Below are 132,624 nucleotides of genomic sequence, written 5' to 3' on the forward strand. Positions count from 1 at the left end.
ATTGTCAGCTGTCCGGCTACCAGTGGTCCTCCATGGAAGGGAGCCTCCAAGGTTGCAGGGTGAGCCCACATCCAGTGATTCTTTCATGTGGAGTTCAAAGGCCTGGCCCACTTGCCTCAAGTGGAGCGACTCTGAAGGGTCATCCTAGCACCAGAGTTCCCTGGTGGGGTCAACTAAGGCCTTTGTTTTAACTACATCACAGCCCAGTCCCTCCTTCTGCTCAGTTCTAACACCTTCACTCTCCATAGATTTATCTCCAAAAGCACTTTCTAATAAACTTCTGGACATAGAAACCTCTGCCAGAGTCTGGGTCTGAGGAATTGGATTAGAGTCAGTTCATTAGTTGGTGCTGTTCAGTTCAGAGATTTGCAGTAACAACAGCTGTTATGTTGCATGCCCAGTCATTCAGTCATGTCCAACTTTTAGGGACCCCATGGACTGTAGCCCACCAGGATCCTCTGTCCATGGGATTTCCATGGGAGTGGGTTGACATGCCCTACTACAGGGGGTCTTCCCGACCCAGGGATGAAACCCACTTGTCCTGCATCTGTCTTGCATCGGTGGCTTGATTCTTTACCACTGAGTCACACAGCACCATTAGCATACTCCTTAAACCCAGTCTCATATAGTAGGGCATAATGGAACCCATGGTTCTACAAGCCTGAGACAGTCCTCTTAACTTCCAGAAGCATGCTGGAGAAAGCAATTATGGTATACAACTTGACCCTTGTAAGATCATCTTTTTTTTTTATTGGCTTGGTGCAAAACATCACCAGTTTGACAGTCAAGACATCCAGTTAGAACTTGCCCCTGAAATATCCTTCCAAAGTAAAGCCTAGTCTGTCCTGGGCCTTAAGTTGCATTGCATTTGAGAGAATCAAAGATGCATAAACCTAGTTCCTGCTCTCAAGTATCCCTCGGTTTAGAAGGTAAGTTTCTAATGTGGGTACATCAGAACCACTTAAGAACTTGTGAAAAATGCCCAAGATTGACCTTGGATTGGGGACCAAAATTATTCCTACTTAATTTATATATTCTGATGTAAATGGTTCATGAGCCCCTTGTGGAGAAACTTGTCCTGAAAATGATGACATAAAACATGCATTGGACATGCATTGATCTGTCTATTCTTACTGAGTGACAGGTGCTGCAGTGCCTCTATAAGGCATGTGTGTGTGTGTGTGTGTATACATACATATGTGTATTCTATACTTATGAAATACAGTCCATAATACATACATTTCCTGAGAAACCATTATGTGTCAGATGCTATGATAAGCTCCACAGAAGCTTGAAGACAAAAAATGCTTGAGTCCTTTTCTCAAAAGGCTTAATTAGAACTAGATAAGAGTCATTTATTTATGCCTTCATTTATTACCTATTTATTTCATCAATGAGTTCATCCCTTCACATCTCAAAACATAGTTACTGAATACCTACGAAATGAAATGTGCTGTCAAAATGACAAATAAGGAAATATACAAAAAGTACATTACATGGAAGACCCAATAGCCTACTATGGGAGGGTTGACGGATCCCATTTATTTCGTCATATTTAAAGCTTTGTTAATGAAAATATTTCCCATGGAAATGAACAAGCAATCCTGTGGACGTAGTAATCGCTGTTAAAATACTGTGTTTGGACCCTCCTGATTCCCTTCAGTGCACAAACCTGGGGATTAGAAGATAGCAGTAGTAAGAGTTCCTCCTGGTTTGCCTGACTCACGTGAACCATTTTTGAATTTGGAGAATTTCACAATCATCAGTCAGACCGACTCTTGCTAGCAGTTTTCTGGATTTCTAGGAAAATCTCTGGTATGTGTCATGGTAAGGAAATGTTCAAACAAGGAAAAGGGTAAATGAAGAATCATAATCATTTAGAAAGAATTCACCAATAGAGGTCTTGTGGTGTAAGTGAGGAGTTGCACACTGTGGTTAGAGGAAATGCCAGATACATGACAGGTGGGATTGAGTTCTCCTCTCACCCCCACTACCCCCTGCCCCAAGGAGAGAGCTTGAATCTAGCCCAGCTCCCTTTCCTGTAGAGGCAGATGGAAACACAGGATCCTTCTAAAACACTGACCCCAGACCTCCATTACCAGCTCATTATAATCAGTGTGAGAGAGGTTATCTCATATCCATTCCTAGAGCAGTGATTTGGATTTGAGTGATTTGTGCAGATTTGGGATTTAGGTCCAGATCTTCGGGTAGGCTCTCTAGACCTCAGTCAACTGGGCTTTCCAGTGGATTACTTCTCTTCTGCATGCCTCTTGTGTTTATGAAAGCCAACAGTGAGAAAATTTAGGATTTGGCACTCACAAAAGGAAGTCTGAACTATTCCTAAATACAAGACCCTCCTCATCATGCTTGCCTCAGCCGTGTGCTCTCTCTCTCCTCCAGCTGCCCCTGCCCACTGGCCATCTACTTTTTTTTACTATTTTGATCTTCCATCACTTTTCTGAGTCCTTTCACTCTATTCCTTATGTGCTGTGATACTGTTCCTTCTGCCTGGGCAAGCTTATCCCTACCTTCCTCACCTCATTCTCTCTCCTTTGCCCAAACCCAGGCCACTCATCCCTTAAATACATGATGCATTGCAACTTATTCTTTGGCTTTACTGGTCCTTCCTCTGGGGGTTTTTCTCTGATGACACCAGTCTGGCTTCGACTATGTTCTTCCATGAGTCCCATTAGTACCCTTATCTTGGCACTAGCCTTTGATTTATTTGAGTATAAAGACTATATGCTTGATCTCCATTTTTTGTACAGCGATTTGCGTGATGCCAACACACAGCAGGTGCTTAATAAACACTTGGAATGAGTGAATATACCAGCAAGCATTTTTGCTAATAATGAGCAAGATGGTCATACCTCCATTATTTTAAAATGAAAACACTTATCATTTGTTTTCCGCATTATCCCACATTTTATATAACACACACTTATTTAATAAAATTACATATTTTATTTAATAAAGTAGAAAATAATATAAAAGAAAAAAATGAGAGTTTTGGTCATATGTTTATCCCATTAACATTTACTGAGTATAATCTTTTTAAAAAGCTTTTCAAGTTCCTATTATTTTATTACAGTTTCTTTAAAATTTATTTTTGGTTGCACTGGGTCTTTGATGCTTTTGCACAGACTTTCTCTAGTTGAAGTGAGTGGGGGCTGCTCTTCACTGTGGTGTGTGGGCTTCTCATTGTCACGGCTGTTTTTTTTTGGTTGTGGAGCACAGACTCCAGGCACTCGGGCTTGAATAGTTGCAGCATGCAGGCTCCGTCATTGTGATACACAGGCTTAGTTGCTTCACAGCATGTAGAATCTTCCTGGACCAGGAATCGAACCAGTGTCTGCTGCATTGGCAGGTGGACTTTTATCCACTGCACCACCAGGGGAGTCTAGCATTTACTAAGTATTTTCTAAGTACCAGAAAGTGGAGAAATTAAGTAGAAAATGGCACCATCTCTTCCATGAGGAAATTCAGCCTAGCAATGGAGACAGACATGAAATGAGTGTTGATCAGATGTTCATATTAACTGAATATTTATTATACACCAGACCCTGTTCTCGGCAGTGAGATCCTGCCTTCAGGGAGCTTCTATTACAGAGTGCTATGTGACAGGTATCTGAAGAGAAATACCACATGTAGGAAGAGGCAGGGACTTCTATAAGGAGGTGACGTTTTGGGTAACTTGAGTGGAAAAAAAATGCAGTACTAACGTATAAGGATGAAAGCATACTTATTTAATTATGGGACATCTAATGCAGACATGGTTGTAGGAACAGGGTTCCTGGAATCCAGTGGTTGCTTGATAAATGTGCCTTTCTGGATTACTAAGCCAAGACCAAAAATGAGTAAAATGTGGCTATTTCCATCAAGAATCAAGCATTCTAGTGGAAAAGAGGGCAAGGTAGGAGGTAGTAAAAGAGAGGAGAAGCTGAGAGAAGAGTTGGACACATTCTCCCCCCTACCCCCACCCTCCTTGGTCCTTCTGTTCCTTCCTCTGAAAACCAACATTCTTCTTGGGAGTTCTAAATTCTCTAGTGTATCTGTTTCTTTTGCTGGGTGCTCCACCTTGGCGTCCTCCCAAATGCCTCCTGCAAATGTTTATTTTTATAAATGTTGCATACACAAGGGCAGGAGATAGGGAAAGGGGTGAGCCAGAGTCATTTACGAAAGCACTTTGGCACTCTGCTCCGGAAATCATTTCCGCAGGAGGCTGCCCTGGACGGAGTGCACTTATTCTCAGACCTTCTATCCCCATTTCCAAGCAGAATTGCAATTCTTATTTACAGTCAGAAGCTCCATAGGCTTCCGAGCCAAAAGCCTCCTTTCCTGAAAAGCCAATGATGGACTCCAGCATTCCATCCTCACCTTTAACAAGAAAGCTTTCCTGTTTGATCCAAAGAAATAGCCAGGCTCTTGGGCCAGAAGGAGGCCTGTAGACCTAACTCATCTCCATCAGTGAGCATTTAATGGGCACCTACTTGTGCAGCTCTTGTTCCAGACACTGAGGGAACGAGACATAGGATCCTACAAGACCAGGAAGGGACTATTTTTAGGAAGACATGCCACACCTTACCACGCTTTACATACCAGACATCATAAAATGTTCATGAAATAGATATTATTATCCCTTTATAGATACAGATCCCTTTGTAGACTTTATAGATCAAGGAAAGAAAGAAGGAAGGCAGGGAAGGAGAAAGAAACGGAGGGAGAGGGAAGAAGCAAAGAGGGGAGTAAGGGAAGAAGACAGGGAGGGATGAAGAATTTGAAGCTCTGTAATTTGTACAACTCCTGACCGCTGGTGAGTAGGCTCACCACCCATTTTCCCCCATCACCTCTAATCAAGCTGTCATCTCTACCTCTCCATCAAAATTGCTCTTCTCAAGGTTATCATGGACATCCACAGGGCTATACCAAAGAGTCAGTTATCAGCCCTCATTTTGAGCTTCATCACCTATTAGCAACATATATTTTATCATCCCCTCCTCCTACAAACTGGAGAAGGAAATGGCAGTGCACTCCAGTGTTCTTGCCTGGAGAATCCCAGGGACGGCGGAGGCTGGTAGGCTGCCATCTGTGGGGTCACACAGAGTCAGACATGACTAAAGCGACTTAGCAGCAGCAGCAACAACCTCCTAGAAACGCTTCCTTCACTTGACTTACAAGCCATCACACACACTGTCCTGGTTTTCCTGGCTCCTCACTGACAGATCTCTTACTGTCAGCTGACATCTTCTCATTAGATTGATGTCTTGATGTTAGAGTTTCTCAAAACTCACTCCTCGGACTACCACCTTACTCTGTCTCCATTCACTCCTTGGGTGATCTCATTATCTCTCATTGCTTCCAATATAATCTGCATACTGACAGCTCTTTTTTCCTTTCATTCTGGATTGTTTCTTCATATTTGTACTACAATGAGTATTTGATTTATCTCCTTGCATGTCTCATACTTATTTTGAAAATTAAACTCCTTTCCTTTCCCCAACAAACCCAGTCCTGGGATGGACTCCCCAGTCTCAGCTCTGGCAACTCCATCTTTCCCATTGCTCAGAACAAAACACCCTTCTATTTCACTCATATCATGAGCCCAATCTTACAGGATACCTAGTTACCTTCAAAATACATCCTGGATCCAGCTACTCCTCACCATCTCCATGGTCACCAGTCTGATACAAGCCTCCATTAACTCTTGCTGAGGTTATGTGGTCTCCTTCCCCATTCCCTTTACCCTGAAAGGTTGGTCTCCATTTGGTGTCCAAGTTGATCCCGAAAAATGTATCAGTTGTCCCTCTGTGACTCTCCAAAGTCTTCTAATCTCACTCAGAGGAAAATCCAAAGTTCTTGAAATAATTGACAGGCTCCGCCTCCATCTGGTCTCATGTTCCCGCCCTGAACTCAGCACCTACTCACCCCCCCACCCCCACTTACTCTCCTGTGATCTCATTGGCTTCCCTGGAATTCTGTCCCCCAGACATCTGTGTGGCTGATTTCCCCACCTTCTTCAGATCTTCACCTCAAGGTAGCTTTTTCAAAAGGGACGTAGTTGACCACTCTGAAAATTATAACCCTGCCCCAGCAGCATTTTCTGTCCCCTCCCTTGTTGGTGCTTACCATAATCTTTTATTCCATATATTTCGCTTTGTTGTTTTCTTCTCTTTCTCTCTCTCCACACTAGAAACTAAGTCCCTTGATGGCAGGGCTTTCTGCTTGTTTTCCACTGTTATATAAGAAGCACTTTAGAGAAGTGTGTATAATATACTGGACCTTCAATTAATATTTATTAAGTAAATAAATTCAAGTGAGTAAGGAAAAGGAAGGCATCAGTGAGATTTAGCATGGGCAAGGAAGGTTTCATGGAGAAGGAAAAAAGCTTCTCTGAGTTCTTACTATGTGCCAAGTACTAAGTTGATATCTTATATCCATTATCATTAAATTATCCTACAACCCTGAGAATTGTTATATTATTGTTTCCATTTTACAGAATAGAACACTGTAGTGTCAAAAGGCTAATTCACTTTCTCAAGGTCACTATAACAATTTTTATAGACACCCTGAAGTCAGTTGTTCTTCTCTCTGGTTCCTGACCATGAGATACAATTTTAGAAATCTGTCTTAGGGATGAGGCTATCCTATTTAAAGGAAGGGGAAAAGAAATGAAAGAAAATTTAAAAAAAGAAAAAAGTTCTTATATTAATGTGTTTGTTTATTTTTCAATAGCTACCATGATTTAATTCTTATAACAACTCTATTATACTACGCTGTGTCTTTAGGGGAGAAGGATGAACAGAGTATTTTCTGCCCTCGGTGAGATTACAATCTAGGAGAGCTGACACTAACACAAAAATAAAAGTGCTTTGTGCTTTAGAAGCACAGGGGAGGGAGCTATTGATTTGATGAGGATGGAATCAAACAAGGGAGACCTCAGAGAAAGAGGACATCTAAACTTAATCCTACAGAATACGGAGGACTTTGTATTCCAGGCAGGGCTGCATCAGGTGCAAAGTAATGTCAGTGTGGGAAAGAGCTTGTTGTTGTTGTCATTTTCTTGAGTCCCTAAGTTGTGTCCAACTCTCTCATGACCACATGGACTGTACCCCACCAGGCTCCTCTGTCCATGGGATTTCCCAGGCAGGAATACTGAAGTGGGTTGACATTTCCTCCTCCAGGGGATCTTCCTGACCTGAGGATCTAGCCCATGTCTCCTGCACTGGCAGGCCAGTTATTTACCACTGAGCCACCTGGCAAACCATTTGGGAAAGAGCTTAGCAGGTACAACAAAGAGAAGGTGGATCTGGGACTCTTCCCTAGGGCAATAGGAAACTATGGGCAGATTTAATCTGGAAAGTGGTCTTGTCAGATCTGTTCTTTGTTGAGATCCCTCTGACACTCCTCATGAAGAATGTCTGGAACGAGAAAAAAAAAAAAAAAATGGGGACAGGATGCTAGTCTAAGGGGCCTAGCAAAATATGGGAAGCCACAATGAAATCAACGCTGGAGCAGAAGTGGGAATGATGCTGCGGCTGCTGCTAAGTCGCTTCAGTCATGTCCGACTCTGTGCAACCCCATAGACAGCAGCCCACCAGGCTCCTCCATCCCTGGGGTTCTCCAAGAATACTGGAGTGGGTTGTCATTTCCTTCTCCAATGCATGCATGCATGCTAAGTCGCTTCAGTCATGTCTGACTCTGTGCGACCCTATGGACAGCAGCCCTCCAGGCTCCTCTGTCCACAGGATTCTCTAGGTAAGAATACTGGAGTGGGTTGTCATTTCTTTCTCCAGTGGGAATGATAGATGATGATGATTTGGGTATACATACTTAGAGTGTTAAAATCAACAGTTCACTATATCACCTGGGGCGATTAAACACCCAGACACAGCTCAAATCAATTGAATCAGCATTTCGGGGATTTACAATAGGTTATAAAGCTCCCTGGATGATTTCAGTGTGCACCCAAGTTGGAGAACCATTGGTTTACAAATTACAGGAATGTATGACTAATTGGATACGCTCAGGAAATAAGAAGGAAAACTGAAAGATAAGGTTTTCCAGCCCACATGACTTAAAGAAAGGCTGTTGTTTCAATGTCTTGTCTAAGAATCAGACTGGCTACAACTGATGTTTGATGAGTGGCCTTGAGCAAATGATGCACTCCTCAGCTATAGAGAATGGTGAACTTACTTTATGAAACTATTGTGGAGATTAAATGAGATGATGCTTTTAAAATGCATAGTATGGGGTCTTCCCTGGCTGTCCAATAGTTAAGATTTTGCTTTTCAATGGAGGGGGTTCAGGTTTGATCCCTGGCTGGGGAACTAAGATCCCACATGCCTCGGATCCAAGAAACCAAAACATAAAACAGGAGCAATATTATAACATGTTCTGTAAAGACTTTAAAAACAGTCCTCATCAAAAAAAGCCTTAAAAAAAAACAAAAAAAGATAAAACACACAGCATGGGGCCAGGGATGTGGTGGATGCTCAAATTTTTTATTTTGTTTATTTATTTATTTAATTCTTATAGGCAAACATGAGTCTCTGGGAAAAGGAATGGTTTCCCGATGAGGAGTACTAAGTTTGTATCTCAACTAATTGAACTTAGAGGGTTTGTAGAGTTATCGAACAGTCATTTGGAAGTAATATTTTGGTTTTCAAAAGAGAGTTCAGAGCTATAGGAACAAATTTGTTAATGTTGACAGTTGATATTAATTATTGTTGACATATAAGTGTATATTATTTTTGCCCAGTCACTAATTCATGTCCAACTCTTTGGGACCCCATGGACTGCAGAAGGTCATGAATATGGTCATATAAGTACATCATATGTGGAGGAATGGGAGGGTGACTAGTGTATCAGGTAAAGGCAAACCACTCTAAACTTGTTTCCTTCTCTATAAAGTGAAGATAAGAGTAAATCATGCTTCAGAACATTTCTTGGAGATTTAAATATGATGATACGGACAAAACACATTGAAAATGTGGGATATGGGAGGCATCAAAGTACAATAAGCCAGAAGAGAAGAAAGGGAACAGATTTTCAAAAGAGTAGTTTTTCAAGAAACAAAAGAGTCCCACATTTGAGGAAAAGATCAATTGTGTCAAGTACATAAAATAAATCATTTGGGGCCACAGTGTTCTCCTTGGTATAATGAGCCCTTGAATGAAAGGATATTTACATAAATGGTAATTTATTGCCCTACTTTAAATATGAGCTTCCTACCACTGAAAACAGAAGTGCAATCTGTCATAAGACTCAATACCGCTTCTCAAGAGAAAACAGTTATTTGCTGGTTTTAAGGCTGAAATCAGTTCCTTTCTGGGTTGTCGCTGAAGAAATCATGTATAATATAATGGGAGGTGTCATCTTCAATATCTCTAAAGTACCTTTAAAAATTAGTTTTATGGGCCTCCTCCTTGTAAAATCTGTTTACACTACTCCATAAACGCATATTTACTTGGGATCAGATGGTGATAATAGTGTCTAATGTTACCATAATAATGAAATCAGCCGTCACTGAGCAAGCATTTCTTATGTGTCAATCAGTGTGCGAAGTGTTTTTATTTTTACTATTTTTATCTATCCCCAGAAGAAGGCAGAAGGCAAGTATTATCACCCACGTTTTCCATATTGTGAATCTGAGGTTCCAAGAGGCTGGGTGGCCACCCAAGGTCAAACCAGCAATAAATGGTATGGCCAGGAAGTCTACTAACCTCCAAGATTTGTGCTTGTAGTGCTACTCAGCTCCAGAGTTCAACCTTCTCTTTCGGAAACATGGTTTGTGATGTGAGTGGTTAAGGTAAGAATCAAGAGGGAAAAGAGGCTCTGAAAAGTGAAATGCTGTCCCTTAGGGCCCCACGAGTCTCTTGATATGAGGTGCCATACATTCAGAAGGTGCCCCTTCTGGCTAAAACTCTATCCTGTCGTGCTCTATCAGATATAACACTGGTCGACATGAGCTGAGAACAAAGATTCTTATGTTCCTGCCTTCAGCTGGGCAGAGAATATTTTCAGAAAAGTATTGAAAAAGTCAGGCAGATTGGTTTAGTTGCAACTCCTGACTCTTAAGCAATCAAAAAAGGTATTGCTTTCTATTTATTTCTTCTGCACAAAGCACGAATCTTACTCTTCACATGAGTCAGTGGCCAGCGGGAGAAGCTGAGTGGAGGAGTCTTCACCTGGACCGTCTGGTTCAGCAAAGCCCAGTAAGGGCACACTCTCTCCAGCGGAGTGTTGTCAGCCATGCTCCTTGCTCTCACAATTTATGTTCTCTAGGCTTCTCAGGTGACCCTAGTGGTAAAGGACCCACCTGCCAATGCAGGAGACACACGGGAAGCAGGTTTGATCCCTGTGTCAGGAAGATACGATGGAGAAGGGCATGGCAACTGACTCCAGTATTCTTGCCTGGAGAATCCCATGGACAGAGGAGCCTGGCGGGCTACAGTCCACACAGCCCTCCACAGTCAGACATGACTGAAGCAACTTAGCACACATGCATACATCCTCTCCTCAGCTACAAAGATAAACCCCTCAGTACCTCAAGCAACAGAGCCCTGCTAATACCCTGCCCTCATCAGTCTCCATTCAGATGCCAGCCAAACAGCCTCATGGATCCAGGCAGTAAGTTAATAAGTCAGCATCCTTTAGGATGCTTCTTCTTTTAATTGACACAGGGAATTGAAATGACTGCCTTTGAGAAATAGGCAGTGATGTAATATAGCGTATCGTCTACACCTTTGGGACATGCTGACAGTCCTGTTTTCAAACCTGGCCCGCTTGTTTACTTGCTGTGTGACCCAGAGTAAGTCTCTTACTCCCTGACTCTCAGATTTCTCATTTGTAAAAAGGGAAAATTAATCACACCTATTTCCTCAGGCTTCCCTGGTGGCTCAGATGGTAAAGAATCTGCCTGTCAATGCAGAAGATATGGGTTCAATCCCTGGGTTGAGAAGATCCCTGGAGGAGGTCATGGAAATCCACTCTAGTATTCTTGTCTGGAGAATCCTGTGGACAGAGGAACCTGACAGGTTACAGTCCAAAGGGTCACAAAGAGTCAGATGCAACTTAGTGACCAAAACAACAGTAGCAATTACCTCTGATAGATGGGAATGTTGTTAGGAGGAAGGGTGTGTGTTTCCATATGGAAGAAGGTCCACAAGCAAACACTTGTGGGTTCTCACCACCGCTCACTTGTCTAACTGGGATGAAGAACTAGGAAGTCATAGCTCAGCAATGTCCTTTTCCTCTTTGGAATCTTCCTGTCTTCTGAGAACCAATGATCTGATTTGCCTTCTGTCATGCAATAAACCAGGCTATTATGGCCCTGCTCATGCCCAAGAGGCCTGAGGATGTCCAGGGCCTCTCTGACCAGGTAGACACCTCTGTCTAATTCTGAAAGAATGCCACTGCCCCTTCTTAAACAGCTCTTTCAGTAATAAAGGCTACATTTTCCTCTCTATCTGCCTAATCCTTTGTGTAACTTGGTTACACAACTTAAGAACTTGGGAGACGCTCTAAACTCCCAAAGGAGTTTAAACAAAATAATGTGGATCAAGTGATGAATATGACGCTCTTGGTTCTGTTTGAGAGGTGTAGTCTCAAGGACACGTTCATCTAAGGTGTACTTTGTGTGATCCAAGAGCTAGCATTCTAATTGATGCAACTATTTTCTGTTATTAACAATCCATAACTGATTATTGAGAATTTGCCAAATTGTGTTTAGCACTGTGTATAGTCCAGTTGTGAGCAAGGGTGAATCTCACCTCCCGCAGAGTCATCAGGCTGTGTGTGTGCTAAGTTGCTTCAGTTGTGTGCGGCTCTGTGACCCTGTGGACCGTAGCTGGCCAGGCTCCTCTGTCCATGGGATTCTCCAGGCAGGAATACTGGAGTGGGTTGCTGTGCCCTTCTCACCAGGCTACTGGTGTGAAAAATGTGTGCATATATATACACCCAGGCAGGAAAGAAACACACTACGGTGGAAAGTTCAGGTGAATTGCTCTGAGAAGCTGCTGTATAGCAGGTACTGTTAACTGTATTTATTCAACAAGAAGGCACTTCATTTCCTTTTTATTATCATGAAATTGATGTAAGGGTTTGAGTGAGCTCCTTTTGTTGGCGCTGGGTCCCACCTCTAAAAATAGAAGAGGCTCATTGAATGACATGTCCCTTAGAGCAGCAGTTCCCCACCTCTTTGGCACCAGGGACCATTTTCACAGAAGAAAAGTTTTTCCATGGCCCTAGGTGGTAGGGGATGATTTCAGGATGATTCAAACGCATTACATTTAATGTGCACTTTATTTCTATTATTATTACATCAGCTCCACCTCAGATCATCAGGCATTAGATTCCTGAGGTTGGGGACCCCTGCCTTAGAGTCTTCTCAGGCTTAAAATGCTCCAGTCCATTCTTTTCCTCTATCACAAGGCACTGCAAGGGCAGAAAGTCAGGGATGATCCTTAAATAAGCCTCACGGTGCCGTGGGGGCTAGGCTACAAGGCACGGGGCGGAAGAGCCCCGCTTCCATGTGCCCGCCTTGCCTCAGCACGGTTCCATTTCATCCAAGGTCATTCCCTGGCACGGGGCGGAAGAGCCCCGCTTCCATGCACCTGCCTTGCCTCAGCACGGTTCCATTTCATCCAAGGTCACTCCCTAGAAGAGTGATACATGTTTCACCTTGGTGATGGTGACACCACCCCCATCCTGGGTACTGTCTTCACTCTGTCTAAAGGCAAAGCTAAAACCAGCTTCGAAGAGAAACTGATGTGTCTGTCATCTTGCCCAGGCAAACCATAAGGAGGCAACACCAGATTTTGTCCCCATCTGTACGCAAGCAAAGAGTCACCGGAAACCCCAAGGAGAGCCCTACCTGTGTGCAGAACTTGGCACCTCCAGGCTTCTCACTGGAAGAGGCAGGAGCAGTGGGCTAGGAGGATCACACAGTGTATTCAAAATAGCCCATCCACTTAGGTCAGCAATGGACTCCCTTGCTTCTGAGGCCAAGGTAGGTTGAGAGAAGGAAGAGATAGGGTGATGATCATAGTGATGATTTACTGAGTGCCCACTATGCACCAGTTACTGGTTTAAATGCTTTGTTCTTTTGAATTCTTGAAGCACTATGAAACATCAATTGCTACATTATTATCTTAATTTTACACCTGAGGGAACTGGGGGCACACAGAGTTGCAGTAACTCATTCGAGGTCACACATCTAGCAAATGGCTGAGCTGAGATTGAATTCTTATCTGTCTCCAAACCCTCTGCTCTGTTCTGAGGTTTCACATGACATCCTTCTTATGAGGTCTATGTGTGACAAGACAACTTTCCTCCACTGGCCTCAGTTTTCCTTATCAAAACAATGCTCTTTCCCTCAGTAGAAATGTTATAAACATCTGCTTTCTTCTCTCTATCTTGACAACAGTGCCCGTGTCCAAGGCACTTTCCTCTCTCATCTGAAGTTCATCTTCCACAATGAAGCATGTGGGATATTTCTTAAAAGCGAAAACGGTACTCATCTAACCCGTACTTGAACTCCTCAGTGGCGTAGCCCCTTGAAATGTAAAACAAATGTTTTACATTTCAGTCCTGTTTTCCCCTCCAGCCTCACCCCCTTGCCACTTTTTAAATATACTTTATTTACTTCTCAGAATAAGTTTCTTCTGCTTCTATTAAATGGCAAAATTTCCCCTGGACCTTGTAACTAAGCATGTGCTGATCCTTCATTCTGATCGTGCTCCATCCCTGACGCAGTCCACCTTGATAATTCCAATAATTCTGCTAATTCCATTACAGCGAGTACTGTGCTTCCCATAATATCCTCTGTTCCTACTTCCATTATATTTGTTGAGTGAATGAAGTAATAAAGAAAGAAACAGACTAGAGAGATTCAGGGTTATCGTAGAAATCAGAATCAAGTCCCGTGGTTACCCTTGTGCTCCAAAGGTTCTTGAAAATTTGAAATACAAAAATGGCTAACAAAGAGGGAATTGCAGCTCATATTAAAGTCACCATTCCTCCCGCCCCACTCATTGGACTCTCACCTCCTGAAAACCGAAGTCATATGCCTGGATGCAATTGGCTCAGCAGGTGTGCCCTGAGCATGTCACAAGGCTAGGTGGATTATTAATGCATTAATTAATAATTCATTAATAATCCACTTTAAAATACCATAAGTATTTTAGATAACAGAAAATAAGCCCTTTTACCCTTGAATGCACTTTGATGTGTACTGAGAGAAGGAGAGTCTCTCAAAAGCAAGTGAGGGGAAAAAAAAAAAAAAAAAAACTTCAAAGTTTCTTATACCAGGAAAGATTAGAATTTTCAGACTTCATTTCATTAAAAATACTGTGCAGTTTCCAGTCCTCTAAAGACCCTCACTAAATATTAATTGAATATGAATTGAATTAAGTAGAAATCCTATTTATGACTCTTGTCCTTTTTTCCGTCAGAGGAATTTGGTGAGCAGTAATAGTTGCCTATTGCCTTTTGATAATGAAAATTTCTAGATGTCAGATATAGAGAAGGAGGGAAAGACTTGAGATGAGAGATTAGAATTGATTAGACTTGGGTTCAAATCCCAGTTGTGCCTTGAAATGTCTACGTGTCCTCAAAGGACTTATTCAAATGAGTCTTGACTTGCTTGTCTATAAACTGGAGATATTGATACTTATTTTTAGATATTATGATGTATTCTGAGAATAAAACAAATGAATATGTTAAGCTCTAAGTTAGAATCTATATTAAAGAAATCGTTCATCTATCCGTGCGAGTCATGTCAACATACTGCCGTGTCAACACATCAACATATTCAGACATCCTCATCTCTCTCTCTTTCTGCATTTAAGTACCTTATTCAAAGTCAGTGACTGTTCTAAGATTCTCTTTCTGGACTAACGTCAGGGAACCAGTGGTTCTATACCAATTCAAAGACTGTTTTTACCTTCTAAATTCTCCAGGTTTCTGAGATCATCAGTCAGTTACATGAGGGATATCATTCTACCTCTGGACTGCAGGATTCCTGAGATTTGGGACTTTTAGTGATAAAATCAGGAAAGTCCCAGATAAACCAGGATAAGTTGGTCATGCTACTTCTTAGCTTTGGCTCAACTGAAAAATAGATTCAAGGGTCCCATAGGAACAAAACTCACTTTAGAGCTCATCACATGGCAGCAAGAGCTGAGAAAAGCAAGCATATCCTAAGATTAAGTGAATCCAAAAGAAAGGGAACTTCCAGACAAGATGGAAACAGCAACATTTAGTTGCTAATGTTGAACTCTAGTTGTCCAATAGAATAACAGGGCTCACCAAAGCCAGACTCTCATGGTCTTTTTAATCAGGGGAAAAGGGATTAAAAGTTAAAGAAAACGGGGAAAATGAGTTAAAGTTAAAGGGGAAAACGAGTTAAAGAATGAAAGAGGGCCTGGCATTATTCTCTTTTTGAGATATCCCTTCACCCATCTGTAAGGAGCTAGAAAGTAGAATTCTTGGTTAGGTCATTTATGATTCTTCCAAGTTCCTGCATAAGATGAGTTGTGGTGTAAGCATGAATTGGAGACATTAGGAGACTGAGCTTGAATTCTGGCTTCCCATGATCCCCAGCTGTGTGATTTTGGACAAGTCATTTACTTTTTCAAAGTCTTAGATGTTGTAAGGAATTTAATATATAATCTATTTAAAGGAGGTTTGCAAAGTACTGCATAAACATGTTGGTTCATACTATTTAAAGCAGTAGTTCTCACCTGGGGGTAATTTCACTTTCTTCCCACTGGACTTTCAGCAACATCTGGAGGCATTTTGGGTTGTCACGCCTGCAGGAAGGCATGTCAGTGCGCTGTTGGCATCCAGGAGCCAGAGGGTAGGGATGCTACTCAGCTTCCTGCAATACACAAGGCCGCCTTTTCTCACCTCCCAGATAACTGTCCAGACTCAAGTTGCAGAGTGGAGATGCCCTCATTTAAATGTCAATCTGTACCAATTATCTTCTGCTTCAAAGTTTAAAGTGAAAGTGAAGTCACTCAGTCGTGTCCGACTCTTTGCGACCCCATGGACTGTAGCCTACCAGGCTCCTCCGTCCATGGGACTTTCCAGGCAGGAATACTGCAGTGGGTTGCCATTCCTTCTCCAGGGGATCTTCCCGACCCAGGGATCAAACCTGGGTCTCGCGCATTGTAGGCAGACACTTGACCGTCTGAGCTACTGAGCTCTAAGGCCCAAAGTTTAAAGGTGGTATCAAATAAAAACATTTAAGGATATTTTTCTTCCTACATGACCACCCAGTAACAGCCATCAGCAATTAGATCCATCTCTTATTCTCTTTAATGTCATCCATATCGGGGTGAATATATTTGATTCTTTGATCTAATGGCTTTTCAAAAGAAAACATTTGTTCATGTGCATATGTATGTGAGCTTCCTTGGTGACTCAGTGGTAAAGGATCCACCTGCTAGGGTAGGACACTTGGGTTTGATCTTTGGGTCAGGAAGATCCCCTGGAGAAGGAAATGACACCAACTCCAGTATTCTTGCCTGGAAAATCATGGACAGAGGAGCCTGCTGGTGCTAGCGTTGGTTGCTTGCTGCTGCTGCTGCTAAGTCGCTTCAGTCGTGTCCGACTCTGTGTGACCCCATAGACCGCAGCCCACCAGGCTCCGCCGTCCCTGGGATTCTCTAGGCAAGAACACTGGAGTGGGTTGCCATTTCCTTCTCCAGTTCATGAAAGTGAAAAGTGAAAGTGAAGTCTCAATCCTGTCCAACTCTTAGCGACCCCATAGAACGCAGCCTACCGGGCTCCTCCATCCATGGGATTTTCCAGGCAAGAGTACTGGAGTGGGTTGCCATTGCCTTCTCCAGTTGATTGCTTAGTCATGTCCAACTCTTTGCAACCCCATGGACTGTGGCTCACCAGGCTCCCCTGTCCACGGGATTTTCCAGTAAGAATGCCAGAAGGAGTTGTCATTTCCTTCTCCAGGGAATCTTCTTGACTCAGGGATCGATCCCAGGTCTTCCTCATTGCAAGCAGATCCTTTACCGTCTGAGCCACAGGAAAGCCCCCACTTGCCTGGGAAATCCCGTGGACAGAGAAGCCTGGTGGGCTGCAGTCCACAAGGTCACGACAGAGTCGGACACGACTTCGTGACTAAACAACAGCAATATGTGTATATGCCTATGCGTGTGTGTTCATTCTCTTTGAGTATTTTCTGGGTTTCACTATAAAATAACAACTTGTAAAACATCATAACAGGCCTACGGCTATAGAATAATGCTTTATGCTGGGGAAATGACACTGTCCATAACCTCTTACATCTCTTGCACATTTTTCAGAACTCATAGAATTTTCACTTATCTTTGATAATTTTAACTTATCCTTGACTTCCCCAGTGGCTCAGATGGTAAAGCGTCTGCCTACATGTGGGAGACCTGATATTAGATGATAATAAAATAGTATCCCCATTTAACGAGTAAACAAACTGGTATCCAGGGATTCCATGACTTTCTTAGAATCACAAAGTTATTAGTTGGTGAAGATTTCTGTGTCTCAACACTAGAAAATTTGCAGGTATTTATATGAAGCCAATATAGATATGCATTTGTGCTAAGACTGATTATTTGTTTTGGCTCAGCATTTCAGTTAAAACCAGCAAATGTTTGTTAAGTACCAACACTAAGTTTGGAGAGACCCAGATGACACAATTCCTGCCATCAAATTTTCAGAGACGAGTAAAAAATTTTATTTAAATGTTGTCTGGATATGATAATGTTAAATGAAACTGTGTTGATTTCTAACTTACTAGAAGGAACAGATGTTCAAATGAGTTTGCCTGGAAAACTGTGTCATCACATGAAAAATAATTAAAAGTTAACATAAATAATTAACTCTTTCCAACATAGCATATGTTATACACTGAAATATGCATATATACAGACATATTTTGTATTCTCAGTTGGATTTCAAGGCCCATGAAAGTAGTGACCCTTCTCATATCATATGTTGCCTAACTTATGTTTGGGCTATAATTTAAAGAAAATGCTTGCAGGGAGAGGGGTGGGCAATGGCTGAACATATTGAAAAGATAACTTAGAAAGCCAAGGAAGAACTACATGAATAAAGTAATAATTATATTTAAAGTGTGTGATGGATTATGATTTTAAGGATTTTCTAAGATTAAATGTCACTCTTCCAAATAAGTAGGATGCTCTTTACTGCATTGAATGTATGTATTCTCATTTACAAATTAAATTATCTGTCAACATAGAATGGAGAAGAGCCAGACAAGACAGGCTTGGATTCCAACCCTGTACTTGGAACTTCCCTCACATTTCTCCTGGGACACCAGAGTAGACTCTTCTCTTTGCCTCACTTATAGGACAGAGTTGTTGTGAAAATCTAATAAGAACTCCTCTGTTCACGCTTAGCCATTGAGCTGACCATGTAGTATCCTAAATTGACCTACGTCTCATCCAATTGCCAGTACATTGAGTTCTCCAAGAACTGATGAACTCATCCATCAAGAGCATAACCAACTGAGCTGAAAAGCAATTTTAAACAAGCATCTCTTTAAGAAGGAGATGTAGAAGGAGAAGGCTGGTGGGAAGAGGGGTAAGGGGAGATAAAAACAGACCAGGAAAGGGAGAGGAAACCCCTCCAGTTCTTTGACCCCTCTCCTTTCTCCCTATCAGTCATGCCTAGGCTTTACTTCCTCCCCATAGCTTTGATTCTTGATGCCTACTTTAAAGGATTCCTTTGTCCATAAACTATTTTCATTTCCTTCACCGTGGAACATTCACTGGCCTCTCTGGAAAAACTCTCCTGCACACATCCAAAGATCTTCCTTATTAGCGTTGCCTCTGAATACGACTGCTAAACCCCGGAAGAAGGAATGATTGCCCAGTGCTGAGGGTTGAACCTACAATAAATTTATAGTCCCAAACTCCCCTTGAGCCCTCGACACTGAAAGCATTCTTTCATGTTTCCAATTCGCACTGCTCCTCTCAGGCTCTCTCCTTTGCAACTGTCTCACCACCTCCTTTTGGGTCTGGGAGTTCCATCAATTCTTTCTTTGCTCTCCACAGATAAACCCCCCTTTATAATAGGAGCCAGCACTGGGGAATTCCTTCAACATTCTCACACAAGTCTTCAAGATAAGCTGCCTATTCATCCTCTGTTCCTCCTATCACACAAAACATTCATTTATGTCTCTCCCTTACTATCTAAAGATAATTCCTTCATCAGAGTTCTGGTGAACTCCAGAACTTTGAGCAATCACCTCCCTATTATGTGTCAGCAACCTCAGCCCTCTTGCTCCCATGAACTGCTCCCATCAGCAGTAGAGTTCAGTTCACTCATGTTAAGATATTTAAATTTCTCTCAGATTAACAAGTTACAAAGAAGACTAAATCTAGGTCTCTTTTCAAATACTAACATATTTTTTTCTTTTCTTTGCAACCAAACTTCTATAAAAGTTGTCTATACTTCTAATCTCTCCCTTTCTCTTCCTCCATTTTCAGTTCTACACATTATACCATCTACCTTCCTTCCCGTCATTCATTTCTCATCTGAATGACATGCCAATGTGTAATTTGCAATTCATGAATACTGGCTGATGAATCAAACTTGCTTTGCCCCACCTCTCCACTATCTAATTATCCAGTTCATCAACAACTTCACTGCTGATGAATCCCGTAAACGTTTCTCATTCCTCATATGGTCATTCACAGCTTATGATATTGCTGTCACCGTGTCTCCTGACATCCTCTTCTCTTTCTGTAATAGCTCTATTCTGATACAATTCCTGCATCATAAAATTTACCTTTTAAAAGTACAATTCAGTGTTTTTTAAATATATTTGCAGAGTTATGTAACAGTAGCCACTATCTCGGAGAAGGCAATGGCACCCCACTCCAATACTCTTGCCTGGAAAATCCCATAGACGAGGAGTCTGGTGGGCTGCAGTCCATGGGGTCGCAAAGAGTCAAACACAACTGAGCGACTTCTCTTTCACTTTTCACTTTCATGCATTGGAGAAGGAAATGGCAACCCACTCCAGTGTTCTTGCCTGGAGAATCCCAGGGATGGAGGAGCCTGGTGGGCTGACGTTTATGGGGTCACACAGAGTCGGACACGACTGAAGCGACTTAGCAGCAGCAGCAGCAGCAGCCACTATCTAATTACTGAACATTTACATCACTTCAAAGAAATTTCATATCCTGTAGCAGTCATTTCTAATTCCCTTCCCCTACCCAGTCCCAGTCAACCACTAAGCTACTTTATTTTACTTTTTTTTTTGGTCTATTCTGGATATTTTAAGTAAGTGTAACTATTCAATGTGATATTTGGTTACTGGCTCCTTCTACATAAAATAATACTTTCAAGGCTAATTCATGCTGTAGCATTTCAGTATATCATTCTTTTGTGGCTAAATAATGTTCTGTTATATGGATATACCACATTTTGCTTATTCATTTATCTGTTGATGGATATTTGTTTTGGCTACTTTTTTGGCTGCTATGTATAATTATGCTGTGAATATTTGTGTACAAGTTTTTATGTGGGAATATATTTTCATTTTTCTTGGGTATATTCCTAAGAGATAAATGTGCATTCAGATATTTTGCCTGTAAGTTATGTTATCTGTCTTTTTACTATTGAGTTGTAATAAATTTTTATTTATTTTGGATGTAAGTCCTTTATCATAAAAATAATTTTAAAATATTTTCTCCTATTATGTGGATTGTCTTTTCACTTTCTTGATGATGCCCTTGAAGCAAAAAGGTTTTAAACTAGATAAAGTCCAGTTTATCTACTTATTCTCTTTTCATTTATACTTTTGGTGTCATATCTAAGAAAGGTTTGTTTAATTCTAAGGTATAAATATTTAATACTATGTTTACTTTTAAGAATTCTCTAGTTTACTTTCTGATATTCAAGTCTATGATCCAGTTGAGTTAATTTTTTCATATTGTGAGGGGTCCAACTTCTTTCTTCTCCTTGTGACAACAAATAGTTGTCACAGCACTATTTGTTGAAAAGACTATTCTTTTCTTGTGGTTTGTCTGAGCAATCTTATCAACAATTAATTAACTGCAAATATAAGGATTTATTTCTAGGCATTCAATTACTATAATAAATGAAATTATTTTCTTAATTTTCTTTTTGAAATGTTGATTGTTAGTGTATAGAATACAATTGATTTTTTTGCATATTGATCCTGTATCCTGTAGCTTTGCTGAACTTACTTATTAGTTTTAATACTTGTTTGTGGATTCCTTGTGTGTGTGTGTGTTAGTCACTCAGTCGGGTCTGACTCTTTGCAACCCCATGGACTGTAGCCCACCAGGCTCCTCTGTCCACGTGATTCTCCAGGCAAGAACACTGGCGTGGGTCGCCATTTCCTTCTCCAGGATTCCTTAGAATTTTCTATATAAATAATCATGTCATCCACAAATAGAGATAGTTTCATTTTATTCTTTCTAGTTTGGATGACTTTTTTTTCCTTTTTTGACCAACTGACCTAATTAGGACCTAGAGCAACAGATAGAAATAGTGAGAAGGAGCGTCCTTGTTTCTGATCCTAAGATTTCAGTATTTCACTATTAAGCATGGTATTAGCCATGGATTTTTCTGAAATGCATTTTAATGTTGAAAAGTTTCTTTCTATCTATAGTTTTTGAGTTGTTTTATGATGAAAGAGTATCGAATTTTGTCCAGTCATTTTAAAGTTTGTACTGAAATGATAACATGGTTTTTGTCCTTTATTAGTATGGTATGTTATCTTGATTGGTTTTTTAGAAATTAAAACAACCTATATTTCTGGAGCCTTTTGTTGTTCAGTCACTAAGTCATGTCTCTTGTGACCCCGTGGACTGCAGCACCCCAGGCTTCCCTCTCCTTCACTGTCCCCCAGAGTTTGCTCAGATTCATGTCCATTGAGTTGCTCATCCTCTGCCACCCTCTTCTCCTTTTTGCTTTCAGCCTTTCCCAGCATCAGGGTCTTTTCCAATGAGTCGGCTGTCTTTAGGTCAGGTCACATAAAGACAAGCCCTGTGAATGGGTATTCCAGGGAGCTTCCAAACAAATCAAATAGTATTAATTCTCTGAGAATGGGGCTTTTGGGAGATTCCTAAACTCTGACTTTTCTAGATTGTGCATTTCACAGCCACCTTGATTATGAGTCTGTTGGTTTTCATGGCTATGGTTTGGGAAGGAAAAAGATAGCTATATGGCACGTTAAAATGCCACAAAGCTGCTTACTATTGTTACTGAGGTTCAGCTGCTTTCCTTCAACAAAAACTCTTCAGATTATTGCAAGCTTTTGGTTAATATCTAGCATTCTGCAAAGGTTGGTTTTGACAATTGTTTCAGCGTTCTCCTTGCTTGGATGTAGGAGTGGATTTTCAGAGGTCTCTGCCTTGCCATTCTGGAAGTACTCCTTTTTATAATTTCCTCGTATCTCTCTGGCTTCTCTAAGGAACTTTGAAGGCATTCTTCTTAATATACCTGACCCATTACTATTTGTTTCTTTTTTAGAGTTCTGTATTGGATTCTCCTTCCTGCTCTCACATCTTCCATCACTTCCTCAGATGTCCTGAGCCATTGCTATGGTTTCACTAGCATCACCATGCTGGCAGCTTCACATTCTTAACCCCAACTCCAATACTTGTACTGAGTATTATAGCACCCCCATGCCTCTAGCTTTCTATCAATATGTTTTGGAAGGCCTATAGACATCTCAAACCCAATCTATCCCAACTAAATATATCGTTAACCATTTTCTCCCACCTCATCTCTGTTACGACTACAGACACAGCCAAGAAAACCAACAGTCACCCTTGACACGTTCCTTTATTTAACCCCTCCAGCAAATCAAATGACCTTTTTATCTGGCCATCCCATTTACATGCTTCTTGGTCATGTTACCTCCTTTCTGGCTCCTTGTTGCCTTTAGAATTGAATCCGAGTGCCTTCCTGGGGTCTACAGAGAACTTCAGGATTTGGAATTCTGTCATCCTCTCTAGTATAATTTCTCCCTATTCTCCCAGGCAGCTTACATTTTTCTCCCATTGTATTTTACACAGGCTATTGCAAGAGAAATCCTGTGTGTTTTCACTAATTCTCACTTTTTTTTTTTTTTTCTTATGCTACCTTGAGTTGAATTCTGTTACTTGCAATCAGAGTATCTTAAATAATGTGCTAAGCTTCTCATTGTAGCTACAGCATGTCACCTAGCTTTACTTGTTCTTCGAACTTCACTCATCAATGTATCTACCCTCTTACTCAGCTGATCAGATTGCTCTGATACCCAGTGTTGGCCATGCTTTTCCGGTCCATCTTCCTGACAGATTTTACCAGCAAAACTCTTTAATCTCTGCTTATAGAATGCTGAGAGATTAGTACCACCCATTATTTCAACCCCTGAAGAGACAGTTTCTCTCTGTTTCTCTTTTTTTCTTCTCTCCTCTCAAATAGAATTCCCCTTCTCATTGCTTATCTCAGGAGAGGGGGAAAATATGAATATTTACTAGCTAAAATGTATATCTAGTATATGAAATATATTGTCCTTGAGGCAAAACCCTTTTGGGTACTTTGATCTCTTCTGCATCTAATAGATTATATAACCGCTTTGAAAATTTTAGAATCAAGTAGAATGGTTATTCTTTATTCTACCTCTGGGGGAGTTTAGATCCTGGGTTCCTTCTTTGTTTAAATCCATGTGAAGCGGTCATGGGGGCATCTCAAGATGTAACACACGGTGAGTCTGGGTCTGACCAGCATGGGCTGTAACCTTCTTTTCCTTTTACTTGCTGATTTCTGACCTTGATACAGTTCTCCAACCACTTAATCTCAGTTTCTTCTTCTTCTTTATTTTTTTTTTTAATATATATAAAATGGGGGCAATTCAGTCCAAATTCCAAATGATTGGTAGAGCTAATTGTGTGAATGGATGTGAAAAGTCCAGCCCTGGATCTTGTCAATGGTAGCCACTCAATAGATGGCTGTTCAGCTTACTAGCATTAACATGACTACCCAGCCTGCACCCTCTGTTCTGTTAACAGATTTCAGCCCTCTAATCTTTTGTTTCTTCATCCTAATCCTTCATTTCCTCTGACTGTTCCTTTTTGGTTCCGAGCAAACAGGCCACTCGTATCTGGATCTGGCAGACTCTGAAATCTCTGCTTGGCTTTGTCAGGCAAGTTCAGGCATGTACAGACATGTCCACAAGTTTCTCAGAAGGTTGACTTTGCCAAAGCCAGAGCATCACTCCCCCTCCCTTCCCACTGGGTTCGGTGCTCCAAGCCATTGGACATCATGTTGTGCTTTCGAAACTCCAATATTTACACAGAGTCTGTGTCTCTGATTTACCCAGTGTCCAGCTGCTGATACTTATCTTGAAATTTCTAAGTGCAAGACTGCAATCAAAGTGTCAGGGCACAGAAATGAACAAATAAAGATGTTTGGGGACTGCCTCCTTTTCTCATGCGATTTGCAAATTTTTCTTGGCTTGCATAACCAGAGGTGTCTGGGACCCTGGGCCCCTTCATTCCTTGGCCCAGTGGTACAGCACATGGCAATGTTACAAATACAGGAGCTGGATATGCAGGAGGGGGCCTCAGCCCTGCTAGGAAAGCGTCCACCTCTGTGCCTCCCAGACAGCGTTGACGCATTCAGACAAGCTGGGCAAAGAACGTACAGTCTACATTCCCTGGCCTTTGAAGGGAAGATGTTGCAATGTACAGGCACTTGGAGTGTTTGCCTAATTCATCAAAACATTCACATTTGCTAGTAATACAATGCATCTATGATGAGAAGGACCCAGGGGGAGCTCTGTGGATTCAGGGTAGAATGGCTCATGTCTCTTAATTTCTACCATTCGGCGCAGCTTTGAAGCAGCCTTCCCTTCATTCAAGAAAGTGTTGCAGTGTTGTTTAAAAGGCATGGGGCTTTGGAACCAGATGGATCTGTGGCTCAGACGTGCTAGTTGTGGGATCTTGGGCAAGATACGCTTCCTAAATTCTCTTCTCTCATCTGGAAAGTAAAGGCAGTGAAGCTAAACTCAGAGCTTTTATGATGATGCTTTGAGATAATGTGTAGCGCTTTACCGGGGAGCAGACACAGCGAGTGCTATTAATGCGTTTATCATTCACTTGCTTTTTTAAGTACCTACCATGTACCAAGCACTCTGCTGGGCCCAAAGCTTTCTTCTTCCACCTTAGAGATGACTGAAAATCTGAATGACAGTTGGGAAACAAGGGGAAACATATTTCAAAAGAGAAAAAGAAGACTTGAGTTTCATGCCAGTATCACCTCTGACTAATCTCCATGGTCTTAGACGAAAGACCTCTCTGTAAACCTCAGTTTCCTCTGCTGTAAAGCAAATTGATTATTACTATTCAGAAAGCCAATGGAACAATGTAATAACAACAACAACAACATTATTATTATAACTAGTGTTAATACAGAGCTTATTAGTTTCCTTCCTAAGCAATTTTAATTCACTGCTTTATTTGAACATTACAGTATCTCTGGGAAGACTTATTATACAGCTTTTACAAATGGAAGGACCAAGGGACACAGGATTTAAATGGCTTGTCCACAGCTAGCAATCAGAAAGCAGCCGGTCTGGCTCCACAGTCTTTTCTTTCAGTCATCATATTTTGTATTAGGTAGACTCTAAAACCTTTATAAATTTGGAGATTTATTATTACCACTCTGGAAAAGTCTACCTAGTGAACTACATTTTGCTTCTGTCATTGCAGGATCCAACATGCTTCTTCTCAAAGAAACTGAGACAATTGCTCTACAGTGTATTTTCACCAACATGTTTACACATAGAAACACTGAAATAGTTTACAGTCAACATATACACACAGAGCTACCATCTAGATTCTGCAACAAGCGTTTTACTATACTTGCCTTATCACGTACGTATCTAGCCGTCTGTAGACCTCCCCCTCTGTCAGTCCATCTGGCTCCTGATACATTTTCAAACGATTTGTAGTCATCACCGCAACCTTACTCAACTTCTCCAGTATGCATAGCATTATTCAAAACTTAATACGCTTTATGACTTTTCTTTTCCAAAATGTGTTTTAGGTTCCATATCTGGGATGGCTATTCAGGAACCTGAGAAAATCATTAAACTAACATCAAACCGTGGGATAGTTTCCTTTTCACAATATGATTGCATTGCTGTTGTTGTTGTGACAGCTCTCGTTGATTTGCACACCTGCATTTGTAACACTAAGGGCCAGTCTGCTCTGGGGCTGCTTTCTTCCCTGCTCAGACCTTCCACTTCATCCCAGACATAATGACTCCTGCTCAGTTTTTCCCACTCCCACCCTCACCCTCTTGTGCCCAAATCCAACCACAGTTTGCTCTCTGCCAGACCTCCATATATCCAGTGGCATTCCAGTGCTGCCACAGCATTCCGCATGGAATCCAAGTATCTGTCTGACCCAGCCAATTATTACAATAACACCTTATATTTAGTTAGTGCTGGTTCATTATTTCATTCAGTAAGTATTTATCAAAAGCCGATTTAACCAGGTGACCAGGAGAGGGAGAAGCAGAGAGTGGACCGTGGGCACAGAGGAACAGAGGAATTAAATCAATCAGCATACAGTTATTGCATGACTTCTGTGTACCCAGAATCACCATCAAGGAGTTTATCATCAAGTTGAAGGAAGAAAAAACAAAAGCTCAAGAAATAATTGGAGACCAGCCATAGATGGAGAAGCAAGCAAAAGGTGTAAGCAGTCATGTATGTCTTTGAGTGTGAATATCTGCCAAAGAGATGTAGAATAAGGATTTGGGATTTCTGGAGAGAAATGAGGCTGTAAATACATACTGGGTACACCCTGGGCCATGCACTATTGGAGGGACAAAAGAAGGCTTTTTTGAATAGGGATAAGAATTGTGTTGGGCAATTGTTAACATATCTTAGAATGTGTAGAGGAGTTGAATGATAATGTCAAATACTTAGAGCTGGAAGGACTTGCCACAAGGATAGATTCTATGGAATTAAAAGATGGCCATGTGGCAGCACCGAGACTGCTTCAAGAACTGTCAGGGCTGAAATTGTTAGGCAACATTCTAGAAGTGCTAAAGACAAAGCTGAGGGCTGTCGTTGAACCTGGCCCTTGATTGGCACTGCCTTTAGCACGCATGATTGCTTTGAGTAATAATTTTTAAAAGAAAGAATAAAGCATTCTTTAGGGCAAATTAATTTTTTGAATTTATGTGTGCTTTCTTTCAGCAAGTTAAAAACCTACCTCATTTCACCAATCCCAGACACACAACTTGGAGAGCAGAGTGCAGACTGGATTTTGTGTGTGTATTAAAGTTGCTCAGTCATGTCCAACTCTTTACTACCCCATGGACTATAGAGTCCATGAATTCTCCTGGCAAGAATACTGGAGTGGGTTGCCCTTCCCTTCTCCAGGGGATCTTCCTAACCTGGCGATCAAAGCCGGGTCTCCCACATTGCAGACGGATTCTTTCCCACTGAGCCACCAGGGAAACCCACTTAGATTTTGGCTCCCACTAACACTCACCTTCTCAGCCATGATAGCCCTGTCCATATTTCCAAACAACATGACTAGGAGAGAAGAGAGAGAAATTTATCTTGATACACCAGAAAAGTGGGCTTCCCTGGTGGCTCAGTGGTAAAGAATCCACCTGCCAAGTGGGAGATGAGGGTTCAATTCCTGGGTCAGGAAGATCCCCTGGAGAAAGAAATGGCAACCCACTCCAGAATTCTTGCCCAGGAAATCCCATGGGCAGAGGAGCCTGGTGGGCTACAGTCCATGGGGTTGTGAAGAGTCGGACATGACTGAGCAACTACACAGAAACAAAACAATATCACCACTGAAAAGAGTCAGTGGGTCCCATCAGGGGTATTCAGGGAGTGCAAATGTCTCTCTGGGTGGTTGTGGAGTGAGATGAAGATATTGCAAAACCTCCAGTGCCCTCTCCATCTCCAGCATTTGGGGGCTGAGACTGTACTCTATGGTGACCTCAGTTCTCCCCACATTACACTATCCTTTGTAAATAAACAGGGTCACATTAATCCCTCCATTCAGTTCAGTCACTCAGTCATGTCAGATTCTTTGCGACCCTATGGGCTGCAGCACACCAGGCTTCCCTGTCAATCACCAACTCCCAGAGCTTGCTGAAATTCATGTCCATCGAGTCAGAGATGCCATCCAAATATCTCATCCTCTGTCATCCCCTTTTCCTTCTGCCTTCCATCTTTCCCAGCATCAGGGTCTTTTCCAATGAGCTGGCTCTTTGCCTCAAGTGGCCAAAGTATTGGCGCTTCAGCTTCAGCATCAGTCCTTCCAGTGAATATTCAGGACTGATTTCCTTTAGGATGCACTGCTTGGATCTCCTTGCAGTCCAAGAGACTCTCAAGAGACTTCTCCAACACCACAGTTCAAAAGCATCAATTCTTTGGCATTCAGCATTCTTTTGGCCCAACTCTCACATCTATACATGACTACTAGCTTTGACTAGACAGACCTTTGTCAGTAAAGTGTCACCATGCCTTCCTGTAATTTCCCAGCACCCCCTCTTTTATGTTGGAAATTGATAAGTCCACTTGGAAAGGGACTCAGCACTTCCAAGTGTTCTGTTGTACGAGCGTGGTCCTGGGGCTGGAACGTCCAGATGCTCTGCATTTTCAGGCATCTTTAAAATGCCCAGATTTAACTATGATCTCCCCCAGAGTGATGAAGAGCATATTTGCACCCATTCTGTGCCATGTTTCATCTCCTGGGCACTGCGGATGCCCTCTTTGTACTTTTGTGCCTCCCAAAATCCTTGAATAAATAGCTCCTTCAATTTTAGTCCCTGGACCATGCCAGACACATCATAGGCACCGAGTTGTTCTCACCATTCCTCTTTCCCTGCAGCCTTCCCCATTCCACCCCCTCTAACGAGTGCAAACTACACATATAAATAAACATGCACCCAGCCAGCTCTCCAGACATGTATGAATCCCAGTGTCAGTCTCAGCTTGGGCTCATATTGCTACATAGTAAATCTATCATGAGTATTTGTGAAATCCTCAGAGGATGTCCAACTGAACTGAGTTCTTGGGATACATTTTAGATGGCAAATCATTGGACCCTGCTGTGTGGAAATGCAGTCAAATAAGGACAAGTTTACTTTTGAAACATAACTTTGAGGGGTTTTTTTTGGTTGTTGTTGTACAAAATAAAGCAGTCTCATTTTAAACATTTAAAAATACAAACAAACATGAAAGAAAAATAATGACTGAAAAGTCCCACTATCCAAGACAAGATATCTGCTAATTATTGATTTGTATCATTCCAGGACTTCCCATAATTTTTTTTTAACTAGGTCAGAAGTTTGAGACGTACAAGTTATTTCTAACATTTTGCCATTGCCAATCATGAACGCTCTTATAATGGTATCTTTGTGGAGATCCCTGATTATTACCTTAGAATAAATTTCCAGAAGTGAAATTAGTGCCACAGACCTCTGCGGTAGGTCATCTGGCAAGTTATGCCAGCTTTGACATCAAATGTATCCCAAATCCCAGAACTGTTCATCAATTCCACCTCTACTATTTCACTCCATGCCCCCGTACAGCTTGTCCCCTTTCCCCTAATCCATGACCCTAGAACAGACCCCTTAGTGAACCACTGTGGTTCACCTGCCCCTAATCCACCAGCCTAGTCTGTCTGCCCCTGGTCCATCTCCCTAGAACAGCTCCCCCTAGTGCATCGCTCTAGCTGACCTTCCCCCAGATCCATCACCCTAGTCTGTCCCTCCTTGGTCCATTACCCTAGAACATCTCCCCTAGTCCATCCCCCTCAATTTTATTCCCCTCCGTTCCATCAACCTGGTCTATCTCCTCCTTAGTCCATCATTCCAGAGGATCTCCCCCTAATTCATCCCCCCAGTCCCCCTGCCCCCTAATCCATCATCCTTGTCCATCTTCCCCGAGTCCATGCCCCCCACAATCCAGCACCCTCATCTGTCTCTCCCTAGTCCGTCTCCCCAGAACATCCCTTCTTGTCCATCACCCTAGTCTCTTTTTTCCTCTTTACTGCTATAGTTTGATACTTGGTTTCCCAGTTTCTACTTTGAGCAATTTAGATTTTCCCCCACAGAATAAGACATCTTATAAATGTAAAGGCAGATCATGTTAATCTCCTACACCTAGAGCACTTGGGATCAAGTCCCTATCATGGCTTTCAAAGCTTCAAAGTTCTCAAGGTCTCTGTCTTACCTGTTTCTACAGGGTCCTACCTGTGTCTCCAGCTGCTCCTTGCTACCCTGTCCCCACAGACACAGTCCTCTCCAGCTTAACTGGCCCTCCCACCATTCCCTGAATGCAACATTCCTGCCTCAAGACTCTTTTCTCTTTCAGAAACTCTTCATCCAGATCTTTCTAGGAGCCTCTCCATTAATTCACTCCAAAATAGTTTACCACCCATCACTCTCTTTCCTCCCGCACTTCCAGACTCACCCTGTCAACGCCCTGCTTTATTTTCACCACAGCATAAGTCCTCTTATCATAGTATAAATGTACTTTCCTATCATCCTACACTAGAATTTTTAGTTTCATAAATCCTTCATCACCGTGCTCCAAAAAACTAGAAATACCTGCCTTCCTAGATGTTCAATAATAAACATGAATTGACTGTATAGATGAAAGAATGAATGTATTCTTCTATTCAAGTGTATGCAGCAAGTTAAAGCTTTGGATGCCTGTTGCCAGAATGGCCTTCAAAAAAACAGTATATCTTACCTCTGCTCTCACTAGCTGAAAATTAAAGGGGATAGTTTTAGCTTGATGTACCCAGATTACTTTCATATTTATTTTCTTAACATCTCCATGAAATAATGTTCTTAAAAGTGTTATTGGTTACGAAAGAAGTATGTCAGATATTACATCTCACTATAACTTTCCCTAGAAAATGACTCAAAATAAGTGTAATATAAAACTCTCTGAAGAATAAGCAGATTTTCCCCCATAATTAAACTTCCTTCTTTATGCTTGTAAAGTATTTGTGCATAAAGGGGGCAAATGAAAAGTGAAAAGGGTCGAAGTGGGTAAAGCTTAAGAGAGTCTGTTATATAAGAAAACTCTTGCTCTCTAGAATCAGACCTCAGTTCAGTTCAGTCGCTCAGCAATGTCTGACTCTTTGCAACCCCATGAATCGCAGCACGCCAGGCCTCCCTATCCATCACCAACTCCTGGAGTTCACTGAGACTCACGTCCATGGAGTCAGTGATGCCATCCAGCCATCTCATCCTCTGTTGTCCCCTTCTCCTCCTGCCCCCAATCCCTCCCAGCATCAGAGTCTTTTCCAATGAGTCAACTCTTCACATGAGGTGGCCAAAGTACTGGAGTTTCAGCTTTAGCATCATTCCTTCCAAAGAAATCCCAGGGCTGATCTCCTTCAGAATGGACTGGTTGGATATCATTGCACCCCAAGGGACTCTCAAGAGTCTTCTCCAATACCACAGTTCAAAAGCATCAATTCTTCAGCATTCAGCTTTCTTCACAGTCCAACTCTCACATCCATACATGACCACAGGAAAAACCATAGCCTTGACTAGACGGACCTTTGTTGGCAAAGGAATGTCTCTGCTTTTGAATATGCTATCTAGGTTGATCATAACTTTCCTTCCAAGGAGTAAGCATCTTTTATTTTCATGGCTGCAGTCACCATCTGCAGTGATTTTGAAGCCCCCAAAAATAAAGTCTGACACTGTTTCCACTGTTTCCCCATCTATTTCCCGTGAAGTGATGGGACCGGATGCCATGATCTTCGTTTTCTGAATGTTGAGCTTTAAGCCAACTTTTTCACTCTCCACTTTCACCTTCATCAAGAGGCTTTTTAGTTCCTCTTCACTTTCTGCCATAAGGGTGGTGTCATCTGCATATCTGAGGTTATTGCTATTTCTCCTGGCAATCTTGATTCCAGCTTGTGCTTCTTCCAGCCCAGCGTTTCTCATGATGTACTCTGCATATAAGTTAAATAAGCAGGGTGATGATATACAGCCTTGACGTACTCCTTTTCCTATTTGGAACCAGTCTATTGTTCCACGTCCAGTTCTAATTGTTGCTTCCTGGCCTGCATACAGATTTCTCAAAAGGCAGGTCAGGTGGTCTGGTATTCCCATCTCTTGAAGAATTTTCCACAGTTTATTGTGATCCACGCAGTCAAAGGCTTTGGCATAGTCAATAAAGCAGAAACAGATGTTTTTCTGGAACTCTCTTGCTTTTTCGATGATCCAGCGGATGTTGGCAATTTGATCTCTGGTTCCTCTGCCTTTTCTAAAACCAGTTTGAACATCAGGAAGTTCATGGTTCACATATTGCTGAAGCCTGGCTTGGAGAATTTTGAGTATTACTTTACTAGCATGTGAGATGAGTGCAATTGTGTGGTAGTTTGAGCATTCTTTGGCATTGCCTTTCTTTGGAATTGGAATGAAAACTGACCTTTTCCAGTCCTGTGGCCACTGCTGAGTTTTCCAGATTTGCTGGCGTATTGAGGGCAACACTTTCACAGCATCATCTTTCAGGATTTGAAATAGCCCAACTGGAATTCCATCACCTCCACTAGCTATGTTCGTCGTGATGCTTTCTAAGGCCCACTTGACTTCACATTCCAGGATGTCTGGCTCTAGGTGAGTGATCACACCATCATGATAATCTTGGTTGTGAAGATCTTTTTTGTACAGTTCTTCTGTGTAGTCTTGCCACCTCTTCTTAATATCTTCTGCTTCTATTAGGTCCATACAATTTCTGTCCTTTATCGAGCCCATCTTTGCATGAAATGTTCCCTTGGCATCTCTAATTTTCTTGAAGAGATCTCTAGTCTTTCCCATTCTGTTGTTTTCCTCTATTTCTTTGCATTGGTCGCTGAGGAAGACTTTCTTATCTCTTCTTGCTATTCTTTGGAACTCTGCATTCAGATGTTTATATCTTTCCTCTTCTCCTTTGCTTTTGACTTCTCTTCTTTTCACAGCTATTTGTAAGGCCTTCCCAGACAGCCATTTTGCTTTTTGCATTTCTTTTCCAAGGGGGTGGTCTTGATCCCTATCTCCTGTACAATGTCACGAACCTCATTCCATAGTTTATCAGGCACTCTATCTATCAGATCTAGGCCCTTAAATCTATTTCTCACTTCCACTGTATAATCATAAGGGATTTGATTTAGGTCATACCTGAATGGTCTAGTGGTTTTCCCTACTTTCTTCAATTTAAGTCTGAATTTGACAATAAGGAGTTCATGATCTGAGCCACAGTCAGCCCCTGGTCTTGTTTTTGCTCCCTGTATAGAGCTTCTCCATCTTTGACCGCAAAGAATATAATCAATCTGATTTCGGTGTTGACCATCTGGTGATGTCCATGTATAGAGTCTTCTCTTGTGTTGTTGGAAGAGGGTGTTTGTTATGACCAGTGCATTTTCTTGGCAAAACTCTATTAGTCTTTGCCCTGCTTCATTCCGTATTCCAAGGCCAAATTTGCCTGTTACTCCAGGTGTTTCTTGACTTCCTACTTTTGCATTCCAGTCCCCTATAATGAAAAGGACATCTTTTTGGGTGTTAGTTCTAAAAGGCCTTGTAGGTCTTCATAGAACCACTCAACTTCAGCTTCTTCAGCATTACTGATTGGGGCATAGACTTGGATTACTGTGATATTGAATTGTTTGCCTTGGAAACCAACAGAGATCATTCTGTCGTTTTTGAGATTGCATCTAAGTACTGCATTTCTGACTCTTTTGTTGACCATGATGGCTACTCCATTTCTTCTGAGGGATTCCTGCCCTCAGTAGTAGATATAATGGTCATCTGAGTTAAATTCACCCATTCCAGTCCATTTCAGTTCGCTGATTCCTAGAACGTCGATATTCACTCTTGCCATCTCTTGTTTGACCACTTCCAATTTGCCTTGATTCATGGACCTGACATTCCAGGTTCCTATGCAATATTGCTCTTTACAGCATCAGACCTTGCTTCTATCACCAGTCACATCCACAGCTGGGTATTGTTTTTGCTTTGGCTCCATCCCTTCATTTTTTCTGGAGTTATTTCTCCACTGATCTCCAGTAGCATATTGGGCCCCTACTGACCTGGGGAGTTTCTCTTTCAGTATCCTATCATTTTGCCTTTTCATACTGTTCATAAAAACTAGTCAATCTAATCACACTAGGACCACAGCCTTGTCTAACTCAATGAAACTAAGCCATTCCCGTGGGGCAATCTAAGATGGGCGGGTCATGGTGGAGAGATCTGACAGAATGTGGTCCACTGGAGAAGGGAATGGCAGACCACTTCAGTATTCTTGCCTTGAAAACCCCATGAGCAGTATGAACAGAATCAGACCTATCTGAATTCAAATTCTAGTACCATCATTTACTCACTGAACAACCAGAAAAATTTCTTAATATCTCGTTGAAACACAACGTACTCATCCTATAGTATGGAGATAATCATAACTTCCCTTTCTGAGTTGCAATTAGAATTGAATAGAACACCAGGCAGAGTTATTTTATTGAGCACATCTGGAACAGGGTCTCCTGCACTCCATAAATGAAAGTTATTTTTAATCTACATCCTTGTAATATTGGTGACTTCAGCTGTTCATTATGAAACCTTGAGGGAAAAGGACACCATGAAGTACAAGAACTGTCCTCCAGTATGAGAAGAGTCATTTTTGTGAAGGAAGGATATGCCTTTAGGAAAGAACTAAAGTTGCAGTTTAACAGACCCTGGGCACCACAGGAACTAGATCTGTCCAGCAGATAATGAGACGTGTCATGAAGCAGCGCACCCCTGCAGTCCTCAAGAAAAGGCTCGGATGACACTCATGGGGAAACTTTGACACTGGATAATGTCACCTCTGATCTGTCCTCAATGCTTGAAGTTCCTCTGTCAATGCATCTCTCTGTTTTGCTTGTCAATGCCATAGGCATTTAAAGGAAGAATTTTCCTAAGGCTTCTAAGACCATGCCTCTCTGTTTCCTTCAACACTGATACAGAAACTTGGTGTTGGGCACTCACGGGCAATTATGAGAGAAAATGTACCCCAACATTCTTTGTATCTTCGTTGACAAGGAGTGTGAACTTGCCAGTTTTCTATAGAAAACTCTTGTTTACTAATTTGCAGCTGCAAAGTCTATGGCTGTCAGCAAATTACAATAAGAATTAAATAACTTCTTTTATTATGATACTTACTAAGGAGATCCAACCCATTGTCCACTCTTTCTTCTTCTTTAACACCTTCCCTTGTGTAGTACTAAAGTCAGAGAGCTAGACAGTTCATGGTTGAACACTTAACAGAAATAGAGGAGTTACTGGTATCTTCCCATTGAATTGTAGTTTTGGGTTTTCTCCAGAATGGCTTACGTATACCTACACATTAGCGCTATATTAAAACATCACCAGAGTTTACCTAGCCTTCTCAACCAAAACATGTGCTATATAGCTCCAGCCCCTATAAAACTCTTGCTTACTGAGTAAGTTGACTCTCTCGATCTCCAAGAATCATGATTAAGAGTTTAGGCTTTTTTTGGATGCTTTTTAAAAATACTGGATTGGGTAGAGCTCATTTACAATGATATGTCAGTCTCAGGTGTAGAGCAAATGATTCATTTATACATATACATAGGTTTATTCTTTTTTAGATTATTTTCTCATGTAGGTTATCACAGAATATTAAGTAGAGTTTGCCGTGCTATACAGTAGATCCTTGTTGGTTATCTATCGTATATATAGCAGCATGTGTGTGTTCCTCCGAGCTCCTAATTTATCCCAACTCCCTCTCACATGGTTTCCTTTTGATAACCATAAGTCTGTTTTCAATACCTGTGAGTCTATTTCTGTTTTGTAAATAAGTTCACTTGTATCTTTAAACATTTTTTAAATTAGATTCTACATACGAGTGACATCACATGATATTTGTCTTTCTCTAAGAGTGCAGTGGGATGTTCATGGATTGGAAAAATCAATATAGTAAAAATGAGTATACTACCCAAAGCAATTTATAGATTCCATGCAATCCCTATCAAGCTACCAACAGTATTCTTCACAGAGCTAGAACAAATAATTTCACAATTGGTATGGAAATACAAAAAACCTCGAATAGCCAAAGCGATCTTGAGAAAGAAGAATGGAACTGGAGGAATCAACCTACCTGACTTCAGGCTCTGTTACAAAGCCACAGTTATCAAGACAGTATGGTACTGGCAGAAAGACAGAAATATAGATCAATGGAACAAAATAGAAAGCCCAGAGATAAATCCATGCACATATGGACACCTTATCTTTGACAAAGGAGGCAAGAATATACAATGGATTAAAGACAATCTCTTTAACAAGTGGTGCTGGGAAAACTCGTCAACCACTTGTAAAAGAATGAAACTAGACCACTTTCTACCACCATACACAAAAATAAACTCAAAATGGATTAAAGATCTCAACGTAAGACCAGAAACTATAAAACTCCTAGAGGAGAACATAGGCAAAACACTCTCCAACATACATCACAGCAGGATCCTCTATGACCCACCTCCCAGAATATTGGAAATAAAAGCAAAAATAAACAAATGGGACCTAATTAAACTTAAAAGCTTCTGCACAACAAAGGAAACCATTAGCAAGGTGAAAAGGCAGCCTTCAGAATGGGAGAAAATAATAGCAAATGAAGCAACTGACAAAAACTAATCTCAAAAATATACAAGCAACTCCTACAGCTCAACTCCAGAAAAATAAATGACCCAATCAAAAAATGGGCCAAAGAACTAAATAGACATTTCTCCAAAGAAGACATACAGATGGCTAACAAACACATGAAAAGATGCTCAACATCACTCATTATCAGAGAAATGCAAATCAAAACCACTGTGAGGTACCATTTCATGCCAGTCAGATGGCTGTGATCCAAAAGTCTACAAGCAATAAATGCCGGAGAGGGTGTGGAGAAAAGGGAACCCTTTTACACTGTTGGTGGGAATGCAAACTAGTACAGCCACTATGGAGAACAGTGTGGAGATTCCTTAAAAAACTGGAAATAGAACTGCCTTATGATCCAGCAATCCTGCTGCTGGGCATACACACTGAGGAAACCAGAAGGGAAAGAGACACATGTACCCCAATGTTCATCACAGCACTGTTTATAATAGCCAGGACATGGAAGCAACCTAGATGTCCATCAGCAGATGAACAGATAAGAAAGCTGTGGTACATATACACAATGGAGTATTACTCAGCCATTAAAAAGAATACATTTGAATCAGTTCTAATGAGATAGATGAAACTGGAACCTATTATACAGAGTGAAGTAAGCCAGAAAGAAAAACACCAATACAGTATACTAACGCATACATGTGGAATTTAGAAAGATGGTAACAATAACCCTGTGTACGAGACAGCAAAAGAGACACTCATGTATAGATCAGTCTTATGGACTCTGTGGGAGAGGGAGAGGGTGGGGAGATTTGGGAGAATGGCATTGAAACATGTATAATATCATGTATGAAATGAGTCACCAGTCCAGGTTCGATGCATGATACTGGATGCTTGGAGCTGGTGCACTGGGATGACCCAGAGGGAGGGTATGGGGAGGGAGGAGGGAGGAGGGTTCAGGATGGGGAACACAGGTATACCTGTGGCGGATTCATTTCGATATTTGGCAAAACTAATACAATATTGTAAAGTTTAAAAATAAAATAAAATTAAAAAACTAAATAAATTAAAAAAAAAGAGTGCAGTGGAGAAGGCAATGGCACCCCACTCCAGTACTCTTGCCTGGAAAATCCCACGGATGGAGAAGCCTGGTAGGCTGCAGTCCATGGGGTCACTAAGAGTTGGACACGACTGAGTGACTTCCCTTTCACTTTTCACTTTCACACATTGGAGAAGGAAATGGCAACCCACTCCAGTGTTCTTGCCTAGAGAATCCCAGGGACGGGGGAGCCTGGTGGGCTGCCGTCTATGGGGTCGCACAGAGTCGGACACGACTGAAGTGACTTAGCAAGAGTGCAGACTTTGAATTCCACTGACCTGGGTCCAAATCCTGTCTCTACCATGCACTAGTATTGTGACCTCGAATGATTTTCTTAAGCTTTTAGAGTCTGAATTTCTTTCATCCCTAAAATGACTTTTTTGCAGTAAGTGTTTATTCTTCATAAAGGCATCATGACCATTAATTGCGATGCCATTATATATATAATGCTTAACTAAGTGTTGATGACCACATTACAAGAGCTCAGTAAATGTTCCATTATTATAATAATTAGATAAATATGTCCTAGACCAAGAGAGCTCTTCTGTAAATAAGCTGCTGCTGCTGCTAAGTTGCTTCAGTCATCTCCGACTCTGTGCGACCCCATAGATGGCAGCCCACCAGGCTCCCCTGTCCCTGGGATTCTCCAGGCAAGAACACTGGATTTGCGTGAAAGTGAAGTTGGTCAGTAAGTGTCCAACTCTTAGCGACCCCATGGACTGCAGCCCACCAGGCTCCTCCATCCTCAATTCTACATCATTAGTTGAATCCTTGCTGCAACATTGCTGTTTTCCCCGTCACCCAAGCCAGAGATGTTTATTCGTGGACAAGGGGTTGTCAGAGTCCTCTCAGGAGTCGGGCCCTGTGCAGATTGTTTTGGGTGTGTCTCTTCCTCCCATGGTTCTTACAATGTGCAGAATCATCTTGGAGTTCTCCCTCTCTGAAACCCCTCTCCCAGCCAACAAGCGGCTAAATTCAATTGATCCTGCTTAAGTCCCTCTTAGTTCCACCTGTTCCTCTCTCTATCTCACTCCAAGTCTTCAGTTCCAGTTTCAGCATCTCTTGCCTGTATTACCACAGCAGCAGCTTCACTATTTGCTCCATTCCAGCCTCTCCCTCCTGCCAGCTCCTCCCCACAGTCAGGCTCAGATATGTCACTCACAAACAAATCTCAGCCTGCTCAGAACAAAGTCAGACTCCTTGACATCTCATATGAGGTCTTTCACCATTTGACTCTGTGTTGACCTCTAGCCTGACTTTTTGGCCACTTTCCTACACGGGCAGGCTCTGACCCAAGAAGCAACTTAAAATGACCCTAATATGTATTTGCTATTTCACATTTTGGTGCTTCCAAACCTTTGTGTATGCAGTTTGCTCTTTTCAGAAGGCCCTTCCCCTTGCCTACTGGGAAAACTCACTCTTCAATATTTATTTCAAATGTCACCTCTACTGTGACCTAATCTCAGAGAGCTAATTGCTTCCTCTTCAAAACTATCTTTGCACCCCAAGACTACTGCTCTTTTTTCTCTTAGTTACTCATCAGTTTTCCTATCAGATGTCACCTTCACAGAGAAGGCTTTCTTGACCACTCTCTACCTGCAAAGAATCCCAAGGCCATGAATTTCTGCACTAAATTATTTCTCCTATGACTACCTTGGAGAAGGAAATGGCAACCCATTCCAGTATTCTTGCCTAGAGAATCCCATGGACAGAGGAGCCTGGTGGGCTGCTGGCCATAGGGTCACACAGAATTGGACACAACTGAAGCAACTTAGCAGCAGCGTGACTTCCTGGCTGTTTACAAATATAGTTCATTGCATCTTATGGCCAGATTTTGTGAAACAAACACATAATTATAAAACTAAAAACAATAGCTTTTGTCTTGCTACAAATTAAGAAAAATTATCATGTATTTCTTTTTTCATAGAAAAACAAAACAACATTTTCACCATCTCAAGGAAATGTTGGACTAAAAGCATGCTAACTATTCAAACCTTTAGATGTTCCACATTTCACTCCTATGTTAAGACAGATCCCTGGACTGTATTCTTTGGACCCCTTAAAGAATTGCCATTTGGAATTATGATTTAGCACGATTCTGCCAGCATTCATACATGCTGTTGCTATTATAAAAAAACAGATGTTTGCAGAACATCTTTTGGACTCTTGATCAAAGTGCTACTGAGAACATCTTCCAATGTATTGCTCAGTGTCTTTGGTGACAAACTCATCTCAGAAGTAGAATCCAGGCCACCATATGTATCTATGTTTTCTTCTGTTAGATGCCAAGAGATTGATACTCATCCTATTTCTTTCTTTGCTTAGGCTTCCAGGAAACTCAGTGCTCATTGTGACACTCAACTGCTGCGACTTAACCAAGATTTTTTAGAATATACTTTTATTTTTTATTTTCATTACTACCCCCTCTGCCTCTTGTCCAGCTTTTTAAAATGCGACTTTTACCACCTACTAGAAGAATTTATGGCAAAGAGAGCTGTATGGTAGTAAAAGATGCATGCATTTTAAAGTCATATGGTACTGAGTTTCAAGGTTGGTTCTGTTGGTTATTAGATGTATACCTTTAATTTCCTCTATTCTTAGTCATCTAAACTTGAAAACCAAAATCATGCTATCTAAGTATGGTTATAAATATTACACACACACACACACACACACACACACACACACACACACATATGCATACTTACTGCAGTCCTTGAGATTCAAGAGTCTTTTTCAGTTATGTTTGTTTCTCCCAAAACCCTATTGGAAAATGAAGAATAAATGCATGATGGATGATGAAATGGGGAATAACAAGATTGCCCATGATCACATTTATAACAGATGAGAAGAACTTGATCTTGGATGACTTCATAGAGGAAATAAAATGCTGGAGTTTAAATGATGCAGAGGATTTACACACATGAAGTCTACAAAGAGGATTCTCTAGGTGGGTGAAACTTTAGTGGAAAAGAGTGACTTGGAAAAAAAAAAAAAAAACCAAAGGAGGCTGACCTCACAGTAAATTTATTAACAAAAGCACCAGAGTAAAATTTCTGAAATTCAAAAAGTTCCTGTTTATATAACTGAGAGTCATTAAACATAGAATGAAGAGTTAATTTCTTAGAATATTAGAGGGAAAAACAAGGGTAATACTTGAAGCATTCCTCCCCCTCCTCAAAATTTAAACAATTGATGATGTATAAACCATAAGCAGAAGTATCTGTAGGAACCTCACAATCATCCATTCATTCTTCAGAAGCCAAGACACAGATTCAGAGAGCAGAGGAGCTGGATTGGGTTCTCAGCGTGAACTCGGGCAGTACATCTGAAGAAGAGAAGAGAGAGGCTCAAAATCTCAGATGAAGACAGAAGTAGAATAGGGACAAAGATTAGCGTTCTCTGACTCTCAGTCCACCCTGGGACTCCTGCTTTGTCTGTCCACCGGGTCCTCTCCATCTTCAGGTCACTGCAGTCTATCTTATCCCATCTGAGTGTGTGAAAGGGAAGCTTGTTTAAGAAAAGCATACTTTGATCTTCCACCTCTTGAATCTTGATCCATAGGAGTGGCAAATTTTGTGATGATCAATGAGGCTGAAGAGGTCTGCATCATGTTTAGAGTAGGCTTCTTGCTCTTGCATAGGACTAGCTCTGAAATACCACAGAAAGAGTGTCTATAGAATCTGTTGTGAGGTTGCCAACTGAGTGTTTGAATTCAGATGAATCGCACGCAACACTTCAAATGTCCTTCAGCTCAGTATCCAAACATTTGGTTTCTTATCTATGCTAATTCCAAATTCTCTACAGTTGCTGAAAGTTTATTGTGGATAAATGCATACATGGCTGGAAAAGTCACAGATGAAGTAGGTTTCACTTGTTGAGTCGGGCTGGGACTTGCCTTCCAAAATGTGTAAGAAAAAAATTAAGTAGAATGAAGAGAAACAATGACTGGAAATAAACACACACACACACACACACACACACACACATAGTTTTTTTAAATGTCTGAGAAGGATATAGATGCTCTATTCTGGAGATGAATAATAAATAGGCAGAGTAGACAGCTGCTCTCTAGTGGAATGTGTTGAGGAATGAGTGAAGCTTCTGATGCTAAATTCTTACATATCGTGAGAGAAGGTCGCATGGATTGGTCATGTCTGCCGGAGCATGGAAGATGCTGGTAGCAGCACACGTCACACATACACCATTGACAGTCTGATCTAATGTAATCACACTCTGGTGTCAGAAAGTAGTGGTGACTAGGCAGGTGTCATCCAGGTGCCAAGCCTAGATTTCTTGGCTTCTCTTTCATAACTTTTTATCATGCTAGGATGACTTCAGACCTGCTATCTTCTAGTCTGATAGAGAAGAAGCTCTGTCCATCAATTTATCCCTGGGTTTGTTTTATTATTTTTTTAATTCGAAGCTAAAACAGAACTATTAGTGAAATAAGGTTTCTTCCTATTTAAAAAAAAAAAAAATTCTCAGATGGGGTTCCTAGACCTCCATGTGGGCTTGTCACGGCATCTCAACACTAGCCACTCCACTGGGAGAACTTTTTTCCTCATTGATGTTCTCAAGTTAGAAGGAAAAGCCCAGCCTTGTCTGCAAAGAGAGTAAACAAGATCCAGATTTTTGTTCATCTGTGGGGATGTGGGTAGCTGATTTTTTCCTTGAGCCTGCCAGGTTCTATATTACATAAAGGAGGACTTTAGAAGAACCCGCCTTAGTGCAGGGAAGAATGAGACATGCTTGCAGCATGTGGGAAAAGGCTGGAGTAGATGTGAGCAGTGTTGGACAGATGTGTTGAGGAGGGGTGGTTCAGAAACAGCACTGTCTCCTCCATTTTCTAGTGCTTCCAGCTGATCCCACCCAAACAAACCCTCCTTAGTATGTCAGAGCCATAGACGGACAGACAGCTCCCCATTCAGTCTCTCACTCCCTGTTTTTTCCTTAGCAGACTCTAGACCAAGTGGCTTTGAGCTTTCTCCCACTAATTCATAGCATATTTTAGGTTTCTGGGGAAACACACATCTCCCCAAACATGTGTGGACAGAAATAAACATCTAATACAAAAAGCACAGATACTGAATAGCTGGGATTTCGACTCCAACTTCTAGGATCCATTGTGTTTTCTAAGGAGGGAAGCCTTGTGTCACTGGACCTGAATAGAAGCCTATCCTAAAAGTTTAGAACACAAAATTCAAACAGCCAGGAGTGAGCAGCCCAGGGATGCGCCAGACAGGTTGGACTTGACTTTAGAAGATCTGAACACTAACACTATCCAGCTGTCTGCTGTCCCTGTATCTGTCTGTTTCTGTATGTCTCTGTCTTTCTCCCTTATACACACAGACACATGTTGCACGTCCTTAGGAAAATTGTCTTCTCTGGGTCTGAGTTCCTCCTCTGTAAATGTTTTCTGATCTCCAGACTCCTTGTCCCAAAATAGCAGTTTCTCCTACAGAACTTTGCACTCGGTTCAATTGCCTCATTATTTCTGCTGCATGAGACTATGATTTTATGTTTGGTCTGCTAATGTGGGGTTAGAGAATCTGAGTTTTAAAGCCAGATTTGGATTAAAGTCCGGATTCCACCCCTTCAAGTGTATGACCTTGAGCAAGTCATCTGCCATGCAAAACATGGTGATGACATCTACTCACTAAGTTTCTTTGAAGGCTAAAAATTAGAGCACATGCAATGTCTTGTAATAACCTATAATTGAAAACAACTTGAAAAAATTTATGTGTGTATATATATATGTATATATATATAAAACAGAATCACTTTGTTCTACAGCTGAAAATAATACAATAGTGTAATAAATTAACTATACTTCAATGTTTAAAAGTTAGAGCAATATAAAAATGCCTAGTTATGTATGGTCTTAAGATATAGTAAATTTTAGTTTCCCTTAAGTTTCCTTAATATCTAGCATAAGCCTAACTTTTGGTAAGTATTCCAAAAATTCCTGTTGGAAAGAAAAAAATGAAAGAGTGAAAGAAGCAAGAGGGAGGAAAAAATAAAAGGAAGGAAGGGAGGGCGGGAAAGAAGGATGGAGAGAGAAAGAGAAGAGGAGAAGAGGGAAAAGAGAAAAATAGGAAGGAAGGAAGGAAGCTGGATAGGGAGGAAGAAGTGGGAGGGGAAAAGGAAGTGGTGTCAATATGCACTCTTCAACCTTTCATCCCTAAGGGGCATCTGTGGCATACTCCTATCTCTTCCCTTAATCCCTAGTATTGACATTAGCATAACATAACCACTCAAGTACTGTTTACTGGCCAGATTTTATTAATCTTTAAAATGAGCATAATGTCATACTTTGTTTAACGCTTCTGTGAGCATCAGTTGAAATGTTAATTATGAGAGTATACTACTTTTAAATACAGTAAGAAAAATAAATAAATACAGTAAGGGTGCTGATGACTCACCTTGGGTCTGCTCTAGGATGCCAAATTTCACTGCTTGTCTCAAGTCCCTATATGTATAATCTAATAAATTGGAAAAGGAGGAAACTACTTAGGAAAAGTGGATACAGACATATCTGATAATACTGTGTGAGGAAGGATGAGCAGAGGAGAGACCCAAAAACTGGATTATATAATCCAGTTGGGCAGTGAGTTTGCTGAGAAAGAATGCACCATAAAAGGTAGAGGCTGGAATAACAAGAGGACTCTGGGAGCAAAAGTTGGGCAGAATGGAAACTAAGCATCCCTGCTGTGGGACTTCCTCAAGCAAGGGAAGAAATAATCCACTCCCTTTGCAGGAGGGTGCTGCCACTTACCACATAGGATTGAGAACGCGGTATACCAGATAACTAAGTGGAGCCATGTGCCAAAGAAGATGCCAGTGTAGACAACTTTGTGCACACTCCACAGTGCAGAGGCTAGAGGCAGTGGTTTGTCACGTTTCTTTATGGTGGATACTAGAGGTTCAAGGTAGGTAGCCAATGCTGATTAATAGACATATAAGATCAAACCAGTCAATCCTAAAGAAAATCATTCCTGAATATTCATTGGAAGGACTGATGCTGAAGCTAAAGCTCCAATATTTTGGCTACCTGATGCAAAGAACTGACTCATTGGAAAGACCCTGATGCTGGGAAGGATTGACGGCAGGAGGAGAAGAGGATGACAGAGGATGATATGGTTGGATGGAGTCACCAACTTGATGTGAATTTGAGCAAGCTCTGGGAATTGGTGATGGACAGGGAAGTCTGGCATGCTGCAGCCCATGGGGTTGCAAAGAGTTAGACATGACTGAGCAACTGAACTGAAGACAACCCTTGAAGAAGCCAAAAATTATTGTGGAAGGGAAGAGAGTACAGGGGGAAATGGCAGAAGAGACTGATACTGTTTTCTGATAAGCTTTGCCATATTGGCAGCCAGATTTAGCATAATTGTTTTTCCACTCTGAAGATTCTAAAGAATAGAGACAAAGAAGCATATACATAAACAGGATTGCTGAAGTAGACGGTTTAAGTTCACTGACCCAGAGTATGTATACTTCTCCAGGTATAGAAGCCTAACATAAAATTTCATATCTTGGCCAGACCAGCTGTTTGCCTATTAGCGTGAGGAAAGAATTGTGGATCAGTTCAGTTCAGTCGCTCAGTCATGTCCACTTCTTTGCGACCCCATGAACTGCAGCACGCCAGACTTCCCAGTCCATCACCGACTCCAGAGCTTGCTCAAACTCATGTTACTCAGTCACTCATGTTACATCACAGTGGGGCTAAAGGATGATTCCCTTCCTAGGAAAGTAGTATATTCTTTTTGGAAATATGGATCCCAGAACAGTTTTCCATTCATAGGTGGTATTTGTCCATATCAAGAAATATATATATATATATGTGTGTGTGTGTGTGTGTGTGTGTGTGTATGTATGTATTAATGGTATATGTATACCTTTAATTTACAATTGTATAGGTTTTCCCCATGGCAGAGTACAGTGTATATTTCTCCAGCAGGGAATGAAAAAGAAGTTTCCTCTTCCTCATCTGCTCTTCCAGAACCAGGATGACCTCAGGAATTGTTTCTCATAAGAGATAATGCCTTTCTAGGTGGTTCTTAAATCCAGCCAAAGGTTTGGGGTTTGAGGGTCTGGGAGCTAATCTCCTAACGGTGAAGAACCCAGTCCTGAACATACACACCTAGACTCAGGTCAACCGTGTGTCAAGCATCAGATACTGTCTAAAATAAAAGTGGCCATACCTATCTCAGCAAGGAAGCATTAAGGCTATGTGAAATAAAACACACAAAATAATTAGACCAGGACCTAGCGAGAGTAAGTGATTGAGAAGTTGTTAACATCAATACATATTATTATTAGTATGGCTACTGCCAACAGACTTACTTAGGATAGAAATTTGACAGGAGGACCTCAGGGATAATCCCACCCTACTGGAGGATGCCTCCATTCAATTCACGAACATTTATGAGCTCTCAGTACTGACAAGGCATTCAGTTCAATTCAATCACTCAGTTGAGTCCAGCTGTTTGTGACCCCAAAACACAAAGTTTTGGAGGACTGCAAAACACGAGGCTTCCTTGTCCATCACCAACTCCTGGAGCTTGCTCAAACTCATGTCCATCGAGCTGGTGATGGCATCCAACCATCTCATCCTCTGTCATCCCCTTCTCCTCCTGCCTTCAATCTTTCCCAGCATCAGGGACTTTTCCAATGATTTAGTTCTTTGCATCAGGTGGCCAAAGTATTGGAGCTTTATAAGGATTATAAAGCGTTATTATTGAGACTTTCTTGTTTTTTCAGTTTCAGAAGCTCAACGTTCATAAGATAAGAAGACAATGAACAAAACTGCCAGTGAGACAGGGCTAAGAGTAATAACACATGTTTATGTTGAAAACTCTTTCGGCCCTTCAAACGAGGGGATTATTTTACCTAAGGAGGGAATTGGAACAGCCTGCAGGAGAGGGAGTTTTTCAGCAACCCTGAAAGAAAACATGGGGTTTGAACACACAGATGTGAGTGAAAGAGGATGGATCTTTTAATGTGAAGATGAAGGAAGAACAGGGATGCATAGACTCTCTGTGACAGGAGGACTGAGAAGTGAGGCTGAAAATGTAGGCTGGGGCACGTGGTTAAAGGTCTTCAGAAGCGCTTAGCCTTATAGGGGAAGCATCACATGCCTTTCCTTTAAAAAAAAAAAAAAATTGTGTATCTGGCCACGATGGGTCTTAGTTGTGGCACAGGGGACCTTTTATGTTGTCGCGTGCAGAATCTTGAGTTGTGGCATGCAGACTCTTCACTGCAGCATGTGTGAGTTCCCCAAGCAGGGATCAAGCCCAGGCCTCCGAACTAGACCCCCAGGAGATTCCCCTACATGCCTTTCTTGCTGCTGCTGCTGCTAAGTCACTTCAGTCGTGCCCGACTCTGTGTGACCCCATAGATGGCAGCCCACCAGGCTCCCCCGTCCCTGGGATTCTCCAGGCAAGAACACTGGAGTGGGTTGCCATTTCCTTCTCCAATGCATGAAAGTGAAAAGTGAAAGCGAAGTCGCTCAGTCATATCCGACTCTTAGCGACCCCATGGACTGCAGCCTACCAGGCTCCTCCATCCATGGGATTTTCCAGGCAAGAGTACTGGAGTGGGGTGCCATTGCCTTCTCCGTGCCTTTCTTGAGAGGACTGTAAATTCTCTGTGGATAAAATATTTAGCTTTGTGTTTGAATTTCTCATGATCTTAATATGACTGACAAATAACACTGGGTTATTGTTTTAGTAAATAGTGAGTGATTGGATGAACAGATGAATTAAGTAACAACTTTGGAACATGAATACCCATCTGCCTTATACTCATCTGCTTGTTCATTCATTCATTCATTCAGTATTTAGTAGGTATTAAATAAATTGATATTTCAGAAATTTTGCTGCTTACTGTTTGTGCCTTAAACTTGACAGCAACCATCCTTTTCCATGAGCCCAGGGAAGAACACCTTGCCTACCCTGTGGAAAGAGTATAACTTTCTATGTAGGACACTCTACCTAAGGGAAGTCAGGTTTTTTAGGTTTTTTTCTTAGTCATTTCTGTTGAATCATTGAGTTGATTTTAATAAGGAGGACAATTCTTTAAAACTTTGGATCCCCCCAAAGCCAATTTTTATGTTTCCCCAAGCACTGAAATTGAGGCTGCTCTGCCTGGCTATTAATACTCTAATGGAACAGTGTGCCCTCTTACAGAGGGGAAGTCAGTCATTGTGCTGAGCTGATTAGAAGTGATGGCATGGAGCTTCTTCCTGAGAACGGAAGTCCTGTAACCTCAAATACCGAGAGCTATAAATCTCAGCAATATATAATGGTAATTGGTTTGAAAGGCCTAATCGACACAGAGAACAGAAGCCAAGAGCAGAATGCTCAAAACTGGAAGCTCCAGGCCTCCGCCCCCTTCCAGAAGGAGAAGTGTCATTTTCTCCCTCAGTGCTGGGAACAGCAATAAAGGGTTTAAAAAGCTGAGCCTCACTAGAGGCCAGACTGGAGGCCCTGCCAGAGAGCCAGTAAGGTCTAAAATGGAAGTCTATCTGTAGCACATTAAGCCGGAAAGCTGGTAAAAATCTGGATTCCTAGCTGTGATTTTAACCATATTAAATCAGAATCTCTGAATTTGAGCCTAAAGACTAGTGTTTTTGACAAGTTCCTGAGAGAACCTCTCAGCCCCACTGCCTTTTAGCTACAGAGGCGCAGACAAGTCACTTAGCCTCTCTCAACCTCTCACCTGTTATCTGTAAAATGGGCACAAACCATCTGCCTCTCATAATTACTGTATTAGAGATATTTTTGTGATGCATTTGGAACTTATGAATACTAACATGTGAGATCAATAATCATACCCATAGCTGGCTTGAGGTAGAACTGTTAAAGCCTCTCATGACCTTCCTTAGTCATACCCCCATAATTCCCCAGTATTCTCTATCATGTATAATGTGTTATGCAAGCCTCAGTTTCCTAAGTTACCCCTTTCTAAACAGATAGTTACATAAATGCCCCCACCCTAGAGAAACTATGGAGTCCTCACTCCATAAATATTTATCCACTTATCATATCTGTAACTTGGAGGAGGTTGCTTAACCTACCTAAGCATCACTTTCCTCCTCTACGTAGTTGTCATCCTAACTGCACCTTATTAATCAGAATGTGCGCTCTGTCGCTCAGGCATGTCTGACTTTTTTTGCTACTCCATTGGACTGTAGACTGCCAGGCTCCTCTCTCCATGGAATTCTCTGGGAAAGAATATAGGAGTGGGCTGCTATTTCCTTCTGCAGGGGATCTTCCTGATCCAGGGATTGAACCCAAGGCTCCTGTATCTCTTGCATTGCAGGCAGATTCTTTACCTGCTGAGCCACTGGAAAAGTCAATGATTAGTTAGAATGAAAGTGAAAGTGAAAGTTGCTCAGTCGTGTCTGACACTTTGAGACCCCATGGACTACAGTCCATGGAATTCTCCAGGCCAGAATAGTAGGGAGAAGGGAAAGTGGGTAGCCTTTCCCTTCTCCAGGGGATCTTCCCAACCCAGGGAATGAACTCAGGCCTCCCACATTGCAGGCAGATTCTTTACCAGCTGAGCCACAAAGGAAGTCCAAGTATACTGGAGTGGGTGGCCTATCCCTTCTCCAGCAGATCTTCCCCACCCAGGAATCGAACCGGGGTCTCCTGCATTGCAGGCAAATTCTTTACCAACTGAGTTATTGGGAAAGTCGATGATTAGTTAGAATCAGTGATGCTAAATGTTCTAATAGATAAACCTTGAAATTCCAGTTCATCCTTATTAAAGTGAAAGATTATTTCATCTAAATCCAATAAGAATTAGCCAGATTTGGAAGATTTTTATCCATCCAGATTTTCAGGAATCCAGTCTCCTTCCACTTTGTGGTTCCCATCTTTAACACATTGTTACCAAAGTCACTGCAGAAAAAGAAGGGATCCCATGGAGACAGAATGCCAGATGCTCAAGAGCCTCAAAGCAGAAGTGACACATCTCTTCTGCTCATGCTTCATTGACCAGAACTACTCACTCAGACCCACGCAGATGCAAGGGTGGCTTAAATAAAGTCCCTGGCAGGCAGCTACTTCCCATCGTCAACTTTACATTATGAAAGTGAAAGTCACTCAGTCATGTCCCACTCTTTGTCACTCCATGGACTTTAGCCCACCTGGCTCCACTGTCCATGGGATTTCCAGGCAAGAATACTGGAGTGGGTTGCCATTCCCTTCTGTAGGGGACCTTCCCAACCCAGGGATCGACCCCAGGTTTCCTGTATTGCAGGCAAAGTCTTTCCTCTCTGAGCCACCGGAGAATCCCAAAGTGTGTGTGTTAGCTATTCAGTTGTGTCCGACTCTTTGCAACCCCATGGACTGTAGTCTGCCAGCCTCATCTGTCCATGGAATTCTCCAGACAAGAATACTGGAGTAGATAGCCATTCCCTTCTCCAGGGTATCTTCCTGACCCAGGAGTCGAACCCAGGTCTCCCTCATTGCAGGCAGATTCTTTACCTTCTGAGTGATCAGGGAAGCCCATTACATTATGAAAGAAGAGTACAAATCTCTGTCTCAGCCACCATTAGTAAGTCATGCAGTTGCTGTGAGGATTGAATGAGAAAGTACACATCAAATTCTTAGTGCAGAGCCTGGTACAAAGTACCTAATCAATAAATGTTAACTGAAGCCATCATTCTTAATATCACAAGGTTAATTTCCTTGTTTGTAAATACTAGTGGGATCCTTTGGATACTAATGACTTATTTAAACACCAGATTGGCTACCTTGATGATCTGTCCTGATTTTAGTCTGATTTTCATTAATTCTTTCAACTCATATTTGTTGAATGACTACTGAGTGTTGAATGACTATTGAATGACTATTGGCTACCTTGATGATCTGTCCTGATTTTAGTCTGAGTTTCATTAATTCTTTCATCTCGTATTTGTTGAATGACTATTGAGTGCCAGCAGTGAACTACACTTTCCCTTTACCCACGTATTACAAGGAAGGGTGGAGAAAAAGGACTGGAACACAATGCAAACACTTACATAAATGGTTGTTTACATTTTAATTGTAATACATTACATGACAGAGAAGTACAGAGTCCTAAAAAAGTACATACCTAAAGGTCTGGCCTAGGCTGTAGGTCAAACAGCCTATGGAATGAATGGAAATTGGCCAAATGAGTAAACAGGGGGAAGATGTTAGACACAGGGAAAGGACATGAGCCTCTTCTTTCGGATCTCCCCAACCCAGTCCTGGGGATCAGTCAGCTTGGACAGCGGACCTCATGGAATGTTCCAAAGCAGCACCAGCTTAAAAAACACAAATAAATAAAAACATCCTGGTAAATATATCCACAGGGAACATTAGCAATTTACAAAGAACACACAACGTCTAAACACTTTAGCAGCTCCGAGGAACTTAAAAATGTTTTTATTCACTTACAAACTTCCTTTTCTCGTCTTTGAAATCTTGAAAAAGTCTTCTGTCTGTGCATGACTTTTCTCAGATTGATTCCGGTCACTGAAAATGTTCGAAGCCTAAGTGAGAAGGAAAAACAAAAGAGGGGGAAAAAGATATATATATATATATATATATATATATATACACACACACATACTATGCAGCAAAGTGAATCAGCTATATGACAATCAAATATACTCCCATAAAAATTAATTTAAAAAAGAAAAATACTTTTGTGATCTGTACTGCTGTTGGCTGAATAACCAATCTTCACCAGTTCTCCCAACACCCCTAAAAATGCAAAATATGATCTCATATTAGATGTTCTTATCATAAACTAATAATAATTATAAATAAATAAGAAGTGAGGAGGAAACTTTTGAAGGCGATATAGATTTATGGCTTAGATGGTTGTAGTGGTTTCATGGGCGTGTACTTAGCTCCAAGCTTGGCAAGTTGTATACATCAATTACGTACAGATTTTTGTATGTGAAAAATAATAACTTCAAAAAGTGAAATAAAAATGGGCATGTGGACTCCTGAGCACACGAGAACTTGTGGACTCCTAAGCACACACACATACACGCATGCACACACAGAGAAGGGAAGTATTACAGAGGTGAAAGAGAGGTCTATACTAAGTAGACCTAAGGGTTTGGGGCCCTGCTCTGCCATTTGCTGGTGTATGATCCCAGCCCCCATAGCACAGCATTCAAAGCTCCTTGTGGTACCAGAATCTGAGCATCTCCCAGCATTCTTCCCTGCATGTACCCTCAGTTACAACCAGAGCAAGCATCTCCAGGCCCTGATGGGTGTTGTGCACCCACTATTTTATGCAGAATATGAGCACATGCCCCCTGAGATGCTCTCCATAAGCACGGCCTCTGTCTCCAGCCTCTCCCACACACACTCCTGCTAAGTCTTAATATGGATCTCAATCTCTGTCATTTTTCTTTATCTTGTATTAGTTTTATTCTCTGTGTTCCCATTGTTGTACTTAAGCTACTGGTAGCAGCTGTGGTATTTTCTAATTATTTATGTGCCTTCCTCTCTCACTTTTCTTGTTTGTTGTTGTTCAGTCACTCAGTCGTGTCCACCTCTTTGCAACCCTACGGACTGCAGCACGCCAGCCTTCCCTGTCCTTCACTATCTCCCAGAGTTTGCTCAAGCTCATGTCCACTGAGTCGATGATGCCATTCAACCCTCTCACTAGTCTGTGTAAATTCCCTGGCATGGGGAGATTGTGTGTGTGTGTGTGTTTTCCCAGCATCTAATGCAACATCTGATACATAATGGATATTTAATGCACAACTTTTAATCAAATGTCTTTTCTAATAATTTGTCCACGCTGAGCCTCAGATTTTTCACCTGTAGAAGTGAAAAATAATACCAACTTAGTTCATCCAGCCTCCTATTAAATGAGAACACATACCTACGGTGCTTAGCAAAGATTCTGGCATAAAGTAAGTGGGAGTGATTAATAAACATTTGATGTGCCTCCCATATCCTAGATCAGATGTACAAAAATTCTTTGCCAACTATTAAGCACTCTGTAAAACAAGGTATATATTTAATAATCATAATGAGATTATTATAACATTAAGACAAATATGTGCATGCATTGCTGCTTGTTTAATTATAATAATGATAATAATATGGATAACCCTGTTCCTGCTATTGAAGATTAATGAGAAGAGCCAAGAATATGAAGTTTGCAAACACTGGGGTTCTGAACAAGATGATAATAGTTGATGCATAACCAGTTATGAATTCCAGGGTCAGTGAATTTAATACATTTTATATCATTGCAAATGTTTGCTCTACTCCCAGGGAAGATTAAAAAAAAAAGTATTCCTGTGTTTGGCTCAGAAACTTGCTTCTCTCCTGGCAGTGCGCATCAGACTAAATGTCACTAGAATATTTCAGCATATGTGGGTAAATATTTACACTCATTTTAAACAGATATTCCAAATTCCTTGTTGTTTTTCAGCAGAGGCCTAAACCTGGTGGTAAAAGTCATGAATAGAACTTTTTCATTCTCACTAAGTGAGAAGGGACTTTTCAAGGATCCTTTCCTCCAGGGTGCTCTATTTTTCTTCTCCATTCTCTTAGGGTTGAGTTGTTGGAAGGGAGGACTGGCCCTCTGCCATGGAACTCTCTACCAAGCCACTTCGAATTATTGCTCCATGGTCCCTGAGAGCCAGTAGAGATTCAGCTGTGATCTCAGGGGGAGAAAGAAATATAAAGGAAAGAAATATGAAAGCTGTAATACAAAGAAGTAAATCTTGGAAAAATGCAAAATGCATAGTGTTATGGCCTTGGGTTGCAAATGAGTGGACAAAGACCAAATTTTTGATTTTAAGAGGAATGAGAAATTATGGCTGGCACAAGTCAAAGATTACTTTCGTTCTTTGGAGATGCCAAGAGCCAAAAGTGTACATCAATGGGAGGCTATTGCTGGGCTGACAGGTTGATATCACACAGAGATTGAGTTGTAGACATTTTTGTTCATGTTTGAGTACACCGAAATGGTGTCTCTGTGTGTAAATATATGTGCATTCTCTCAGCAATTTCTCTTGTTTTCTGAAATTCCTCAATAGTAGATGATCTCCTCGTAGAAAAGGCGACAGGACCTCTGATAATAGAATAAAGGAAGAAGCTAGGCAAAACGTCAGCCTTGTCTAATGGGCAACTCGGAAGCATCATTGGTGCCAGAGTTGTCCCATCTGGGGGCAGGGGATCCAGCCTTATGATCGCGTATCAGTTAATTCTTGTGTCCACAGGGATCCAAAGGGGTTGAAGATAAGGACTACCTCCTAGGGTGTCTGAGTAGGGTAACTTACCCTTGGCCAAGGGAAGTTGTCTAGCTGTGAGTACAATGATCTGTTTGTGACTCATAACTGCTGAGGGATAGAAAGGAGCTGTGTGGTCATAGACAGCGACAGTTACATTGGGGTTGAAATCCAGAGAGGGACAAGTTAGAATCATAGGATGTTGTGAATTCAGACAGAGGAACCCATGCCTTCATTCTACAGTGAGTAAGCATCCATCCATTCTGCTAGTAATACAGCTGGTTACCAGGACTTGCATCCTAGTACAATCGGGGTAGGAATTATGCCTTAGGATTTAATAAAAGGGGAAGGAAGGACACGTAAAGTCCTGATGACAAGATGGCACTTAAGCATATCTGTGGACCTGTGACAAGTGAGCAGTCCTGTGCTTAGTATTATGGAGGCAACAAGGATGTGTAAATGTGGATTTCACCTCAGGGAAGGTAATGAATGAAGAGGGCTTAATAAAATACCAGGCATGATGTACTCAGTGTTTCCTAAGAAGCAGGGAGTTTAAGTACAGAAGAACCCAGAGGAAAGAGAGATCATCAGCTGGAAATCTAAGAACTGACTTTGGAGCTGGCTCCAAAGGGGAGGCCAGCTATAAGCATATGTCAGTGGGTATTCCAAATAGAGGGAATCGTTTAAGTACAGTAGGGAGAAAAAAGTAGTTTCACGTAAACTGTGCTCATGACTGGCAAATGGTGAAGTTTTGCTAGAGTAGCAGATTAAAAATAGGGAAACAAAAAAATAGGAAAACTATAGGAGATGAACATGGGGAAGTAGGCAGACCTTCAAATCTAGGCAGATAAGGATTTGAGATTGGTCTTCAGAACAAAGGGCAGCCATGAATGGATTCTGAAGAGCAAAAAATTCATAATGAGAGCAGTGGAAGAGTGAGTCTGCTGATGCAGAAGGCATAGACTGAAGCAGGAAAAGCTAGAAGAGACTCAAGTAAACTACATCATAATTCTGCTTGACAGGCTGTTACCTGTCATGGGGTTGTTAGAACAGAACATTTTAACACACATAGTGAACCCTAATGTAAACTAGGGGCCTTAATTAACAATAATTTACAAATATTGGTGTACCCACAGCAACAAACATACCACAGGAATTCACGACGTTGATAACAGGGGAAAGGCAGGAGTCGGGGGTGGAGAAGGAGAGGAGGTATGTGGAAGTGTTCTGTACTTTCTGTTCAAGTTTTATGTAAACCTAAAACTGCTCTTTATAGAAATTATCAATTTTAAGAAAAAGAATTTAAAAACCCTTTTAAAGAATTTATTCAGCCCTTTGGCATGACCGATTATTGCTTCCCAGAATATCTGTTTAAGCATCAAGTATTTTTCTCTGTTCCTCTCATAGTTGAGCTCCTTTCTATATGATTTCATATCACACTGAACTTATTCTTAATTCTATTATTATTGTTGTAAAGTTGATGACTGGGAATATTCTCATTACACTGTGATGTGAGTAAAAATGGTTTATTGTATTAATCTACTGAGGTTAGTATTTATCATAGTAACTAAAGTTACTTACTCTAATATATGTGTTCAAAATATACTGAGCATCTTTTGAATTAGGATTGTGTGTGTTTTATTTACCATTAATTTTCTACTGCCTGATAGAGTGCCTGGCTCATAGAAGATATTCAGTAGATATTTACTGATTACATGTCTCATTACAAATGATTTTTGTAATAGATATGGGATATTGGTTAAGACTGTTGTATTGGAAGTAAGACGGTCTTTTGTTTAAGTGTTAATGTGTTTTTTTCTTTTTTGCTTTGTGATATTGGCCAATTCGTTTTACATCTTTAGGTACTTCTCTATAAACTGGGAATAAAAACATATCCTATGCCATACAGTTGCTGTGAGAAGTAAATACGCTATTGTATGGTCTTAGCCCAGGTTCTCCAGAAAACAGAGCTTGATGCAAGGACTAAGTGCAAATGCTTAATTTCAGCAGATAATGTCCCAGGGTAGGGAGGATGTGAGAAAAGTAAACTGAGGCATGGTGGGATGGACATAAATGCAAGGTGATACACTACCATGCTGTCTGCTGTTTCATGATACATCCTGAAGAGACACGACTGTATTATAAGAGGTGGGTCCACTTTGTCACAGGGGCCATCCCTAGGCAGTTAGTAGAGAGAATCCTTTCCCTGGAGGAAGAAGACGGGCTTTACCCTCCCCTTTGGCACGTTGTCTCTCACAGTTAATACCCAGTGTTTCTGCACTACTGCATCTGGCTCTTTTGACAACTGCTCATAAAATCTGATCTCCCACCCTGCGCTGTGAATTTCATCCAAGTCCGGAAGTAGCAAAGGAAACTTGAAATTCAGGACATGTAGCTAGCTGTTCTTCCCCGGTGGCGCTAGTGGTAAAGAACCTGCCTGCTAATACGGGAGACGTAAGAGATGTGGGGTCAATCCCTGGGTCAGGAATATCCCCTGGAGTATGAAATGGCAAGCCACTGCAGTATTCTTGCTGGGAAAATCTCATAGACAGAGAAGCCCGGTGGGCTACAGTCCGTGGAGTCACAAAGAGTCAGACATGACTGAGTGTCTGAGTACATCTAGTTGATCAGCCTTGCTTTGCAGAGGCAAACAAGGGGTGGGAGGCTGACCTTCCTGGGGAAGCTGCTGGCTAGATCCAAGAGGTAGGATCCACCCAGACTTGAGCAGAGGTAGTTGGCCACAGAGGCAAGCTTCTGAACTGCCCTTTGAAAAGGAGATATAAAAACTGAGATGATACCCGCAGTTTAGAGGCAGGAGAAGGCAACACTAAGAAAGCCCAAGGTGGTGCAGAAGAGTCTGATACAGTAAGCAAAGAATTGATTTCAGGGTCTGGCACATAGCAAACACTTCATAAATGTTAGCTTTTCTTTTCTCCTCCATTATGAAGGTAAAAAGTTTATTTAAAATTAGCATCTCTATGCCAAAGAAGATCGATTAAATAGGAGAGACTCAGACTCTCAGCAAACTTCAAAACAGAAGAAAAATATTTGAGGATTATAAATTATATTGTTATGAGGGCCATGGGCTTCCCAGGTGGCGGCTAGTGGTAAGGCACCCACCTGCCAATGCAGGAGACATAAGGACATGGGTTGGATCCCTGCATCAGAAGATCCCCTGGAGTAGGAAATGGCAACCCACTCCAGTGTTCTTGCTGGGAAAATCCCATGCACAGAGAAGCCTGGTGGGCTACAGGGCATGGGGCCACAGAGAATCAGACGTGATGAGCAACCAAGCGTATATGAAGACTACATGAGGTCGTTGCGTCCATGAGCTACATGCGCACATGCTGTTCAGGGCAGACAGCAAGGGCTGAATAAAGACTGAATTTTATTTGAAATATTTGTTGAATGAATGGATAAGTGAACAATGAAATCAATTTTTTAGGTCTAGAATTCTGAGACACTAGACCGAGGAAGGATCATAGAGATTGGCCCATTCCAAATTCTTCTTTTATAGAATACAATATTGAGATTCATGAGGGCAAATTACTTTTCTAAGGTCTAATGGCTACTGGGCAGGCATTCAATTTGTAATTCCTTCATGCCTTACTCCAATAACTCTTTACTGATCACACTCCTGCAGTGCAAAGGAATCTGGTAATTATAATAAGGAGAGCCATCTTAGTTTTTCTAGAACTCAGAATATGTCAAGCTCTTATTGTCTCCCTGAGATGCTTTTTATCCCTATTAAATACATAAGAGAACCATGGTTTCAAACAATAAAATGCCCTGTCCAGTTATTAAACCGTAAAAGTCAGAAACCAAACACAAATCCTGCTGTTCCCAGTGTTCTTACCTTCTATCACTGCATTGCACAAACTGTGGGGCTTGAGGAATTTTTCCTCTTATGAGTCTTACAAGATTCGTGGGCAGAGAGGAGGTGGAAGTTCCATAATACATAACAAGAAACCAGGGCACAGAGGGAAAGAAAGGGGAGCCTTGGACCAGCAGAAAATTTAAAACTGAGACACCCGCCCCTCGCCTCCACTATCTGTGGTATTTGACATTTTTTTTAATAGGAAAAATCCCTTCTGGGAAAGACTCACTCAACTCCAGATCCTTTTCCAAGACATTCTTGGAGCGGAGACTAGCATTTCCAATTTGGCGGCAAGAAGTGTGATTTTAATTAGGCCATTTCCCCCTGGGGGCTGGGGGCTCTGTTGGCTGAACTTCATAAAGAAGCCTGTGGGTGGGCAGCATGTAAGGAGCTCAGAGGTGAGGAACCTTCAGAACAAGCCTCCCAGAGGGGCCTGGCTGTCCTGTTGTGGAATTTCCCCTATTCCTTCTTCCTGATGGAGTAATTGGAAATTGCTACACCCTGGGGGAAGGTGGCCTCCTTCAGACAGGACACAGTTTGGGAGCTCTTGGATCAGAGCCAGCTAATATCCAGTCCATTTGCTTTTCAGCCACAGGAGCCCTGTGTGGATCAGTCACTCAACCCAGACAGGTGTCCACCTGCCTTGGTCCATGGCATCCCTTTGGGTCCCAGCGGGATGCTTGTGCCCTTCCCCAGGGGAAAAGTTCATGTTCCTCCTGGTCATGAAATAATGTGGTCCCAACCTTCCCTCCTGGGGTGTGACCAGTGATTTACAGCTTTCTGACTTCTCACTGGAGGACGGTACAGAGATAAATTGTTGGCTGCAGACAATGTCTCTTCCAGGCTGGAGAAAGCCAGGGCAGTGCAGCTGGGTTTGTGGGTGGACTTGGTCACTCAGGAGAGGCTGGCCAAAAGTCACCCAGAGGATGGAAACCAAAGAGCTCTCAGAAAAACCGAGACTCGAAGGAGGACCCAGAAGGTACCTCCTGCAAGTCTTCCATGGTTCTTTCATCCTCCTTTCAGAACTGGATGTTCACCTCTGGTTTTCAGAGAACCTGAGGGTGTTTTTCTAAAATGCAAATCAAATAACATCAAGTTTCTGCTTTAAAACACCCCAGTGGGTCCCTGCTTGTTAAAGTCTTGGAACTGCGTCAAACTTTCTCTATGTCGGGGTGGCCATATAGTGGAAGCAGGGACAAATCTTATTTTCCTGGGCTCCAAAATCACTGTGGACAGTGATTGCAGCCATGAAATTAAAAGACGCTTGCCCTGTGGAAGGAAAGCTGTGACAAACCTGCTGCTGCTGCTGCTGCTAAGTCGCCTCAGTCATGTCCGACTCTGTGCGACCCCGTGGACTGCAGCCCACCAGGCTCCCCATCCCTGGGATCTGCCAGGCAAGAACACTGGAGTGGGTTGCCATTTCCTTCTCCAATGCCTGAAAGTGAAAGGTGAAAGTGAAGTCGCTCAGTCGGTCCGACTCCTAGTGACCCCATGGACTGCAGCCTACCAGGCTCCTCCATCCATGGGATTTTCCAGGCAAGAGTACTGGAGTGGGGTGCCATCGCCTTCTCCGTGACAAACCTAGACTGTGTATTAAAAAGCAGAGACATTGCTTTGCCAATAAAGATTTGCATAGTCAAAGCTATGGCTTTTCCAATAGTCTTTTATGGATCTGAGAGCTGGACTGAGAAGAAGTCTGAGCATCTAAGAATTGAGACTTTTGAATTGCGGTACTGGAGAAGACTCTTGCGAGTCCCTTGAACAGCAAAGGAGATCAAACCAGTCAATCCTAAAGGAAATCAACCCTGAATATTCATTGGAAAGACTGATGCTGGAACTCCCGTACTTTGGCCACCTGATGCAGAGTGTTGGAAAAAGACCCTGATGCTGGGAAAGATCAAAGGCAAAAGGAAAATGACATGGCAGAGGATGAGAAGGTTAGATAGCATTGCTGACAATGGACATGAATTTGAGCAAACTCCGGGATATAGTGAAGGACAGGGAGCCTGGCATGCTGCAGTCCGTGCTGTCTCCAAGAGTTGGACAGGACTGAGCGACTAAACAACAGCAGCAATCCCACAGAGTTCTCCGGCTTCCTCTACTCTTCTTCCATATGCCCGCACCCTGTAGTTCCCAAACTCAATCATGTTCTTCACATACTCATCCACACCCTCCCCCTTAAGTGCAGTAGCATTTGCGGCTTCTCCCCGGTCAGTGGGCAACCTTCCTTTCCATCCCAAATCCCTCTTGTCCTTACTGGGCTAGGTTTTGCTCGTTATTCAAATTTCCAATTAGAAAATTCAAGGAAGACTTCTCGGAAAAGCCTTCCCCAAATATTCCTTCCAGACTCATTGGCAAAATGGGAACACCTGTCTTGACATCTATTTTAAAACTTAACATGTTGTATTATAACTGCCTGCTCAATCTACCTTCCTTGTTCACTGTAAACTATGAAACTAAAAAACAGGTTAGTGTTTTGTTTATCATTATAATCCTAGTTCAGTGTCAGGCATATTTTTTTGCACTCAACAAATAGTGGTTAAATTAATAAATTAGGCCCCAGAAGGCATCCTGTTAAACCAGTAATGATCCTCATCATTTTTTTGAGGATTAAATACCTGTTAAATGCTTCTCTTGAAAAATATATAGAACTGGAGGGATTGGTCCAGCTTTTCACCAATAATTTATAAGAGGCTAGGAAGGACTGCTGGTAGAAAACAGAGTTTTAAATTTTCCCTAAACACTGAGTTTGAGTAATATTTTAAAATGTTGACGTGAAGTATGGCAAGAGCAAGTGAAGGCCTGCTGTGTGTCCTGTCTATACAGTTTCTCAAAGAGATACATGTGAACAACTAATCAACATGATTGGAGTCTTTCGCATGCATGATACACAGCTAAGGGCTTGGACCTAGGAATGTTGGTAGAGAAGAATGTAGGCATATTTGGGAGGTCATGAGACTGCGAAGAGGGAGACAGCTGCCCTTCTGTGTTTTTCCAGGAGGGAGAGTGCTTACTTGAACCTTGAAAATGATTCAGCAAGCGTAAGAACCAAGGAACGGTCAAAAGGAGAGAAAATCTGGCTAGAGGAAAGCTTATTTGTAGTTGACACAAGGCAATAAGAAGGATAACTGGAAGAAAGGAATGTCTCAGACATAAATTTCACAAATGCCTTTCCACTCTGGGCAGTATGCTATGCTTTATGGGGCCCAGACAGACTCTGAAGGTCATAGAGAACCTCAAAGTTGGTTCCTGGCCAGATCATCAGTTTTAGCCAAAGGGATGGCAGAACACTCCATGCCATGTTCACATGGAGATGGTTATAGAGCTGAAGACTCCTGCAGGAATTTATAGCCATTTGACAGAGTGATGACAATGGACTTCCAAGCTCAAATGAGCGCCATGACCTAGGCTCTCTCTCTCTCGCTTGCTTCTTTGCTGTTTCATGAGTTTTACATCAGGAAGAAAAGTACAACTGGCAGAAATCCCCCAGCACTTCTATTCTTAGGCTCCCCTCATGGCCCCTTAACATAGCAAAACTGAACAATAGTTCCTCATAAAAATAATGGGCATAACCCTTTCTATTTTCTAATATAGAAATTCCCAAAGTGACTTCCACGGAACATCTGTTCTGAGAAATGTTCATAGAGGCTGAGGGAAAAGTGGTTCCAGGCCAAAAAGTTTGGAAAATTATACATGTTCTAGCCCTTGCATAGGTAATCACATTGTGTACATCAGGATATTTAGGACTTTGAGTCCTTTTGAAGAAAACAATGAGATATTCCATGGTTATTAAACAATAGAACTTCTGTTATTAAGAAATATTAAGTTAAAAATCTACTAGGGGGAAAAAAAACTTGAGGGAAAGTCTACTACCTCACCTAAGGATTGTGACTATATGTACTCAAATGTCTTTACGCACTATTTTGTTTATAAAATAGATACAAAATTTGACTATTGATTTATCAAAGTTACATGCTAAACAGCCATCTATTATTATAAATGTCTGTGATATTTTGTATTGTCTTCACTGTTTCGGATAAAATATAGTTTCTGTTTTATATTGGGAACTAAAAATTTGCACAAAAATTTATATAATGCTTTATAAGTGCAAGATGTTAGGTTATACAGGCTACAGTAATAATGGTAATCCTGCATATAGTAATCGCTTTATCACAGTGAGCCCTTAAGTATGGATCAAAAACTATATTGGGTACTTTTACATCTATTTTCTCACTTAATACTCCAAATAGTCCTGTACAGACTATAATATTATTATCTCCATTTTATAGGTGGAGAAACTGAAAACCAGAAAGTTTAATTACCCAAAGTTATACACTTAGTAAGTGTATAGTCTCTCTGATTGCATAATTGGTGCTCTTAACCTTCAAGAAACTAGTCTTCTAGATCACAGAAATAAAGAGTTTATGCACAGTTGGTCTAATTTTTGTTGCTTCTGCAGAGCTAGTACTTTTTATTCCATCTAAGATCAGAGTGAATTCCCTGCTCAAGCTAAACAGAACATTAGAGGGTCTCCCAGTATTCATTTAGGAAATAATTTGTAAAAGTGGGATGTAACCCAGACTGTCACTGGCTCCATAGATAAACATTCTCAGATAGCACTCAAGAGAATTCATTGAATGTCTGAGAATATGCAAGCTCTAAACCAAGTGGGTTCAGATTTCTAAAATTTGAGATTGGGCGTGGGGTGTAGTAATGAGCCATGGGTGTGCACAGTTGCAGCAAACATCCTAACATGCATCTGAGAAGATGTTTGTCATTCAAGTTCAGTTCAGTTCAGACACTCAGTTGTGTCCAGCTCTTTGAGACCTGATGGACTACTTTACGTCAGGCCTCCCTGTCCATCACCAACTCCTGGAGTTTACTCAAACTCATGTCCACTGAGTTGGTGATGTCATGCAACCATCTCATCCTCTGTTGTCCCCTTCTCCTCCCACCTTCAATCTTTCCCAGCATCAGGGTCTTTTCAAATGAGTCAGTTCTTCGCATCAGGTGGCCAAAGTATTGGAGTTTCAGCTTCAGCATCAGTCCTTCCAATGAATATTCAGGACTGATCTTTAGGATGGACTGGTTGAATCTCCTTGCAGTCCAAGGGACTCTCAAGAGTCTTCTCCAACACCACAGTTCAAAAACATCAATCCTTTGGCATTCAGCTTTCTTTACAGTGCAACTTTCACATCCATACATGACTACTAGAAAAACCATAGGTTTGACTAGATGGACCTTTGTTGGCAAAGTAATGTCTCTGCTTTTTAATAAGCTCTCTAGGTTGGTCATAGCTTTTCTTCCAAGGAGCAAGTGTCTTTTAATTTCATGGCTGCAGTCACCATCTGCAGTGATTTTGGAGCCCCCCAAAATAAAGTTTGTCACTGTTTCCCCATCTATTTGCTATAAAGTGATGGGACCAGATGCCATAATCTTAGTTTTCTGAATGTTGAGTTTTAAGCCAACTTTTCACTCTCCTCTTTCACTTTCATCAAGAGGCTCTTTGGTTATTCTTCTCTTCTTGCCATAAAGGTGGTGTCATCTGCATATCCGAGGTTATTGATATTTCTCCCAGCAATCCTGATGCCAGCTTGTGCTTCATCCAGTCCATCATTTCTCATGATGTACTCTGCATATAAGTTAAATAAGCAGGGTGACAATATACAGCCTTGACATACTCCTTTTCCCATTTGGAACCAGTCTGTTGCTCCACGTCCAGTTCTAACTGTTGCTTCCTGGCCTGCATACAGATTTCTAAAGAAGCAGATCAGGTGGTCTGGTATTCCCATCTCTTTCAGAATTTTCCACAGTTTATTGTGATCCACACAGTCAAAGGCTTTGGCATAGCCAATAAAGCAAAAGTAGATGATTTTCTGGAACTCTCTTGATCTTTTGATGATCCAACAGATGTTGGCAATTTGATCTCTAGTTCCTCTGCCTTTTCTAAAACCAGCTTGAACATCTGGAAGTTCACTGTTCACGTATTGCTGAAGCCTGACTTGGAGAATTTTGAGCACTACTTTGCTAGCATGTGAGATGAGTGAAATTGTGCGGTAGTTTGAGCATTCTTTGCCATTGCCTTTCTTTGGGACTGGAATGAAAACTGACCTTTTCTGGCCACCAGTCCTGTGGCCACTGCTGACACTTCCAAATTTTCTGGCATATTGAGTACAGCACTTTCAAAGCATCATCTTTCAGGGTTTGAAATAGCTCAACTGCAATTCCGTCACTTCACTAGCTTTGTTCGTAGTGATGCTTTCTAAGGCCCACTTGACTTCCAGGAAGTCTGGCTCTAGGTGAGTGGTCACACAATCATGATTATCTGGGTCATGATGATCTTTTTTGTACAGCTCTTTTGTGTATTCTTGTCACTGCTTCTTAATATCTTCTGCTTCTGTTAGGTCCATACCATTTCTGTCTTTTATTGTGCCCATCTTTGCATGAAATGTACCCTTGATATCTCTTATTTTCTTGAAAAGATCTCTAGTCTTTCCCATTCTATTGTTTCCCTCTATTTCTTTGCATTGATCGCTAAGGAAGGCTTTCTTATCTCTCCTTGCTATTCTTTGGAATTCTGCATTCAAATGGGTATATCTTTCCTTTTCTCCTTTGCCTTTAGCTTCTCTTCTTTTCATAGCTGTTTGTAAGGCCTCCTCAGACAACCATTTAGCCTTTTTCTTGGGGGTGGTCTTAATCACTGCCTCCTGTGCAATGTCTCAAACCTCCATCCATAGTTGTTCAGGCACTCTGTCTATCAGATCTAATTCCTTGAATCTATTTCTCACTTCCACTGTATAGTCGTAAGGTATTGATTTAGGTCATACCTAAATGGTCTAGTAGTTTTCCTACTTTCTTCAATTTAAGTCTAAATTTGGCAATAAGGAGTTCATGATCTGAGCCACAGTCAGCTCCCAGTCTTGTTTTTGTTGACTGTATAGAGCTTCTCCATCTTTGCTTGCAAAGAATATAATCAATCTGATTTCAGTGTTGACCATCTGGTGATGTCCATGTGTAGAGTCTTCTCTTGTGTTGTTGGAAGAAGGTGTTTGCTATGACCAGTGTGTTCTCTTGGCAAAACTCTGTTAGCCTTTTCCCTGCTTCATTCTGTACTCCAAGGCCAAATTTTCCCATTACTCCAGGTATTTCTTGACTTCCTGCTTTCGCATTCCAGTCCCCTATAATGAAAAGGACACCTTTTTTGGGTGTTAGTTCTAGAAGGTCTTGTAGGTCTTCATAGAACCGTTCAACTTCAGCTTCTTCAGCATTACTGGTCGGGGCATAGACTTGGATTACTGTGATATTGCATGGTTTTCCTTGGAAATGAACAGAGATCATTCTGTCATTTTTGAGATTGCATCCAAGTACTGCGTTTCAGACTCTTGTTGACTATGATGGCTACTTATCATACTGTCATTCAAAGTCAAAGCAAAATAAGCAAATGAACCCTTGGCCAGTTTGTAATTCTGAAAATGAAAGAGATTTTCTTGGGTGCAACACTCTACAGGGCATATAAGGAAATTTCCCTCCTTTTTTTGTTTTGTTGTTTTTTTTACTAATGGAAGTCCTTTGTGAAGACATTTCAGGAGAAGTGAGCTGTTTTTAGATCAGAAATCCTATCTTGAATAGCTACTGCGTGTTTCATTCTAAGGTGGACAGAATCAGTGAGATGTTATCTAAACTCCCTTCTCCCTCTGTACCCCAGCAGACAGACTTTCTGTTGTGGAAAACTAAGATGATCTTGCCATACTCTTTGCAGAACATTCAATGGCTTACCATCATACCCAGTGTAGTAAATCCCTATTTAAATCTGAGGGCTTACATCATTGGAGCTTTACTTCACCTCTCCAGAACTATCTACAGAGGTGTGACAGCAAGAAACGTGTCAGCAAAGTCAGACTTTGGATCCTTCTGGAAGGTGTGGGAAGCATTTTGAAGTGAGGAGAAGGAGTGACATGTTTAGATATTTGACTTTATTTTTTTCTTTCATTTGTCCTGATGGCATTCTCAGTGACACCAATTATATGCATGTTTTATCTCTTTTGTATGTCTTCAGGAAATATTTTTTCCAATTATTTTTTCAATTGCTTTTACTTCTGTTTTTAAGATCATTTTTCTCAAGTCTACAGGCTTCTATAGCTCTAGCGTTACTTCTCCCATAGAGATGGTGCTTTTAATGCAGGTTTAAGTGATAGTCATATTTTTTTTCCACTTTATTTCATTCCTGACCTTTTTGCCTAGTTCATTTATTTTATCACTGTTGTTGCTATTCCTTGAGTTCCTAATATTTTTTGAGCTTTTATTTCATGAACACGTGTGTTTATATCTTATAAATACAGCAAAATATTTAGTAGCAAATATTTATCTGTGGTAAGATTTTTGAGGTATTTGTCGGTCATTATTCCTTTGTAAATTTCCTTTTCCCCTTTCTTCTTGCTGGTATTATTTTAGATCCTATGCTGACTTTTTTTGTATTAACATAATCATTGAATAAGGTTTGCTTTCCCTTTATTGTGTTTTTGTGGAAAATTAGTAGTGATGGAAGAGAAGAGCCATTGGTAAGACTCAGCAACTCACAGTGTAACTCCTTGCAATATATACTGTGTGTGTGTGTGTAGGGATGGAAAAATGAGAAAGAAGTATAAACTTTATTTCTTTTTGTTTGTTTTATTTTTATTGAATTTTGTTGGTTTTAGAGAAAAGAATAAGATTAGAGGTACATATGCCTGCATGCTCAGTCATGTCCAACTCTGTGACCCCATGGACTGTATAGCCCTCCAGACTCTTCTGTCCATGTGATTTTCCAGGCAAGAATACTGGAGTGGATTGCCATTTCCTCCTCCAGGGGATCTTTCCATCCCAGGGATTGAACCCAAGTATCCTGCATCTCCTGCACTGCAGGCAGATTATTTACTGCTGAGCCACCAGGGAAGCCCTAGAGGTGGATTTAATTTTCCTTAAAAAGCAAAGTGAAGCTATGTGTTCTCAAAGATCAGTCTAGCTGCACTGAACAGATTGAAGGGAGGCTCAGAATGAGGTGAAGGAGCTATAAGGAGACGATTATAAAATGTATCTCGTAAAGTATGCGATGGTTGGTGGTGGTGATGATAGACTGAACAGAATGAAGGTGAAATGGTAATAAGACTTCATGACTGTTCCAGGCTCTGCCCTCAATCGCCTGTGATCATTTCAAAGGCTGGAGATATGCTTATTCATCTATACACTCCCAAGGACCCAAACCAGACACCAGGTAAATAACAACAAGTACTTAGTACAGCCTGCCAAGAATGCATATTTTAATTCCAGTTAATTAAAATATTGTCCTGAATTAAACATTTTACATTTCTCCTTAGAGACCGCAGAGATCACAGCGAAGGAAATGTGTGTTAGACATTCTTCTGGGGGGTGTCTCTGAGATTATATAGCTTTTGTTTGAGCCTTTAATGCTTTGCAAGTAACTGATCAAATAATTTATCTCTAAATATCTGTTTCCACATTTTTAAATGGGAATAATAATAATAATGCTACTATAATCTTGATGGGTTCTTCTTGGGATGAGTGAGTAAATGTTCAACGTGCCTCTCACAGGCCTGATTTGTTCTAGGTAAGTTCCTACAGGAGCCCCCACTTACGCTTTCTCTCTCCTTTCTGAAAAGGGGTCTCAGGCTTGATTTACTTCTCTTCTTAATCTTGCCAGTACTGCCTCTCTTTATTGCAGTCCTTTCCACAGAGTTTTGCAGGTATCTGTTTGTGTGCTCGTACCCCTACGAGACCAGGGATGGTGACGTTTTCTCCTCATATCTACTGGCACCTGAATATATAGGATCGTCAGTGCATTCTTAATAAAATAGTCGGTTCCTAAGGGCAGGTCATTCCTATCATGACTGAGGATGCAAATAGTCCTCCCTACTTCCTTTCTTAGAAACACAAGGATTAAAGCGAGGCCACCCACAGCCTTTGATCCTTGGGTTTAACAGAGAGGATCAGCTGTAACAGAAACAACCCAAATGTGCCATTTTAGGAAGACTATGTTTCTCAGACATATGGGCTTCAATGAGCAAGAGTCACAAGCTATCACGTTTTGATGAGTCATAAATGGCTTTAGTGTCAACCAGTTCCAGAAGAAAAAGAGAAAATGGCTTTAGTTCATGAAAGACTGCATTCCATCAGAGAAGTTACATATTTCTGAAGCAGAATACAGCATCTTAGGAAAACACAGTCTCTCTCTGTAAACGTATAAAATAAAGCAAACTTATATTACCATCTAAAAGCTAGATTTTTTTCTCCTTTGAAAGTGTAATTTGTTACTTAGTGAGGCCTTTATTTTTATTTGGGAAATTGAATAGTTGTAACTAACCCAATGGAATTGTGCTTTGTAAAAGTTGGCCTCATACAAATCAATTTCACTTCCTTCTCTCTAGCGGTGCCATAGCTCATCCGAGCCAGACAGTCAGTTGGCAATTGTTTTCTGAACTCCTGCAGGGTTCTCAGCAGCGCACTAAATGATGGATGGCTGGAGAGCTGATGGCTGAGGATGGGGAGGGGAGCGTCTACTGCTAGTTTAGTCACTATTTTATTGAAGCTGGCAGAAGAACTATTGCCCTTCCTAACGTCTAGCAATGCTTTTATGAAAACAAGCATTTTTGTAAACTAATTTGTTTTTATAGCCAAACTAAATACTATGAACCAAACTAAAATTCCAACTTGGAATTTTACTCCTTGTTTGTTATGATGAGGGAATAGCTGTGTATTTGTGAAGGCTAACTATGTACTAGGTACTTCTCAGGTTCTACAATTTAACTTTTATTTAAAAAAGGTTGAGGGGAGAGGAAAATTTAGCCTGGTCCACAAGAAGTCAGCATTATTTTATTGATTTATTCTATTCTTCTTTAATTAATTTAGAAATTACTGAAAGTATATATTACATATTTTACAAAGACCAAAACATTTTAAAAGGAGATACATAGGCAATGATTCCCTTTTATGCCCTAGAGTATCATTGTTGAAAGGGCAGACACATTTAAACATTTTTTTTTTTAATTTGGATTATTTTATGGTTACAAACATTTAAATTTAAACTTTTTTTTTAAATTTGGATTATTTTATGGTTACAAACATTTTTTAAAATCTTATCTTTCTTATCAAAGATAAGAATTTATATTTTCTATAATTCATATTCAAACACATTCACACACATACTCTAATCATGACCTTCCAAGTATGATTATATCACAATAATACCTAAAATACTCTACTGGTGTACTTACATTTTAAAGATCTTGCCACTGCATCAAACTTCACTGTATAGGTTAAAATTGCATTCATAGCTATATAGCTGTATCAGTCAGTCAGTCAGTTCATTCGCTCAGTCATGTCCGACTCTTTGTGACCCCATGAACTGCAGCACACCAGGCCTCCACGTCACCAACTCCCGGAGTTTACCCAAACCCATGTCCATTGAGTCTGTGATGCCACCCAACCATCTCATCCTCTGTCGTCCCCTTTTCTTCCTGCCCTCAATCTTTCCCAGCATCAGGGTCTTTTCAAATGAGTCAGCTCTTCGCATCAGGTGGCCAAAGGATTGGAGCTTCAGCTTCAGCATCAGTCCCTCCAATGAATATTTGGAACTGATTTCCTTTAGGATGGACTGGTTGGACCTCCCTGAAGTCCAAGGGACTCTCTAGAGTCACAGTTACCGAATTATTGTCCCAGCTGAGCCACCAGTTTTTACATTGTGATTACATTTCTGCTTTTGGATAGTTTTTTGTTTTCATTGGAGTTGATTATTTCCTCCTTTTTTAGCTTGCTTAAGTTCTAATATGTGTGAGTTTCTAAAGTCCCTGCCGTTATGTTAGTCTATATTTTCAACAGAACTGCAAAGCCCCTTTCAATGTGAACAACAATACTTAGTGCGATCAGTTCTAGTTTCTGTTTTGGGGGTTTTGTTTTTGAGTATGACACTTCTCGTGTTCTCTGCCCCTCAGCTCCTATGTGGAATGGTTGTTTCCCAGGCCTTTTATCTGTCCTCCTGAGACTTTTCATCTCCATTATTCTATTGCTTCCCTTTCCCTCTCTCCTCCTATTTTCTGTCCAAGTCTTCTTGAATTTTTGCCTTCCTCTTCCTTGCTTTACTCCCTCAGGTTTTTTGAGAGCATATCCTCTAATTCTTGAAAAAAAAAATGAATAGGAGAAGACCATGTACGTCTAAAATTTTTTTCACAACAAATAGCATGTATGGATAATTTTCATACAGAAATTTAGGTTGCAAGAAAAAGCATAATAGACCACAAGGCCACAATGATGAGGAAAGACCAGCTCATTTAGGACCTTCTGAGTCTTAGTAGAAAGTTTGAAACTTATTCTGAATGAGATGGAAAGCCACTGGACAGTATCAAGGAGCAAAATGTCAAGATGTAATTTTAATTTTGAAAGTGTTCTTTTGCCATCATATAAAGAAAGACTATAAGGGGGTCAGAAGTAAAGCATAAAGGTCTGTTGAAACTGAAATTATCTAGGTGGAAGAAATGTGTGTCTTAAACTTGGTTGGCAATAAAAGAAGAGGCTAATGAGATGGCATGAGTGTGTTGTGAAGAGTGATGCCATTTGATCATATAAAAAAGACTGGATGAAAAAATAGGTTGTGGGGGGGGATAAATGGATAAAATATAAAGAGATTTCTTTGGGTACACATTAGTTTTGAGAGGAGGTGTCAAGTGACAATTTAGATATCTGAATCTGAAACTTAGTTTAGACATGATATTGAAAGCTAGGGGACCAGAAGAGATTATCTAGAATAGGGGTTAGCAAACTATAACCTGTGGGACAAACCTAGCCACTGCATATTTTTTATAAAAAGATTATTTGGAGACACAACCTTTCTCACTTTTTCATGTAATATCTGTGGCTATTTTCATGCTACAATGGCAGAGTTAAGCAGTAAGCAGAGGACACACGGCCCCCACACCTAAAATATTTACAGTATGTCCCTTTATAGAAAAACCTTGTTGACCCCTCACCTAGGGAGTAAATATAGGTAAAAAGAAAAAGAAGGTCAAGGATGAGCTCTGGCATTTCCCAACATTTAAAAGTTGGGAGGATAAGGGTAATCCAGCAAAAGACACTGAAAATAACATGAAGAGAGGAAAACCAGGTAAACCTTAGGTCCTAGAAACCAAGCAAAGACATTGTCGTAAGAAGGGAGTGTTTAACTATGACATGTTGCTGCGGGGTGAACTAAGATGAGGACTGAAACCTGACCACTGGATTTGGCAAGATGAACTGGAGTGTGCTTGACAAGAATCCTTTGTGTGGAGTATTAACAACCAAGTCTAATGGGAATGTGTCCAAGGGAGAAGGGAAGGTGAAGAAGTGACGTCAGTGAATGTGGGTAGTAAGAACGCTTAAGATGAGACCTACCCTCTTTGCAGAATGCTGAGTGTATAATAAAGTGGTGTTCACTTATAGGCTCGAGGTTGATGTAAAATGGTGCAGATGCAGCAGAAAACTATATGGGAGCCCTCCAAGAATTAAAGATTAAAATATTATATATTGTAATATAATGGAAATAGCAACCCTATTCCCAGGTTTTTATACAAAATGCCTGCAACCAGGATCTCAAAGGTATTTACACTCCCTCTCCATTGCAGCGCTGTTCACAATTGAGAAGATATGGAAACAATCTGAATGGCTGTTGATACATGGGTGAATAAAGAATATGAGTGGTATTTTGAGTTTTGCTGTGAAGATTAGCCAAAAAAATGAGGTGATACTGAAAGCAGGCAAAGGGTCAAAGAAAGTGGAGTATGTTGGTTTGTGAGGAAGTAAACTTGGAGATAGATTGGCATGCAGAAGGTTTACTAGGTCATACTTTCAGAATCAACGTCTTTGAGAAGGAATGCAAAATTGAACAGAAGGTGAAGTTGGCTGAGATGAAGTCCACCAAAAGTGTCAATCAAATCCGGGGAGAGCTTTGAAGCTGAGACGGGCCTTCAGAGATGCCAAAAGTAGAGGCTCAGGCTTATTTATACCTTCATTGGTTAGTCATTGGATGAAGACTGCCCTAGGAAGGAGGGACACTCTTGGTCAAGGTGGCCTTGCTCTACTGAGACAGTTCCTAGAGGGGAATGAAAACTGACCGCTCTTGGTCAGAATAATTCCCAATGGCTGAGAGAACAAGTCTCTCATTCCCCAAGAGGGATCTGAATGGCACATTCTAGAATTCACTTCGAAAGGGCTTTTAAAGTATGGAACCCCCCGCTATCTTTCTTTAATCTCTTCATTGCCTCTCCCAAATTGTCCTTTACAGTTTTGAAAATCACAAACATTACCTCATGACTGAACACCAGTTGGTCCGTACCTTATGCCTTGTCTAAAGTCCCTTCCATTAAAAGACATTGACATGACATTGGCATTTACTTGAAGATTTGAGGATTATTGTTTTGATCCAGAGGAGCTTCTCAAAGACTTCTTGTTCCCTCCCTTTAAAAGTCTAACATAAAAGAGATTAAGGGTAACATGAAATCAATAGCTGATACCTTTGACCTTCGGAAATAGAGTTAGGTTTAAAACTAAATGAGAGAGGAAGGAATTTTCATATTGGATGTCTTTTCTTAAATAGTTTCTATTACATTCCTCACGCCTAATAAATGTCTCTTATTTATTGGCCTCTTTGTCAAATTGAAATCATAGGTGGAAAGAAACTCAATGAACCTCTGATCTAACCATCTGCCCCATACAAAAACACCTTCTATAAATGATGTGGCTTGTGCTGTTCATCTCTGCTTGCAGGCATCAAGGAGTGGAACTTGATGCTGGACCTTTCATATGCTTGAGCTTTCAGCTTACGTTTTCTAGTATTAAGCAAAAAATGGTTCTCCCTACAATTTCCATCCTCCAGTTGTAGCTCTATATTCACAGGAGGGTTGGTATAATTTCTTCACTGAAGGAGAGCCTTTCAGAGATTTATAGGTAGCTTTTAGCCTTCTTTCTTGACCTACCTACCCTTAATACTTCTCTTCTGATGGCTAAAAGTGTCCTTCATACTCATTCAGCTTAGTCAACAAAGCCATATTGAGTCACCTGCCCTAGGCTAAGGACAGGGCTAAATTATATGGATAAATATGCACCCTAAACACCAGGGAATAATTTCTACTATTTTTGTCATTCCAGTTGCTCTCTTGTGTCATTTCTAACCTAAACCAGGGTAATTCCTCTTGGTTAAGGATGTATTCCTTGCTCTTCTTTCTCATGCTAGATCCTCTCCATAGAAAAGCTTAGCTAACAGATACCACTTACTGAACACTAACTCCATAACTTGTGCTCTTAACTACTAGGCTAATCTTATCTCTGGTATCATGTCCCCAAAAGCATCCAATGCTTCTTCCCCAAATGGACTTCTTCCCTCTTTGGGTTGAACTGCATCCCCAAGAAAGATATGTTGAAGCCTTAGCTCAAGCTTCACATTCTCAGAATGTGAATTCATTTGGAAATAGGATTTTGCAGATGTAATTAGTTAAGATGAGGTCATACTGGAACGGAGCGGACCCTTAATCAAATATGACTGGTGTTATTAAGAGAAGAGGAAATTTTGGACATAACTAGAAGATGCCTATGAAAAGAAAGAAGCTGAGACTGGAGTGATGTTGGCACATACCATGGAATGCCTGGGGCCACCAGAAGCTGGAAATGGCAAGATGGATTCCCTCCTAGAGCCTTCTGATGGAACTCAACCATGCCAACTCCTTGCTTTCAGGATCCCAGCCCCTAAAACTGGGGGAGACAGGAAATTTCGGTTGTTTTAAGCTACCCAGGTTTTTGTACTTTGTTATGGCAGTGCTAGGATACTAAATACAACACCTCTAGGCTATGCCTTAGACGCATTTCATCTGCTCCTCGACATCCTTCTCTGATGCTCTCTGAGGCAGGTAGCATTGGGAATATTGATCATAAATGCAGCATCTTGCCTGCTGTCTTCACTGTGCTCACCTTACAGTGCTCTCTCTGCTCGATTCTCAGTGCCTACCTTCACACGGTCACTCCCTAAAAGGTCCTCATTGGCTTTTCATCCCCTTTAAGATACCTATTGGGTACCTACTTAATACCAGACTCTGGGAGAGGTGGCAAGGGCAATAAGGAGAACAGTCCAGGTCGCTGCAGCTGAGCTGGTGCCTATGCAAAGCTCTTCTCAAGGCTTTGCACACATAACCCAATAGATTCCGCATGGCCATCCCAGGAAGTAGGACCAGTAGTCCACACATTTTAACAGGTGAGGGAGCTGAGGCACAGAGAAGTTGAGTAACTTGCACAGAATCACACAGCTTGCCACTAGAGGGCTAGGACTTGAACCCAAGCAGTCTGGCTCCAGAGTCTGTGTACTTAATGACTTGGCTTTCCTGTCTCTTGGGAGGAAACAGCTCCTGCTTTCAGGGATGATAGAGAATTTTAGAGGAGCTAAAATATTAAAGAGATAATTGTGTGAATGAATATAGCATTATGAGCTGTGATAAGTGTTATGGAGGAAAATTAAACAGCATTAGGAGAGAGGCTGGAGGATCACATTTCCCTGGAGAAGAGACACTTAGACTGTAATCTGACGGGGGAGTAGCATTTTGCCAGGTAAAGAGCAGAGAAGAGAATTTCGTGGCACAAGAGACAGAGTACATAAGGCCTTGTGATGGAATCAGCCCAGACCCTGGGGTCCCCCACCTTCACGTCCCAGGTTCAGTTGGTCACTGAGTGCTGTTGAATCCATTTCCTAAGCATTTCTCACCTCTCTGCTTTTCCACAATCACTTCTGCCCAACGGCAATGGCCTCCTGGCTTCTCTCGGTGTGTCGGCACCTGAGTGCCCTGTCAGAAGGACACAGGGCAGCCATTATGATCATCTGAATGCATATTTGATTGAATATCTTTCCTGCTGAAAACTTTTCAGTGGAGTTCTCTTGCTTTCACATAAATTCCCAGATATTTGCTATGGTGCTCTGGACATCTGAGATTTTAGTATGTCCCTGAGATTTCTCTCTGTGCAGTGTCCTTCCTCAGCTCCAATAATAGCAGTCTGCACTCCCTACCTTTGCCTTTGAAAAACACCTCCACACCAAACACTTCAAGAGGTTATGGTGGCTCTATCAAAATTCAGGACCTTGCCCTCCAGGCCACCGGGGTGAGCATATGACTAAGAAGCCATCAGTCATTGTATCCCATCTCCTTAGCCACAATGACTTGTCTGAGGCAGTGGTTTTCAAAACTGAGCGTGGATCAGAATTACCTGCAAGGCTTATAAAAACAAATTGCTGGGATCATCTGAGTTTCCAATTCAGTTGGCTTGGGGTGAGGCCTGAGAATTTGGGTTCATAATAGATTCTAAGGTGATACTGTTGCCAACACGGAGGTGGAAGGTCAAGTACCAGCCAGAGAAAAGCCACAGAAGCTTATGTGCCCTCCGTAAAGCTCTCCCTTTTCTTTGGAATCTACTGCTGCAGAGATGTCTGGTACCTCTCTCCGAATGGCCAAACCTCTCAATCCCTAACACCTGGGAAGAGTCTGTCTGCAGGGTGAGATAATGTGGATAAAATAGATTAAATAGAGAGGAAAACAGACCTGGGAGTTGAAGGAGAGTTTGTGCCTCATGACTTTGGACTCTGCATCTAATTATCACCAAAGCTAGTGTTACTTCTATTTTTCTTTTTTAATAGGAACAAAAAACATCCCTTGATAGCCCCAAGCCCCACCCCTCACTCCTGTCCCAAGCACATTTTCTTATTCAAATGAGAATTATGGCATTTTTTTCAAACGCTTGCAACAGATTGGCCCTGATTATAAATGCATGGCCTTCAACACCCTGTCTGATCTGTTCCCAGCCTATTCTACTTTACCTCATCCAACTTTGGCAGCCTTTCCAATTTCTTTTGCCTCCCTGAGGACTTTCGCACATCTGTGTGTTTATTCCAGAAGGCTCTCCCCCAACAACAACTCCTGTTTATCCTTGCCTACCTAACTCCTGTTTATTCAGGTCTTCAGGAAGTCTTTTCTCACCAAATAGGTTGGTTTGATAAGCTTGGCCTATGTACTCATAGAACTACCTTTAATGACCACACAGTACCTATGGACTCATGTAATTAATTTTTGAATTTATGTCTCCTCCACTAGAATACAAATTTTATAAAAGCATAGACCTATGTTTTATTTAAAACTCAATCTGAAAAAAGATATATTGTACCTCATCAGATTTTTTTTTTAAGTGTGCTTCAAAAGACATTATGACAGAGTGAAAGACTATCCACAGAGTCGGAGAAAATATTTGCAAATCATATATCTTACAAGTGGAGTTCTCACAACTGAACCAAAAAACAAACAACTTAATTTAAAAACAGGCAAAGGTCTTGAGTAGACATTTGTCCAAGTATGGTATACAAAGGGCCAGTGAGCACATGAAAAGAAGCTCAATTTCTAATCATCAAGGAAATGAAAATCAAAACCACAATGAGATACTACAGCATACCCATTCCAATAGCTCTTCTATGTTGGAATTCTGGCACATGCTGGCACAGCTACTGTAGAAAACTGTGCGGTCGTTCTTCAAAAAATTAGACATAGAATTATGACCCAGCGACTCCACTTCCGGTTATGCCCCAAAGAACTGAAAGCAGACTCAAATAGATATTTGTACATTTGTGTACATTGCAGCATTATTCACCATAGCCAAAAGGGGGAAGCAACCCACATGTCCATCAGCAAATGAATGGATAAACAAAAGGTAGTATATACATACAGTGAACTATCGTTCATCCTTAAAAAGGAAAGAAATTCTGATGCATGCTACAACATGAATGAACCCTGAAACCTTATGCTAAGTAAAATAAGCCAGACTCAAAAGGACAAATATTATATGATTTCACTCACGAGAGTAGTCAAATTCATAGAGACAGAAAACAGAACAATGGTTGCCAGAGGCCAGGGAAAGGGAGAGGGACGAGTTCAACAGATACAGAGTTTCGGTTGAGGAACATGAAAAAGTTCTGGAGATGAATGGTAATGATGGTTACACAACAATGCCTGTGTGCATCACGCCACTGAACTGTACACGTACAAATGATTACAGTAGAAATTTGATGTTATATATGTTTCACTACAATAAAAAGCAACATGGAGAAGGCAATGGCAACTCACTGCAGTATTCCTGCCTGGGAAATCCCATGGATACAGGAGCCTGGCAGGCTACGTCCATGGGGTCGCAAAAGACTCAGACATGACGCAGTGACTAAACAAGACCATGTTAAAAATATTTTCAAGGGTAAAGGATATATTCTTACCTCACCTCCATTGTTGCTTTAAAAATAACATTAAAAATATAAAATTAATATGCCCAAACATTGTTAATAAAAGACAAAGTAAGTAAAAGTTACTATATATCCAGTGCTTCTCTGGGAGACAGACAATATATATTGCCTTCAAATTTAAAATTGTTCATTTTATCAAACATGATTTGACTTTGGTTGGTCTTTTATAGTTTACATAAAACAAAGTTGATTTTCCTCAGTTTTGTGATATAAATATTTCCCACATTGAGCAAATAATAAAGTTTGAATTTATATACACAAAAAAAAGCAACAGCATCAATCAGTAGCCTACTAGAGTGTGTGGCACATAATAGGTTCTCAATAAACATTATTGAAAAATAAATAAAGAGTAAATGGGTAAAAGACAATAAACCAATGATTCTATTAAATAGATGAGAAAGTAAATTTATAAACTTTGACATAGAAGGAAGAACACAACCTCTTTGAAAGCCAAAAATAGTTTATAATTCATTACATACAGTAGTGTAATCTTATTTTCCTAAGGGGGGGGGAAATACACTCAAACATACACATAGGAAAAAAAGTCTGTAAGTCCCATCCATTAATTGTGGTTGTTTCTGGAATAGAGTTATGGGTGATGGACTTTTAGCTTCTACTTTATGTATTTAGTACTCCTTGAAGGTTTTAAAATAAGCACAAATTACTTCTTATATTACGAAGTAATCAATACATATACTTTCATTTTGAAAAATAAATGCAGTGTTTGAAATGAAATGCCACACTTTCGATGTGGTCTGACCAGAGCAGGTTGAAGAGGAACATCACTGGCTGGCGTTTCGGAGGCTGGACTTCTAATTTAAGAGAGATGTATCATATGCCAGGCCCCCAACGAGGCGTTTTCTGGCCCTAGGTTAATTCTGGAAAGGTTAATTACTCCCACAACTTAGCAACCCCGCTCTCTGGAGGTTTTTTTCCGGACAGAGCATGGTTTTCAATACAAAAGAATGAGGAGATGCCTTACGTCAGAAGACCAAGCTCAGCAGTCACCTTTTGGGGCATGGTTATTTTAACTGCCTCCCCCATCCCACACATTGCACACAGTTGGTCTAACCAGGAAACCCTACCCAGGAAAAGTCCAGGCCTCAGGTGGAAAGTAAGAGGTGGCATTCAGCGTGGCAGGAAGGATGTTATTGTTGGTGAGTCATGTCCGGTGGCAGCTTTGGGGAGCTGCTGAGGCACCTCCCTGTTCTTGTCACCAGCGGCACTTGAAGTTCACACTGAAGTCATGGATGAGCACCCAGGAGCTGTTTTGGGGAAAATGAGTATGCAGAGAGAGAAGTGGATTCTTCGGTTATGCCCTGACTTTTAGTAAATGCAGAGAGATGACGGATTGTTTTGGAGGGAACACGGAGACGGTTTGGGATGGAAAGAATCCTCATCTATCAATCAGACACCCCAGATTCAGGTTCCAGGTCTGTCACTAGCTAGCTCTGGGATTTAGAACAAATCATGGAATCGCTTAGAATGTCTCTTTCCTCTGTGCAGCCAAGAGTTTGAACCAGGTGATTATCAAGGTAGGACTTAGTGTAGTGGCCACATCTTGATGGGGTTTCGTCTCCCAGCTGTGCCACCTACCAGCCGTGTGTCCTAGAGTCGGCCCTCCTGCCTTGCAAGGTAAGCCAGGAGAGTAGCCTGGTTCACTGCATACGTGTAGGTGCTCACGGCAGTGCCCTTCACGCCACCATGAATGAGATCATATCCCACCCAGCACACTGCACTTGTTAGTCGCAGTAATTAACCTATGTCTTTGTATACCTGGCCCACCCAGATTGTGGCTGGTCATGGAGGTGCCATGTGGACCCAGCGGAGTGTGCCACACCTCTTTAGGGATAGTTGTCACTTATCAGCTAATGGAAAGGTTAATGAACTTGTCCAAAGGCTTACAGCTAGTCAATGCAGCCACTGAGACTTGATCCCAGGTTATTTCCAAACCTCTTGCTCTTTACTTCTGTATGACACAGCTCCTCCTGAATGACATGTCTTAGGAAGCACCTCTTCTTTCCTGTGTGGCACGAATCAATGGTAATTTAACATCCGAAAACACCTTTCAGTTGCCTTGATATTTGCACTTCCCCAGGCCTTTTCGATAAATGTTCACATTCCAGCCACTTTTGAATAATCCTTGCCTGGAGTTTGCATTTAAGAAGGATCAGCTTGAGCCACAGCACACATTTAATGTGCACTTCTGAAAGTGTAGGAGTTTTCAAAATATTCTAAATCACTTCCCTAAGAAAAAAGAGGAAATGAACGAGTCATGCTGATGAATATTTGAACACAAACAATTATTGGGAAAACCTACAGAGAATGTGGGCTGGGAAAATTCCTTTGCCCCCAAACAATGTATTGATGTTTGTAACTGTAGGGATTTGCCTTCCTCTGTATTTCCTGTGTCTCTTCACTCAGTTTCCCTGCTGTTGCTGCCAGAAGCCTAGATCTGGCCTCATCAACAACCCGCTGACTGGTTTCTGCCTTGCTTCTTAGATCAAAGTCATTGCTATTAATTTCTTGATTCTTGCCACTTATTCATTCCAGAGTCAGCCATGGTTCTTCTTTCCCTACTGATGTTTAACTGAGTACTCAAGAGCTTTGTTATCTGACCCCAAGATGTCCACCTATTTCCCTCCCTTACCTGTCCTTTGCTCCAGCAATACTGACTGCTCCATGTTCATTGAATGTGTTCTCCATCCTTTATGCGTTTCTGACTGCCATCCCTTCTGCCTGGGATGTCTCTGTCTTAATCCTCTATGCCTAATTCTCACAGTTCCTCCAAAACCTAAACTCAGTGTTACCTCTCGGATGGACCCTTGCACTGATTCCATGATGATTTCATCACTCAGTCCTCTGAATCCCAGTCCTCTTGGCTGGTTGCAATGTTATGGCTCTAAGAATGCAAAGTTTGGGTCTTTGAGTGTCTGAACATTCCATCTAACTGCAACAGCCTTACCTGCCCAGCACAAAGAAAGATCACACTGAATGTTGGGAACTGGATATAGAACCCAGGTACTTTGATTCCTATTCCTGCAACAAGAATATGATTCAACATTTATTCAACACAATTTTGAGCTCCAATAATAGTGTTGTGATGAAGGGATCTCATTCAAGGTAAAAGCCCATGGGGTTTCCCTTGCAGTCCAGTGGTTGAGACTCTGTGCTTCCACTGCAGAGGGCGCGGCTTCGATCCCTTGTAGGGGAAGTTCCACATACTGCACAGTGTGGGGGAAAAAAAGTAAAAGCCCATGGCTTTGAATGGCCTTTAAAGCCCGTCATAATATGAGCCTTCATCTTCATTCTAACCCTCCCTCACTTGCATCTACTAACCCCTTTCCTCTTCTTGAACATGTCCTCACACCTGTGTTTTGTCTTTGCTCCTCCTTCTGCCCAGGATGATCTTTCTCCTAAACAAACCTGGCTTTTCTTCTTCCTGCTTCAAGTTTTCGCTTAAACATGCCTTCCTGAGTCAGGACGCATCCCACTATAATATAAAATTGCAATTACCTCCCACGTTGACTCTTCTCATCCTTTGCTTGCTCTACTTTCCTCCATAATGCCTATTGTCCTCAGACTCACTGTATGTTTTTTTTCTATTCATGTATCTTTTGATTCTGCCACTGGAATATTAGGTTTTGGAATTATTGATGAACATCTCATATGTAGGCAAGTACCTTATACATGCTAGGACTTCTATCACTGTTTGTTGAATGAATGAATGAATACAAAGTCGGACAGGACAGGCTGAGCTCTTGCCCTCTTTGTGTCTCACGGACCACCAGAAGAATAGGCTCGATTCAACACCCAGCTGAGAAGTGTTCTGGTAGCGAAGTTAGAGACAGCCAACTCGGACGAGGACAGCTGAGGAAAATAAGTCATTATCCTTGCCCTAAAAGAGTTATAGATTTCCAGATGAATAAATAGATAAATAAGTACATATCAAACAATATGAAAATGACTTGGCCAAAGGACAAAATAAACACTCTCTCATGCACTTCTTATCCTTTCTGCTGTTATAAACCCGTTGAGGATTTGGTTCAGGGCTAATTCATCCATGCATCCTTTTTTTCTTCACACCCCCAGGAACATTCCATCCCAGCCTCGCAGGTACACCATCTGGAGGGAGGGAGCATACAAGATGACTGATGGATGAATGAATGGGCCCTGAAACAATATGCAAGCATGTGGTCCCTCTCCGCCTTAAGCAATATAAATGCCAGTGGTGATTTGGCTGAGAGACGATTATATTTTTCTGTTTATCCATTTGGCTGGCACAGTAAGGCGGGGATTTCACAGTCATTCACTGACTGATATATGGCGTGATAAAAGCAGGCATCTGCTTGTGAGGAGCAGTGCTCCATAAAGCTATTCTGAGAAAAACAGGTCCAGTAAGCTGAGCTCACGCCCATTACTGGAGATATCTCCAAATTTATTACTGGAAGCTGTATTAGGAGGAGAGTTGACATAGCTTTCTCCTGGTCAATTTCATCAATGGTGATTTGGAAGGCATGACATCAGCTAAGCCATGGAAGATTTGGTGCCCTCATCCATCCCCTGGAGGGCTAATGCAGGCCCCTGGGACACTTCAGTGTCTGAGGGGATGCTGCCTCCCTTAGATGACTCCCTTTTCTTCAGATTATAGTCGAGAAAACTGGGGACCAGAGCGGGAAGGGATTGGTTCAAACTCAAACAGCTACCTATTTCGGCAGAGCCTGTACTAGATCCCACAATGTAATGAGTGTTGGTCACCTAATCATTGCTTGCATACTTCCAGTGACAGAATGTAACACTGACTTGAAGCTCCTAAATTTTTTTATTTTAATATTTTATTTATCTATAGTTGATTTATAATGTTCTTAATTTCTGGTGTACAACAAATTGGTTCAGTGTATATATTTATAGGCTTCCCAGATGGTGCTAGTGGTAAAGAACCTGCCTGCCAGTGCAGGAGACTTAAGAAACTCGGTTTCAATCCCTGGGTTGGGGAGATCCCCTGGAGGAGGACATGGAAACCCACTCCAGTATTCTTGCTGGAAGAATTCCATGGACAGAGGAACTGGGCAGTCTACAGTCCATAGGGTCGCTCAGAGTCAGACACAACTGGAGTGATTTAGCATGCATATACATATATATGCATTCTTCTTCATTATAGTTGATTATAGGATATTGAATATAGTTCTCTGTGCTCTCCAGGAGGAATTCACTGATCTACTTTGTATAAAGTAGTTTATACCTGCTAAGCCCAAACTCCTAATTCATCCCTCTCCCATCTCCTTTCCCCTTATGGTAACCATAAAATCATTGTCTATGTCTGTGAGACAGTTTTTGTTTTGTAAATAAGTTCATTTGTATCTCATTTTAGATTTCACATGTAAGTGATATCATATTTATCTTTCTCTGATTATTTGGTCTGGATTTTTTTAAGGTATTTTAAAAAATGTAGTTGCTTTACGCTGTTGTGTCAGTTTCCGCCGTACTGCAAAGTGAATCAGCCACATGTATACAAACATCCCCTCTTTTTCTGGATCTCTTTCCTAGTTAGGTCACCACAGAAAGCTGAGCAGAGCTCCCTGCGCTATGCAGTAGGTTCTCATTAGTGATCTGTCTTATACATGCTGCTGCTAAGTCGCTTCAGTCGTGTCCGACTCTGTGCGACCCCATAGACGGCAGCCCACCAGGCTCCCCCATCCCTGGGATTCTCCAGGCAAGAACACTGGAGTGGGTTGCCATTTCGTTCTCCAATGCATGGAAGTGAAAAGTGAAAGTGAAGTCACTCAGTCGTGTCCGACTCTCAGCGACCCCATGGACTGCAGCCTACCAGGCTCCTCCATCCATGGGATTTTCCAGGCAAGAGTACTGGAGTGGGGTACCATTTATACACAGTAGTGTGTAAATGTCAATCCCAATCTCCCAATTCATCTCGTCCCCCTTTCTCCCTTGGTATCCATAAATTGTTCTCTGTGTATGTGTCTCTATTTCTGCTTTACAAACAAGATCACCTATATCATTTTTCTAGATTCTACCCATATGCATTAATACATGATATCTGATTTTCTCTTTCTAACTTACTCCACTCTGTATGACAGTCTCTTGGTTCATCCACAACTTTGCAAACAACACAGTTTTGTTCCTTTTTATGGCTGAGTAATATTACATTATATAGCACAGCATCTTCTTTATCCATTCACCTGTTGATGAATATTTAGGTTGCTTCCATGCCCTGGCTCTTGTAAATAGTGTTGCAGTGAACTTCGGGGAACATGTGTCTTTTTGAACTACGGTTTCCACTGGGTATATGCCCAGGAGTGGGATAGCTGGGTCATATGGTAGTTCTATTTTTAGTTTTTTAAGGAACTTCCACACTCTTCTCCATAGTAGCTGTATTGAGTGTAAGGGGGGGTCCCTTTCAACATATCCTGTCCAGCATTTATTGTATGCAGATTTTTTGATGACCATTCTTACCGGTGTGAGGTGATACCTAATTGCAGTTTCGATCTGCGTTTCTCTAATCATTAATGATGCTGAGACCTTTCCATGTGCCTCTTGGCCACCTGTATATATTCTTTGAAGAAAGGGCTACTTAGATCTTCTGCCCATTTTTTGATTAGGTTGTTTGTTTTTTTGATATTGTTTGTATATTTTGAGGATTAAAATATACAAACATTGTCATTTGCTTGTTGTCATTTGCTTCATTTGCAAATATTTTCTCCCATTCTGAGAGTTGTCTTTTTGTCTCAGTTATGGTTTTCTTTGCTTTGCTGAAGTTTTTAAGTTTAAAGTCCCACTAGTTTATTTTTGTTTTTATTTTCATTATTCTAGGAGGTGGGTCATAAAAGATCTCGCTGTGATTTAGGTCAAAGAGCATTCTTCCTATGTTTTTCTCTAAGTGTTTTATCGTGTCCAGTCTTACATTTAGGTCTTTCACCCGTTTTGAGTTTATTTTCGTGTATGGTGTTAGGAGCATTCTGTTAATAACTTCTTTTACATGTAGCTATCCAGTTTTCCCAGCACAACGTATTGAAGAAACTGTCTTTTCTCCATTGTATATTGTCACCTCCTCTGTTATGAATTAGGTGACCAGAGGTGAGTGGCTTTGTCTCTGGGCTGTCTGTTCTGTTCTATTGCACCATTCTGTCTTGATTGATGTGGCTTTGTAGCATAGTCTGAAGTCAGGGAGCCTGATTCCTCCAGCTCTGTTTTTCTTTCTGAGTATTGCTTTGGCTATTCTGGGTCTTTTGGTTTCTATACATATTGTAAATTTTTTTCTTCTAATTCTATGAAAGAATACTGTCAGGAAGCATTTAACAGGAAGCTTCCTGTGTGCTGTTTTGGATCTGTCAGGAATTCTCTGTTCCTTATTAATTCCTGAATACTCAGCCTTTCCCGGGACTGAGGAATCCAGGCATTTCCTTCATTAGTGTTTCTGTATGGTGATAAGTACCCTCTTCCTTCTTGTGAACCATACGGTAAAAGTGATTGTTTACAACTCTCTCTCTCTCTTTAATATGGATCGCCTGTGTTTTATAAGTCTGGAATTTTAATCTTTATCTTTGCTGAGAATAACTACAGTATATATGCCCACACCATGTTGATTAAAACACCTTTGCTCCATCAGAGCTCTGGTCCCTGTGTCTTTCTTTCTTTCTCTCCATCTCTCTTCCTCTCTTTTTCAGGCCGATCTCCTGGAGCGCAGCGGCTCTCTGAGTTCACTTTCCTGCCCGGGCTTCTAAGACCCTCTCAAGAAGGCGCTCTGCACCTTCACCCCATCGACAGGGCGCCTGAGGCCTCCGTGAACAGAGCAAGCCCTGTGCCAAGGGCTTTATTGGCTTTCTGTGTAAACCAAGGAATATCAGCCTCTCTCCTTACTTTCTTATCGTCGACTCTGGACCACCAGGTTCCGGTCCATTAAAGGACCTCAACAGAATACCTTTGGTAATTTGACAGGGATTGCATTGAATCTGCATATTGCTTTGGATAGTGTAGTCATTTTCATAATATTGCTTCTTCAAGTTCAAGAACATGGTATATCTCTCCATCTGTTTGTGTGAGCTTCGATTTTTTTTCATCAGTGTATCATAGTTTTATGCATACAGGTCTTTTGCCTCCTTAGTCAAGTTTATTCCTAGGTACTTTATTCTTTTTGTTGTAATAGTAAATGGGTTTATTTCCTTAATTTCTCTTTCTTATCCTTCATTGTTAGTGTATAAGAATGCAAGAGATTTCTGTGTATTAATTTTGTAGCCTTCAACTTTACCAGAGTAATAGATTAGCTCTTGTAGTTCCCTGGTGGCATCTGTGTAAAGTATCATGTCATCTGCAAAGAGTGACAGTTTTATTTTTTTATTTTTTCCAATTTGGATTCCTTTCTTTTTCTTTTCTGATTGCTGTGGCTAGGAATTACAAAACTGTATTGAATGATAGTGGCAAGATTGGGCACCCTTGTCTTGTTCCCTTTCTTAAAGGAAATGCTTTCAGTTTTTCACTGCTGAGAATGTTTGCTGTGGGTTTATCATCTATGGCCTTTATTATGTTGAAATAGGTTCCCTCTGTGCCCACTTTCTGGAGAGCTTTCATGACAAATCTGTGTTGAATTTTGTCAAAAATTTTTTCTACATACATGAGATAATCATATGGTATTTATTCTTCAATCTGTTAATGTGTTGTATCACATTTGATTGATTTGTGGATATTGAAAAATTCTTTCATCTCTGAAATAAATCCCACTTGATCATGACAGATGTCCCATTAATGTATTGCTGGGGTCAGTTTGCTAATAAACGTACAACTATAGATTTTTTTGGAATTCTGTGAGTTTTTTTCCTAACATATTCATTTTAATATATTAATAGACCTTAAAATGGGCAAAAAAATACTTTTAAAAATTAAGTTTAAAAAAAAAAACTAACATAGGTTCACATACACTTTCAGGAATGTTCTTTTTAAAAATTCCATGTATTGATTATCTGGGAAAAAGTAAACAATTTTTATCAGTAAGTATTTAGATAATATAATGACCTTTGTAACATCTATATCTAATATGGTATCACTAATACATTTGAAGCACATTCTTTTGTTCTTAGTGTGATATTATTTTAATATTTTCTACAAATTGCTTATAATCTTTTAAATATTATGGGTTTTATTTTAATTGTTGACACCTTCAATTGACTCTGTTTATAGACTATAATATTGAGAAAATTCTCAGCAGATACAGAGGTACCCAGGAAGCTCAGAGGAAATTATCACCTCTGTCTTTCACATTAAATACATAAATACTTCAACTCAAATATTTCTAACAGGGAGTATCTTTTCCTTCAACTTAGCTAAATGGCTTTTTCAACAAAATTTTTTTACAAGACAAAAACTTATCAAATGTGTTTATCTATGTATGGTACTAAATTTAGATGCTGCAAAATTGTATACTTTCTCCATCTCATTCTACTATGGCACAGAATAGAAAACTATCCAATTAACAAAAGGAGCTCCTTTGAAGGAAAGCCACTAAAAATCTAGATATTTCCAAATGACATTGAACCACTCCTTCTGTCCCTGTTCATACCGAATCATCATTGTCTAGCAACCATCTCAAAACAATCTCTAAAAATATTTTGAAATGGATTCAGAAACTCAGTACTTAATTTATTTTTTATTTTTTTTATTTTATTTTTAAACTTTACATAATTGTATTAGTTTTGCCAGATATCAAAATGAATCTGCCACAGGTATACATGTGTTCCCCATCCTGAACCCTCCTCCCTCCTCCCTCCCCATACCATCCCTCTGGGTCGTCCCAGTGTTCTAGCCCCAAGTATCCAGTATCGTGCATCGAACCTGGACTGGCATCTCGTTTCATACATGATATTTTACATGTTTCAATGCCATTCTCCCAAATCTTCCCACCCTCTCCCTCTCCCACAGAGTCCATAAGACTGTTCTATACATCGGTGTCTCTTTTGCTGTCTCGTACACAGGGTTATTGTTACCATCTTTCTAAATTCCATATATATGCATTAGTATACTGTATTGGTGTTTTTCCTACTGGCTTACTTCACTCTGTATAATAGGCTCCAGTTTCATCCACCTCATTAGAACTGATTCAAATGTATTCTTTTTAATGGCTGAGTAATACTCCATTGTGTATATGTACCACTGCTTTCTTATCCATTCATCTGCTGATGGACATCTAGGTTGCTTCCATGTCCTGGCTATTATAAACAGTGCTGCGATGAACATTGGGGTACACGTGTCTCTTTCCCTTCTGGTTTCCTCAGTGTGTATGCCCAGCAGTGGGATTGCTGGATCATAAGGCAGTTCTATTTCCAGTTTTTTAAGGAATCTCCACACTGTTCTCCATAGTGGCTGTACTAGTTTGCATTCCCACCAACAGTGTAAGAGGGTTCCCTTTTCTCCACACCCTCTCCAGCATTTATTATTTGTAGACTTTTGGATCGCAGCCATTCTGACTGGTGTGAAATGGTACCTCATAGTGGTTTTGATTTGCATTTCTCTGATAATGAGTGATGTTGAGCATCTTTTCATGTGTTTGTTAGCCATCTGTATGTCTTCTTTGGAGAAATGTCTATTTAGTTCTTTGGCCCATTTGGAAAAGAAGAAGTAAAACTCACTATTTGCAGATGACATGATCCTCTACATAGAAAACCCTAAAGACTCCACCAGAAAATTACTAGAGCTAATCAATGACTATAGTAAAGTTGCAGGATATAAAATCAACACACAGAAATCCCTTGCATTCCTATACACTAATAATGAGAAAACAGAAAGAGAAATTAAGGAAACAATTCCATTTACCATTGCAACGGAAAGAATAAAATACTTAGGAATATATCTACCTAAAGAAACTAAAGACCTATATATAGAAAACTATAAAACACTGGTGAAAGAAATCAAAGAGGACACTAACAGATGGAGAAATATACCATGTTCATGGATTGGAAGAATCAATATAGTGAAAATGAGTATACTACCCAAGGCAATTTATAGATTCAATGCAATCCCTATCAAGCTACCAACAGTATTCTCAGAGCTAGAACAAATAATTTCACAATTTGTATGGAAATACAAAAAACCTCGAATAGCCAAAGCGATCTTGAGAAAGAAGAATGGAACTGGAGGAATCAACCTACCTGACTTCAGGCTCTACTACAAAGCCACAGTTATCAAGACAGTATGGTACTGGCACAAAGACAGAAATATAGATCAATGGAACAAAATAGAAAGCCCAGAGATAAATCCATGCACATATGGACACCTTATCTTTGACAAAGGAGGCAAGAATATACAATGGATTAAAGACAATCTCTTTAACAAGTGGTGCTGGGAAAACTCGTCAACCACTTGTAAAAGAATGAAACTAGAACACTTTCTACCACCATACACAAAAATAAACTCAAAATGGATTAAAGATCTCAACGTAAGACCAGAAACTATAAAACTCCTAGAGGAGAACATAGGCAAAACACTCTCTGACATACATCACAGCAGGATCCTCTATGACCCACCTCCCAGAATATTGGAAATAAAAGCAAAAATAAACAAATGGAACCTAATTAACCTTAAAAGCTTCTGCACATCAAAGGAAACTATTAGCAAGGTGAAAAGACAGCCTTCAGAATGGGAGAAAATAATAGTAAATGAAGCAACTGACAAACAACTAATCTCAAAAATATACAAGCAACTCCTACAGCTCAACTCCAGCAAAATAAATGACCCAATCAAAAAATGGACCAAAGAACTAAATTTCTTTTTTAAATATATACTTTCTTTTTTTAAAATTTTATTGATAATGAAAGGGTTATTGGAAAATTTTAAAGTATTAACAGAAAATTAGATCAATATATAGTTGTAGGTTTACACCATACAATAAATTATAAAAACCCCTGTAGCTGGATGAACTTCTGGGAGAAGGCAATGGCAGCCTACTCCAGTACTCTTGCCTGGAAAATCCCATGGGCAGAGGAGCCTGGTAGGCTGCAGTCCATGGGTCGCTAAGAGTCAGACCCGAGTGAAGCGACTTAGCAGCACCAGCAGCAGCAGCTGGATGAACTTAGAGTCTGTCATACAGAGTGAAGTAAGTCAGAGAAAGAAAAACAAATATTGTATATTATTAATACATATATATGGAATCTAGAAAAATGTACTGCTGCTGCTGCTGCTGCTGCTAAGTCGCTTCAGTCATGTCCGACTCTGCAACCCCATAGATGGCAGCAGATTCTCCAGGCAAGAACACTGGAGTGGGTTGCCATTTCCTTCTCCAATGCAGGAAAGTGAAAAGTGAAAGTGAAGTCTCTCAGTCGTGTCCAACTCTTAGAGACCCCATGGACTGCAGCCCACCAGGCTCCTCCATCCGTGGGATTTTCCAGGCAAGAGTACTGGAGTTGGGTGTCATTGCCTTCTCCAGAAAAATGTACCAATGAACCTATATGCAGGTTAGGAATAAAGTAAAGACTCAGACATGGAGAACCAACAGGTGGACAAAGCGGGGGAAGGGGAGGGTGGGACAAATTGAGAGGGTAGCATTGACATACGTGTGTGTGTGTATGTGTGTGTGTGTGTCTGTCTGTCATGTATAACATAGATAGCTAGTAGAAAGCTGCTGTATAGCACAGGAAATTCAGCTTGGCGCTCTGCGGTGACCTAGCGGGTGGGATAGGGGAGCGGGGTGGGGGGCAGAGCCGCAAGAGGGAGGGGATATATGTATACATAAAGCTGATTCGTTTTGTTGTACAGCAGAAACTAACGCAACATGGTAAAGCAATTATACTAAACAAAAAACAAAAAAACAAAACCTGTGGCAAGTACAATTCGGACTACTTTCTATCAGAGGACTCAGTCTTCATTTTCCTCAAATGTCTCGTGCATACCTCACCTGTCTAGTTTCTCACTGACCTGCCTGACCATTTCCTTCACCTCATAATCTGCAACAGGGCTCACGGCCTTACTGCATGGTTCACCAAAGGGCCAACGCTGTTGAATCGTTTTTCCAACACCTCCGGACATAGGAAAGATACAGCTTTTCCTAGTGAGTCCTCAAAGGGAAGTGTTGGTTTTATATTTAAGTGTAGAAAAAGTCTGAAAAGAAAAGTGAGCCACGGATGATTGTCATTTAGCCTTAACTCTAAGTTACAGGAAGACCTCCCTGGGCAGTGTGTCTTATACTGTATTAGATGAGGCCACGAAGAGATGGAGAAAAAATATGGATATCTTCCATACCATCCCAAGCAATTTAAATGCAGCTCTTAGGTGACTCAGATGGTCAAGAATCTGCCTGCAATGTGGGACATCCCAGTTCGATCCCTGCGTTGGGAAGATACCCTGGAGAAGGGAATGGCTACCCACTCCAGTATTCTTGCCTGGAGAATTCCACAGACAGAGAAGCCTGGTGAGCTACAGTCCCTGGTGTCACAGACTCAAACACAACTGAGGAACTAACACTTTCACATTAATAATAACACTTTGCAAACAATGGGCAGATGGTAATCTCTAGGAATGTTTTTTCTCAGGTAAATTAAGTTCCCTGGTCACCTTGCTGAAAGGTGTTTCTGTACGAGCCATATTTTTAAAAAATGGTATTTGACTTAAAATCCTAGTTGAAAATAGTCTTTTTGATTGGCCTTGAATAGGTAAGAGAAAAATTTTAATTAGTATAGATATCAAAAACTATGAAATATTTGCAATTCAAACCTAAATTAAACCATCTTGTATGCACATTCTACCTTTATGAAATCTGGAAGGAAATGGTGACTTCCCTTTCATTGCATGCGTACATTTCAGGAGCTGAAAAACAGATCACGTGGTTCCTTCCAGTGTCTTTTAGTTTGTTTATTGTTTCATTTGGAGGTGGTACTATTATTTTAAGCTGCTTAAAACCCCACAGTGGATGCTCCATAGTCTTGAGGTCAGCATTTTAAATTCAACTATATCATCTAGTTGCTGTCTATCACTCTAGGGTTATCCCCCTCAAGCTTCTACTTTATGTTCTTTCTTCCAGCCCAAGTATGATAATTTTCATTTCTTGGAACATGTTTCAAGACATGTGACCCTGCATGCATTGTTGCCTCTGCCTTAAATTTCCTTTAGCCCTTATTTTTGATTCATTTAGCAAGGATTTACTGAGTGATTATGATACTTCAGACTCTGCTGGGCATCAGTATGTTTTTAGATATCAATATGGTTTTAACAAGTAGATCAATGAATGGATAAGTCACCTTTATCAATTTTAAGTATGGGTGGGAACTAGGGTGGGGCTGAGATATAGCAGTCTAGGTAGAAAAAAGTCACATGGAGATTTATCCCCCTTTCTCTCCTCCTCTTTGGTTTATTGCAGAAGAAAAGGAGAAAAACAAGAGTTGGAAGGTAATCTTGACCTCCTATCATTTAATTATTCCTACTTTCCAGCTGACCACACCAGATACCTCAATAGAAAGTAAAAATAAATAAATAAAACAGACAATGACATGGTTACAAATGGCAGAATCATGGGAGAAATATGATTGTCTTCAAGAAAAAGCTTAAATGCCACCTTCTCCAGGAAGTTTTCATTCATATGCAAACCCACTCCAAGAGGTGTGAACTCTCCCTCTTTTGTCCTCCATAACATTTTACATCCACCGTTTTTTAGCATTTATTTACTTTATCTTGTGTTTATAGTGATTTGTGGCTCCTTGTGTCCCTACATATTTTAGAAAATTGTGAGCTATCTGAGGACAAGGCACCAGACACATTCATTTCTGCAGCCACTGCCAACATGTCCTTCATGCTTGGCAATTTGATTGGAAAATCTTATCTATTATTTGGATGCATTTTAGCTTAACCATAGTCCCTCAGTTGTTTCCCAAACATTGAACTGTTATGTCTTCTATGTGGATGATACTCTCCAGCCCCTTCTTTTTTGGCCTCCAGTCACACCAGTTTGGTTCCTTAAGCACACCAAATTATTTTCCACTTAACGTCCTTCATGCAAGTTGGTTCTACTGCCTGAAACACCAGTCTTTCCCCCCTTGTACATGTACTGGCTTGGCCAAAAAGTTCATTCAGGTTTTTTCCAAGAGTTTATGGAAAAACCTAAATGAATTTTTTGACCAAGGCATTATATGGACACACACACACACACACACACACCTCACACATATACCTTCTGCATGGCCAAGTCTTTCTCAGCCTTCATTGTGTGCATGCTAAGTCACTCAGTCACGTCTGACTATGATCCTGTGGACTGTAGCCCACCAGGCTCCTCTGTCCATGGGATTCTCCAGGCAAGGATACTAGAATGGGTTGCCATTTTCTCCTCCAGGGGATCTTCCAGACCCAGGGATCGGATTGAAGCCATATCTTTTTCATCTACATTGGCAGACAGACTCTTTACCACTAGCACCACCTGGGAAGCCTTCACGCCTGTATCTAAGTGTGAACTGCTCAGTGAGAATTTCCCAGACCACTGTGCAGTTAGTGCTTAACGCATCCAAGTTCCTCATCTGCAGATTCAACCAACCTCAGATCAAAATATCCAAAGAAAAAAAAACCCCAGAAAGGCCCCAAAAGGAAAACTTGACTTTGTCACACAGAGGTAACTATTTTATAGTATTTGCAGTTCGTTTACAACTATTTACATAGCATTTACATTGTATTAGGTATTATAGCGGAGAAGGCAATGGCAACCCACTCCAGTACTCTTGCCTGGAAAATCCCATGGACGGAGGAGCCTGGTAGGCTGCAGTCCATGGGGTTGCTAAGAGTTGGACATGACTGAACGACTTCACTTTCACTTTTCACTTTCATACATTGGAGGAGGAAATGGCAACCCACTCCAGTGTTCTTGCCTGGAGAATCCCAGGGACGGCGGGGCCTGGTGGGCTGCCATCTATGGGGTCACACAGAGTCGGACGTGACTGAAGCGACTTAGCAGCAGCAGCAGGTATTATAGGTAAGCAGGTCTTCCCTGGTGACTCAGACAGTAAAGAATCTGCCTGCAAGGAAGAGACCCCCGTTCTGTTCCTGGGTTGGCAATATCCCCTGGAAAAGGGAATGGCTATCCACTCCAGTATTCTTGCCTGGAGAATCCCATGGACAGAGGAGCCTGGAGGGCTACAGTCCATAGGTCCCTCAACTAAGCAACCAACACTTTCACTTTTCAGAGATGATATAAAGTATAAGGGAGGATGTGCATAGATTGTATTCAAATATTGCACCATTTCAAATAAGAGACTTGAGCATCCTTGGATTTTGCTATCTGTGTGGGCCCTGGAACCAATTCCTATAGACAACAAGGAAGGACTCTGTCTACTCCCCTTTCCTCAGTGTACGTTGTCATACCATGATACCCCCAACCCCTCCGTTCAGAGCATTTTTCAGTTTGTAACTATATACTTATTTGTATGCCTCCCTGTTTATCTGTGATTCATGGAGTCACAAAGAGTGGACGTGACTGAGTGACGAACTGAACTGAACTGTTTATCATCTGTCTTTCCAACTATATTATAAGGCTCCTAATGACACGTAAGCCTATTGTCTTCACAACTGTATATCTGGTGCTTAACATAGTATTCGCCTTATAGTCGACACTCAACATCTACCTGTGAAAAGTATGAGCTTCAAAGTGCTGTTACAAAGCTTGCCACTACTTCCAAGTCTACCTACAATCTGGAAGTTGGAGACGGGTGATGGAAACATTGCTATTTCACAGAGAAGGGTGCTAACCCATAAAGGAATGATTAATGCCCAGTGATGAATCTGTGAAGAAGCTGTTCTCATCTTCTGAGTTGTATTCCATTATCTGCAACCCCAGACTGGCTCTCCTGCTCTTTCCAAATGGGAAATAAAGTTAACAAGTGCCTTTAGCATGACTTTGACCAAGGACTTCTCAGGAGACACTTTGAGGGATCTCAAATGCCCACTTGGGCAAGCCGCCTTCAATCAGAAGCAGGCACGTGCTGTAGGCACTGAAAGGGGAAACCTTCTCTGTGTCACAGCTGAAAGCAGCACTCTGGATATTTAAAGCAATCCCTCTCTTAAAAAATTAATGACCTGAAAGGGGAGAGAAGAAGCTGCCTATGTAATGCGGAAAGAGGAGCTAGATGACCGCAGCCCTGGTCCCTCTCCAAATGATGTCATCATCAGTCTAGATAATAAATTTGTGACAACGTGGCTGAAAGAGATGGGACACCATTTTGATATAAGTCAAAGGAGCTGGTGGCAGCAGAATTTAAAGGGAGGAATCTTTAAAATCTGGCTGGCCTACAATTTTGTCTTTGCTGCATAATTAGATTATCCAGAGAGCAGAGCAGAAACCACTGTGAGCTCTGGCTCTGTGAGTCTGGATGTCCCCAGCCCATCAGAACGGGCAGAGTGGCCAGCGGGCCCTGCTCTGTTGGGAGTCTTCTGGGCACAGCCTTCTACTTTGAAAGAGGAGAAATGGATGAACACTTAGTTTATGGTTTGTTTGTTTGTTTGTTTTTTTAATAGAAATCAGTCACTCACTTAACATGATCTCAGAGAAGATTTTCCTCAACCATGTAAGACCATGCTATCTTTTGTGGTGTTACTTTGAGGGTCTCTTCCTGTTGACTTGTCCCGGGATTTGGTCTAGAGTCTGCCATCCTTAGCCATGTATACATTAACTTTCCTTTCCTTTCCTTTCCCATTTCACATATGATCTAAATTACAGTGTCTTGTTTTAAAGTATTTTTCATTTCATCTATGCTGTTAGAATGGGACAAAGCTTAGTTATAGAGGCAAATCTGGTCCCAAAGTCTTACATCATCTATAGTCTAGCAATTTTCACAGATCCTCCTAAATATAAATGCTTGATAAGAAAATAAATGAATGAATTGATGAATGTATAGGTTTGTAAGCATCACTGAGATGATTTAATTGTGAAGCACATGTTACCACCTCTTTCATCTCAGCTTCAGTGCTTTCCCAGTCCCCAAAATAGACTGGCAGGCGGTGGCTCCATATGTTAAGGATTCGGCCATCTCACCTGGGCCCTTATCAAGGGTGAACTGGCAAGCCCACTTCTCTCTGTTCCCATCTTCATCCAAGTGGCTGTCACTCTCTCTTACTGCAGTAATCTTATAACGTTTCCCCACATTCATACTTTTTAAGTTTCCAACAGAATTTTAATTTATGCATAATATATTCACATGAGATAGAAAAGTTGTCTTTTTTTTACTTTCTATTACTCATTTATTAATTTATTTAACTTAAAAAATTTTTAATTGGAAGCTAATTACTTTCCAATATTGTGGTGGTTTTGTCATACATTCACATGAATCAGCCATGGGTGTACATGTGTTCCCCATCCTGACCCTCCCTCCCACCTCCCACCCCATCCCATCTCTCATTTGCTTAACTGGATAACACAAAAAGTTGTTCTACACGGCTCATCACAAAAGAGGTTTTGTTCTTATCAGGAACAAATATTTTATATTTATCTATGCCTTTGTTAGGGCTTCCCCGGTGGTTCAGGAGCAAGAAATCTGCCTGCTGTATAGGAGTCCCGAGAGATGCAGGTTCAATCCCTGGGGCTGGAAGATCCCCAAGGAGGGCCTGGCGATCCACTCCAGTATTCTTGCCTGGAGAATCCCATGGACAGAGGAGCCGGCTGAGCTATATACAGTCCATAGGGTCTCAGAGTCAGACACAATTGAAGCGACTTAACAGTGAACACATGCCTTTGTTAAATTAACAAAGACATTATTGATACCATCGAAACTAAAAGCAAAATCAGGATTTCAGGTGAATAGACCATCAGTTGAGTTCAGTTCAGTTGCTCAGTCATGTCCGATTCTTTGTGACCCCATGAATCGCAGCACGCCAGGCCTCCCTGTCCATCACCAACTCCTGGAGTTCACCCAAACTCATGTGCATCAAGTTGGTGATGCTATCCACCCATCTCATCCTCTATTGTCCCCTTCTCCTCCTGTCCCCAATCCCTCCCAGCATCAGGGTCTTTTCCAATGAGTCAACTCTTCGAATGAGGTGGCCAAAGTATTGGAGTTTCAGCCAGCATCAGTCCTTCCAATGAACACCCAGGACTGATCTCCTTTAGAATGGACTGGTTGGATCTCCTTGCAGTCCAAGGGACTCTCAAGAGTCTTCTCCAGCACCACAGTTCAAAAGCATCAATTCTTCCGCGCTCAGCTTTCTTCACAGTCCAACTCTCACACCCATACGTGACCACTGGAAAAGCCATAGCCTTGACTAGACAGACCTTTGTTGGCAAAGTAATGTCTCTGCTTTTGAATATGCTATCTAGGTTGGTCATAACTTTTCTTCCAAGGAGGAAGCGTCTTTTAATTTCATGGCTGCAGTCACCATCTGCAGTGATTTTGGAGCCCAGAAAAATAAAGTCTGACACTGTTTCCACTATTTCTCCACCTATTTCCCATGAAGTGATGGGACCAGATGCCATGATCTTCATTTTCTGAATTTTGAGCTTCAAGGCAACTTTTTCACTCTCCTCTTTCACTTTCATCAAGAGGGTTTTTAGTTCCTCTTCTCTTTCTGCCATAACGGTGGTGTCATCTGCATGTCTGAGGTTGCTGATATTTCTCCTGGCAATCTTGATTCCATCTTGTGCTTCTTCCAGCCCAGCGTTTCTCATGATGTACTCTGCATATAAGTTAAATAAGCAGAGTGACAACAGACCATAAACATCATCTAAATAAAGAAGCCATAATGAAAGCCCCACAGTCATACTCCGTCCCCTCTACACTTTCCATAGCCAGTTCATCTTTAAAAATGCATTTTGTTTTTGTTACTCTCTTTCCCAAACACTTAAATGGTTGCCCATTCCTCCCTATATAAGGACCAAGGTCCTTCACTGAATGGCCAACCAAACCCTGTGTAATCTGAGGTCCACCCACTTCTCCCATCTCCCCTTAAAGACTCATGTCTTCCTTGAGCACTTTCTCCAGCCACACTATATTTTCTTCATCATGGCTTGCTCCTTTTCATCTCTAAGTCTTCCTAAGTACTGCCTCTTCTATCTGGAATGCCCACCCCTCCTTACTCACACCTGGTTAATTCTCATTCATGCTTAGCTCTCTAGTTACTGCATCCCTGAAGTCTTAATCCATTCCCTCAACCAAAATCAATACACATACCTACATGAGAGCCTTTCTCACAATAACTGGGCAGAACCTTAGCAGTAGAACCTTAGCAGACATTTTCCACCTAGGATAACATTTTCCAATCATAACTGCTAGTTTCTATATGAGCCATTGCTTAATTGAGTGTAAGATGCAGAGGACACTGTTCACTTTATGAAGTGAAAGTGAAGGTTGCTCAGTTGTGTCTGACTCTTTGCGACCCCATGGACAGTCCAGGGAATTCTCCAGGCCATAGGGTCACAAAGTATCAGACATGACTGAAGCGACTTACTTAGCATGCACACACACGCTTTTGTTATATTAACAAAGACGTTATCAATATCTTTTAAACTAAAAGCAAAATCAAGAACTTATACATAAGTTCATTTTATGTGTATTGCTTATTCCCAGAAACTGGGGAGGAGCACATGATTGATGTGGTGGTGGTTTATTTGCTAAATCATGTCTGACTCTCACGACCCCATGGGCTATAACCTGCCATGCTCCTCTGTCCATGGGATTTCCCAGACAAGGACACTGGAGTGAGTTGCCATTTCCTTCTCCAGGGGAACTTCCTGACCCAGATAGTCTCCTGCATTGCAGACAGATTCCTTACCACTGAACCACCAGGGAAGCCCTCATGATCAGTAAAAACTTATAAAATGAATAAAAGAAAATTTATCTCACGTTTCATGACCCTGAGAAATCAAAGTCATAAGTTCAATTCCAAGGAGCCCCAGGACACAGACCATATCCCTTAACCAAGATGATAATGATGGTTATGATGGTGATGATCATGTACCACTATGGAGCCTTCATATGGGGCATTAAGCTAAAAGCTTTCTATATATTTTTCATTCAACTCTCCCAAAAGTGCTGAGAAAACTGAGGTCAGAGAAGATAAAGGCCTTGCCTGTGGTCATATAGTTTGGATTTAAAGCCAAGTCTGCCCAACTCCATCGTCTTTTTCTTTTATGCTTCACGGTAGAACCTCTTCTGATGATGTAGAGGTAGTTTTCTTGCAGCCAGGTGATGAAGCAAGAGTTCAGAGGACACGTTCTGTGGATGCAGCTCCGGGGTGTGATTTGCAGACAGAGAGTCATAGAGGAGAAATGTTTCACAGAAGAATGGGTGTCCTGTGTGGTGGAGTGCAGGAAAGCTTTTCCCTCCCTGGCCGAGGTGTAAAAATATTTCTCACTGATGTATTCCTGACAGTAAAAGCTGAGTTATGATGGGATGTTAATATGTAGAAATAGTAGTACACATAGTGTAAGCTGTAAGAAAAAGTGGGATATCTCTCTTTGGAGGATCTTGCCAAATGCCTAGTGGAGAAAAGTTTAACTGTGGTTAAACATCTGGTGAAACTTTCTTCACATCTGTAACTTTCTCCTATCTCCCCCCTCATTCCAGCCTCAATAAAGTTCTTACTATGGAAATATCTAAAATTGGTAAGAAATCAAGTACTTAAAAAATCAAGTGACAGTCTTGCTTTTTTCCTTTTTTACTTGCTTATGTTCTTCCAAAGCATCTTAAAGAGAACTCTGTGAATTTAGTGTCTTAAATGTTTGAATAATTGTACAATTGCATGAGTAAGAAATACATGTCAATGAATTAAGCTTACCACCACACTCTTTTGAGAGAAAGGATTTGCTTAGCAAATAAATAACTTTGATATCGTTGGAAGGAATGTTTAAACACCATAAGAGAACAAGCCTTTCTCAAGCACTTTACATACCAACCCCTGATAAGCTTATTACAAATCACTTGTCTTCATTCACTAAGATATGTCCCTAGAGACACCTACTTGGCAACTCTAGTTTAAATTAATATATTTTCCTTAAAAGATAATCTGCCTTTACTTTAAAAACTGTGTGTAATTCAAAGCATTACAGATTCATACCGATAGATATGTATTAGTCAGAATTAGGAAAGCTTCAGAGTGTTTACATAACGACTTCTATTTAGAAGTCTGTTCAAAGACCACAGAATCTCAAGGTTCTTTTTTTCCCCATCTGTCTCTGTTTCCTCTGTCCCAGTTTCTAATGCATGACTCTGCTTACTGTAACTGAATGCTTGGATTCAGGAGAGAGCATACAGGGCAAAAACTACGTTAGCAGCAAGAACCACCATAAAAATGGAAGTTGTACATTGAAACTTAGAGCCCAGTATTTGCAGTTCTAAAAAACTGCACAGCGTTCTTTTTTTTTTTTTTTTTTTTTTGCGTCTATCACAATGCAGTGTTAAAATGTCTATTATGTGTGTGCCATTCTGTGGCTCTGGAAAAATACAAGGATGTTCTAAGTCTTCCAGAGCTTTCTCTGGCTAGGGAAACAGAATTTTGCTATGTATATTGATACAGATCAGTGGTGATTTTGCTCCCACCCCCCAGGACACTTGGCAATGTCAAGAGATGTATTTTGGTCATCACACTTGAGAAGGGCATTGCTGGCACCCAGCACTACAGGCCAGGGATGCTGCCCAGCATCCTAGAGCTTCCAGGACCATCCCCCCACAGCAGTCATCCAACCAGGAATGTCAGCAGTACCACAACTGAGAAACCCTGATTTGATATCAATTCACTAAAATATGAGATCCTGAAGTGCAGGGCTCTTGTGGTCTTTATTTCTCTATCTCCAGTGTCCAGCCAAGAGCCTTGAACATTTCAGCGGGCATTAGATGTTTGACTGTTACATGAATGAATGAGTAAATGATTAGCAGAACTGGGGCATAAGACTGAGAGACCACTAATCTCATAAAAAACAAAAAACTAGCTACATGTGTTAGAGTTTTTTGGTTTTTTGTTTTTTTTCATGTAGAAGTTTATTTTCAGACCACTAGTAACACTGATACTTCCAACATGACTACTTTTTGTCGGGAGACAAATCTTTGCCTATATTTTTATCATGTGTCCAGAAATAAAGAAGCCCTGGATAGACAGCAATTTTCCAAATTCCCAGTGATAAAATTAAGTCATGTTTGACCAACTTGAAAATGTTAGAGATATAGATTAAATAACAGTAATCTTGCCTGGAAAATCCCATGGGCAGAGGAACCTGGTAGGCTGCAGGCCATGGGGTCGCTGAGGGTTGGACACGACTGAGTGACTTCACTTTCACTTTTCACAATACTGGATTGGATTGCCATTTCCTCCTCTAGGGGATCTTCCTGACCCAGGGATCAAACTTGAGTCTCTTACATCTCCTGAATTGGCAAGTGAGTTCTTTACCACCTGGGAAATCCGTAAAATGGATGGGGATGGGCAAATTTAATTCAGATGACCATTATATCTACCACTGTGGGCAAGAACCCCTTAGAAGGAATGCAGTAGCCCTCATAGTGAACAAAAGGTTCCAGAATGCAGTACTTGGGTGTAATCTCAAAAATGACAGAATGATCTAGGTTCATTTCCAAGGTAAACCATTCAACATCACAGTAATTCAAATCTATACTCCAACCACTAATGCTGGAGAAGCTGAGGTTGATTGCTTCTATGAAGTCCTACAAGACCTTCTAGAACTAACACCAAAAAAAAGAAAAGAAAAAGATGCCCTTTTCATCATAGGGGACTAGAATACAAAAGTAGGAAGTCAAGAGATACCTGGAGTAACAGGCAAGCTTGGCCTTGGAGTACAAAATGAAGCAGGGCAAAGGCTAATAAGATTTTGTCGAGAGAACACACTGGCTGTAGCAAAGACCCTCCTACAACAACACAAAAGATGACTGTACACATGGACATCACCAGATGGTCAACACCAAATCAGGTTGATTATATTCTTTACAGCCAAAGATGGAGAAGCTCTAAAACAGCTTCGAAAAATAAGACCTGGAGTTGACTGTGGCCCAGATCATGAGCTCCTTATTGCAAAATTCAGGCTTATATTGAAGAAAGTATGGAAAACCACTAGACCATTCAGGTATGACCTAAATCAAATCTCTTATGACTATACAGTGGAGGTGATACATGGATTCAAGGGATTAGATCTAGTAGAGTGCCTGAAGAACTACGGACTGAGGTCCATAATATTGTACATGAGGCAGTGACCAAAACTATCTCAAAGAAAAATGAATGCAAGAAGGCAAGGTGGTTGTCTGAGAAGATTTTACAAATAGCTGATAAAAGAAGAGAAGCTAAAGGTAAGGGAGAAAGGGAAAGATATACCCAACCAAACACAGAGTTTCAGAGAATAGCAAGGAGAGATAAGAAAGCCTTCTTAAGTGAACAGTGCAAAGGAATAGAAGAAAACAATAGAACGGGAAAGATTAGAGACCTCTTCAAGAAAATTGGTGATATCAGGGGAACACTTCATGCAAGAATGGGCACAATAAAGGACAGATATGGTAAGGACCTAACAGAAGTAGAAGAGATTAATAAGAGGTAGAAAGAATATACGGAAGAACTGTCCAAAAAATGTCTCAATGACCCAGATAACAATAATGGTGTGGTCATTCACCTAGAACCAGACATCCTGAAGTGTGAAGTCAAGTGGGCCTTAGGAAACATTATTACAAGCAAAGCTAGTGGAGGTGATGGAATTCCAGCTGAGATATTTAAAAATCCTAAGAGATGATGCTGTTAAAGAACTGCACTCAGTATGCCAGCAAATTTGGAAAACTCAGCAGTGGCCACAGGACTGGAAAAGGTCAGTTTTCATTCCAATCCCAAAGGAGGGTAATGCCAAAGAATGCTCAAACTACCATAAAGTTGAGCTTTATTCACATGCTAGCAGGGTAGTGCTCAAAATTCTTCAAGCTAGGGTTCAACAGTACATGAATCGAGAACTTGCATATGTACAAGCTGGGTTTAGAAAAGTCAGAGGAACCAAAGAACAAATTGCCAACATCCTCTGGGTCACAGAGAAAGCAAAGGAATTCCAGAGAAAACATCAACTTCTGCTTCATTGACTACGCTAAAGCCTTGGACAGTGTGGATCACAACAAACTGGAAAATTCTTCAAGAGATGGGAATACTAGGTCACCTGACCTGTATCCTGAGAAAACTGTATGCAGGTCAGGAAGCAACAGTTAGAACCAGACGTGGAGCAATGGTCTGGTTCAAAATTGGGAAATGAGTTTGTCAAGGCTGTGTATTGTCCCCTTGCTTATTGAACCTTATGGGGTGTACATCCTGCAAAATAGCAGGCTGGACGAATCGTAAGCTAGAATCAAGATTGCTGGGAGAAATATCAACAACCTCAGGTATGCAGATGATATCAATCTAATGGCAGAAAGCCAAGAGGACTTAAAGACTCTCTTGATGAGAGTGAAAAAGCTGACTTAAAACTCAGCATTCAAAAATCTAAAAGATCATGGCATCTGGTCCCAGTACTTGATGGCAAGTGGAAGGGGAAAAGTGGAAAAGGTGACAGATTTTATTTTCTTGGGACCCAAAACCACTGTGGCTGCATCCATGAAATTAAAAGGCACTTGCTCCTTGGAAGAAAAGCTATGACAAATGTAGACACTGTATTAAAAAACAGAGACATCACTTTGCTGACAAATGTCCATATAGTCAAAGTTAAGGTTTTTCCAGTAGTCATGTACCGATGTGAGAGTTAGACCATAAAGAAGTCTAAGTGCCAAGGAATTGATGCTTTCAAACGGTGGTGCTGGAGAAGACTCTTGAGAGTCCCTTGGACTGCAAGGAGATCAAGCCAGTCAATCCTAAAGGAAATCAGTCCTGAATATTCATTGGAGGGACTGATGCTGAAGCTGAAGCTCCAGTACTTTGACCACTTGATGCGAAGAGCTGACTCATTGGAAAAGACCCTGATGCTGGGAAAGATTGAAGGCAGGAGGAGAAGGGAATGACAGAGAATGAGATGGTTGGATGGCTTCACCGACTCAGTGGACATGAGTTTGAGCAAGCTCCGGGAGATAGTGAAGGGCCCGGAAGTCTGGCCTGCTGCAGTCCATGAGGTCACAGAGTCAGAGAAGACTCTGGGACTGAACAACAAGCTGCGTCCCCCAAAGTCTGTTATTCAAAATACAGTAACTGAGAGCAGCAGAGATAACACTGTAAACTCTCAAATGCAAGGCAGTTCTCCTTTTTGGGGGCACAATTTTGAGGGAATGAAAATCTTACCTGCTTTTGAGACATTATCAGTGGAACAAATATTCCAAGACTCCAGTGGATGCCAGAAACCACAGATAATACAGATCCCGGCAAACACTGTTTTTCCAGTCTCTACTCTTGCACTGGGACCACTAAAAAGTAGCAGAAGGGTGACTTGGACACACGCACGGTGATACTGCAGCGGCCAAGCTGATAACCAAGTCAGCTACTGAGTGGCAAACAGGTGGGAAAAGCTTAACAAAGGGTGATTCAGGTCCTGAGAAGCACAGCTCGATTTCAGTGTGCTACTCAGAATGAGCGTAATGTAAAACCTATAAATCATTTATTTCTGGGATTTTTCACTTATTGTTTTCAGACTTCACTTGACTGTGCATAACTCAAACTCCAAAAAACAAAACCTTGGCTGAGGGGGGACTCCTGTGCAGTTCATTTTTTCATTAAATCCCAATGGCAACACTAAGCTTCCTGGTTATTTACATCCCAAGCTTATGAAGCTCAGTGTTGCAGCAATGCAAGGCCCAGGCCATGTGGCTGATAGGAAAATGAGCACAACCCATTCCCAAGTCTCTTAGGCCTCAAAGATGAACCTACTTATCATTCACCTAAAATAATTTCATGAATGAAACCAACTAGGAAGGTGTTGCAGGGGGAAGGTGGAAACATAAGCAAAGGAGAAGTAAAAATCCCCATGACACTTCTTCTCCTACACTCAGTTTCCTTCCCAATTAATGTCTAAGGCATTAACTAAAATGAGTAATATTTTATTTTGTACGTTAGACTTGATTCATTTAACACTCCTTAGAAGTTAAGATTCCAAAGAAAGGTTAATTAAGATCTAGATACTGAATGCAATTAACGCTTGCAGTCAAAATGTGGGGAAAACATTTGTTTTCATTTTAAAACTAAACACACAATAAAATTTTAAAACAAATCCAAGAAACTAAGTTATCCCTTCCATCAGAAGCCTTTGAGTAATTTTTTCCAATGATAAAACTATTTGTTATAGGCTTCCCGAGTGTGATTTGAGTTCTGGGTTTCTTCACCAGTAAAATTCCTAAACCGTCATGCTGGTGTGAGGTTGAAAGAGAGAAACTGCTTGAAGGCTGGTGCACTAGTTCACAGAAAGCATTCAGCCCAAGTTAGTTCCTCTGACTTTGTTCTATTCTTTTCTGATCACTTCAGCTTTCTGATCAATAGTAATACCTGAAGGAGAATAGCAGTAGATGTGGAGAAGGCAGTGGCAACCCACTCCAGTACTCTTGCCTGGAGAACCCCATGGATGAAGGAGCCTTATGGGCTGCAGTCTATGGGGTCACAAAGAGTTGGCCATGACTGAGCGACTTCACTTTCACTTTTCACTTTCATGCATTGGAGAAGGCAATGGCAACCCACTCCAGTGTTCTTGCCTGGAGAATCCCAGGGACGGGGGAGCCTGGTGGGCTGCCATCTATGGGGTTGCACAGAATCAGACACGACTGAAGCGACTTAGCAGCAGCAGCAGCAGCAGTAGATGAGGCTGAAGATGTTGTGATGGTTATAAATGGGCAACAAATTAATATGAATATCTTTGAGCACTACAGTTTTTGCATGGATGGTAATTATTTAAAGAAAATCTTAGGGGGTGAAACAAAAGCCACTTTACATGCTGAGAAGTTGGAAATAATGTTCCTGAGGCCTTCAGATATTAAGCTGTAAAGTGAAGGAAAGCTTATTTCAATGAGATCAGTGGTACTATGACTTTCTTTTAATTATCAAGAAATTTAAGGTCTGGAGTGTCCAAAAATTTGATTCCAGTCCAGGATCTGACACTCAGTTATGGAACTTCACCATCTTTAAAACTCCACTACACCCACTGGATGCGGATTCCCAACCCCATGCTGCTTAAACCTGGCTATAGTCAGCCAGCAGAAGGGAACACAGCTTCCTTTCCAAATCCCACTACAGACTGTCAAGAGTGTTACATCTGATGAATTTCTTATCTGTTTGAGGCAATGATAATGAAAGACAAAACAAGACCATTGATTGGTAGAAAAATGTCCTCAGAAGGATACATCAGTTCCTTAAATGCAATAATATAAATGTTGTCATTGGTCTCCAGGAATAAAGGAAACACAATGGTGGAAAAGGTCTTAGAGATTACCTTTCCAATATAGTTGTCATTCAGATGGAAAAACAGAGGTCCAAGAAAGAGGAATGATTTGTCCAAAGTTCAAAACAAATCATGACAGAGCAAGAACCAGAATTCTTAACTCTCAGGTCTCTAGTAACTAACTAGATATCAATATATAGATACATACATGCGTAACCATTTCTTAAGAAAGCACTCTTAGGGTGCTCACAATTTCACTTCAACATCTTTGCACAAAGGCCACTGTAGAGTTATGACCTAAATAGGAAAAAAAGTGACATCACTTCTAGGACATCTGTCCCTGGTAGGTAGCATCAAAGACCCTTGCCAAGGACACCTCCAATCTCCTTGGACATGCTGGTTCAGCTCCTTGTTTGGCTGACATCAGCCTGACTCACAGCTTCAGAAATGGCAAGATGTGCACAGTGAGGAATGAAACAAACTCATGCTCAAAGCTAGGTCAAGTTTGCCAAAATCATCCCCGAACCCCTTTAGCTAATTGGAAATTGCTGCAGAGGGCCTACTTCTATTCTACAGCTGAGCAACAAAAATGCCTCCAGTGGAGACTTTACCTCCCAGAGGTGAGCTGAGATCATTTCTGGCAATGTAGCACTCCCTGTTTATTTTTAGACTGGTACAGTAGAACTCATTGGTTGATTGCTGAGCACACAGATAATTTGAAGAAAAAAAAAGCCTTCTAAATAAGTATTCTTTAATCTGTTTCTGTCTGCATTAATAATTCAAAAATGTTGATTATTATGTCCACTAAGCTATCCTTTACTGTCTTGTACACATGGATGCGTACGTTTCTATGTGTTGAAGGACCACGTGTAGGATAGAGATTGGCCCCTGAAGACATTTAATAACCATCGCTTCTTTTCCATTCATAAATTTACCCAGGTTTCTTTAGTAAATAACTATTGTGTTTTACTATGAACATTATCATGAACTGTTAGCTCAAATATAATAATCAATAGAATCATTAAATGAGCAAGTGGTGTTTACTGACTGCTTTCTATTTAGTAGACATTGTACTAAATCCTTGGGTCATCATTCTAAATGAAATAGAGTCCCAGGAACAGAAGAGATAAGCTAGTGAGGGAGGGAGCTGTGTAAAGGAAAAAGGATAATACAGTAGGGTCGGTGATGGAAGAAAGGCTGCCTAAAGTGCTAGTAAGCAGAGAGAGAAGTGAGTGATTAATTCTGCCCAGGAAAAGTCGAGGAGGTTCCTGGAGCAACTGACCTAGGGTTTCCCCAGGCTTAGGAGGAACAAAAGGATGACAAGAGTCTTTCAGCCATAGGAAACAGACCTTGCCTTCTTTCTTTGGAGGACTGAAGCTTCCTGGGAAAAGGGAGTCTTAAGAAAGCCCATGAAGATGCCCCAGTTGACCTGTGGCCAAGAGGAGAACCTCCATGTCTCTAGCCCTCTCGATCTGGGCATCTCTAATGAGTCTAGAAATGACTGCTGTCGGAAAAAAAGTGAAGGGGCCCATATGGGTTTGGAAGGTGCTTTTGCTCTGAATCACTGCCCTACAATACCCAAGCAGGACCTCAGGCAGGGGCAGAGTGGGTTTCCCTAGGCCCAGCCAAAGTAAAGCTTATTCAAACCTAAGCTTTACAGGAGAAAAATGAAGACTCTGTATGTAAGATGCTGGAATAATCAACCTCACCTTTCTAAATTCAGTCTATAGACCCCAAAGGACTTGGAATGCTAACAAAGCTGTTGGGGTACCTAGAAGCAGGATTCTAGAATTAAGAAAGATGTGAGTTGAGCCCCAGACTGAGATTTTAAAGGCCTTTGGTCTATCATCAACTCTACCACTAAAAGTCTAGTCTTGAGAAAATAACATTTCCTTCTCAAGACCTCTCTTTCCCCTAATAAGATGGCAATTGAATTATGCCTTCTTGTGTGATTCTCAAATTTAGGATTCTAAGAGTGTATTTAGACATGTGTGCAACCTAAGGGATCTCTGTAGATTTGCACTGTTCATTGGAAAATCAGCCATTTTGGCCAGATCATGATGGAAACTGTCTATGCAAGAGACAGGTGAACACATACCTTCACAGATACTGACATGCCTCAGTGATTGCACTAGGTTTCATTATTTATCTACATTTTTTCCTTCACTCCCTTCCTTTCTCTCCTTCTCCAGAAGTATCCTCCCTGAACCCATTGTCTTGGGCCAAATTTTATGACTTACTGGCAGCAATGGAGTGTGGACAGAAATAATAGTATGTCACCATCTACCTGTGACCTAAAGAGGCACAAGCAAACTTATGCCAGCTTTTCAGAGTTCCTTCCCTTGGCCAGGAGATGCAATCTACTTGGCCCCAGAGAGTCATTGCTTCTTCAGTCTGGGTATTGCGGTGAAAATCTTGGAGCTGACCTGAGCCCATCCTGAAGCTTAGAGCCCAGTAAAGCCCAGCCTATGATGGTACACAGTTTTTTGCATATATTGCAGCTGAGTTATTTGCATCAACCTATCTACCTGTTAGCCTGGAATATATTTTCTTTGTTTTAACGTACAGAGTTTGGGGATTATTTGTCACGCAAGAGCATTATTTCAGCCAAAAGCTTTCTAGTGTGCTGATCCTCTTTGATTAGATTCCACAGATTGCTCTGCAGTCTGTGGAATAATGCACTGTATTAATTTCCTGTCGCTGCTATAACAAATGTTACTGGCTTAAGCAACACAGTACTTATCTTACAGCTTTAGAGGTCAGAAGTTTGAAATAAATCTCATGAGGCTAAAATCAAGGTGTTGAAATGGTTGCATTCCTTAGGGCAACTCTAGCTAAGACTCCATCTCCTTGTCTTTTCTAGACTCTAGAAGCTGGCAACCTTTCTTGGTTTGTGGATCCCTTCTTCCATCTTCAAGGACAGCAATGTCCTTGACACATTGTCATTTCTCTGATTCTCTTTTCCTACCTCCATTTTCAAGTTCTAAGGACCTTTATGATATGTTCAGTTCAGTCGCTCAGTCGTGTCCGACTCTTTGTGACCCCATGAATTGCAGCACGCCAGGCCTCCCTGTCCATCACCAACTCCCGGAGTTCACTCAAACTCACATCCATCGAATCGGTGATGCTATCCAGCCATCTCATCCTCTGTCGTCCCCTTCTCCTCCTGCCCCCAATCCCTCCCAGCATCAGAGTCCTTTCCAATGAGTCAACTCTTCACATGAGGTGGCCAAAGTACTGGAGTTTCAGCTGTAGCATCATTCCTTCCAAAGAACACACAGGACTGATCTCCTTTAGAATGGACTGGTTGGATCTCCTTGCAGTCCAAGGGATTCTCGAGAGTCTTCTCCAACACCACAGTTCAAAAGCATCAGTTCTTCGGTGCTCAGCTTTCTTCACAGTCCAACTCTCACATCCATACATGACTACTGGAAAAACCATAGCCTTAGGAACATACAAATAATTCAGGATAATCTCATCTCAAGGCCAGCTGATTAGCAATTAGAATCTCACCTATAGCATTATTTCCTATTTGCTACATAATCTAACTACACAAAGTGCAAATGTTAGTCACTCAGTTGTGTTCGACTCTTTGCCAACTCACGTAGCCTGCCAGGCTTCTCTGTCTATGGAATTCTCCAGGCAAGAATACTTGGGTTGGGTTGCCATTCCCTTCTACAGGGGATCTTTCCAACCCAGAGATCAAACCCCAATTGCCCACATTACTGGCAAATTCTTTACCATCTGAGCCACAAGGGTTCCATGAATTAGGAGGTGAATGTCTTTGAGGGTTTAGGGGACCTTATTCTGCCTGACACAGGAACCATTGCTAATTCTGTACTCCTAAAAAGAAAAGAGTGTTAAAAAGAAATATGCAAATGAGCTTATTTACGAAACAGAAACAGACCCACAAACTTAGAGAATGAATTTACAGTTACCATGGGGAAACAGTGAGGGGAGACGGGATAGTTAGGGAGTTTTGGATTGACATATATACACTGCAATATTTAAAATGGATAACAACGAGGACCTACCGTGTAGTACAGGGAACTCCACTTAATGTCATGTAACAACCTAAATGGGAAAAGAATGTGAAAAAGAATAGATATACATGTGTGTATTACTGATCATTTTGCTGACACCTGAAACTATCACCACATTATTAATCAAGTCTATTCCAATATGAAATTAAAAGGTTTAAAAACAAACACCAGAGTAGAAGGAGCCTTTGCCTTGGGGGCTCCTGCTCATTCCTCCAGACCCCATCCTAAAAACCAAACCACAGCCTAGGTATAGGAAGTGTTCTTGATGCCCAACATCATATCCCTTCGGCCTCTTACCTTAGTGTAGCTGTGATGGATAATTACGTGCATTTTTGTTTTAACCCATCTCAGTGGTATCCTACCAACTTCTACAGGTTTCTCCCTATGGCTGTTCTGGAACTACAGAAGCCTGCTCATCTTCCTATGTAGACACGGCCAGCACTGGTTGGGTGGAAGCTGATGAATAAATGCCCAGCCTCTGGGAGAACATGGGTAGAAGCTCAGCTCACATGGTTTCTAGAAGGGTCTCAGCAGAACCATAACAATCCTCAGCTCATTAACCCCACTGATTCGCTTTCCTTTCTCCCCTGTCCCTCTCTCCCCACTCTTTATCCTACCGCCTGGATCACCTCTCAAATAAACTGCCTGACACCCAGACCTTACCTCAGACTCTGCTTTGGGGGGAAACCAAGCTGAGACTTCATGTTTGGTGTTGGCTGAACAACCATGCCTCAAGGTTGAAAGAACCCTAACCATTACGCAAGGCAGCTTGTGTAGAAATGTCTAGAGCAGCTTGTATGATTCAAGAAAGCCCTCCAGTCTGTAATGTCTCTCACGAGAGGCTGTGCTGTCTCTGATTACATATCTCCAGGGATGCGGAGGTCACAGCTTGCCCATGTTGTCGCATGAGGCAAACCAGCCTAATGTAAGACAGCTGTCAGTAAAAATGTGCTTCCTTGAGAAAAGCTCTCATTACTCCTAGTTCAGTCTTTTGAGTCCTTTTGTAATGTCACATATTCTTATAAAAATGCTCAGAGACTTAGAGACCAAAACACTTTCCTGCTTTATATTAAGCCTAGGGCCTTCAACAATACCACACAAACTCAAAAGTCCTTACAGCTGACGGAATCCTCTTTGCCAAAATACTTAAACGTTTGTTCATAGCGAAGCAGAACATAGTAGTTCATGAGTAAGCAAGGTGACTTTGTTTAAAAATCTAAGTTCAAAAGTCGTCGATGTTACTTGTTACCTCTGTGTGCATGAGGAAATCAGCGTCATTTGCCAAGTTTCAGTTCCTTCATCTGTAAAATGGGGATAATGAGACTCCCCTGAGGGTTGTCATGAGGAGAAAATCTATTAACACATAAACGATGTGGGGAAAGCTCTGAAACGTTGTTACTCATAGAAATGATTCAGTTGTCCAATTTCAGCTCTGCCTCCAATCAAGGAATAGAAGATCTTTACAATAAACATGGAAGTAGAGCCAAGATTATAATGAACTGTGTCTCCACTTTTAAATGACTAAGATATTCTGTACTGAAATGACAGCGACCATGGTGAATTGTAGCACTGAATTTCTGCTGTGCCTTCGTTTGGTTTGGTTACTGATACTGTGAATCAGCTTTATTATATGGGACCAAATATTGTTCCGTGTCCTGACACTTTGCAGTCTACAAATCCTGGTCCTCACCACCTCCCTTTGAAATCTTCTCACAGCAGAGGGGAAATGGAGGTTCTGAGGAGGAAAGGGCTTACTGAGCTGGTGAATTGGTGTCAGAAAGCCGGTTGAGAATCCGAGGCAGAACCATACTGGCCAATGCAAGTACAAAGGCCCTGTGGTTAACCTTGGCCTGTTCAGAGTAGCACGTACACTGGTGTGTCTCTGGGGAACTGAGTAAAGGGGGCAGTGGTAATAGATGAGAGCCAAGAGGCAGGCAGGACTCTGATTATACGGGGCTTTTTAGGATATGGGGAAAAGTTCATAATTTATTTTTAGTAAGATGAGAAATCTTGGGAGGTTTTTGAAGGGGAGTAACATGATCTGGTTTCTGTTTTTTAAATCATGAAGTGTTGATAATTGACTGTGGAAAGGGAGCGTGTCCCAGGGAGACTGGTTAGAAGGCCATTAAGTAGTCTATGTGAAAGACGATGATGGTTTGGAATAGTGTAGTAGTGGTAACCAGCCTTGGATTCAGGACGTATTTTAAAAGTAATGCAGTTAAGACGTGGGCTGAACTGGACATGGGTAGTTAGAGAATGAGAGGAGTCGAGAATGACGCCTACATTTTTGAGCCTGGACAGATGGGAGCAGGACACCATTTGGTGGAAATGGAAAACTGTAGAAGCCGTGGGGATGGAGTGCAGAGGGAGCCAATGGCAAGCAGGAGTTTTGTTTTGAACATATGACATGGAAAATGCCCATTAGGTATTCAAGTGTTGATATCATTTGTATAAATAAAGTTTTAATCTGCAGATAATTGGTGAGATCACAGTGTGAGAAAAAAAAAAATTGTGTCATTGTTATATCCATAGCATTAAATACTCATAAAGTCAATAGAACCACCCAATGGTGTTGAGTGTTCCTCAAATAGGGGAGGGCCTCAGACTGAGACCTGATCTTCCCAGGTGTGGAAAAGGAAAAGGAACCTGTAAAGGATGCTGAGAGAGGCCAATGAAATAGAAGGAACCTGAGAGAGAGTAGCTGCTGCTGCTGCTGGCTGCTAAGTCGCTTCAGTTGTGTCCGACCCTGTGCGACCCTGTAGACGGCAGCCCACCAGGCTCCCCCATCCCTGGGATTCTCCAGGCAAGAACACTGGAGTGGGTTGCCATTTCCTTCTCTACCTGTATGCTAACTGGAGCACGTATTTCAAGGAGAAAGTGAGGAACAGGGTCCAATGATGCTAATAGAATAAGAATAAAATAAGGTGACTGACAGCCCTCATAAAACACATTAGCATATCAATGTGCCCCCTAAGGACCTCTTTACCTTTATGGAATCTATTTCCCAAATTCACTTGCCCAAACCACAATTTTCTAGTTAATATCAGTTACCATGCATGGAATACTCAGTTCATAAAATGCTGTTGTAAATTCAAGGAAGGGAGAGGAACTGATCACCTGTGATCCCCCCATTCCCAACTCCGCTGCTTCTTAAGTGAGATCCATGAAAACTGTAAAGAAGGGTGAGATGGCACACATCCTTGTAAGTGTGGGTAGCCTCTTGGTCTGATGTCAGTTGGGCAAGGCCTGGTTTCGTGGATATAAGAAGACCTCACATATGAAAAGAAAGCCACAAGCAAAATCCAAACCACAGGCTTCAGAGGTTTGCTTGTCACAAGCCAGGTCTGAACATTGGCAGTGCCACTCTGGAGGACCTGATGCAGAGTGGGCAGGACCTCGCCTGGCCTCGGCACCACCCTCCCTTCCCCAAGTCCCACATTCCAGCCTTACTTAAAGAGAAGTGTCAGAAAAGATTTTTCTTTTCCAGATCATTGGCAAATGTTTGCTCAGATCTATTTTGGGGGCATTAGCTCAACACTGCTGTCTTTTCTTCGCAAAGAATTAGAAGAGTGTTTCAAAACCACATTTATTTTCTCTCTCTCTCTCTGTCCCTTTATCCCTCTGTTCTCCCTATTTTCTTTCCTTGCCCCTCTTTCTGTCCTTCTTTCTTCCTTGAAGTACTTGAGTTCTGCATGGGTTTTCTCTGTCATGGCATGGAAAGGTTGTTGTAGCCCAGGACTTGCTCCTCTGTATTGCTGACCCTTGGCTCTTTTAGCATTCATTTACATTGTAAACCAGAGCAGCTGCAAGGGATACAGAAACTTCCATCAACCAACTCAAGGTAAAACTGATCTCATCCTACATATTAGGATCGTTGTTGAAAAACAGGGAAGAGAGATGGATAACTACAGAAAGTGTGAGACACCCACTTTCCTCGCTGATGGCTGTGAAAACGTTCTCATTGAATCCTTCCAACTGCTCTGTAAGGGAAGCACCGTTGTACCCATTTTAGTCTATAGTTCGGGACACTAGGGCATGTTGGGGTGAAGGGCCTTGCCCCCCATCAGTCAGAAGTGGCCCATCAGTCCAGGCCTTCCTCTCTCTGTGGCCCAAGGTTTGCACTTGAACTGACCCAATAAGGGGCACAGAGAGAAACAGGAAAGCAATGATTATCTTCCATGAGGAAGGATAATTTATTTAAGAAAGGTAATTTATTTAAGAACACAAGATAAGATGCACTACCCCTACCCTTTTGGTAAAAATCAATTTTAAGCACATCTCTGTTCTTTGTTTTTACATGATTCCTATCTACCAGGCACTGAGCTGGATACTTTGCGTGATCCCTGAAAGTCAAAACAAACTTTTAGGTAAAAAGAAAATGCACACTTTTTTCCTTTCTCCTTTGCTTTCTCCCTTTTGTTAAAATTCCCCTCTAACGTACTTCCCAGCTCACAGAATATTTTAATGATTATGCTGGCCGTAGACACACATACCCTAGAAGAGTCATCAGCGTGTACTCCCAAGTTCTTTTCCCAGATTGGAAAAAAGTTATCATTTTTCCCATTTGACATCTTAAAAAACCATATATACTGAGAATGGCATAAAAAGAACCCATCTCATCATCTTAAAACATCTCCAATTTTTTTTTTCCTATTTCTCAGCCAGAAGTTCTCCCTAATTTGGCATCGCAAAATGAACAGGAATGTAGGAGGAAGCTTTTATTTCTCTTAGAAAATATGATCTACTCCTGTTTTTGAATCACCTTCAAAAAGCCAGCTATTTGGTCCTACACAGTCATGTTTCAACTGCAAAATATGGGGGCGTTGACATCTTGGTGAACTGCAGTAAGTATTAGATTCTTTCGGCTGTCTTGTTTCTCAGCTCCTACCAGCAGCCTCAGTACTGGACCAGCCCATGTTGTAATCCAAGGCATCTAGCCACTGTTCCCTCCAGGAGCCCTCTTCGACCTACCCAGAGACCAACGGTGGTGACCATCTTCTGCCCACCCCACTTTGTGAAGAGCGATGTCCATAGTGGACTTCCCTTGTGGCTCAGCTGGTAAAGAACCCGCCTGCAATGTGGGAGACCTGGGTTCCATCCCTGGGTTGGGAAGATCCCCTGGAGAAGGGAAAGGCTACCCACTCCAGTATTCTGGCCTGGAGAATTCCATGGACTCTATAGTCCATGGGGTCACAAAGAATCGGACAAGACTGAGCAACTTTCATTCATGCCCTTAGTGAGTGTATGAAACCCTGGTCTTTCACACATTCCCTTTTGGCTTCAGAAATGAGGAAAAGGGATCAGATACAACTGTGGCATGAACCTGAAGTGGCAAAAAATACTAATATATATGTACACACACATGCTTACACATACATACATCAGCAGTCCAAGTTGTTTTGATAAGTTGCTTATACCATAGCCATTTATCAAGACATCTATTATGCATACAGCTGGAGAAGAATGAAAGTCATGGGTTTATTCCTTCAGGATTCCAACTAATCCTTCTTTAATGGCTGGTACAAAGATTTGTTCCTCTCCCAGCAGTTTTGAGCTCTGAAGGGCACTTACGTGTTCCACTGAATTATACCGGATATATCAAATTAATTCTATTAACCAGCTTATCCTCTAAATCTTTACCCAGGCCCTGATACATATGCATTCACTGGTGTAAATGACTTCAAGCAATTCCAGAGCCTGCTCGTTGGAGCTGCAGCTCCACTGAAAGGTGATCCAGGCTCTGACCTTACTGCATTCCTCAATATTAAATGATCGGCTAAATGGTTACAGCCCGTTTTCAGAAAGGGGTACTGCATTCTCTTCTTACCCTCTCCCACCCCATTGCAAGCTTGGAATTTGCCTTCAAACCAATTTCAGGACCCATGAACTGTAATGGGCAAAAACAAGAGCTGTGAGCAACAAGGTCGCCATTGAAGAAGGAAGGTAAAGGACGCCCAGGAATGCTCTTTCTAAATCCAGACCTTGCCCTTGTCCCCTAGCCCCTACCCATCTACTTGACATATACCCACTTGCACTCTGCTTTCTAGGAAGTTTTCCTTCTCACCTACACACCACAGCTCTAGATAAGTGCCTTTTTGTTTCCTTGCGGTATCTTGTAGTTCCCACAATCAGAAATTATCACAACGATAATATAGTAGTGAACATTGAGTCTCTGGGGGTTTCCGTGGTGGCTCAGGCGGTAAAGAATCTGCCTGCAATGCAGGAGACCTGAGTTCAATCCCTGGGTCGGGAAGATCCCCTTGAGAAAGGGAATGGCTACCCACTCCAGTATTCTTGCCTGGAGAAACGGACAGAGGAGCCTAGAGGGCTACAGTCCACGGGGTCGCAAAGAGTCGGACCTGACTGAGAGACTAGCACTTTCACTTTTCACTTCAACATTGAGTCTTTGCTGTGTGCCAAACATTTTTCTAAGTTCTTTATAAATATTAACTTACTCAATCCTTGTTATGACCCTATGAGGCACATATCAGTCTTAACCCAGCTTACGTATGGGACAACTGAGAGGCAGAGTGGTTCAGTGCTTTGCTCAGGGGCACAAAGCTGGTAGGAGGTAGAACTCAGACTAGACCCAGGTAAGTGGTCTAATTCCAGTATAAAAACGAACACTGTTGAGTGCTAGTTATGTGCACAGAACACATAACACTTGATGTGAAGAGACAGCTCTTGGAAAAGACCCTGATGCTGGGAAAGATTGAAGGCAAAAGGAGAAGGAGGCAGCAGATGGTTAGATAGCATCACCAACTCAATGGACAGGAATCTGAGCAAACTCGAGGAGACAGTGAAGGAGGACAGAGGAGCCTGGCATGTTGCAGTCCAGGGGGTCGCAAAGAGTCAAACGTGACTTAATGACTGAGCAGCAACAAGAACGTGCGCACATAGTAAGCTGTCCACGTGCTGTACCCCATTCATTCTTCACAGTCATGTGCAGTAAGGGTGGTATAGCAGCCCCACTTTACAGATGCAAAGGCACAGGGATTTGAACCCATACAGTGAGTAAGCGTACATTAGAATTCAAACGCAGGATCTCTTTTCAAGAAGCCCAAACTCTCCATCACTATGCCTTAAAAGACATTTTTATAATTGCTCATTTATTTTCCCATGAGCTTTCCTTGTGTGCAAGGAAATAAGTTCATTTTTCTGGGCTGACCATCCCTTGCAAGACAATACCTATGACGTACCTCCTTTTATAAATGTTTGCTGTACTCACATGACCTGAATATATTTTGAGGCTAGCCCTGTCAGTTTGCATCATCAGGGGATAGAGAACTTCGTGAGACAGGAGACTGTATGTCTTAGCTTTGCCCATGTGTTTTTTTATTCTGCCTTTCTGAAAGCTGGTGAACATGTAGACATCTATAGCCCCGCCTTTGCCGTGGAAGCTCACAAGCTCCATGGAGTACAGCTCCAGTGTACATAACAGGACTAATCTGGTGTCACGTGACATAGCTACCTCCCAATAACAAGGATGCTTCATTGTGTGTTACGTCAAAACGGTACCAAGCAGTCCAAGGGATTTACAGGTAATCAGAGTAGAGTTCTGGGCTTCCCTGGTGGCTCAGACAGTAAAGACACTGCCTGCAATGCAGGAGACCTAAGTTTGATCCCTGGGTTGTGAAGAGCCCCTGGAGAAGGAAACGACTACCCACTCTGGTATTCTCGCCTGGAGAATTCCATGGACAGAAGAGCCTGGCAGGCTCCAGTCTATGGGATCGCAAAGAGTCAGACATGACTGAGCAACTAACACTCTCACTTTCAGAGTATAGCAAAAGTCGTAGAGTCAGAAAGTTCTACATTTGAGTCTATCTTGAGGGTATCTTACTTTAGATAAATGACTTTGCTTTGCTTTGATTGTTGGTACAGAAAATGAGTCGTACTTACTTTATAATATCCCATGGTGATTAAATGAGATTATATTCATTAAGTACATGACACAATGCCAGGTACTTCATAAGTTCTCAGTAAGAGGCAGCAATTATAACAATTATGCCAGAATATCTTTGCTTTTCTTCTCCTCACCTGCTGGCCATTTCTTCTCCGTCATATGCCCAGGTGCATTCACCATGTTGTATTTGTAGGACATTTATCAATATTAATGAGAAAAGCAAGAAACTTTCAGTAATAACCTTGTATTTATGGAGCCCTTGCTATGTGCCAGGCACTGTGCTGAGCATTTTAACATATGTATTCCCCACCACACCTTATGAGGTAGGCAAAACAGTTTTCCCCATTTTAAAGAAGAGGAAATAAAGGTTTTTAGAGGCTAAGTAGCTTATCCAAGGTCAGGCAGTCAATAAGTAGCAGGAACGGGATCCCAACCGAGGCAGTCTTAACTCTACAGCCCGGTCTCATAACCAACCTGGCATGTTAAAATTTCCTCCACGTAATCCTGAGTTAGGTCTCTTGTTTTTAAAATGGGTGACAAGGAAGAGCAAACACTTGGAAGGTCAAATTTACCCAGCTGTAAGCAACATTTGGAACTTGGCTTGACAGTGTGGAAATCTGTTTGTTTGCATGCTTTTATGAGTAGCGTTGCTGAGTCCCTTCGTAGCTGTCTTCTGTGTATTCCATACCGATGATCCTCGGTGAACTTTTGGGTTCTGAGAAGCAGCTGGTTGGTTTGCATAACTGCCTTCACCCTCTTCTGGCCCAAATGTAAAGTGTTCTTAAATCTGACACAAATAAAACTCAGTGACTATTGATTGGACTCTTGACACAGTGTGCTCAGGTTTTCCTTCTGTCATATTTTACTGCATTCCATGGTGATGTTGGTGACCTTCTGAGCTTTCTTTGAAATGTTATTGATCATGCAATTAAACGGCCTCTCAGTATGTGTCAGAAGTCCAATTCAGGTAAAGCTCCTGCTGCCTCGTTCTTGCAGATCCGATCCTTAATTCCAAACAGAGGCCCTCCTCAGATGTCAGTCATCGTGTGTAAAGTGGATGCGGGTTTTGAAAGGCTGACTTCAGGGTGGATTGGAGTCTGTGTTACAAAAAGCACATGCCAGCATGCATCTTCTCATCTGTTTCTCCCACTTCCAGGAAAGCAGTATTCTGACTTTTAATTGTTCCACGTTCAGAAGGCAGTCCAACTGGAACAAGAAACACACATTCCAAAGCAGATCTCGCAACTTCTAAAAGCCATTGATATTCACTCTACATTGCAGAATGGCCCAGTGAGAGGCCGAGAGAGTTCATGAGAGAGTGGAGTGTGAAAGATGGTGAATATACATTGTTCTCCCATTAAGTAGATGGGATCTGGGCCACATTTGGGAGATGATATGAGGAGTCAACATTGATGACCCACCATTTGGAGTGATATCAAAGGCTTTCAAATATGAGATGTGGCAGAGTAGAGAAGGAAAACAGCAGTAGCCTAAGATTCAAGAAATTGGAATGGCGGTCTTCCATAATTCCTGCTATAACTTCTGCAAATCCTGCCTCCTCTCTGGGACTCAACTTTATCATCTGTAAATTCAGAACATGAGTCCTGAGATTCCCTACTGTAGGAACAAGTTTCTTGCTCTGCGTAAAGCCTGCTGGAGACAGTATGTACCAGCCTCCCCACCCCCCGGCCACCCCCACAACCAGAGCAGTTCTCAGGATGCAAAATCTGTAATAACTAGGTGTGAGGAAGAAAGAAATGACTTTCAGCTCTGCTTTCAAGGAGAAAAAACTCACCACTCATTGGCCCAAGGAGGCAGCCAATATTTCCAGAAGTCTGATGTTAACTGATCTCAAATCTGAACCCTTGTGAATTATAAGGCCAATTTTCCAATCAATTCCGGCTGAAATTTAGAACGCTTGTTGAGATTTAGGGGCTGGTGAGAGGATAGAGCTGCAGAATTGCCAGAGATAATTTCTATTGCCATGTTCTGGCACAAAACAAGTCCTTGTGATGATAATAATCCTTTTTTTAAAAAAGGCACTGGCAAGGTTGCAGGGTGAAAGTAAGAGTGATCCAATCTGGGTATAAGGAATGCATTCAAGCCCATTTCCAAATCAGGAACAGGCAGGCAGGATTTAATCCTCAACGTATTTTTAACATCTTACAAAAAGCTGTTGCTTTTGGTGTTTTATTTGTTGTCTTTAAAGGTGTGTGTGGGGGCGGGGGGGGGAGCTACATGCAACAGCAATGGCAAAATTTTTCCTCCAAACTGGAAATAGGTTAGAGAGAGCTTTCTGATGTTAGTCAGCTAGAAGTTAGTGATTTTGCATTTATTACCACTGTTTAAGATTAGCATTTAGGAAGTAGGACTCACCCAAATGTTAATTCAGTGTAGGGCTATTCAGGGCTATTACCTGGGGGTAAGTACCAACTGTGTGCCTGGAACAGGACTGACCTTTCGTTTAGAGTCCTGATGACTTGGGACTCCACAAGGAGCTATCACGCTCCTGTTTTAGAGGAGGAAGCAGACTGAGCAGTTAAGAAATGTATCCAAGAGTCTGTGCTTGAGATCTTGGAGATTTGAACTCAGTTCAGTCTGATTTTATAACTCATATTGTTTCTGGAATCCTCTGCCAATGCTATAGGATGCCTGTGACCTATTTTCTGTGACCATGAACTTGACCTCCTGTACTATTTGAGGCATCTCCCATGGAGCTCACCTTCCACCTAGTCACGGTGCAGAAATAGAATCATCGGCCAGTGGACTGATAAAGACAGCACTTGCGTGAGGGATATTATGTTTAATTTTGAACAATTTGAAACGTAGTGTACGAATAGTAGTATCTTTCCAGTTATAAAACCAGTTGATATATATCCATTGTTAAAATTTTGGAAAATCCAAAATGTCACAAAGATGAAAGTAAAAATTACTCCTCATCCTGCGAATGTGAGAAAACTATGGCTGACATTCCTTTTTCTGAATTGCATAATGGTTAAATGATCAAATTCTGTAGCCAGATAGGCTTTGGTTCAAATCTCAGTTCAAGCAATTATTAGCGGAATGAATTTGCATATGTGTATATGGGCTTCCCTGGTGGCTCAGATGGTAAAGAATCTGCCTACAATGTGGAAGACCTGGGTTTGATCCCTAGGTCAGAAAGATACCCTGGAGAAAGTAATGGCTATCCATTCCAGTATTCTTGCCTGGATACTGGAGGAGAGGAGACAGAGGAGCCTGGTGGGCTACAATCCATGGAGTCACAAAGATTAGGACACAACTCAGAGACTAACTCATATATATATAGATATAGATATATATATGATTCATCTTTTTATTTCTAATTTTGTTTTAAAATAGCTTATGAATTACATCACTTAAAAAAATGAAACAAATAGCCAACACTTCTATAACATTGATTTTTTGACAAGTACTCTTCTACAGCTTTACAGAACATTTTAATTGTCAGAAAAATCTCTACGAGGTTGTCCCCATTTTACGGGAACTGAAGAGGAAACCAAGACAGAGGTAAAGGATTTCCAAAATCCCGTAGCAAGAAAGCCTCAGAGCTGGAATTTGAACCCAGGAGTTCTAACTCCACAGACTGTGTTCTTAACCATTAATGATACTACTTCTGGTATTATTTAGTATTATTATTGTTTCCTTCATAATTTTTATTTTACAAAATTGGAAACATACGGACATATTGTTTTGTTATCTGCTTTCTTCATTTAACAATATGCCTTGAACTTGCTTCCAAGTCATTAAATACTTTTAGAGAACACAATTTTTTGATGTCTGCGTGGTATTCAATTGAATGTCTGAAATGTAATTAACTTAGCCAAATCTCTATTGTCAGGCATTCCAGATGTTTCTGATTTTTCACTGTAATAAACAATGCTGAGATGAACATCATTGTACATGCATTCTCTAGTTATTTCCTTTGGATAAATTCCTAGAAATAGAATTGCACAGTCAAAAGAGTATGACGCGTTTCATGTGGATATTGGTGCTTTTTGTTTGATTTTTGAGAAATTGCAAATCTCTCTGTAGCCATACCACATCAGGCATACTCCTGTGACAAGGGAACTAATAAAAGTCACAAAACTAGTTAGGACACACACATTACACATAACTCAATATTTATTGTATATAAAACCAGTGGTTCATCAGAGCACAATTCTTGCTAATTCATGGTTGCAAAATGTAATAGCTACTTAACCCTACACACTGGACAACCCTACTCCATATTCTGAAGACAATCATGTTCATAGGGTATGAAGGGAACAGTGATTTATTGAGCAATTAGTACGTGTCTGCACTGAGCTCAGTCCTGTAGTGACCCCGCATTGGGCAAAGGGAAACGTACTTCACAGACAGGGAACTGAAAAGTCATATGACTCATGCAGTGTTGCAGAGGTAGTGCGAGGCCGTCAGCCTGAAGCCCTGGCCCGCCAGCCTTTACCCCGCCCCTTCCATATGCCAACACACTACCCCAAACGTTTAAGATTTCTGTCTCTGAACTTGTCAGGGGAAATGATCTCGGGTTCCTGCAACTAGATTTCAGGTTTGGTCTTAGGTCTCTTCTTCATTTGTTAATTTCAAGGAGATTGCCTAGCTTCAAACCTCACCGCAGGGGGTCTCCAAATTGTCAATCTCTTTCTCTCTCTCCCTCCCCCCTTTATCTCACTTCTGGAGGCCAATAACTGTATTGACTTTTTAAAAAGAACTCTATAAAGACAGTGACTATTCTGCTAAAACCAAACAACGAAACAAAAAAGGAACCAGAAGGCATAAAATAAATCAGAAGTGAGGGTGGGGTATGGAAAGGAGCTGGGAATCCCCTCAGAAAAACTAATAATTGTTGATATGAAACCGGCAAGGGGAGGAAAAGGTAGAACCAAGAGCAAGAATTCCAAACACATTGCCATGGTGAAGGACGCGAGCTCCCTAAAGGCCCTGGAGTGCACGGAAGGTGGGTTAGGATCGCAGCAATCACCTCCTCGTGGAGCCTAGCGCAGGAGTCCTCACTCAGCTGTAGAGCTGGGTGTGTACAGGGTGATCAAGTCATCTTCCTTTGCAGGGACTTCTCCAGTTGTAGCACGGAGAGTTGTCTCACATTCCAGACAAACCCAGACAGTTGACCACCCTGAGTGGGAACTACACGATAATCCTGGGTCAGACATTCACGGATAGGTTTTCTTAAGAATCACTTAATCTGTTCCTTCATGTTCATTTATTCACCCCATCCTCCATGCCTGGTCACTGGACAGTCGTCTTGTACTCATCTTCATACATGAGATGAGTATAGAAGAGATGAGATGGAGATAGAAGAAAATTGACTTCCATTCTTCCCTTGGTTAACTGTTTCCAAGAGGAAAATGACAGAAAATGTAATCCCATCGTGGGATAAGTGCAAAATACAACCATGGAGCAGGCACGACAGGGGCACTGAGGTTGGTACCATTTAGGACGATGAGAAAAGGCTTCTCAGGAATGGGCTGTCTATACTCAGGACCACAGGTTCTGCAGGACTCGTGCATGGTTACGGATGGTCCAGGGAGAGGGAACAGCAAGAACAATTCAGAGGGAAAGTTTTGGTGAATTTAGGAAACTATAAAGAATTGAGAAGGATGGGATGTACGTACAATTACGACTGATTTGCATTCTATAGCAGAAACCAACACAACATTGTTAAAACAAAAATTAATTGAATTTAAAAAATAGAAAAACAGAAAGAATTGCTAGAACATTGGATAAGGGCCCTAATGCCAGGACCCTAGTCAGAGGCAGAGGGAAACAGAAGGGTGATGTTTGCTGAACAAATTCCCACTCATTACAGAAAAAGCTGCATTTGGATAGAGGACCAGAGATATAAGACCAGAGCTAATGCAGAAAATGGGCTTCCTTGGTGGCTCAGATGGTAAAGAATCTGCCTGTAGTGCAGGAGACCCAGGTTTGATCCCTGGGTCAGAGAGACCCCCAAGGGCGTGACAACCCACTCCCAGTACTCTTGCCTGGGAAATCCCGTGGACAGAGAAGCCTGGCGGGCTACAGTCCCTGGGGTGGCAAAGAGTCGAACGTGACAGAGTAACTAACTCATGATGCAGAAAAAAAAAAAAAGTCAAGACGTGGTGTTTAGGGATTTTATTTACAATGTGACAGTCATAGATCATCTGTTCATTTATTCGCTAATCTGTTCACAAATTGGATATTTATTTAACATCTACTATTTGCCAGAAATTGTTTTAGATGCTGGAAATACAGCAGTGAATAAAAACAAGGTAAAATTCCTGCCACCAGGAGTCTCACAAACAACAAATAAATATATAAGTAAAGGACTTCACCTCAGCTAGGAACAAATATAGCACAAAAATGCATAGAGAAATGTGACAGCAAGGGGCTGAGTAGTCAGTGTAAACTGGGTTGTCAGAGGAGGCTTCTCTGAAGATATGTCACTTGAGATGCAACCAAAAAAATAAGAAAAATTGGCTGTGCTAAGATAGATTTGGACAAGGGGAACAGCAAGAGTAAGACAACAGCAACCTCAGAAGGCTGGAAACGAAACTAGTAAAACTGGAAGCTGGGAAATGAAACGGAGAACAGATAGGATGAAGTTGGACCATATAGAATAAGACCTTGCAGGATGGAAAGTTCCTAGAAGTTTATCAATGAAAGAGAGATGCCATTCAAACTAAGGCTTTCTACACACACACACACACACACACACACACAGCCTGCCAAGTCGCTTCAGTCGTGTCTGACTCTGTGCGACCCCATGGACTGCAGCCTACCAGGCTTCTCTGTCCATGGGATTCTCCAGGCAAGAACACTGGAGTGGGTTGCCATTTCCTTCTCCAATGCATGAAAGTGGAAAGTGAAAGTGAAGTCACTCAGTCGTGTCTGACTTTTAGCAACCCCATGGTCTGCAGCCCACCAGGCTCCTCCATCCATGGGATTTTCCAGGCAACAGTACTGGAGTGGGGTGCCATTGCCTTCTCCCACACACACACACACGCAGCTTTATATACATCCCCACAGACCATCATTCAGTAACCTATATTATTAACATTCCAGCTTTATGACCATGGGAAAGTCATTTAACATATATACCAGGCATATAGTGGTGAAGAAACAGACACAGTTCTTATCTCCATGGACCCTTGTCTGTCTAATGTTTGGGTTCCTGACCCAAAGTAATTGTCAACCTGTAAAGATTATAATGTGTTGAGCTTTCAGCAACCCCATGGACTGTAGCCGGCCAGGTTCCCCTGTCCATGGAATTCCTCAGGCAAGAATACTGGAGTGGGTAGCCATTGCCTTCTCCAGGGGATCTTCCTGACCTAGAGGCTGAACCCAGGTCTTCTGCGTTGCAGGAGGATTCTTTACCATCTGAGCCACCAGAGAAGCCCATCAAATAGGATTACAAGACAGAAACACCTAGCTCAGCGCCCGGTTCACAGAAAAAGGCCAGTAAACATCGAGCACTTTCCCTTCCGTTATGTAATCATTCATGAAGCCAGCTCAAGGTCTCTTTCTAGATTTAGCTAGTGTTGTCAAACCAGTTAAAATTTCAAGAATATACCACCCCCACCATGGAAGAAGGGATGATCCACATTTTGGTACTCTCATTGCTTCTTTGAAGGGCAAGCCCTTTCAAGGGTTACTAATCCATTCCAAACTCCAGCCGTGATAACCTTAATTCCTTTTTCTAAAGAATCAATGACAGAGTTAGAAAAACAGGATGACCAAAGGTCAGCATACCACCAGATGTCCCTGGGCTGATGGCCAAAACTGTGGAACACAGGTATGTTTGGGGTAGAAGGCTGTGACCAACGCCAGATGGAGAATCTTTTCAGCTAAGCAATTTTGTCGATGTGGCATCTACTCACTTCACTCACTGGAATCAGCGTTATGCAGGGTCATGCACTATACACGAGCTATCAGGAATGGTTACTTATTACCAGCTCAGTAGGTGACCAGGGGCATGTCATTTCCGAAGGAAGCTGTTTGAAGGCTTTTCCTGCCCTTACTTTCCCATGTTCAGAAATTCTTAGAAAAGTGAATGATTGTCGATAGGTTTCAGAATTTCTTTGACTTGAGCAAACTCCGAAGGCATGGGGAAGTTTCTTCAGCCATGCAGGTTCCCAGATCTGAAAGTCTAGCATCGTCAAACAGTCGCTTTCAACCCCTACTATATGCCAGATGTTGCATGCCAGGAAGTGATTCACAAAAATGATATGAACTAGAATTGTGTCCTCAAGTCATTTATATTCCAGGGAGCATGGCTTCCCACTGCCTCCAGGCTAATGCTGAAACTCTCAGCAGACCCCAGGAGGCCCTTGGCAGGCTGCCTCTGCTCCACCTTCACACGTCCTCTGGCCAAATAAAGGAGTTCTCTTTCCCTGGACATGTCTCATACTTTACAGTCACTGCAATCATGCCTCTCTTTAAATTTCTCCCAGATGATTCCCCAGGAACAATTTGATGCCGTGAAAAGGACACAAATATCAAAGCCAGGTTCAGCCACTCAACTTGCTGTGTGTTCTTCTGCAGGTCAGTTTCCCTCTCTGAGCCTCAGTTTCCCTAGCTGATAAAGGGGTTCAGTTCAGTTCAGTTGCTCAGTCGTGTCTGACTCTTTGTGACCCCGTGAACCACAGCACGCCAGTGGGGAGGTCTATGTCATTTCTCCTCTTCCTTCCATCACTGATAAATCCTAGGATTCTAGAAAGCTAAGCGTAGAATGAACAGGACACCTCAAGAAATGTTAAAGCGTGCCTTTTTGGAGCAAGAAAAAGAAACATCTTCCTTCGTGGATTCTATCTGCCCAGAATGGTGAAGATGAGGTCCGCTGAGCTAGTTCAGCACGCTATTCATGCTGTTTATCTGCTTCTGTTTCCTGGGAGGCCTCTAATGACACTGATGGAGGGCCCACTTAATGTCATTCATCAGCTCTCACATCTTAATACCACTCCTGAGAAGCATGGAGTATTATTTCCATGCTGCATGTGGGTTAATGTAGAGGCTCAGGGAGGATCCTTGTCTGAAGTTGTACAGAATCCTTGACTAGGTTAGGGAGTCCAGATGCAGATCAGAGCTCAGCCTGTTTCTGGGCCAAAGCCTCCCCTATCCAGCCCATGTCCTGTCTCTGATCCTCACGTCTGGATCTCCACGCAGAAGCGGCGGCATCGGGAGACAAGCCTTTGAGACTGAGCGCTGTGCCAACACGTGTATACTGACTGGCTTCCCCTCCACGGCAAGCAGAGACGAGCTCTGTATGTGATATAGGGAAACCACAACAAGGCAATCCCTGCAACTATAAAATCAAATTAAATCAGGGATTCTGGCTGGGGCTTTAAACGTCTTAGCCGCTCTGATTTCTCTGGAGAAGCTGGGAGACGGAGCCAACTGCTGGAATGCACTCCCTCCCCAGTAAGAGTGTGTTTTTTTGCCTCAGGTTCTCAATCTGGTTTAAGTTGGCCATTTGGAGAGGAGAGAACTTCCTGGGCTTGGAGAAAAAAGAGCTCTCTGGGCTTGGGGAGAGCTTTCGTCTGCCAGTGTGTTCTGCTCACCATGTTTGGAAATCTGGGATGCTGGTGGGTAAATAAGGGTAAATAAAAAGAAGACGGGCTCCTGTTCACCGAGCATGGGCCGCCCTCCAGTTAACTCTACACCTGTTAATTCCCATAGCAGGGTCGTCACAGCAATGTAGGTAGGTAAGGTCCTCATCTCCAATTTAAAGCTGAGGGAACCTAGCCTCAGAAAGACAAAGTAACCAGTCCAAGTTTATGCAACTGGTAAAGACGGAGCCATATTTCAAATTCTGGGACATATGAACATCTCTTCTTTAAAGCCACATGACAATATCACCTCCACCCCCATCCTGAAGGGAAATTTTAAAAGAACAGTCCAACCTGCCCCATTTGTTGTTGTTCAGTCGCTCAGTCGTGTCCGGTGCTTTGTTTCCCCATGGACTGCAGCATGTCAGGCTTCCCTGTCCATCACCAACTCTCACAGTTTGCTCAAACTCATGTCCACTGAGTCATTGATGCTATCCAACCACCTCATCCTCTGTTGTCCCCTTCTCCTGCCTTCAATCTTTCCCAGCATCAGGGTCTTTTTTAATGAGTCAGGTCTTCGCATCAGGTGGCTGAAGTATTGGAGCTTCAGCATCAGTGTTTCCAATGAATATTCAGGACTGATTTCCTTTAGGACTGACTGGTTTGATCTCCTTGCAGTCCAAGGAACTCTCAAGAGTCTCCTCCAACACAGTTCAAAAGCATCAATTCTTTGGCACTTAGCCTTCTTTATGGTTCAACTCTCACATCCACACATGACTACTGGAAAAACCATAGCTTTGACTAGACAGACCTTTGTTGACAAAGTGATGTCTCTGCTTTTTAAAATGCTATCTATGTTGCTCATAGCTTCTTTTTTCAAGGAGCAAGCGTCTTTTAATTTCATGGCTGCAATCACCATGGTTATTATCTGGTTAGCAATTACAGCTAACCAGAATTTTTTTGGGGGGTGTGTGTTTGTGGGGGCAACATATATGGGTATTCAATACAAGATTTTACAATGACATTGGCTTTGAAATATATAAAAATCTCAGCACAAATTCTTTGGTAGGAGGAAATGTACAAAGTAGAATTGAAGAGAGGGAAAGAGGAGAAATACAGAGCTATAATGTGCAGTTTATGGGCTTTCAGGTGGTACTAGTGGTAAAGAATCTATCTGCCAATGCAAGAGACATATGAGACACAGGTTCAATCCCTGGGTCAGGAAGATCCTCTGGAGGAGGGCATGACAACCTACTCCAGTATTTTTCCTGGGAGAATCCCATGGACTGAGGAGCCTGGCAGACTTCAGTCCATAGTCACACAGAGTGGGACATGACTGAAGTAACTTTGCATGCAGGCACTCACGTATGTGTAGTTTATAATTGATAATAATGGATACCACATAATAATTTAGCCTGTAGATTCTAGAGGAGTCTATCAAGATTGGAATCTCAAAGAATCTTAAGGAAATGATTTACTCTCTAATTTTTTCTCCTTATTTATTTATTTATTATTTTTGTTGTTTAAAGTATCTTTAATATCAATTTTTTATTTTGATACTAATTTCTTATTTATTTTTTTAAATTTTTTATTATCATTATTATTTTTTTACTTTACAATATTGCATTGGTTTTGCCATACATCAACATGCATCCGCCACGGGTGTACACGTGTTCCCCATCCTGAACCCCCCTTCTACTTCCCTCCCCATACCATCCCTCTGGGTCATCCCAGTGCACCAGCTCCAAGCTTCCTGCATCCTGCATGGAACCTGGACTGGCGATTTGTTTCTTATGTGATATTATACATGTTTTAATGCCATTTTCCCAAATCATCCCCCCCAAAGGAAAATAATAACATTGCTACCTAACTAGGTTGTCGCTAGAGTCAGACATGACTGAGTGACTTCACTTTCACTTTTCACTTTCATGCATTGGAGAGGGAAGTGGCAACCCACTCCAGTGTTCTTGCCTGGAGAATCCCAGGGACGGGGAGGCCTGGTGGGCTGCCGTCTATGGGGTTGCACAGGGTCAGACACGACTGAAGTGACTTAGCAGCAGCAGCAGCAACTAGGTTGTGGTGAAGTTTAAGCTACGATCTATAATGAGCTTATAGGAACTGCTTAACAAAGTTAATGACATATATGCCTGATAGTATTATTTTTAACCAGCATATTGATATATAATTCATATCCAAGAAATTCACCCATTTAAAGTGTAAAAAATCAGTGGTTTTAAGTATTTTCACACAGTTGTCAAACTAATATTGCAATCAATTTTAGAACATTTTCATAATCCTAAAAAGAAACCCTGGGTTCATCAGCCATCACTGCCTATTTCCCCAAACTCCTTCACCCTAGATGAGGGGTCCCCAACCTCCAAGATCTAATGCCAGATGATCTGAGGGGGAGCAGATGTAATTTAATAGAAATAAAGTGCACAAGAAATACAGGTGCTTGAGTCATCTGAAAACCACCTGCCTCCCCCCAGTCCATGGAAAGATTGTCTTCATGAACCCAATCCCTGGCGCCAAAAGGATGGGGAACTGCTGTCCTAGACAAGCATGAATTCAGTCTCTATTTCTACATACGGGCCTATGCTGGAGACTTCATTACAACTGAATCGTACAATGCATGGTCTTTTATGACTGGCTTCTTTCACTGAGTGTTTTCACAGCTCATCTTGTAGCAGGTATCAGTACTTTATTTCTTTTTATGGCTGAATTATGTTCCATGTACAGATATATGCTATTTTCCATTTGTCAGTTGAAGGATGAGTTGTTTCCACTTTGTGGTAAATAATACTGCTATGAATACTTGTGTACAAGGTTTTTTGTCGTCAGATGTTTTAATCTTTCTTGCAAATATAGCCAGAAGGGGAATTGCTAGGTCATTACAGTAACTCTATATTTGACTTCCTGCAATGCTACTAGACTGCTATTCAAAGAAGCTGTGCTGTTTTGTACTCTGACCAGCAATCTATGCAGGCTCCAATTTTCACATCCTTGTGAACACTTGTTATTGTCTACTTATTTTATCCATTTTTGTGAGAGGGTAGTGGTAACTGTGCTTTTGATTTTCATTTCCCTAATGAGATTGAGGACCTTTTCACAGGTTGACTGGCTGTGTGTTTATCTTCTTTGGAGAATTACTTATTCAAATCGATCCCTTGCCCATTTTTTACTTGGGTTTTTTGTCCTTTCACTACTGGCTTTTAAGAGCCCCTTATATATTTTAGATATAAATCTCTAATCAGATATATTATTTGCAAATATTTTATCTTACATCATAAGTTACTGAAAGGAAAGGGGTTCATATTCCTTTGGATAGTGAGCTTTAGAGTCAGTTGTGGGTTTGAACACCCAAGATCACTGATGCCTAGCTGTTTAACTTTGGATTGGCTACTTAACTTTGCCTCTGTAAACTGGGAACACTAATTCTGATGCTTCAGTTTGTGAGATTAGAATAGCTAATGCATGTCACATATGACACAGTGCTGAGCCTATAGGAGGCAGGCAACAAGAAGGATCTGTTATTATGGTGCAGTGTATCAGGCAGTTCATAGCATCATTGTGATAACTGACTTCTTTTTAAGACAATCAGAATGTATACAATATTGATTATTTTATTTTATAACCTATATCAGTTGCCTCAGGAGGTTAAGTAACAAGCCCAAGTTCAGTTCAGTTCAGTCGCTCAGTCGTGTCCGACTTTTTGCGACCCCATGAATCGCAGCACGCCAGGCCTCCCTGTCCATCACCAACTCCCAGAGTTCACTCAGACTCATGTCCATTGAGTCGATGATGCCATCCAGCCATCTCATCCTCTGTCGTCCTCTTCTCCTCCTGCCCCTAATCCCTCCCAGCATCAGAGTCTTATCCAATGAGTCAACTCTTCTCATGAGGTGGCCAAAGTACTGGAGTTTCGGCTTTAGCATCAGTCCTTCAAAAGAACACCCAGGACTGATCTCCTTTAGAATGGACTGTTTGGATCTCCTTGCAGTCCAAGGGACTCTCAAGAGTCTTCTCCAACACCACAGTTCAAAAGCATCAATTCTTCGGCACTCAGCTTTCTTCACAGTCCAACTCTCACATCCATACATGACTACTGGAAAAACCATAGAGCCCAAGAGACATAGTAATTCCACAATAGATCTAAAGCTCAAACTGCTTTTTTTCAACTTGAAGTTTAATGCTGTATTCAAAGGACTTGGTGAGGCACATGATGCCTTTGTGCATAACCAGAAAATGGAAATTTCTGGGAATTGAAACAGCAATCCACATAGGCAGGTTGCAAGCAAGTAAATTAAAACATAATCAATTAATCAAATATCCTCTGGCTAAAACAGTATCTTCCACCCCAAATTCCATCTTGTAATGTAAGCTTGCCATTCTCTCATTAAATGTTTATTCCCCTTCATTTAAATCTGAATTGGTCCTTTGATTTGACTTGACCAATAAAATATAGCAGGATAATATGACACAGTGTAGTTGCTATGAAGTCTAAGTGGTCTGTCAGCTTCTGGCCTCCCTGGTGGCTTAGATGGTAAAGAATCTGCCTGCAGTTCAAGAGACCTGGATTCGATTCCTAGGTTGGGAAGATCCCTGGAGAAGGGAATGGCTACCTACTCGAGTATTCCATGGACAGAGGAGCCTGACAGCAAAAAGTAGGACACAAATGAGTAACTGATACTTTCATCTTGGACTTCCCTGGTGTCTCAGACAGTAAAGAATCTGCCTGCAATACAGGAGACCCAAGTTCAACCCTGGGCTTGGGAAGATTCTTTAGAGATGGAAATGGCTACCCACTCTAGTATTCTTGCCTGGAGAATCCCATGGACAGAGGAGCCTGGCAGGCCCCAGTCAATGGAGTAGCAAAGAGTCAGACATGACTGATCAACTAACACACACACACACACAAACACACACACACACACTAAGTGGTCACAGAGATAGCAACCCACATGGAGGAGACCCTTGACCCTTGGCTGTTAGCCCCAAATTAGCTTCCAGCCAGCAGCCAGCACCAACTGCCAGCCATGTGAATGAGGCCATTTGGCCAACCCAGACAATACTAAGTGAAGCAGAGCAATCACTCAGCCAAACCAAACCCAGAATCATAAGCAAATAAATTAATTCTGTTACAATCCATTAAATTTTGGGACAAATTATCACATAGTATAATAGGTAGACAAAAACCAGTTGAGATTCTCAGGTAAGGGGTATCAGAATACTGTTTATATACAGTTTGACATAACTAAAGAAATACATGCATTTTCTACCTTAGTCAACTGTAGGTAAAGTTTTGCTTTACTATATTCCCAGGAATTCCCCTCAAAAGATCATATTCATATTCATTTAGCCATGCCTCTTTGTATCCATCCATCCAATAAATATTTAATGAATGTCTACTAATTTTCTGGTGTTGGGTTAGACCCTGAGTTTATAGAAATGAATGAATGAGAAAACACAGTTTTCTGCTCTTGTATATGGATACCTGGAAAGAACCAGGTATCAGAAGTGCTTATAAGAGAAAGGGCTAGGCTTTTCTGTAGCTCAGGGCTAGCTATCTTATCAGGGGCCACTCGCTTGGAGGACTGAGAAGCTGGCTACTT

General features: G+C 41.5%; 1 long non-coding RNA gene across 1 annotated transcript; it reads left to right on the forward strand.

Annotated features, from left to right (window-relative positions):
* The first annotated feature begins 54,001 nt into the window (after window positions 1–54,001).
* Window positions 54,002–115,353, forward strand: LOC132346052 (uncharacterized). The gene is made up of 5 exons (XR_009495769.1): window positions 54,002–54,256; window positions 55,151–55,226; window positions 67,053–67,141; window positions 114,211–114,393; window positions 115,194–115,353. It is a non-coding gene; the product is annotated as an uncharacterized lncRNA (long non-coding RNA).
* Window positions 115,354–132,624: the final 17,271 nt, after the last annotated feature.

This window comes from Bos taurus, chromosome 8, assembly GCF_002263795.3.
Source record: "Bos taurus isolate L1 Dominette 01449 registration number 42190680 breed Hereford chromosome 8, ARS-UCD2.0, whole genome shotgun sequence".
In the NCBI taxonomy this organism is placed as follows: domain Eukaryota; kingdom Metazoa; phylum Chordata; class Mammalia; order Artiodactyla; family Bovidae; genus Bos; species Bos taurus.